The sequence below is a fragment of the Coloeus monedula genome (genome assembly GCF_965178545.1).
Source record: "Coloeus monedula genome assembly, chromosome: 13".
Lineage (NCBI taxonomy): Eukaryota > Metazoa > Chordata > Aves > Passeriformes > Corvidae > Coloeus > Coloeus monedula.
The window spans coordinates 7,529,693-7,673,871 of record NC_138793.1 but is presented as its reverse complement, the minus strand read 5'-3'; the positions used below and the strand labels follow the sequence as shown (position 1 = coordinate 7,673,871).

Sequence of the window (144,179 nt, the reverse complement as noted above, 5' to 3'; positions counted from 1 at the left end):
CAAGAGAGGATCACTAACAGAGTAAATATATCAGAAATACCTTCACACACTTTGACTGTGTAGAAATCATTGTATTGTACGGAAAGTCTGGCCCAGCTTACTGTCCATACACAAAAGTTTAAAAAATATGGTGTATTCAGAGGGAACTCTCAGCTTTAATTGAAGAAAAAATATTATTCTGTATAAGAAAATACAAATTAAATATTACCATACAGTTTCAGACATTAAAATAATACTAAAATTTAGGACCAGATTCTGGAAAACCTTACTGAAGTAGATCAGCATTTAGTCTGCTCAGCAGTCAAACTGAAGTCAACGGGACCATACATTCAGATGAATATTAATTTATCTTGGTCTTAACCTTATAACAGTTAGATTTTGAGCAAGTTATCTGCAAACTGACATCATTCAGACATAGAAATTTTTACACCTATTCTCATCCTGCTTTGCACAAATATAAAGAGAAAAACAAAAAGCAAATCACCTACAGTAAGGTTTACTACAGGCTGCAACTTTTAAAAGCATTTAAAAGCCATTGTAAGCACATCTTCACAGCTCATTGCACCCCTTGTACCTTTCAACGACTGGTGCCACTTCCCACCCACTCTGAAACTGAACTGAACCTCCTGGAACATACAGACATCAGCTGTAAAGTCCTATTCTATTAGCAGTCTTGTAGTAGACTGTACCTAACAGGTACAACACATACAAGAACATTGTTCAGCAATTAACTATACCTAGTGCTTTACAGAAAAAGTAAATTAAATTCCTGTAGTCAGAATAGTAGCAAAATGATTATGAAAACTTTAAAAAAACACTTGGATGCAAGAGTCATAAAACTTTAATGATGTTCAAGAGTCTGAGCCTAACTTTTGATAACCTATAAAAAATTACTTGAAAGAGCTTTATGAAATCCCTAGATTTTATCAAGATTAGCAAGAATACTGCTTTAATTTTTGCAGCTGCAGAAACTTTGATGAAGTACTCTATTTTAAACTAACTTAGAGTGGCACTTGAGCCTGCCTCACTTTTTGCAGCATTTCTGCATTCCTCAGAGCCAGCTGCATGGTGCTGACACCCCTTCAGATACCACTTGTCATTTCTGCAAGTAATTCAGTAGTGTTCCATCCCTTCTCAAAATAAAGATTATACTCTTAGGTTATCATTTGTTTTGTCAGTCATCCAAGTGAAGCTGCAATGTTTAAACACACAATAGTCACACAGTGTGGAACCCTTAAAATTACTGGTAATAATATTGCTAAATATTTACATTAGAAAAAAAAAAACCACAAAACTGTCTCCTGGAACATTTCCCAGGCAAAATAACAGTCTTTGCCAATACACCTGCAGCTTTTTGTGACTAATTAAGAAACTTGAGCCAACACACTCAAAAACCCTCAAAACCCAAATGCAGAGTCCATTACTTGAAAAAAAAATACTACTCACTCTCAACAGTTGATGCATGTGTAATTGCAATGCTTTTGTCTTTTCTTCCTTTTATAAAGACTCAATTTACAACAAGTTATTTTGAAAGGAAATTGGAATTAAGAAAAGTAATTAATTCTAAAATTAAAGGACATAATAAGTTTCAGTTATAGAAACTACTAATTACAGAACCTATACCTTGGATCATTTTCAAAAAGTTTGCCTCTTGATACTAAAGTGGATGATCTATAGGTTCATTAAGATGTCAGCATTGCAACAAATTCTCCAAAAGGGAAACCTTCTTAATCACCTTTAGTCACCAGGGCTTCAAGTACATGTCTGTCACAGCATAACTGGGGACTTCAACAAGATGTAGAAGCTTGTGTCTATGAAGCATTTTAAATCATCTCATTTCAAATCACTTTTGGCTTTTTTCTCTGTAGTTCTGTAAACAACAACGAAATAAATTTAGTTTAAAAATATACCAAAATTTCCTAATGAGAATTTGAGGTTGCCTTAAATTTTAGGACTATATTACACACAAGACTTGTGAGCTCTAGTCACATTATTTCTATGTATTTCCTTCTGAAATACATAGAATTTATTTGAGGTATCACTCTTAGAATATGCTACTATTCGTGTTATGACTGCAAATTAAAGTTTTTGTTATTCATAGTCATGCAGGATGCTTTCTATACCCTAGTATTTTAAATCCGCATCCTGCAAACAATCAAATAAATATTTAAATTTATGCATGCAAATAACCCCACTGAAGACCATAATACTGATGATCAGAGTACCATGTGTAAAGTGCATTATCATAGACTCCATAGTTCATTTACCCATCACAGGTCTGAAAGACAGTTTGAAAATTTGGTTTCCATGTCATTTCAACCTGTACAGCTCCTGTTTCAAGTACACAGCTCAAGTCCAAACTATTCAGGAAGGCCCAGTTTCATAAAATCGTTCACACAACCAATTTTCAATTGCAGAAATTCTAATAAGGAGCAAGAAGTTGTACAAGGCAGCTGAAGCAAGCTATTGTGAAACATGAAAAAATCCCAACACCTATTTACACATTACCAGTATTTCCCCAACAGTAATACCAACAATGAACTTGGCAACAACTCCCGTTCAGGAAGATCTCTAATATATCCCACTGGTGTGCCAAGTAGAAAAGCAGAACCAGGCACTGGGTGTGTCAAATTCCTTTGACTGCTGCCAGCAAAACACTGCACTTTTCCATCTCTAAAATAAACTTAGGAGATCTAACCAAAGATCCAGGAAAGTAAGATTCCCCTCCAACTAAGCAGAGCCTCTCACTCTGAATTAGTGCAAACACCCATAGGAGGAAAACAAAACCATTCTTCCCTGACAAATCCACTCTGTAAGCGGCCTATTGTAAGATGTCACAGAATTTCCGGTGTTCTCAACCTAGCTCTCATTTGGGGTTTGCACACCTGCATTTGTGCTTATGTCAAGAGGCTTGAAATTTCTCGCAAGTATGAGGAAGATTAAGTCCAGGTTTCAATTCCAAAACAAATTTTTAAAAAGTAAATATATTATATTTTTTCTAGTCTGCATCACAACAACGCAGGGAGAAAATTCCAACTTCTTTTAATAATTGTCCATGCCTATAATCATTAGTAAACCTTTTCAGTAGCATCCTTTTTTCCACTTGAAAAGGGCTTTAGTTTGTTTCGAATGTTACAATGTCAGGTGCTACCCAATCTCAGCAGGGTGGGTCACAGAACCACAACTGCTCACACTCACAGTGCCCTCCCTGAGAGCAGCCTCAGACCATTATAATGCATTTGAATACAGATTTATCAAGAATATACATAGAACTACACCGATTACAATAAATTCAGCAGCATGGCAAAACAGACAAGAAAATATCCACAGCACCAAGCATTACCCATATCATTTAGAAGTCAGTAAGTCTTTTTTTTGTATGAGACATTCCAAAAGGCTGTGTTGATCTGGTAGAAGTCAATTTTCTTTCAGGTTTTTAACGCTACTTTGTGTCCCAAAATGCTGGTAATTTCATTTTTATTATAAAGTTCCTTGCTTACGATGTCGTTTGTAATTAATTGTATCTTAAACATTGGCTGCAGTGGCTGCATTTTAACAGTGGATGGCACCAATCACCTCAGAAATTGCCTCGCTAAATGTTAGATTACATTCCTATGTGTGAACCTTGTAGGATAATTAATTGGTAAAGCAAAATGCAAATGTCTAAACAACAAAAACAGGAAAAAATGTATCTTCAGGGAAGCATCTTTCTTGAATATGACATTCCCTGCCCTGTGTAGAATGAGTATTTGTGTGCAAATGCAGCCTGTGTACACAGACGTAATTTTTTTCCATTTTACTACTGCCACAGACAAATATTTTATTTGGCTCAAAGAATGACTTCAAATTCAGATAGGAAAGTGTATATAGCAATACCTGGACGTAAGCTTTTAGCGGGATTTTCCTATGGGCTAAGAATTGCAAACTGTCATTTGGTTAAAAAGTTCTAATCAGGGATACAAGTGGAATTACAAAAATGATATTTCGTATTTTTGTATTAAGCCTTTCCAGCTGTAACATACAAGTAGACTAAAATAAAATATGTACATTTAGATGCACAACAATAAAATATTTATCCTCCCTTTGGAGGCTGTATTTAATTAACAGCTGCTAAAATCTTAACTTCACAGCGATGCTAAAGAGATGGACAAAACAAACTGGAATCAAATACTTCCAAGGGGAACTTGGAAGATTCTAACCTGTGTCTGGGACGGTATGAAAGGAGGCATTTAACTCCTTTGTACAACAGCTGGTCCGTATTGTCAGCTCCAGGCACTCAAAAGCCAACAGCAGTCCCAGAGATACCCTTCACGCCTCTTTAACAGTTTGGGGATGGGGGAGCGGTGCTTTAAGTAAAAATCTGCCCTCTATATTTTCCGAGCTATCAGAGCTAAAAATTTGCGGATTGCACTTCTGTCCCCTGCCATCAGAAGGGATAAAGCTTGCGTTTCTTTTTAAATGAAATCCAAGAAGACAATACCAGAGCCGGCTGTGCCAAGAGTGTCGTAAACCAAGGTTTCCCCGCCAGGCGGGCGGCGGGACCCTCTGGCTGTGGCCCCGGGGCGGGGAGCGGGCGCTCAGTGAGGCTGTGCCGGGCGATAAGGGCGATAAGGGCTGCGAGGAGTGCCCGGATCCTGCCGGGACACACAGACAGGGATGCGGGCAGCCGAGGGGCGGGGAACGACGGGCAGGCGGGGACAGAACGACCGGGAGGCGGGGACAGGGGGCCGGAAGGCGGGGCCGGGAGGCCGAGTTTGGAGCGGTCTGTGTAGTTCCGGGCCCCTCAGCAGCGGAGACGGGGAGCTCCTGGAGGAGGCAGCTCATGGAGCCGGTGCTGCGGAGCGTGACAAAGGTGATCAAGGGACTGGAGCATCTCTCTTACGAGGAAAGGCTGACGGAGCTGGGCCTGTTCAGCCTCGAGAAGAGACGACTGAGAGGGGACCTCATTAATGTGTATAAATACCTCAAGAGGGGATGCCAAGAGGATGGACCAGACTCTGCCCGGTGGTGAAACTGATGCACAGGAAGTTCCACCTGAATACGAGGAAGAATTTCTGTCCTGGGCAGTGACTGCGCACTGGAACAGATTGCCCAGAGGCGTTGTGCAGTCTCCCTCCCTGGAGATATTACAGAACTGTCTGGGCGCAATGCTGTGCCATGTGCTCCGGGACGGCCCTGCCTGGGCACGGGTGGCACAGCTGACCCGCGGTGTCCCCGCCCGCCCTGGGGCCCTGAGGGGGCGGGACGGCGCCGCCCACACTGCGGGGCGCGAGGGGCGGGGCGAGGCCGGGGCGGGGGCGCGGCCTGGGCCGGGGGCGGGGCGAGGCTCCCGGTGCTAACCGCGGCAGCGCGGCTGCGGGCGGGCGCTGCCTGGCGCCGTCGCGGGCTGATGACGCGGGTGGTCGGTGCGGCGGTTCCCGGTGCCGCGGTTCCCGCTGTCGTCGCTCCCGGTGCGATGGGATTGCGCGCCCCGCGCTGATGGCGGCCCGCCGGACACCGCACGGCTCCGCGCCGGGGCCCAGGGTGGATGAGTTCACCGTCCCCGCCGAGAAGAGCCGCCTCCTGGAGCGCAGCCGGGGCCGCATCGAGGGTTTGTTCGAGGTGCGGCTGGCCGTGCTGGGGGCGCAGGCTGACTGGCGGCCGGCGCTGCCGCCGCCCAACGCCAGTGCCAGGATCTGGGTGCAGCTGGCGGGCTGCGCGAAGGCCGTGGGCAGCGCCAAGGTACGGGGCCGGGTGCGGGGCCGGGTACGGCCGGGGCCGCGGGCTGGAGGAAGAAAGGGTGGGGAAAAGCCGAGTGCCCCAGGAGGAAACAAGCGGCGCTGCCTTGGCAGGTGGGTGGGTGTGTGCCCGGTGCCAGGGAGTCTCCGGCCGTGTTGACATAAGCGTAGGGAATAAAGCGAAACAGCTCAGCTGAGAAGTGCAAAGTTCACGGGCACCGCGTTATGAAATAGTCCAGCCCACAGGTGAGGGGTAACACCGGTGAGGATGGGCCGAGTTTTGTTTTCAAGCGAGATTAAAATGTTTCGCTTTCGTTCTTCCTCCTAAAGTCAAGAAATTCCTCGGAGATGTTTGGGCGTTGCCATGTTTTGCCTTACAGATTTCGTTTATTCGGTGGCATTTAGTAGCTCGTTAACAAAGCTCTCACTAAAACTTAACGCAGCTAGTATTTCCTTCATGTAAAAATTGTCGGATCTGAACGTCACCAGTCTGGAGCACGATTCTCTTTTTAACCCAGCTCTAACGCGTTAAGAAAACCATCTATGCGGGTTGTGTCTCAGAGGGGACAACACTTGCTGTGAAGTATCTTCACACGTGTTAAATGTCTTGCACAACTAACCTTTGGGGGGGAGTTCCTCAGCAGTAGTGCTGAAATTTATATTAGTCATAGTGAACTTGGCAAGTACAGCTGTTTGAATCATGTGATGAGAATTTTGGTGTGAGCTGTAGCGAGGCTGAAGGTCCTTTTCAAACCCAGAATCTCGGTATGTGGGCGTTGGTCGGTCTGTTTGTTTAACTACACTTGGATGGTAGTGGGGATCTTGAGTATGTGTTTTGTGACTGATTTCAGACTTGACAGCACGCTTTCAAAACTTGATTCCTTAACTGTGTAATACACCTGTTCCTTAACGTGTAATGCACTTCCTTACAATGAGTTGTAAGGAAAATACTATGAGTATATAGGGGGTTGAATTACTTGACTCTGAAATTTACTCCGAACCAATTTGCCTGGGCTTAGAGAATCCAGAAACTGTTACAGGTAGCTATTCTTCTCTAGGCATCTGCAGTGCATCTTCACTTTTTTCCAGGAAATTAAAGCACAAGAAATAAATAGCACAAGATTTCAGTTTTCTAATCGCTATTTTTCATAACAAGATAAAAAGTGTTTTCTAATACTTTAAAGGGTATGAGAAACTTGATTTCTCTTATAGATAGAGCACTTTTCAGACACTGTTTAGAGGAATTATTGAATAGAAAGTGTGAACAATTGAACAATCATCTTTATCTCCCTTTGAAAGGTTTGGTGATAATAATTTGTGTTTTAATTCATCAGTTAGATGTAATGTGTACGTTCTCCTGTGCTGCTTAGTTTAAAAAAAAAGTTTCCAGATTTAGAGCATCCTTTTCACCAGTTACGTTGTTATCTTGTTGCTCTGCAAAAGCAGTCATATGATGACTAAGGCGTGGAGAGTAACCCTGTGGGTTTTGCTGCGGAAGCAGTTTGTACTGATATGCTCCTGAGGCAGCCTGCCTTGATATTCGTGATGATGTAACTCAAGAGGTGGTAGGAAGTGGTGTTACATTATTCATTACCTTGTGTTGGTTCTCAGTTCCATTTAAAAGAAGTTTAATGTTTGAGAGTAAATATAGATAATAAAATGTTGTAATCCTTGGATTCTGCAAATACAATGACTGCAGCTTAGAAGATGGTTTCACTATATTAAAGAATTTTAGGGACCTGAAAGAGGCAGTTTGGGAAAAATAATGCTATCTGAAAGAATAAACAGTATACTCTATTGACAGAGTTTTGCGTTCTTGACGCATTTAAAACAAGGTACTGTAGTGAATTTACCTGTAGTAACTTACAGGTAGCAGAAATAGCAAGTGGATTTTTAATTTTTATTTTTTTAATCTTTGAAAAACCTGAATTTCAGGAACACTAGAAGTATCTGGAGCTTGGAGTTTTCTCAGTCAGTAACAAAAATATAGGATAGCTGCTGGTGTGATAAAGCTTAGGAAATATACTTCAGAAATTGTTTTAGAAGTTCAGGCTTATGGACGTGGTAGAACTCTGGTGAAAAGCATTTGTTCCTGAAGAGTTCTCTTTGACCAAAGAATGGGGATGGGAAAATAAATCTCTTTTGATGGTCTGATCTTTTAAACAGTTTGATCTACAAATTAAGTAACCTGTTGCTATCAGGTATAAACAAGAGGAGGTAAAAGAGAGGCTTCTGTGAGATCTATTTAAAAATAATTTTAGATATTGGTGTTTTATTTCTATTGTCTTGTTTACTGGCAATGTTTACTGTCTCACATTCGTTATGCTAAGTTTGCTTTATTTTCTAACCAGTCCACTACTGACCTAATAAAAACTAACTGAATACTTTAGGTTTTCACAACTATTTACTTTGCTCTCTTTCTCCACTTAGGAGTACATCAAGGGACTGTGTGAACCTGAACTAGAAGAAAAGGAGTACTACCCAAAGGACATGCACTGTATCTTTGTTGGTGCACAGAGCCTGTTTCTCAACAGTCTTATTCAGGATACCTGTGCTGATGTAACAGTGCTGGAAATGGGATTGCTCAGTATTAAGGGGGGTGCAGAAGCTGTTGTTATGGCTCAAAGTCATGTGCAGCAGTTTGTGAAGCTTTTTGAAAATAATGAAAGCTTATTAAATGACAATGAATCAGAGATTAAAAAGCAGTTCAGACAATTTGTGGAAGCACATGCAGATAAGTATACAATGGATTTACTGATTTTGCCTAGTGCACTAAAAAGAGAGCTCTTAGCTCTCACCCAAGCTGATGCTTCTGAAGGGGAGAGTGGTATCATAGATCTCACAGGTTCTGAAAGCCCTCAAGTGCTTGGACAGAATAGCACCTCCAAAGTTGTTGCTGCAAACAGAGATGGAAGGGCAGATGGGGAGGAAGCAAGAAGCAATGCTGGCACACCTGTCACTGAGCTTACAAAGCAAATGGACACTGTGTTCTCTGATACTCCTGAAACAAGGTTTGTTCCTGTAAAGGACCCTCTGTTAGAGGCAGTGGCCTTTAAAGAGAGGCACTCATGTAAAAGAAGGTCTTCTGATGAGGAGGAAAGGCTCCCTAAAAAGCATTTCTCTTTGGAAAATGATCAGCAAGTGAAATCTGCTTTACACAAGAATCCTTCAGATACTGATGCAGTTATTGATCTGGTTTTGGATAGCTGCAATGAATCAGATGGTTCTACTTACTGTCTTAAAGAAGGTGATGCTCTCACTGAGGAAATGGAATATAAGATTCTTGTGAACTTTTTCAGAACAATGGGATATTCCCAAAATATTGTAGAAAAAGTTATTGGTATCCTGGGACAATCTGTAGAACCACTAATATTGCTAGAAGAAATTGAAAAGGAAAATTTAAAGTTTAAAAAAGAACATGAACAGTCATCTCAAAAGCCTAGAACTATCAATCTTCCTTTAGGAAATAATGTAAATAATTCACAAAAGCTAGAAGACAGAGGGATTTCTAGGAATAAAAGTCCACTTAAATCTGGTCCTACTTCAAAGGAGACAAAAAATGAGTATCACAAAGTAAGAGGTGCTCCAGACACGCAAGTTGGTGCAGAAGATAAAATGCATAGATTGGTATACAAATCTGCTTCCCCTCCCAGCAAAAATTCAGTTCTATGCTATAAACAGAGAGATGTTTATGGTCCTGGTAAGAATCACAGCTCAAGGCCAAGCAGTATGGAAACTGATGGTGGGGTAACTTCCAGCACTGTGCAAGCTGGAGCTCTAAAAGATGTTGACTTTGTAGCCAGAGGGAGCTCAGATGTGCAGTGTATCTCAAGTAAGAGTAAAACTGCGTTTCAGCAACAATCTGCAGGGCCCTCAACTGTACAAAACAGCCACCCTGGTTCTGAGCAGCAGCTGGGACCCTGCAGCTCTGCTCAAGCGAGGCCTCTCCACCAGCGCCTTTCCCAAACCTCACGTTGTGACAATCCTGTCCCAGACCAGTTACTGTCTTCACAAAAACATCCTTCGAATCCAGACAGAGGTACAGTGGGACCACATCCAGATCATTCAGTTACTGGAGTTCAAAGATTTTTGGACTCTCTGAAGAAGCCATACAGACTGGAGTTGATAAATGAACCTGGAAAACCATATTTAAAACATATAATTATTGATGGAAGCAATGTTGCAATTTCGTAAGTATTGTTCTTTTCGGTTGTCTATTAAGAGTTCAATGAACTTTCAGGTGAAATAGGGGCTAAGAGGTTGCAGTGGCATGTGTAAAGGTTTTGCTGGCTAGGTTTTTGGTGTGCATATACACACAGTTATGCCATTTCAGAGGCAGTTTTGAATCACCCGTGTTCAGCTCAATGTAACACTTAAGTCAGAAGTAATCTCAGGGCAAGCTTTGCTCTGTTGCAGTTGGTGTTATGCATGAAATTTAATTTGCTTTGCCAGTGCCTAATAAAGAGGTTAACTTATTGTCAGTTTCTGGGGCTTGGGGTTTTTTTGTGTTCTTAACATCTTGTAGTTTTAAAGTGGAGGTTCTCATTTAATAGTGACATATTTCGCCTCTAACAGCATTGCATATTAGTGCTTGGATCCTGTTATTTTTTGCGTATGTATGTATATTTACCAACTATACATGTGCATTACTGAGGTTCTAATATTTCCTTCATGCACCCTAGTGGATTGCCCTGCACACCAGCTGGGCTGCACACACCCCACATTGGAATAGGGCATAGTAGCTGGGTGCTATTGGCATACACTCCCAAGAAAGTTTATATAATACCTGGTGCCTTCTACTCAACCAAATGAAAACTGGTTATGAAATGTAAAGGACAGAGCTGCCTCAAAATAGCAGAATCATCCAGAAATTCAAATGTTCTACTAAATGATCAATGCTTGGGGGCCTGTTGGTTTGATCATGAAGGTGTTTTGGAGCTTCCCTCTGGCTAAATAAAGCCTCATTATTTTCTTGCATTTTATAAAGTGAAGATTTGTTTGCAAAATTGCTTTGAATTGTACTCAGTTTTACTTCTCAATACTTTGAGAACTGCTTCCATGCCTATGCTGGCTCAGGGTTCTTTTGACCCCTGAGTTTTGTGGGGTTTGGTTTTTTGATGGGAGTGTGGGTCTTAATGCCTCACCCACATGCTTAGACTAATGCTGTATGGGTTTCTGAATCTTTGCTTGCCTCATGTCTTAAGTCTGGAAAACTGCAAAAGCTGTAGAATCTTTTCTTTTGACATGTGCAGCACATTGATCTGTTGTTACCACATTGTCTCAGGGTGCTTGTGGAATGAGAAAAAGCCCGGAGTTTACCCTAGCTTCTAACAAGTATTTTTAAAAATTAACTGGTTTTGTATGCTGAAAACAGGCCTTTGCGGGCAGACTGCAATATCCAGTTGCTGGGTAATTTAAATTGTATTAAAATGTGGAAGGAATTCAGAATGAAAGAATAATTGAATGGAATTATCTTGGTAGAATAGTGTGTGAATGATATGTACTTGTGTTGGTGCATCCAGTCGGAAACATCAGCTGCTCAAACAAGGTGGGAAACGAAGGATAAGCAATAATCCTTCGAAGCCTTGGTAAAGAATTTACCTGAATCATAGCCCAAGTGGATGGGCACCATTGTTCCTGCTCTTTGGGGAAGAACGACCAGGAGTTACCAAGCTGGGTTATGGCCGGGGGGAAACTTACTGCTGGCCAGTCATCCTGCGGCCTTATAAATACCTGTCCTGAATGAGGCCCTTTGAGCTCTTCTGGGGCTCAGCAGCTGTGCCAGCACCTCCCTCGAGTGGGACACTGCTCAGAGCTCACGAATCCTCACCTTTGTGATACTCAAAGGACTGTTCCTGATGACAAAGTTCCCACACACCTCTCCACACTTCCTGAGGTGTGACCCTTGCCTGCTAGGAAATGCAAAGGGACTTGGTGTGAGCATTTCAATGATGCTGAGTGGAATTTGTTGATGGGTACCTTTAGGCACAGAGAATTAGGTGTTTACACTGGGTACCTGTATGTGTCTGAATTGATCATGGTATGAATGTAACTGCCTCAAATCTGCATTTTATAGTCATTGTTATATTATAGTCATTGTCGTAACTATAGTGAGCCCTATGGAATTGCTTTGTTAAAGTACTCGATGATTAAGTGCTGCTAAACACTTTTGCACCCTTATCTTTGCATCCATATGCTTTGCACCCTCACCTCCTTCTGCATTCCTGGCTTCTGTGTAAATCATTCCAAATTGATTGTAATTTGATCTTTGTATGCTTTAACCTGTGCAGTAAATAATGGACTTATTCTTCACAGGTTCACAAGAGTGAATGTTGCCTCTGAACTCTGTGAAGCCATATTTTCACAAATTCATGTCAAACCCTGCCTTTGGCAATACCTTTGACAGTGTTTCTTTAAGGAGCCAGACCACTAAATTGCAACAGTATTTACTTTAGTTACAAACCAAAGGGAAAATGTTACATGTCCCAGAAGGCAACCTGCTATTTTGCTGCTTTGTGCTGCTTATGGTCATCTTTTGTTTAATTTAGGAAATACCTTTGTAGGGCCTTCACAGGATTTTAAAGAACTGGGACAGGCAAAGCCAGCATTTGCAATGGCATTTGGAGAACAGATGCAGTCTTTGAGATGGATATCTTGAAAAGACCATATTGCTGTGGTGATTTGATGTCCCTTCAGGTGTTTATCTAGTTCAGTTAAAGCATTTCATATTTCTTTTAGTTTAGCAGTGGCATTTTATTCGTATTATAGTTTACATTAACTCTACATGTTTGATAAAGTTAAGTTGCTTCTATTTGCGCGCTTTTTTAATTTGTAGCAGAGCAGGATCTTGTGATCGTTCAGGACAAATCAAGAGCTGCTTTTCAAAGCTTCAAAAAGCTTAAAAAACAGTGCACTATGTAGTTCAGCCAGCTTAGTGCTCTAAAACAGGGCAATGGAAAATCAGAGAAGGCATAAATTTTGACATGAATGTCAAGACCTCTGCATTTCTTGGAGTCCAGTTGAAAACCATTAATTCATTGAAAATATTTAAAAGTTTTCTAATTTAATGAATAGGATACCTAACTTAAATTAGTGGGATGATGACTGCATTTTAAGTTTATGTTCCAGAAGGTTTACAAAGAGTAACTCTTTGAAAATTGCATTCCTTTATTTGACTGTTCTCTTCCTTTATTTGAGTGTTCTTGACACCAAGAATTCTTAATTTTATTAAGGGCAAGTGTGGCATAGTACTTTTTTTTCCTCTGGAAATTCTGTTAAGTGAGATTTTTTTGCCTTTTATATTTCAGTTGTGGCTTACTCATTTTTCTCCCTTTCTACATAAAGAATTTCTCTCCAGATTCAGAGAACCTTAATAGATTTAAATTTTGATAAACATATTTTTAAAAGAATTTACAAAACTGCAAAAGGATAAATGAATGCTACTAAAGGCTGAGTTTCACTGTAAAATATATTTCCATAGAAATCTATTAAAGACCTTTCTGTTGGGAAGATTTCTTGGTAGGTTAAACTAGGGCTTAAAGATAAGATTCTGTTCAAAACTGACAGGGCTTACTATTAGGGTTATAATATGCACTTGCATTTTAACTGGGAGATTGGTTTAAGAAAGAAATACCACTTGCTCATTTATTGTTTTAAGTACTTTTAGTGATTTGACATCTAATTCAAAACATAGATTATACACTATTTTGCAGGAAATGCTTTGGCTGCTCATGCTGTCAGTGCTCAATCAATGTGTCATTTCTAGGAAATCATATCTTTGTTTTGTCTAAGTGTAGCCTCTATGAAAATGGTGGAGTCTGCTTAGACAGTTAATTGTGCCTTTTATTTAATAGGCAGATAGGTTCATTGGGATAATTCCAACTGGGAAGGGCCTCACAAGGCCATCAACTCAAATCTTTGTGTCCCTCATTTTAGGTAGTTGCTGATTTTTCTGGAAAGTCACTTAAGGGAGTTGTAAAAACAGATAGTGAGCATCATATATTTTTAAATGGAGAAGAAAGATTAATGCTAAAATACAAAGTTTTGAAAATCTTTCTTCCAAGAAATTTCATTATTTTGCGTCAGAACAATAGCTCAGACTGTTGAAATTAAGGGAGAGGAGGCCTTGATAGATTATCAGAGAACTGCTCAGATGTAATCCTTGGTAATCAGTTGAACCAAGGGTGTTCTGTTTTGTAGTAGGACTGTATTTGAAACTACCACAATATTGGATTATTATAGTCTTAATCTGTACTCAATAGACTTCAGAAGTCATCACTGTTGGCCTCTTTTTTAAAGCTAAACCCGCTTCTGATTTTTCTGCTATTGTTGTGCCCAAGAAACTGAAAGGAGACTGAGCTGTAAAGTTGCAAAGGAATGTATCTGTTCTCTTCTTTCGCTGAAGGTCTTTTCCATTTATAAGATTCCTCATCTTGAGCACCTGTCTGTCTTTTCTTTTCCTGAGGCTCTATGTGGGACTTGCAGCTTCACTTTGCAAGGTTTTGTTCCATTTTCTTTGTTTTCATGGTAGCAAACCCTAGTGAATTTAATCTCCCTTCTTTTTCTTTCACCCTCAGTCACGGTCTAAGGAAATTCTTCTCCTGTCGAGGAATTGCAATAGCTGTTGACTACTTTTGGAAACGTGGCCACAGAAATATTACTGTATTCGTTCCACAGTGGAGAACAAGACGTGACCCTTCCATTACAGGTGAGGGATGTTTCTTAACGTTGTCTTAATTAAACCAGACTGTAACTATTTCTTTGGATACTTCTGTGAAGAATAAATGGAGAAGGAACGCTTCATCAGATGTTAAGCAGGAGCAGTCTGGCTGCTCAGCATGAGTAATTGGGTTTCCATACACAGTGTGAGACCCTGAAATGCTATTTAGGCTAACAGGTGTGCCATCAGTGGAGGCCTTTTTAGGTTAGTTTTTGTTTGCTCTTTAATTTCTCATTTTGACCTCTTCTTCCCCATTTTTACAGTATGAGCAATTCTTCAGGTATCAATATCATTTTTATAGCTTAATTGGTACAAAAATAGCCCATCTTCTTTGCTAATTATATCTCAGACTAATTGTCAAGTCATGTTTTAACAGAGCAGAATTTCTTAACACAACTCGAGGATGTTGGAATATTGTCTTTAACCCCTGCAAGGATGGTCTTAGGAGCAAGAATTGCTGCTCATGATGACAGGTACAGAATATCCATAGTTTTAAAGTCTTTTTAAACATCTGACTAATGGTTGTAAAAGCTTAATATTTCATGAGTGGTTTAATTGCTAGTTCTGCAACCTCTCTAGACAGAGCTATGCATCCAACTTAAGACTGGGCTTTGCATCTGTTACATTATTTCACTGTTGTAGGAAACACTCCTATGTACTCAAGAAAGTAATGGAGAATTAAAAATTTTCGTGGTAATTAAAAAAAAAAAAAAGCAGTCTGAAGAAATTAATCTTCCAGTAATGTTTTTATGCTTTCCTGGTCATCACTCTATCCCTGAATTGCCTTTTGTGCTTGGGCCATAGATCAGCTACTGATCAGATACTATTTAGCTCCATTTTCTTCTTGATGCCATGTTGGCACACAGACATTGCTGTGTGTTTGGAGCAGTGTATTTGTAACAATGTGTAAGCCAGTGAACTTCCAAGTTAATATGAGCACCAAAGATCAACTTCAAAATATGGGGATCGTCTTTCAGTGAGCAAGACACAGAATACTTCGCTGATGTTTTATATACACCCAGTCTTTCATAAGAAATGCTCTGGCAGTGCAGTATTCACAGCTGAGATTACTGTGGAAATAAGTGTTACAATAACATGTTTGCACTTTTGTTAAAAGTGTGCACTTTCCTTTAAAAGGACACCATCCATTATCTCGTGGCTAAAATAGTTTCAAATGGCAAAAAACATGTTTTTAGAGAGGTTATAAAAGAAAGCAAGCATGTTTTTTTCTTAATAAATCAGTAGTTACGTTTTGTCATAATTTATTTAACAAAAAGGTTTTTAAGAATTGTTGACAGAGCAAACAACTAACATGCAGAACACAGACATTAATGCTAAGCAAAAAAGTGTATGGAAATGAGTTTGTTTTGGATTGTGTAATAAATACTGTACTGTTCCATAAACCAAGCCATTTACCTCTGCAAATATTTAGATCATGGGTTTGGGGGGATTTGCTTGTGTGGGTTTGTTTGGTTGTTTTTTTTAATGGGGAAGAAAACCTCCCATGAAGACTCTGCTGCACGAAATAAATGCATGCTACCGAAAACATTGTTGTAAGTTTAAGGTGGATAAAAATAGAGTAATTTCCTAGTAATCAAGGTGCTTGTTTTTATGGAAATAGATTACTTTTGAATGATTAAATGTTTAGTTTTCTAGATCTGTGGATTGTTTCCAGCAAAACAAACTATCTTAGTGATCTTTGAAATTAATTTTACAGGTTTTTATTACACCTTGCTGTTAAAACTGGAGGTGTTATTGTGACTAATGATAACTTCAGAGAGTTTGTGACAGAATCATTTGCCTGGAGAGAAATTATTCAAAAGAGGTAATTATTGAATTTCTGTGAAATCATAAAAGGATGTCTGTCCCTGCAGTTGTAGGTACTCTACCTACATGTGGGATTTCACTGTTTTTATTTAATCTGTCATGCAATTCTGATAGATCCAAATAAAGTACTCTGTGATTCAACGTGGTGATTTATGTCCTTACAGCCATGTGTTGAGTAGTTTAATATCCCTACTATTCATATATTCTGTCATGTATGTCTGTAATTGCTCACATAAGCAGGAGCTGGGTGTAACAGCACACCTGTGTCACTTCTGAAGGTCGGTGTTGGATCTTGTTAGAGCAGTCCACTTTCACAGCCTCTCTTGTTTGAAAGCCTATTTTTTTTCAAGGAGACACGGTAGCTGATGAGGATGTAGAGTGTCACTTTTAATTGTTCAGAATCAATCACTCCTTACTCAAGTGGGACAGATTGGCACAGCTAAACAAAATGAACACTTGCAGCATATCCATGTAGCCATTTCCCTGCAATTGTTGTTCTTTGGGTTTAGATGAGTTCACTTAGTTATCCAATATCTCTGCTTCATCTTGTGGAATTTGTTTCTTTTTACTTTTTGTTTCTGTGTTAGTTTGTTGGGATTTTTTTTCTCTTTCAGGTAAATCAGGTTATTTTACTGTTAAGGTGTGATCTTCTGTTAGTGAAATTTCCCACTAATCCCTCAATCTCCCTAATGTCTTCTGAGGATACATCTGTTACAGTGGCTAAGATCAGTATAGGTCTAAAGAAATAAGTAACTAAAAACTTACCCTGGGTTCTCACAATATAGTTGGGAGACCATGGAGTTGATGCTGGCTAATCATGTAGGCATTTACATTATTTCTTGAATGAATTCTACCCAAGTGAGGTTCTGTTCTCCAGAATTTTAGCAAGAATACTTGGCATGTAATCTCTAGCCTGTGGTTTTATTAAGAGCTTGTGTTAACATCTGCTATTAGTTTTACTTCTGTACCAAATCTATTCCTGGCAGACAAATTTCAGTTGAACTGGATTTTTTTCAATGCAGATTTCTTCCTGTCCCAAAACAATTCCAGAAAAAAAGCTTTGTGTCTTAACTGTAAACATCTAATGCTGTATTTGCTAGTTGTGTAGCTTTCTGCTAACAGGCATTTGAGCTACATGACTGAAGATCCTTGCAAGGAGGGGGAGTTAGAACAACCAAAAAAAATCTCTAATCACCCAGAAAATTCCACTGTGGTCTGGTTGCAAAATTTCTGTCGTAAAAGAGTTGCTGTCAAAAAAAAAAAAAAAAAGAGCAAAGCTCCCTGTTCTGCAGTGTAATGGGAAGAGTTCACAGCTCCTATTGAATTATTTTGACAAGAAATGCTGGTTGTATCTCAGTTGGGTTTACTAATTAATCTTCAGGGACTCCTGATGTGGTGTCTGCTCTAAGGAAATTCATCCTGTGCTACAAAGGTGAAGGACAGCAAGGGTGTAATACCTTGTTATTTAAAAGAACTCTCTTGCAGGTTGCTCCAGTACACTTTTGCTGGTGACATATTTATGGTTCCTGATGATCCTTTGGGAAGAAATGGACCCAGATTAGATGACTTCCTTCGAAGTGAAGGCTGTTCTAGGTATAAACACTGTTTTCCCTTTTGTTTGACACAGTTATTTCACATTTGAAATAAACTGTTGTTCTCCTGGTCCACTCATACACCTGTAAAGCACAGTAAAGTAGGAATGCTGTAGCATGAAGCAGTTTAACAAAAAAACTGTGTTTCTCCTGTTACTTCATTCAGAAACTGCTGGTAACATTTGCCTCTAATCAAGATCTCTGAGAATTAAGATAAGTAAGACAAAAGCTTCTTCTGAGATTTGACTGTGGTGGCTTTCATGCACGGGTGTGCTAACAGCACCCAGAGGTGCCAGAGATGTGGGTATGTGTTGTTAATTACACTGATGTTATCTAAGACACCTTGGCTGGTCACTTATCATAGTGGGACAATAGGTGCTACAAACACTGCACTCAGCTTTTTTTGTTGAAGGGGAGACACTTCACCTCATGGCTGAGGGTACCTTACTGTTGTCAGAACAATTTTTGAGGCATTGTAATGAAATCCATTCGTATTTGAGTAATAGTTGTAAATATTAATAAACATATATTGTTCATTTAAGATTAATGTACTTTTTAAATGTGCACATATTCAAAGTATGAATTTGCTTTGCATGAGTTGCCAGGATTTGAGAATTAGTTTGCTCTTTTGCACGATCTGCTGTTCTTTCACCAGTTTAGGAATTAGAAAGGCTAATAATTCTGAGGAGTATTCAGAGGGCTTTCAAAAACAAGTGAGGTAACTTAAAAATTTGCAATAGAAAAGGCAAGCTATACTTAAGGATTAATACAAAGACTAAGCAAGAATCTCATCTATTGGAAACATTTGAGGAAAGTGGAACATTTATATACCATAGATTACAAGCTGCTTTGAAAATAAGTGTGTTGACATTAAAAAAGCAAGTGCAGTGCTAGAACTCCAGAAGGAAATGCTAAGTATTCAAGCTCTAGTACAAAACCTTTGAGATGTTGTTTGGAACACTGTGTTTTACCTGGCTGTGTCTGAGATAAATATAATGAAAACAGTGTGTTCTGAGAGGTAGGTGAGTGTGATTGTAGAAGTGGAGAGAGTCTTTCGAGAAGACCACAGAAGGGTTTGGTTTCTTATCTGTAAACTTGGAACTGGAATTAGGCTTTGGTGTTTGGTTTGGGTTTGGGGGTTTTTTTGGCAGTGAGGGGTGGTGTGGTAAGACAGAGAAAAGCTGCCAGTGCAAAGAGTTAATTTTGTTTCTTCACTGTGACTTTTCTGCATGAGTTAAATAATGCAGAAAGCATAACTGGCACCAGGAGCAAGATCAGAAACAAGAAGGATCTTCAGCAATTACAAAACCTTTCCACGCTGAGTAATGGGAGGTGTCATAACTCAAATGCTTTTAAAATAGAGCTCTGTAATTTAGATACTGTTTCCCTTGGTGGTAGGAAACTAGACTGTAACATGAGTTCCACTTCACATTTCTCTGGTATCTGCTGGCATCTGAAGTAGACTGAGCTTTAAATTTTGTAGTGCTAGCACTGTATAGAGTAGCAACAATTTTTTTAAAGTCTGAAATGAAATCTCAATATTTATGGAAGAGTATTCAAATCCTGAGACTGCTGAAACAACTTCATTGCCCTATTAAGGATATCATACAAAGGAAACAAGGTCCTGGTCTCAATATGAGCAGAGCTCACTCAAGAGCAAAAGTAGATGAGGACTGGTCTTGTGAAGCAATCTTGGAAGCCCCTTTGGTCTGTCAGTATTTTTGCATGTTCCATGTCAGTGTACATGTGTTCAATGTATTTTTTTATCTATACCTTCATAAAATAGGCTTTGACTGTGGCTGTAATCTGCCAAGTAAAGTACTCACAGCATATTGAGGCTATTCCTGAGTGATATTAATGTTTTTAGTTATTCCAGATTCAGATTGAGAACTGTTACACCTCTGGTTTTGTTTCACTTTGAAAGAATGCTCATCATTTGATTCGAGTCAGTAACCAGCTGAGCACCAGGGAAGTTTAAGTTATCCACATTTTTCTTCTCTCTCTCTTGTACAAAGAGAGCTACAGCTAGCATCTCCTTTAGCTTAATTTAATAAAAAGTTTTATTTTGTTCCACAGAGATTCTTGGTCAACACAAAAGGCTTTACAGAGCAGTGGACAATACTCTTCTGAGACCAGTAGCAGTCAACAGCCTGGAGGCAAAGTGCACGATTCATCCCCATGGCTTCCATGGGAAGAAAACACAGAGCCTCGTCCAGCAATTCCACCACAGAGATCTGCCTCAGAAACAGTCCAGCTAAGAGAAGCCCTGATTAAAATTTTTCCTGACTATGATCAAAGACAGAAGATTGATCAAATACTAGCTAATCATCCATTCATGAGAGATCTTAATGCACTGTCTGCCATGGTGCTTGACTGAATGCTATACACAGCTTTTATATCACAACTGCTCTGACTAATGATTATCAATGTGAAGAAAAATGTTGCTCTTTTATGTTACTTTATGAATATTAAAACCCCAATTTTATTTGTATAAACAAAGATATTTTTGTGTATATTCTGTTGCTAATAGATGCCAGGTTTTGGTAAATTAAAAACTACTGCTACTAAAGATTTGTAGTAATATTTTCTATGAAAAAAAACAAAACCAAATCTTCTGCTTAACTTGAATTGCTTATTAAAGCAGTAGCAGTACTCCCTTTTGACTAGTGTGTTAGTACTGTTTACAAAACCCTTTTCCTGGAAGGCAGAATTCCTGTCAGTTGGAGACCCGTGTGTGGGAGCAGCTGCCAGCAGGTGGCGGCCATGGGCCCGTGAGAATCCCCGGGAAGGGCGTGAAAATCCATTTGCTCTTTTCGGCTGCAAATGCTGTGCAGAGTAGTTAGAAGAGAAAGTATAAATTCACAGCTCTCATCGGGAGAAGGTGTTTTGAATGCTTTAAAAGATCTGAAACCTACACTGGTGTTTAAATTGGAAATTATCTTGACCATCAGTACTCCTTCAGAATAGTTTTAATATCTTTAACAATTGCACTGACACCTGTTTTGTCTTTGCCTTACCTGTTCTAAGTGTGAATGGTGTGGTGTTAACAGAATGTGATGCTGTCTATAGAAATGGCTGGTTTGTGCAGAGATACAGCTGCAGTCAGCTCTACCCCTTTAGATCTGTTCTGGGATCTACCCCAAAAGTGAGGGGTGAGAAAAGGAAGATAAATTTTGAAAGCTGACCAATAGGACCACTTTCAAGAGCAGAGCAAAGTTAAGAGTGCTGGTTTTCTGTATCTCTGTACATACTTAAGTCTGTTATTCCTTCCTTTTTAACCAGTCTCTGGTGCCAAGTGTTCACATGAGTGAAATCAAATTGGACTGTAAAAAAAAATGTGGGTTCAACTTCTAATATACTGAGCCTTACCCTAAAGCATGAATGGCTTTCTCTCCAGTTCCGTGGGCTCTGAAATCACTCTTTGCTTAAATGCAAAAGAGCTGAAATATGCTGAGGAACTGGGGTTTTTGAAAGACGGTCTTTTTGCATGGTCCTTTGACATGTTTTATGAAGTCAGAAACAGAAGGAAAAGTCTTGCTCTTCCCTTAACACAAGTAACCTGAAAGAGAATTGTAGCAAGAACAAAAAGCCTTTTAATATGTTTCTACATTCAAACAGACAAATCTTAATTATTTTTTATTCTGTATAACTGTGTGGGAAATTTGCTAGTGGGGGGGCAGAGTCCTTCTGACCAGCACATGTTTCCCAAGAAGTGGTTCTTACCTATGAAATGTTATGTAATCTCCAAGTTCCAACCCCATAAAAACTTAGGCAGGTTCCTAAAGCCTGTTATCCCTGACTGCAGTTGGTATCATTTTAATAAATAGTAAGAGAATAAATCACCAGCTCCTTCGCACTGCCTGGAGCCTGTGTGCATGTGTGAACATGCTCCTTGAAGAACTTGTCTTCCTTAGGTATATCCCTAGTTGCATATGTTGTTTTCACTTTTTAGGTGCTTATGTGGGGTATAAATATATTGTAATCTTTGTTTCATAGGATCACAGAAAGTGCTGAGTTGGAAGGGATCCACAAGGATCATCAAATCCAACTCCTGGCTCTGCACAGAACACTTCAACAATCCCGCCCCATGTCTGAGAGTATTGTCCAAACACTTCTCGAGCTCTGTCAGGCTTGGGGCTGGGCCCACTTCCCTGGGGAGGCTGTTCGGTGCCCAACCACCCTCTGGGTGAAGAACCTTTTCCTGAACTAACCTGAATCCCCCCAACTCAGCTTCAAGTCTCAAGTCCTGTCACAAAAGCAAAGAGATTGGTACTCTTTCTTCTTTCTCTGTTTCATTCTCCAGAGTCTGTTTCTGAAGCATGTCTCGTGCTATTCAACCTTTGGTTGCTGAAAAACAGGCCTAGAAGCAGTGTTTTGAGTGGAAAATAACAGGGACTTTCCCTTATGTGTGAGTGATTTGGCATTCCCCTCTCCTTCCCTTTAAAGGGGTAAAGTCCTGAGACTGATTCCTGGTGTGAGGCCAAGTGCAGGATATCTGTGACGAATGCAACAGTTTACTGTTGAAAGGAGTTTTTCTCTTACATTTTGAGGGCATTTAATGTAAACAGTGTTATTGCAGTTGTAAACAAGCAAAGCTCAGATGAGTCCCAGTAGTCGGTGCTAGTGCTGCTGTTTTCTTTCCTGTTTCAGTGCCATATTAGGGTAGCCTGTGTTTTGGAAGAGCATTTCTGAACCAGAGAGAGAGTGCCTGTGAAAGTTCCATGACAAACAATGACTCACACAGCATCTTTCTAATGCTGGCAGTGTTTCCTTCTGTTTTGCAAGCTTGCAGGCTGTGTTTGATATGAATGCCTTTCTTGCTAGAATTTTGTGTAGCTGTATCAAATGCTATTTTTAGATCTGGGCCTGGTTTATATTCGGGATGGCTCTGTTTTCTTGGGAAGGTTGTATCTCTGCTATAATTCATGTATAAGACCTGTTATTTTCATAAATACAGTTTAGAATAATAATGACTTTGCAGATTCCAAGACCTAATCTGCTGTCTGATATTTGGAGGAGTCTGGTTATATAAGTAGGTGTTTCTCTGATGTGTTCAGTTTCTCTTTTTTATCACAGAATGGAAACCCAAGTGCCTTACAACAGTGTAATTCATGGTGTTCAGACTATTCCAAGTGTCCCTGACTGCTACTGTTTGTGCTCAATTTTGTACATAAATCTACCAATTTTGTATATGTTGGTTTGTAACTCTGGGAATACAGTGGAAATACTGCAGTGCTCAAGAAGATGGTGTAGACAATTGATGACTTTTAAAAATCAGTTGGATTTTAGATTTGTACATTTTTTTACCTGTGTATTTTATGCATTTGTTTAGAATGTGGTTCCATTGTACTGTTCAAACTCCGCTGAACTGTGTATGACAATCCCAAGTTTTTGCTGTCTGCCTTGTGGCTTGCTGAGTTCTGTCAGATTACATTACATAATTTTAAATGGCTAATTCAAAGGAAGCATTTTTTAAGAAATTGGGTTTGAATGCATTGGATCCCCTTTTCAGTCTCCACTTAAGTATTTTTAACTGTTTCAGGAATTATATTTTAAGTGTACATAAGAGAACTAAAATATTATATATTTTTAATTAAATGGAAACAACAGTCCAAAGGCATCAGAGTTCTGCTGAAATATATCAATTTTTATTTCATTATCATTTGTCACTAAATATAGGAATACTTTTGATTCAAATCCGAAGTCATGTATAATTTTTCTCCCTGGTTGTTGAATGAGCATGTGATATTCAAGATATTGAGTCTTAGTATTGTTAATTTTAAGATAAAACTTTGCTGAGCTAAATATTAAGAGTCTATTCATCAAAAATAAAAGGCTGGCTTGCATGTGTTTGATATAGAAACACACACACTCTCCCTTCTTAGAAAGAACGTTAAAGGTGAATCCAAACTCAGTTTGCTCTTCGGTTGTCTAATTTTTGGGGACTGTGTGGATGGTCCAGGTGCGGGCAGGGTCCCCGCGGTGACAGGAGGTGGCGCCGCCGGCCCGCGCCTCGCCCGGCCCCGCCCGGGTGCGCGGTGGGCCCGGCCCGAGCGTGCTCCGGCCCTGGCTGAGGGCACCGCTTCACTCGGGTTTGTCCTCCTGGTGTTTTATTGGTGTCCTCACTGCTGGGTGGTAGGTTCCGTTTGCTTCCCGGCTCAGGGACTTTCCTTTGGTTTGCTGGCAGTTTATGTTTGATAGGCAAGTGCAATTGGTGGTAATATATTTACCCTTGATATGAGTTCCTTGAATTCAGAACTGCGGCTGAAAGTCTGCTGTTTGAACAATTCTGATCTCCAGGAGTGAACAGTTCTGATCTCCAGGAGTTAAGATATCGGCACACGAGAAATTATATTCTAAAAACAAATAAATAAGATAAATTCGGATGTTCAGAGGTTTTACATTAAAAATCAGAGAAGGCATCACAGAGCCTCCCATCAGCGCATGAGGGCAGAGCTGGCTGCCGAGCACTTGGTGAGGGGCAAAGCAGGATGCAAGGACAGAGGCAGGACCAGCCCTTTCACTGGGGCAGTGACCTGGGAGCACACAGCTCTGAACGATACTGAAACCGCTCGCAGGGTGACTCCTTTTCTGTGAGGAGCATTTCTGCAACCTGAATCCAAACACACCCAGCTCAATGGTGTGTTTTGCAGAGAAGGAAATTGGGAATATCTAAAAGGCAGAGCATGAATGTCTGGGAATATTTTCTGTGAGGAGAAGGAGGAGGTACATTGTGGTTTATAAATACTTTGTGTGGGAGATCTTCACAGCAGAGGGCCTTGAATTAAAAGAGGCACATCAGAGTCTTTTGCCAGATCTACTGGCGGAACACCAAGAATATGGATAAGGGCATTCTTGACATTCTGAAGTGAAGGGGCATTAAAATAGTAATATTTGGCATTCATTGGGAATAAATTAATGTTTTCTGTCACAGTTGTAGCTATCCAAGGATTCTCTACATTAGGAAAAAAAGAACTTGCCATATTTTAACTTTTAACCAAATTTTTATGCTCTTGGCCTGTAAGTCTATCAGCTGCTCATACCTAATCTAAAGAGAAATTTCCTGAGCTGAATGTAACTTATTGTGAAACATATGGTATCAACACACAGCTTCCCAATGTTCAAACTTGTTTTCCTTCCAGACTTGAGCCAGGAACAGACTTTTGGGTAAATGAATAAGGAGGAAGCACTAGAAATGAAACAGTTTAAGACAATGCTAGGCTGATCATGAAATTAATTTGCAGAGTCTATATCAATTCACTGTGTGCACGTGATTATTTTTGTTTAAACCATTCAATGCATTAATTTTGGCTAAAAATTATTTAGGGCTCTGATTCATAAGCAGTAGACATTGTAGTGGCCTAAAATGTTATTGGGGGTGATTGCAGGAGATTCATTGCAGCTGCCCTTGCTGGATGCTCTGTGCTGGTTTCTCTGTTGTCACAGCTGGCACAGTGGTTTAAACTCTTGTAGGTCACGAGTCCGAGCCCTCAGTCCTCTGCTGTCAACAAAAATGCAGAGAAGATAAAGATATAGTAGCTGGATTGTTATCCTTTGTTTTATAGCATCCATCAAAGCCCTACTTTGTAAATGGAAATCAAATTAAGCTTTCCAATATTACAGCAGCTATGAGTCTTCCAAATGATGATGGATTGAAATAATTCATGCAAAAGCCCAGGATATCTCATCTATCCCATCTGGTGGGTTTAGTCTCAGGGCCTTTCAGGGACATTATTCAAATGTTTCTGGTAGGAGGTGAATGTAATTGCTGCTTGAGGAGCTATTTGAGAAGGGAGCTTATAATTTCTTTTAATATAATATTTAATTATATACAAATAATAAAGCAGCTTAAATAACTTTGTAATGTTTCTGTAAAAATATTATAACCTTTTCTTTCTTTCCTCACTGATGGGCTCTTGCTTGTCTTTTATTTGTCTCGTAATGCACCAATGGTAAGTGATGCATAGTGAAAAGGATTTAATGGGAGTCTGCCTTAAATTGTGAATATCTGTCCACTGGTTAATCAGTGCTGCAGGAGTGGAGACAGAAATAGAGTCTGTTCTTTTTTCCCCTCTCTAAAGTATATGTGACACCTTCTTGTTACTAGGACCCCTGTTTAGCTGTGGTGGTTATGGATTAAATACTAGTGCTGCATGCACATATTGTCTTCCTCCTATAAAATAAGGAGTAGCTTTACTTTGAAAAAGTTTCATTAGCATGATCTCCCCTAATGCTGTAAACGTACAGAAACACAGGCAAGATGAATTTCCCTAAATTAAAGAGGGCAGGCTGGTGAGCAAGAAGCAGCCTTGTTTGGTATCAAACAGGAGAAGCTGTGTGCTGTTCTGACACAATAAAGTCAGTGGTCCTGCACCCTGCTATGAAAGTGGGGTTCTTTCTAAGTATGAAAAGTTGAAGTTATGGACATTGGTTTCCAGTTTCTTGCTGGGTGAAACAAGCACAAATCTGTCCATTAGAATCTTGTTTCAGGCTATCTCACGGTTAGTGAATGCAGGAGGGCTGATCAGATATCGGTGTGCAGAAGGGTAGGGAATATGATCAGCAACATTCAGAGCCTCTGAAACACACTGGGTGGGTGTAGGGAGCAAGTTCAATATCATGAGTAAAAAACTGACAGTCTATTTGAAAACTGTGTTTATATTTCAGAAAAGACTCTGTGAGTTATAACAACTTATTAAAGTACCACAGGCAGTGTTACTGCATCACTCTGTGCAGACTCCAATTGTGGAAAGGGCTGGGTATTGAGTCATATCCTACTGTAAAGTATAAGTTCAACAGGCTTAAAATTTTACACTTTCTAACATTCGATCTGAATTAAGAGCCTTTCTGAGAGTTCTGTATTCTAAGTGATTTGACACTCTAGGCTACTGAACAGTCTTGGAAATAGGTGCACATTTTCTGTTATGTGTATCTTGGAGGAAATAAGATATATGTATATATACATGTGTGTGTGTATATGGCACACACTGTCATGGCTGCAGTGTGTTCTCCTGTGTTCCCCTTTCAACCAGGTTGCTATATTGAAGACATCTGTGATACCCCGCTCCCCCTGGACTCTCAAAGCAAGGCTCTGCAGGACAAGGTCATTTAGCTCCCAGGTGAACAGAATATATACTGGAATGATGGGTAACTGATATTATGGAAACACCTGACAGACCACATGATCTGCAAATCCAGAGTCAAAGAGAGTCATGTTTTGGGCTTTTTTCTTGGTTTAACAGGGCAGGTTTTGTTCAAGAAGATACTCAGAGCTTTACAGGGCACTTAGGGGCCTAAAGATACAGAAAGGAGCTCTGTGGCATTTTCAGAAATGCATAGGTACATAAATACTTCTGAAAGACCACAGTGCTTCAGGTAAAGTGTGGCTTCAGCACTTAAGCACTTACATTTTTGAAAAGCCCATATTTTGTCTTCATAGAATATCACTAAAATGTGATACCGCCAGAAAGGAAATCAGATGTAGATTTGCAGTGGGAGGTAAAGGTATTTTAGGTCCCATGCCATTAGCACCATCTGGAGCAGTGTGTCATATGCCACAGGAAATGCACAACTGCAGCCACGTGGCTGTGCAGCATTTCCACGTAAACTGCCCCAAAGGTGGCTACAGTTTGTTCCAAGATCTATGGAACTCTGAGAGAGGGGAAAACCATGAAACTGTGGACTTGCTAAGCTGGGTGCAGTTCCAGTTCTGATCACTGTTAAACTGCTTCCATGAAGATGGAAGAGGTCTCAGGAGAGAAGCTCAAAGCTGGAGGTATAAACATGAAGCAGTTGCACTGAAGCAGCTGCATGGGAACGAGCACTCAGAATTTTGGAGTATGTGGGGAAGGCTGCACTGGTCTCATTACAATTGTTGGTGCGGGCAGAGATTGTGTTTAGAGGGTTCATCATGTGTTTGGTGCTTAAATAAATGAGCCCCTAAGAAAGTTGTGAGTCCTGAGATACCGAGCACCAGGACCAGTAGTTGTCACTTGCTGGCATTAAAGGTGGTGGGTTCAGGATCTTGTTGCAGAGGCCGACCTTGAAATGCTTTCATAGGAACTTCAGTGTGCATCTAAGTGTCTGTTTTTGTCCAAACCTGGCACAGGATGATACTTTTCCAAAGCAGAAAGAGCACTTCCATCTGAAGTATGCCAGAGCCATTCCGAATGTCTTTGGCACATTAAATGTATTGATGCTTTGATCACATATTAATGTGAAGTCAGAATCCTCTTGGCCTGAAAGGGAGCTCATCAAGAAGCTCTATCTCCCTCTCCCTCATGAGCTTTTCTTTTGCTGGTGGTTTCCAGGCTCATAGTTCATCCTCCACCATAACTCTTGCACCTGCTGTTCAATACAAAAGTTAGCATAATAAATGTTTATGTTGCTTACTTGAAACATTTGTATGCAAGCAGGTTTTTTGGTGAGGGGTTTTGTTGTTGGGGGTCTTTTTGATGAGGCTTTTTTTTTTTTTTTTTTTTTTTTGGTTTTTTTTTGTAAATATATCATAGAATGGTTAGGGTTGGAAAGGCCACAAAGATCATCCACCTCCAGCCCCCTGCCATGGATGGGAACTCCTTCCACTAGAATAAGCTGTTGTGGGTTTAAAATACAGAAGTAGCAAGCAACAGAATGCTTGCATAAAAGTGAGGGAACAGTCATGGTGATTTGGTGTGACTGACAATGCTGCTAATCTGCTTGGCCTGTCAGTTGGGAGGTAAGCTCCTTTCAAGTGTTTGTCTCCTTAGGAATTCCCCTCTGCTTAACCAGTGATAAAGAGATGATGGTCCATTTAACCACAAAGGCTTCTCTACCAGCTGCCTCTATATTTATTAGCACGGATTCTATAACATGAGAATAATTTATAGTACAATGCCATATCTGATTACAGAAGTGTTTTGTGATATTTTCTGTTTCTTGTGAGTTGTTTAATATGAGGTAGCCATACAGAAATGTTTGGGTGTGTGAAGTTAGTGAGGCATTTAATTAAGTTGCAAGAGCCAATGCACTCACAAATGGAATATTTAACATACCACTTATTTCATTCATGGAACAAAATTGCTTGTGGATCTGAAGATGAAAAGACTTGCAGATGGGCATCATAACTGGTTTCTTGAGGCATCATAACTGGTCTACAGTTTGGGTTTAATTTGTAAATGTCCTAATCTGGGGGTCTATGTTTTAGCTAGTCTAATAAAGCAAATCCTTCTAGAAAATCCACTCTTGACTCTGCTTCACCTGGACAAAAAAAAAAGTAAATGTCTTACCTCCTCTTTGCAATGAAAGTATGTTATACTTTAAAAAAAAAATAGAAGTTTTGTGTGAGGTTACTTTTTGGGTGGGTATGTCTTATTTTTTGGTGGCAGGTGCATTTTGGAGCGGGTAGGTTTGGGGGTTTGGGGGTTTTTTTTTTTGTTATCATGGGGGGTTTTTTTCTTTGAGAGAGAAGGGGATTCTTTGTTATTCCTATTGCCTACAAAGGTGCCATGTGTGGGGTTTGAATTCCCACAAATTGGGTTAATCTGGGACTGTCATAAAGGGCATATTGTCTTGCAAGGAGCATATGGTCTGGAAGAAGTCATTCATTGTAGTGCCCCAGCACCTTCCCAGGTGGTTTGTCTATGGGGTAAAGTGAAGGGTTCATTGGGGAAAACTGCACGTTACCTGGGGAGTTAGTATCAAATTTCATTATTTGAGCCATGATGCTCAGTTCCCATTGCATTCTATTTACTGGAACTGTTTTCCCTCAAAAAATAGCTCAGGAATTAAAGAAAAATGCTGGTACAAAGAAAGTCTTTGGAAATAATACATATGACAGTGAAATTGCTATTTAGGAAGCTTATAGACTTATGAATTTCATTAACAATGTCTATTAAATACTCTAAAATTATACTTGAATATCATAGACCATCTTTCCAGTTCCACAGATGTTATTCAGCTGACCTTAATAGGACTACATGTTTGTTTGGTTTTTTAAAGTTGGGAGAAAATTGTCTCTATGGCTGAACTTTTTCCACTAAATGTATTATTGAAGAGGCTGATGATGTTTGCTGTGATTCTGTACATTAGTTCTGTTTGTCTCACTGTTTGCCTACTCAATGGCAAACATAAGGTTTTGAATTAGAAAATAGAATAGAATTTCATTTGTAGAATCAAGGCAGCCATCTAAAGATCCATGGGTTTGCAGTGCTTGTAAAGTTCTAAGCATAAAAGAAAAATTACTCAGATATTTCTTGTCCCCATCTACTGTAACTTACATTTCTTAACTTCAAATGCTTATGCCGAGTCCTTGAATAGTGATGTATCTATGTAAATAAAATGCAGCGTGGCCTTAGAGGTCCTTCTATATTGGTAGATTTTGTAGCTGTATATTGAAAATTAAGATTCAGGATTCCCCATAGACACAGTAACTGTGAAAATCTACTGTTATTGAAGCAAAAATAGGACTTCAAGCTTGTCTTGCAGACCCCAAGATAATTTTCCAGAATATTCTTTTGATAAGAGGGATAGGAGAAAAGTCATTCCTCATGTATAGACACAAGAATTCTGATATGAAAATTCTTGTTTCCATGAGTATCATAGTATCATGTCTAAATGCTCCTCTTTTCAAAGTAGCAAAGTCAGCACCTACTATGCTCATTCCTCCTTTAAAAAAATACAAAAGAAATATTAGTAGGGTTTCTTTTCATTTGCTTTGGCTTTATCAGTACTCGTGTTCCTTACATGCTCTGTAGCGAATCCTTTTGTGAATTCTAAGCATGTTTAATGAAAGATCTTAAATTTCTTTTATTGTCCCTGCTGTTGCATTTGGTTAACAATTAGTGCAAGATAGGGCCCAATTTTGCTTACTAAAGCAATATAATCCCAGATTAATTTGAGTCAGAAAGTACCTCAAGACATCACCTAGTCCAGGCTCTTACTGAAAGCAGGGTCAACTAAGTGATGAGCCTGCTCAGAGCCTTACCCTGCCAGCTCTTGAAAACCTCCAAGAACTGAGATGAGGTCCCTTGTTCCACTGCCTGGCTGTGCTCATGACTCAAAGATTTCTGTCCTTGAATCAATCTGTCTCTCTCTTGATTCAATTTGTCTTTTATCTCTCATCCTTGCACCACACATTGCTGTGAGGAGCCTGCTCCTGTCTCCTCGATAAGCTCCCTGTAAGTGCTGGGGAATTACTACTCAATCTTCCCAAAGGCCTTGCTTCTCCCACCTGTATCAGGGCTCTTTCCTCTGGTTTAATTAGTGCCAGGTTCAGGGAGGACAATCCCCTCCCCAGATCTACAGGCCTGTTCCTGTCAGCACAGCTAAAGGTGCTGGGGCCATCCTGGCTGCTGGAGCACACTGTGGGTTTGTGTTTGGCTTGTTGGGGACCAGGATCCAGCTCCTTCCCAGCACAGCTGCTCACAGCTCCTCACTTTGTGTTCTTCCACAGGGTTGTTCCATCCCACATGCAGGACCCTGCTCTCATCCTTGTTGAATTTCAGAAGTTTCCTGCTGACTCAAGCCACCAGCCTGTCTTAAGTCCCTCTGGATGAATGTAAGTCTCTTGACTGGTTACCCCCAGTTTAGACACACAGCTAAGCCGCAAATTTGGGGAGGGGGGGAGGTCAAGTTAAAATTTTTTAAGCTAAGCTTCTAATAAATTTGAAAATACTGAAGAGCTTTCTCATTATGATTTTAGTCTATGGAACTGCATGTTTGGATGTGATCGTGGAAATGCTTTCTGAAACTCTTTAAGGAAGTTAAAGTTAGTGGAGCAAAACTTGGGTTGAGAAGTGTGACATGTTTCTGTGAAGGAACAATTAAACCACAGCAGGTTTTGGTAGGATCGTCTTTGCATGTTGTTTTTCTGTGGGTACATTAGTTGGTACACACAGTTGCAGACACAAAGCATCTCTCATACATTTTGTGGAAAGGAAATAATCTTCCTCTGCAGCATTTCAATTTCATTTGGCATTTTCAGAACAGCCAGGATGTGTAAAACGGGGAGATCACACACATAGAAAACCTGAGTGTCAGTGTAAAAGCCTCAGCATTCCAGTCTTTTGGCAACAGAAAATCCTGCCAAGGAAAACTAGCTAGATACCTAAGCAGAACAAGTCAACAGGAAATAGCCCATGAAAAGGCTTCCAAGAGAAAGCCATTGGGGTTTCTTAGCACAGTGAGTACAAATTTCACAGATTATACGCTTGTTTAGTCATCAAGGTAAATCTGGGGAAGACAAGATCTGCTTAACACTAACAGAATTAGCAAATGGTGTGGAATTGATCAATGTTCCATGTATTACCATTTTGCTTTTAACTCTGACTTTTTTAGACATTCTTTGCCTGTCGAAGTGCACTACATTTGTTAATTAACTCCATCTGCTGAAAGTCTGGTCTGGCAGTTTAATAATATAATGAGTTGCTTTATTAAAAAATTGTGCTTGAATGTGCTACTGTTGGTCTAAACAAAGAGAATTTAAGACAAATACATCTTGGAAATATCCTTATTTTGCAGGTGATGTCAACAAATCTTAACCTATTATATCTATAGTTCTCCACATTTGGAATTTATAGGAAATGGTATGCCATGCATTTCCTTATGCAAAATATTAAATTTAACAGATTAATCTTGATCACACTAGCCTTTCTATGTAGATCATGTTAAGAAATGTAAATAAACCCACTGAAAGCATGAATGGGCTTGAATTTTGCAGCTTTGAAATTGCAAGTGAAATAAGAACTGCAAATAAGTAGTTTCATAACTTCTTGGTGCATTCTGTGAACCTGGTAGAGATATTGGTATTCATTTATTAGACCTTATTCAGTGTGTATTCTTTACCATTAAATACAGAAGATTTTCTTGGCAAAGTCATGGACATAGTGCTACATGCCTAATGAATATGGAGAAGGAAAGGATGTAATATTTATATTCGTTGGGTCCATATGTTGTAAGTTGGTTTAGGGTGTATATTGCTATTGTGTGTATAAGTACTATTATTTCATATATATCCTGAGGCAAAATAATGCCTTGATATAACAAGTTAATTGTTATTACTGAATACCAAGCAAATTTCTGACTTCTTTTTTTGACTCTGGCTTCTTCATTATGTGCACTTAATTGTAAATAAGTAATACCTTTTTAAATACTTAATGTTTGCTATTCAAGGAACCTCTGCGTCTGCTTCTGCAGAAGCCACGAGCATTCTGCTGTGTCCATAATTAGTCTCATGCTGTTGTGTAGTGAATAAACAGAATTATATTGCACTTTCATAGAGTTTATAGCCAAGCAGCCAGTAGATTGTACAGCCTGACATGTGGATGGCAGGCAATTGTAGTTCACCTAATGATGTGGTCATTTGTCCGGGGGTTCAGCTTTTTGCGTGCTGGGAGGTTAAATGCTACAGAGAGAGAATTAGGAGAGAGAATGCCATGATGACCCATCTAATGATAAGTGGCTAGGTGAGGGACCCTTCTCCCACCATGCTGATAAAAATGTTATCAAAACCAGTGGAACCTCACTGGCAGGAAATACTGATTTCTTCTTGCATCTGTTTCTGTTTTTCAGCAGAACTGAAAAGCACTTTTTCTAATGTGTAAATACCTATGCCTAGAAATTGTCACCTATCAACATTCTCTTTGACGAAACTGAGGTTTGTTAACCTTCTTCCTGCCGTGTCACTGTTGTGCTGTAAGCTTTCCAAAATATTTTTGTAGTTGAGAGTAGCTGTCTTTCCAAACATTTGCAGATATCGAGTGTTATGTTTCTACTTGATATTCTTGTTTACAAATATGCAAAAATCCATTGTAAAGAACTGCTGAAGTAATAAAATTATTAATGTGGGTATTGCAGACCCTTTGTATTACAAGGCTGCACAAAGAGCTGAACTGTGTTAATTGCAATGACCCTCAGGTCTTCCTGTGAATTGCTGCTTTTCAGGATGGCTTGCATCTTAACCATACATTTTTGTGTCCTTCCTTCTTCTTTCCTACATATCTTGTAATGCAGTCAGTGTTATGAATATTCAATATGATCATGGAACCTTGTGTTTAACATCATTATTGTAACTTGCCATCCCACGAAGTCACTGACAGTAAAGATTTTGCACAACCGTTTCGATTGCCTACACAAGTATAAATGGCATGATCCAAGAATGGATCACCTGGTAACCTGCAGGTGTTGGGAGTTATGTTTAAAAATCTATTGTTGGCCTGCTTTCAGTCCTTTTATTAGTATTTAACAGTAGTGCCCTTATTCCAAACAGAGTATGTTATATATATAGACTGTATATATGACATATGTATTTGTATATATAATAAACGAAATCCTCTTGTACATGTGGGGTAAAATACAGTTGCCTTAACCACTGCTATTGTCCCCTGTAAATTACACAAACTTATTTCTCATGGTCTAAGCTTTATACCTGAATGGAAAACTGACACTGTCAGGGTTTTGTGAAGACTAGCAGCACTGGCATCAAAATACGTAGTAGCTGGTGACAAGCACACAATGTTCTCTCACAAATTTTCCCTGCTATCTACTCTTAGGAGCTTGTAACTATGATTAATCTATCTAATTCAAACAGCTCCTTAATCACTGCCAGAGTTCATTAAAAACATACTTAAGCTTAAAAAAACCCTATATTTGCAATCATTCATTAATATCTATTTAATAATAAATAACTAAATCTTGAGGAGTTGACTTGGGCTGTAACCATTAAGCAAATCCTGTCTGTAAGTAGATGCAGCTGTAACTTATTTTGTTTCACTGGAAGTTCCTGGATGGAAAATAAACTCATCTGATGTAGTTGAGCTTGTGGAGATAATTAGGTTGAAAGTCATATCTCAGATTAAAAATAAGATCCACAGGTTCCTTATTTATGGTGTAGCCTGACTGTGCTCTATCCGTATATATATGTGCCCTGATGTCTTCTTTTTCCTGGGAATACAATGTTTTTTTATCAAAAACATGAGTAATTTATATATTACACTAAGACAATCTCTACTGACTTTTTTAAAAGTCATACAGAGAATACATCTGGGTATCCTTTCCTTCAGAAGATGCATGTCTCTTCCTAAAAGTGTAATCCGCAGCATTAGCTACCACAGTGGATTGTAAATATGCAATTTATCCAGACCACTCAAGTTCATTGAAAATTCTGGCCATAAATACTTTTCTGGTAACTGAATATTCAGATACATACCTAATGGAATTTTCAGAAGTGCCTAATTGGCTCCTTCCTACTGATGTCAAAGGAAAACAAGTGCTTGTGGACCACCACCCCTCTGCCAGAAGTTTTTGTTATTAATTGAAAACAGTTCATGTTGTATATTATGAGCACATTTCAGTGTGGTTACCCAAAGTGTCTCCATAATGTCAAGGCAGTATTTATTTGGCTTGACAGAGTTAAAAGGGATTGCACAACGTGACTAATTTACTGCTTTAAGGGATGCTTAGCTAAGGGTGTGTTGTTTGGCACAGGTTCAAACAGTCACTAATTAGAAAACAATGTGAGGGCCAAGGTGATGGCTAAATTGGCCTTACTTTGCTAAGGTCCACCATGCATTACTTAATTTTGTCAGTGTTTAAACAGGCTTTGCGAATGCTATGGGAACATGTATGGTCAAAATGGTCTTTCAGGGGGAATTTTAACATCTCAAAACAAAGCAGCTGGATTTTAAGCAACTGGGAAGAAATGAGAGTAGTCGACTTAACAAAATTGCAAAGTAAAGGGAGGTCTGTGTGTGCCCAAGGTAAGATCATGATGCTCTGACTAATGTTTATTAATTTAATAGGAAAATTAATTGTGAAGGGGAAAAAGTTCTGAGTTTATTTGCATGGTAGATACTCAGACATGACAGTTCTTGTAGCTGGCTTGTGCCTTGTGTACCACGTGTAATATTGCTTCTTTTAATTCATCATTAATCTCATATATTTTATCTTTGTATTTGGTTATCTTGTTGTTTATAATAAAGTCTACATTGAGCCATGACCAGGATAATTGAAGGAATCTTAAAGGTGTCTAGGACAGGTTGCTCGATACTTTGTGTTGTGCAATCCGATTGAAGGGAGAAAGGGGAATTAGTGCTGATTGTGAACTTCATCAGTTTTAATGTTATGAATATAGGGAATCCTAGAAACCAAAAACATAAAGGCCCTTTTTTGAGCTTTTCCTGTTAGACCAAAGGTCTTTGATTTCTGAGTTCTGTACTACAAACTGCAACATTGCTTTGCATTTCGCAGTTAATTGCTTACAGAGACTTGGAAGTATTTGGGTAGGGTCTTTTGCATGGTGGCTGATTTTGTCATGTCAAATGTGACACGTAATGGTGTGAGAATGGTGAGTAAATCTTTCTTTTGGATGACTGCAGCTGCTTTCTTCAGACATGGGTATGGGTTTTCCTATACCTTAGTGTTTTTGTAAAGGAAGTGTAACTCATGTCTTTTTTCAGGTGTTTCAGCTCTGCTGAATGATTTGCAGGAAAATTATTGACAAAACTGTATTTCTTAAGAATAACCGCAGCCTGAGGTCTGAGTGAAACCTCCAGTCATCCTTCCAAGCTGAATGATACTAAAAGGACAAATGAAAAAGAAATAAGGAAGAAGGGGAAGTGTTTAGAAACTACAATATTCATACGTGTCCTTTGTGTGGTTTTGGCTATGGGAAATGTAATCCCTTTACCAGACTTGCCCAATGGGCTCTCAAGACTTAGACTTTGGATCTTTCTTTCTCCTTTTGCCTTTTACTATAAGGAAAAGCAACAGTGAAGCATCCTGCATGTTAAAGCAGTGCACAGACCAGTAAAGATGAGAACAGTACATGTGCAGAAGGCTCTGGGAGTGCAGTACTGACAAACGAGGAAGAAAAATAAAATACCCAAGACAGAGCAGGTTTATATGGGAAATGGAACTTGTGCTGTTTTTTCAGCTCTATTACTCTGTATAAACCTGGCAAAAGTATGGCATGACTGGTAACAGGGCTGAGAGCTACAATCTAAGGAGAATACCACAGTACAGCAGAAACATGGTAACTGAATGTGTGAGGTGTCCCTTGATCTGTAGGGGAGCACGACATTTATTCATGTCTACATAGATCAGCCCTAGTGGGGTTTTTTTTTTGTAGTGGCTTCAGTTGCTAAGAGTGAGATCAGTTGGTTTTGTCCCACATTTGAGGAATTTAAATATTGGTTGGAATATTTGGTTTTCTTTAGTGCATTCCATTGCAGAGCATCTTGTTTTGCTTTTGCCTCTCCCACTTCCTTTCAGAATTGTACCAGCAGCCTACAGGCTTGTTCAGCATTTCAAAGGGCCAATATGATTCCCAGATCAGAATGGTGTCAACAGGAGACAGTCTGCCCAGTGTCAGGTTTTTTGTGAGTTGTTTCTTTGTTTACGCTGTGTAATGAGAAGGGGGAAAAAAATCAAATTGTGCACAACTGGTTCCAGTAAATGCCAAGAGACAGTAAATGCCTTGTTTATTGCCTGTGGAAGGCTGGTAACTTGCTGAATTTCCATCGAAGCTCCTCCGTAAAGATCTCCCTTGGAGCTGGTTATGCAATTAATGGGGCAGGGTTTTGGCTTCTGGAGCAGCAGGCTTGCATAACATGGCTTGTAATCCAGCACTCCCTTCCCAGCCTGAAAAGACCTCTTTTATAAGGCATTTTCTACAACAAAAAACTGTTTCCAGATTTCTACACAACTGCTGAAATAATGGTACCCTGACTCTTAAAAAAAAAAAAAAAAAAAAAAAAACCAACATTCTACAAGAGATTTTTTTGGACCTGACCTTTCTGTATATAGGCACTTTGAGAAAAATAATGAATCACTTATAAGTTCCCTTTTTTTAATACCATGAAGGCTACTTTGTATTTTATTAGCAGAATTCTTGTTGATACAACACTAAAGAAATTGAATTATGCCAACTAAGCATTTCTTGGAGGTCTGAACACAAATAGGCTGGTTTCTGAGAGCTTCATTTTTCTTACGTGACCTATATATGAAATCATAGGTGACCAAACCTGCAACTAGAAGGTTTAGCCTGTGTAGCTGGGAGAGGGAGGTCTGCGTAGCATGACATTAATGCCACAAAGATGTTGTCTGTGGAGATGGCTGCAGTGGTTACTTAAGGACAATGGGAATTGGGATGTCTTGTCCTTTATTGCAGCCTAGGGGCACACATTCTTCTTGCTCTAACAAGAAACTTCCATCTATTATTCTTCTCCTCCCTTCATTACATATGCTACCCGTATCCAGATGCTTGATTGCTGTGTGCATGTTTCTGTCCCCACAGAAATGTATGGATCTCCCTGTTAGCCTGGTGAGAATTCCGGGGCAGCTGATGGGTGGTATTTGTGTCTTGCAATCCGGGTCCTCCCCTGCTTTGTGGCCTGTCTGGAGAAATTTATATGTAGGGTCCTCAGGGTCAGGATGAGGACTCATGCAGCATAAGCTGACATAAATGTCTATATTACTATCTTATCTTGCAGTTTCTAGGACAAAACTCAGAAATGTAGGAAAAAAATGTGTAAATGAAGTCTTTGGGAACTGGAAGTGGGCAATCTAATACTCTTTCCCTCCTGTCACTGAAGTGCCCCACTGAATCCTCATGCCCAGCAAGAAAAATGTTCTCAGCTTGTTACAAACGTGGAGGTTCTCTGGGTACTCATCAGTTATGAACTGGTGACTTGGAAAGAGCTGAAGTTACATATGCATCTCACATCATTGTCAGTTGTAATTGCAGATGATTGGTCTTTCTGAAAATAACTTTGGGGATGAAGATGTGATACTACTATTTCAGACAACAGCAATCAGAATGACTTACGTAAAATCACGTGAAATCTGCTACTAAGACGGCTGTAGCAGTCATTACTTGCTTTCCTTCTAAGAAATCAGATATGAAAGGTAAAACTAAGAAAGGTGTTTATTTAAATATTGCTAGTTTAAGTTTTTGGAGTAAATTACTAAGAATTCTAAATCTGATTGCTGAAGTTCATTCACAAAAGGAGCAGTATGGACAGCAGAACTGAAAGCTTCATAACTGTTTCACAAATATGAGCTGCCATATATTTATGCATTTTTAACCCACTGTCCTCAGGAACTGGACTCTGCCAGCAATATTAACAGGGAAAGGCTTTTATTGGAAAGTGTTCACGGCAGGAAAACTCTTTTTCAAGTCTTATTCTCTCCATTGTTTCTCTGCTGCCACTACCGTTGTCACAATTATTCTGCTGTTTTATTACACAAACCATGGAACGTTTTTTTACTCCTTTCCCAATATCTGGATTGTGCCCAATGAGGTGGTAATCAGACAGGCTGCTGTTTTTGCCTAGTGGATTCTCTGACACCCAAAGAGATGATTATTGGATCAATCACAGTACTAGAATATTTTAATTTATGTCTCTTGGATTCACTAAGTATGTTCAGTTTGGATGTGAATGGCAGGAAAACTATCTTTCAGAATCCACTTCTCTCAACTCTCTAAGGGGCTGACAAAAATAACATTAAACCTCCAGCAGGAATTGTTCACGTTCATATTTTGAAAGTCAGTTTCATTGTAGCAAAAAAACCCCTGAGAGGTAGGATAGGCAAATTGAAGTAAATTCTCAGATTATTTTTAATATTGAAATGCATTCATAATATCAGCTGAATATAAATCAGGAAGTATGTTTCGAGATTATTAATAACAATTAAATATTTTATGAGGAACTGCACATTTATAATTTGGGGCCACCTAAAAGGCAAAATATGGGTCTCTGCACACAGTCTGGCTGGTCTCCACTAAGCAGCCCTGGAGTTTCATCTGTGAGAAACTGGAACCAATCAAACATTCTGTTTATGCAATCTATGTTATTTAATGAACTACTAACTCTAGAGTTATTTGATCTTTGACAGTTTAGGGGTGGGGATGGGAGGTAAAGTTGCATTCTCACTGGCAAAATCCACATTAATTTCAGAGTTTTTAACTGAGAGAAGTGTGGGGTCAAGTCTGTTGTATAGCAACACATTCACTAAATTGTATATGATTGCTAGTCCAGTTCTTATAGTAAAAATAAGTAAAGTTATATGAATTCAATTTTAAATTCAGCCTTTCATGTTCTGAAAGACTCTGGAAAGGCTAATGATGAAACCAAAACCTATATTTGAAATTATGAAATGTCAAATAAGTTTCCATGGACAAGACTTACTGAACAAGAGAACTTTCAGTTTTACTCCTTTAAAAGCCTTCATTTCTGTTTGTCTGGCTCTTTAAGCATAAACCAAAAAAATTTCCGTTCATCTCTCCATGAAACTGTTCCATTGAGCTCAGGAGCAAGGCCAGAAGGGAACAGAATGTGTGTAGCTCTAGAATTATCTTACAGCTGTGAATTAAGCTAGAAACACATTATTTATATTAGAATATTTATATGCTGTACTAGCATTTTTTTATGGACACGGATATTGATGACTACGAAATTGGAATTTTTTTTCCTTAGCTATGGGGTAAAAGTCTTTCTGTAGACTGAGTAAATATATCTGTAAAAGTAATATTAATCTAGAACAGCTACAGCCGTACAATGAGCTCACATGAACATGTCCCTGAGCGTTCAGCTGCCCAGCTGCCAGCATGCCCTGGCTGTAGATTTGTGTTAGTGCAGCCCCCTGCACATACACACCTCCTCCTTTGCTACCTAAGATGTATTACTGCTGTATAAATCAGTCAAAAGTATTTTTATTAAAAAATCACTTTACATTCATCGTGGTATGTATTGGATGCTTTGAATGAAGATTATGTGAAACAAACAAAATTTGTCTGATCAGGTTATCTACTTATGTAGCAATCTGGGATAATTCATTGCAAGCAGAAAAGCAACATAATGGGGAAAATTTTCTGTTTATTGGAAAAAAATCAAATTAGCAGCTTCAGAAATAGCCCTGAGTCAGACAGCTAGCTCTATTATTATGTTACTTAGAAGCTAATGTATTATGAACAAGTGCCAAATATTTCTGTGTAATGCAGAGGAGATTAAATGGAAGCTTCTATTTTTGAGATCCACTTTGTAGCGTACATGTAATCAACAGAAAGTCCTAGATAACAAGTAGTACACAGATAGCCCTGCTAATTATGAATAATTATGTAAATGGTTATAATCTGAGAACAGTATTTATCTGAGGGATTAATACATACAAATCAACAGAAAAGTTTTGAAAACGAGTTTACCAGAAGTCAGTTATAAGTTTATTTTTAAATGGTGATGCGGGAGCACAACTCAGCTATGTAGTTTTGTTTAAAGTCACATTCCTAGCCTGAGGAAGGAGAAAACTCCCTGAGAGGGCTGGACTGCACAAGTCCACCAGGTTTTGAATCTGCTCAGCTAACTTGCACAGTACTTGGTTGTCAGAGATGACAAAAGCTGTGAGTTTCTGAAAACACTACTGTGCAATTCTTGGCCAGCTCAGTCTGGTTTTATACTTTCTGTATTATTTCTTTGCTGGAAAGGTCAGTGTGTAGGGTTGCAGAGTTGGATATGGTAAGAGTAATTTCTCCAGTTAATACATTGCAATGGCAGCTCCAAAATGATTGTTCGTGCAAATATTCTCATTTCTGAGACAAATGCCAAAAGTGATTTCAAAGATCTCTCTGTTCTAGGAAAGTTCAGATCTAGTTAACACTGTGCACAGCATTGTCAGTACAGGGCTTCAGACTGATCTGATTTGTTTTGAAACAGGATTTGGTATGCAGCTCTTACTGCTTAGAAACGTCTAGGACTTAACAGAAGTGTCTAGAGTAAGTTGCACAGGAGTGGGCTTATTTTAAAAAATTTCATCCAGAGCAAGTAGATGGCCTAGTTTTGAGTGAGAAAAAGCTGCGTTGACTCACTCAAAACTGACCTCCTGTCTTTCTAATTCTGGGCTTGTGGAGCCAGGGCAGAGAAGACATCAGGGAATTTACAGTTCTAGCATGGATTTACAGCCTTTGTGTTCTCTGAATAGTTATTCATTGTTTAGCTTTGGATGTGTAAAACCGTTGCTGAATTTACAGGTGATTAAGCTTTTGTGGGCAGCAGCAGTCGCTATCTCCCCGTTTCAAGCGCCCACTGTAGGCTCCAAAGACCTCTCCCAACACATCAGCTGCACAGGGCACTGTGTGTGGAAGAGGATCCCACCCTGTAACGCTCTCTAATGAAAATCAGAATGGGCTGTGGCCACCAGAGGAAGCAATAATTAAGGCCCTGGAAGAAGGAAGGATACACTTCACAGCTTCCCAGCAGAGCAGCAAGCGTGTTAGCATATTGCTGATTTGAAGAGAACCCCGAAGGCAATTACTGCTGCCTCATTAAAAGGATTAAAAACACCTTCTCTAAGACTTAGAACCTTTTCTATGTGGGCTCTGCAGGCTTTCTGAAAGTGGTTGAACAAGAAATCAAGTTGTGTTTTGGTTTGCTTTTGTAAGAGTACTATTTTAAAAGGCGCTACTTCTAAATCAGAAACAAAACTGTCTTTTCAATAGGTATTGTTGCTGATGCTGAAGAAGTAAAATGTACAGAGACACCTTGTTCCTATTGGCTTTCAAATGTTTGCATGCCATTAAAAAAAAATACTTGTGAGCCAAAGCAAATTCAATTAGGAAGCCTTCGAAAGAATTTTTCCAAAATGTATTACATTTACTGGGAATTTTTTTCCCCTTATGCTACCAAGCAAGTCTTCACAGAATTTTCATACATAAAGATGATTCTTCGTGGGTTAAATTCTAAAACTTTGACTTGGGTAAATTCAGTTTTGGTTTTAATGATGGAGTAGCTTCAGTTTAGCTCTAAATTTTGAAATTCAAAATACAACATATTAAATGATGTGGTAGTAGGAAATACAAGATGTTAATTATGATATTTCTAAATATTTTGATTTTGATAGATGAAAGTTCTAGAGATTTTCTTTCTACCACACAATCTTGGTATTAGATACTACTTTTCCCTCAATATGCATTTACACTATTTCCTCATTTGAGTAATCACTACCTCATTAGAATGAAACTTTAAAATTGCATAATTCCGTCTCCATGAAATTCTGTAAAAGCCAATATTCATTTGAATTTTACTCTCAGATTCTTATCAAATGGTTGGATAAAGTTTATAACAGTCTGTTCATGTTTAGGAAATCCTCATGTGATCACTATGGGAATCAGCTTTTGGGGTGTTTCAGGAGTGTGCCAGCGTTTACCCATAGCAGCCTACTGGGAGCTAAACAGTGTGTGATAGGGACAGAACATGCCTTAAAGGAGCCTGTGAGTTAACACAAAATTAATGCTGTGAGAAGTGGTAACAGGCAGAAGAGGAGGTTTTGAGGAAAGTCAGAGGTCTTTCCTCACTAAAAAATGATGCATAGAAACTTTTAATAGCCATTTCAGGTGCTTAGCTTAGGGAAATAGGGTGTAAATTATTGGCCTGAGTTTAGGGGGATTTTTTGCTTCCTCTCTGAACGGAGTGGATGTAGAGTGTATTTTGCTTGAGCTATTCTCACACTGAATGAGTCTCTGTTTCTGTTCATGAGGCTCTATATAAAGGACCACTAATAAATACGCATATTCTGAAAATTCTTTTTCTATAACTACCTGCTTCTCCTTTGTTTGGGGTTCTGGGAGGACTTCCATTTCCTGTGTCTCCCAGGAAGCCCCTACGCCCATCCTAGCACATCTGTAAGAGGGTGTGCTGGCCCCTTTTGTACACTGATAGTATCTGACGTTTAACTGGCTCACGGAAATCCTGCAGGGAATTCCCAACCGGTGACATGCTCCCTTAGCTGCCCAGTTATCTTAACACAGTGACTGAGCCTTATCGCTCCTGTCACTGAGGCAGCTACTGGGCTGCCAAGCCCATCTCCCATCTGGGAGAACTTTGAAGATAAGTTCCAGTGATTTGATTAGAGACTTGTAGGGACCTTAAAGCAGTGTTCTTTGTTAAGGTCGTGAAGCACTCACTGAGTAGGGGTATTTGCATCTGAACTTGTTTCCTCTTATTTTTAACACGCTTTGTTATTTTAAGTTCAAACTGACTGTGACATTGATTCCTCCCTTGTGGCATCTCTGCTCTTTACCAACAGGAAGTTTGCCTCTTGTGTGGTTGTTATTCACCAGCATGAGTTCCCTCTCAAGAGGACTGTACACACTAAACATATTCTCTAGATGTGTTTTCTGTCATCAGTCCTGTGCTTGAATTGTTCTTTATCGTGTCTTATATAACTGATGGGGCTGCTCAGATTGTTTCTGAGCCAAGTTCAGGACTCCATATATTGTGGCAGCCACACTTAGTGAAATATGGATTTCTCCAGTGGTAATGCTTGGCTAAATAGTGTTGCTCTTACATGGATTAAATTTACATAACATACTGTCTTCCAAGGTTTTTTCATTAATTTGGTGACAAGGCACAGTAGTTAATAGATCAAACCACAGCTACACTGAGGATGGAATTTCAGTCTCTGAAATGCTAAGACAACAGCTGCAATCCCATGGGACAATGTAGATCACAAAGTCCTGGATAAAATGTTTTCATTTAAGTGGTTCTGGCTTAGAAACATGCTTCCAGGGCAGATTAAACCCAGGCACTGAACATCTTTGGGAACTTCTGCAAATTATCTTCATGGAAAAACTCCTCTTACTGTTGTAATTACATCTGGATACCAGCTTCAGCCCAAGAAAACCCAGACAGCACCAAATAATTATTTTGAGGGGAAAAAAATTATATTTTTAAAGTAAAGGTGTCTCAAACATTTGGTTTCTCAAGACAGAGACATGGCAAAGATTTGTATGGGATATGCTTTGGTCTTTACTAATTCTAACATAGAAAAGATTCAGACACTTTCATGGTAGATAAATGCAGAGCAAATATGCTCAGAGGTCCTAAGAAAATCACAGCTGTTCGGCTGTTTCAGGATCTGACCCTGCAAAGATTGCAACCATTCTGGAAATCAGAACTTTGGGTTTTACAGCCAAATCAATCTGATATTCTTAAATTTTATCTAAGCCTAAGGGTCCTAGTGGTAAAGCTGATTTTCTGGTGGTATCAGCATTTTCATATTTAATTTGCATGCAAGTGTGTGTCCAAATCTGCCATCTTCTTTTTTTTTTTTTAATAAATTCTTTGCTTTTTCCCTCTAGTTTCAGTGTGGTAATGAAAACACTGCTAGATGGTCTAACCTCCAGATATTTTTTCCTTAGTGACAGCTGGAAAATATGCTCTCCAAGAAGTACTAGGCATAACAATAACCCCAAAAGAGCTCCAGCTAAAAGGAATGCAGAAGTTTACAGCTAGAAGAATGTTTTCAAGTAAAATCTAAGGAGGAGGCTACCAACTGTTGCTTTTTTTGTGAAGTAAATTTCCATGGCAGGAGGAAGATGTCTGAGCTGACAGAAAATGTCCTAAAATATGTAAAAGAAAATATAGGCTATAGGGGGAAAGAAAATAGACTGAGTTTTGGTCCGTCCAAGCAAACTAAGGCATACCAGGCCACAGATTCAGGGACTGGCCCTTGGTCATCCTTGCTGGTTAATTGTTGTGGCCTGAGCCCACAGTGAAGGGATGGCTGGGAATTCCTCTTTTCCTACTTGGACAGACCAAGAACCTCTGAAGTTATCAGGAATTTTGTTTAATGTCTGTTCCTTAAAGATTACTTTTAAATTATTGGATCATTTACTGTTCTTGTTTTGTTTACAGGCTGTAAGTGCTTATCTATACTGAAAAGCTAAATTAAGCTCTCTTTTCTTGTCTCCCTCAGGATTAAAGGTATCAAGAATTAATGGTCAGGATAAGATATTTTTGTCTAAAAAGATTAAGCTCTTTTTCGTACTAAAGCACCTGCATAGATATAGACAAATCCAGAATAAACAGAAAATATAAGTGTTATATGATGTGAATCAGCAAAAGCACAGATGTCAGATCATAGGTGAATACTTTAATTCCAACTACTTTTTGTCTGTCATATAGAGGAATGTCATTACTAGCAAAGTCAGAAATTGTCTGCTTTTCCCTTTTTACAATTTATTACATATTTTCAGTTCAGTTGTGAGTAGCTGTAAAAATTTTTCACGTGTAAAAGTGCAGGTATGTGTGTGCTACAATCCTGTTACTTTTATTCTGTAGCACTTGCAGACCCTAAGTATAGTCAGTACCTTATTCCTTTGCAACTGTCCATTATCTAAGTCCCAAAGTGAAACACTTCAAAGATGCTATCAACTAGTCTCTGGAACTAAATATGAATGAAAATTAATTAAACACCAAGGTTTGGCATGGATGCCTCATGCTTTAAGCACCCTTCCTGTGATTGCTTTACAATGTGAAACTATTGGGGAAAAAAATGATAGGACAGTTACTTTATTTAAAAGATATGGCATTTGAAACCAGATTAGATAATTTGGAAGCAAACAATAGCTGCAATTTAAAAGGAGTGGTACTATCTCTCTCTGACTACAGTTTTGCAACAGGTCTAAAATAACTAGAAGCTTCCATGGAAATACATTGGGAACCTGAGTGCATAACCCCCTTAAACTAATGGGCTAGGATCCTCAAGGGAGGCGAGGGGCCTGGAAGGAGTGAACTGTAATCCAGTTTTTATAGATTTGTGTACTGCAGGTCTCTCTGTAGTGCCAGAATACCTTCCTGCTGCTTTTCTGTCAGCCAGTAAGAGTCACAAGTCTGGCTTCAAAATAAAATGTAGGCCTACATCTTGTCTCCAAATGGTATAAACGTGGAATACTTTGGGTGACACCACCCGTCAGCGTAGAGGAGGGAAGAATCCTCTCTGCGACATCTCTTCCATATGTTAGTATAACACTGGACATTTTTGTGTTGACATGCTCAGTATCTCATTTCAGTAACTGATATGAAATTCAAGTAGAAGAGGAGGGAGCACAGCCATGTGTGTGTCTGTGGGCCAGCAGGTTTGTCAGCCTCTTACCCTGGGAGGGTTCTGAGGGAAGTCCTTGCTAGCAAACCCAAAAGTGAGACTAGAAAGTCTGCCTCTTTCATCATTGTCTGTTTTAGTGTGCTTAAATACTGTTGCAGAGGAGATCGGGGAATTTGGATTCCTCACGTACTTTTAGGTTGCAAAATTAATTTGATACCTTCTCCTGCCTTTGACACCAGATAGGGTCTGAAAAGGGCTTCACCATCTGTGTTTGTGTTGGCTTGCTTGTCGCATGTCTGGTGGGTTAGTCTCACAAGTATTTCTCTCTGGATAGTTTTTAAGAGCCTTAGCTGGGGCATTTTTGTATGTTCCATTGTCTCTTCACATAACAACTGCACTGAAAGCCTTTAACAAGTCCCAGATATTTCCATCTCTTGTTTTAGGGAAGTATGAAACAGGATGGTAAAACTCTCCAGTCTATCTGATGTCATTGAGCATTCTTTGAACGTAGCTTCTCACAGCATTTTTGGACAAAGATGCTCCAGAAATGTCTGTGCCTTACGTAGAATTTCAGCTTTTCTATCTATATGTTGCATTTTAACAGACATGTAATGTAACAGTTTTCCTGGTTACAAAACTACTTTCTCTTGAAGTCTCTGGGATATGCTTCTACTCTAAGATAAAGCCACATTTCACCACTTTTATGTGGTAAATATGCCTGGTAAACTGGGAGGCAGGAGATTCCTTGCATGCAAAATGGTTGCAAAGGCTGAGACAGAGAAGGGGGATGAGCTTTGTCAGAGAGAAGTTTTGAGGAAGAAAGAAATTCGTGCATAGAATCTTAGTAATAAAGGAGTTTTCCAGACTAAACACCCAGTGGCACTTCAGGATAGACTTCTGCATAGGAGAAGAATGGGCATTCTCAGCCTTCAAGGACAGGAACCTGGCCTGTATTTGGACCAGGGTAGATACAAGTTGGTAAGTGCATTTAAAATAAATAAAACCTGTAAAGAATATTTAACATACATTTTTAATCATCAAAATACTTTCTACTACCAAAATGAACAATAAGTTTACTTTCTGCATGCTGCAAGTTCCTAAGAAAGTAAATCAAGAAGGAAGCCGAAATCCAAGTGGGAATCTCACACTACATTGCTGTATGTTTGAATATATTGAAAATTAATATTAGTTTCTTGACCTGCTGTTGAGTTCTCACAGGTGAACTTCACACTGACTTCTATGAAATCTAGAATTTAGATTTGTATGTGTACGAGCTGCAGACACAAGCAAACTCTGTTTAGACAGTGTCAAGTAATTTTCCCAAGAAATGTAAAGATGAAATGTCTTTCCAGGAATTTCCTGTTAAATAGTAGCCTCTCTATGAATTTAAACTTCAAGAGCTGGTACCCTGTTGAATAGGGCTATGTTGTTATGGGGACAAAATGGTGGGCGACTGAAGCTGTTTTAAAATGTAAACATAGCTTTTCTTTTATGTCTAGATCTCTCTCTCAAAGATATCAGATTTATGTGTTGCAAAAGTAAAACTACAACAACCAAGTTACATTTATGGGGGGGGAAAGGAAAAACAAAATTGGAACCATATGTTTAGAACTAAATTATTACTGCTTTCACAAATGGTTTGTTGTACAGCTTTCTCAGAATTATCCCAGATAAGTATTTTGTTGATGACAAGTTGGAATTAAATTAGGATAATACACCCTGCATTATTAAAAAAAAAAAAAAAGTAAAATAAACAAAAGTATCTTTCTGGCTAAAGGTTAGTTGTCACCTTAAAGAATTTTTGGTTTAGCTTATTAAAGCACTCAATAATGATTGGCTGCCCCTGGGAGACATTTGTAATATTTTATTCCACGTAAACATATGGATTCAATTTAGTCAAAGAACCCTGTGAGTGAAAGCTGGCCTCTCTCCAATGCACTGCAATAGGTGTCTGGAGGTTTGAATACTTCGTTTGCATTACTCTTATGAGATAAAAATTACCATCAATCCAACTAATTGAGACCCAGTAAGTGCCCTTTAATGCTAAGAATCATAAAAAAAAAAAATCGAAAATTAAATTCAAGTTCATGTGCAAAATGCTGCTGCAGTGTAATAATCATAGGATTTGCAAGAGAGGTGTACAAAACCTTTTCAGGAATCACTTTGCAAAGATATGACAGTAAAATAATTTCTAATTCAGAGTAGTGGAAGTTTTCACTCTGAATTGATTTTTGGGTTTTGCCATTTGATATAATAACAGAAATATGTTAAGCTGCTTTGCTAGCCTTTCAAAAGTGTCTAATTTATTTTCTTCAAGAGTAAATTAATTTGGACCTTTACAACCAAACCAATGAAGTACGAAGCATCTCCTTTTGAGGTACCAAATTCTACATCAAACATCAACACAGTCATGAATCCATGAAAAAAAAAATCCCTTGATAATTAAAATATTTATGGTTCTGTCTATAAGCATTAGTAACCCTGAAGGACATCAATATTGTTGATAAGTTAGTGAACAAATTTAATTCCTGAGATATAGGTGTAACTTCAAAGTGATGGGCCTTCTTGATTGAATTTAAGTTACATGGTCAAGTCAGATTTATTTTGCAATTTATAAACAACATGGGAAACTGTTCCCATGTGTAATAAAAGCCTTTGGGGGAGCAAGGAGGTGGGTGGGGAGAGCTCTAACTGAGCACATGCACTCCAGCCTGCATTCACCTTCTCTGGCTTTGAGCATAAATTTTCTATCCTGATTCCTTGCAATTTTGCATTTCAATTTGTAAAATTACCACATGCCAATACCTTACAGGTTATAAAGATTAACTCCGTAAATTTTCCAGTTGCAGAAAGGGTTACTGCAGGTTTGATTAAGCACAGTTACATCCTTGGAAGGTGTGCAGTTCATACAGTGCAGCTGCTTAGGCTTGGGGCTCAAATCCTGCATGCTCTCACCTACTTCCCCTGGGGTTTGGAACTGCATATTTGGCATTAGTCAGTTGTCAAAACATAAATGCCCGTTGTCACTGTGATGATTTAAGATATTTCACTTCTACTCTGGCTTCCCATTCATCAGGCACAGATACTCTGTGTTCTCTGTTAAATCTACATAAAATTTATAATAATCTGAAGCAGTATATGTTTCAAAATCTTTCTAAATACTAAATGCTATAGGTGTGGTCCTAAGACCCTATGCCTGAACTATCTCAGAAGGCCAGAGGGATCCTTCAGAGCCAGCTGGTAGATCAGGCCAACCTCTAACACTTGCTCAGGTGTGCTGTCTCACTTTCACTTCAAAAGTTCCAACATTAGGGGGAATTGTAGAACATTTTCTAACTGGCAAGAAAGAGAAAATATAAAAATGCTCAGAAATCAAACACTAAATATTAATCCAAAGAGCTTCATATTGGGTTTTTTACAATATCTTTAAAGATTTTATGGTACAGCAATATGGGTGTGCAGAACATGGATACGATACCCATTCCATGTGCACCAACTGTATGAATATCCCTTGCCATGGATCTTATGAGGGGTTTTCCTTGAGATTTTGTTTATGAAAATAATCAGTCCAGATTTTTGAAGCATAGAAATACATTCACTTTTTGACTTTTCCTCTGCAATTTTCCATGGCTTGATAGAAAACACAGCCATCAAAGCAAGCAAGAAAGGTTGTTCTTGGCCTCCTTCCCAGTTTGTAGTAGGTGAAGGTCCATGAAACTTTGGTATCCCGGTCCTGGGGGGGCATGTGGGTGCACACATGCCCTATATAAACCATAATAAATCACTTATTTTAAACATAGTTGGTCCTTTTTCTTGGCATCTAAATGACTGAGATTGTGCTGTATTTATTTTGTCTCTTCCTAAATGTTGTATTGAAAAGGAACAGATTCTTCCCTGCCCATTTCCTCCTATGAATTCATTTCAGTATTTTTATTTCTAAGCCTTTTTCAGGTTATTCAGAGGTATAATGGGCTAAGTTTCCAAAGTAGTGTACCCCTTTTTTCATTAATTTTCCCATTATATGGTATAGAAGCTCCACCAATCATATTGATCAGCATAGCAAAAGTCTGGAATACTACATATGCTACTAACATATTATTTCCCAAAAGTTAAGGGCAGAAAATGAAAATGCAAACAAGAACTAAATATAAGCTAAAAAAACCAACACCAACTGCTACAATAGTGAGATTTGAATGTGACAGCTGCCTGGCAATACCATGGCAGAAAACTCTACAACATTATTGGTAACAAAGAAAATCAGGAGAGCTGGTTGTTTTTGAACCACTGCACAAAATGATGTAAATTACAGCCTTTCTGATTGTTTCCTTAAGTACAAATGGAAAAAGAACCAACGGCCAGAGATTCTTTGCAAGTCAAGTCATTTCCAGCTATAGTCTTGCTTCCCTGTATTTTGCAAAGGTACTTGAATTCCTCAGTTCAGGGGATTGCCCGAGTCATGCAAGTACTTGTTATGGAAAGACAACACTTCTGTTTACATTGCTTTGACTTTCAACAAAGGTCAGATGCTTCTACCCAAGCTGTAGCTTTTTCATACAAGGAGTTTGCTGGAGCTCTGTGAGTCTTGTCACTGTAAACTTGTATCCTTGGCGCTCTGCCAGGGGCTGGGAATCTTACATGTGAGCTCAAATTCTGAGCAGAATCTTGCAAAAAGCAAACATAAAGAATTTTGTTGCCCATAGACAGACTGAGGAGCTCACTGGATTAGTTCTCGCTTCCTTCTCACTACACAAGCCACTGTCATTTTCAGGTCTTATGGAACTTCCTGATTCCAGCACTCCCTCCCTGACAGTGAATAAAACAGTATTTAGTACATGATGTCTGAGTAGCTCAGTGTCTAATTTTAAATATGTTTTTCACTGCCATTTTTGTGTCTCTGCTTTTTCAATAGCTTAAATGAGGTCAAAGACTGTGTGGCTTGTGTACAATGTAAGCTAATACATCTGAGGAATCTAGTCATCAATTTGATAAGGGATTTAGGAGAGGTCTTCAGTCCCCAAGTTGCCTCCAGGTATCCATGGGTTTTAAAAAAAACAAAACAAAGAAACCCACAAAACTGTTTGAAAGCTCTATTTCTGGCTGAGTGCGCATTTTAGCAGACTCCTGATTTACTTACTGTGTGTGACCTGGCTGGCTGCTGGAGCTATGGAGATACTCTGAGTGCTGCAGGAAATCAGCTGGAGAAAATGTCAGGCATTCTGCTAGTTTCAGGCAGATGCAGGACTACATAGGGATCTGTGCAGTGTTTTCTTGGGATGAAGCAGTGTTTGCTTCAGCTACTGGCTCACGTGAGGCTGGTGAAGCCTCTCTCCCTCTGTTGGCAGGTGCCCCTTTGGAATTGTGCTTTGCCAGGTTTGCTGGGAGCAGGAGAAAGTTCGTTCATTTGGCTGTTGTCAATATTAGCCCAGAGAAGGCTGATCTTTGCACCAACTTTCTTTTTGAAGCACAGAATCCTTGATTATCCTCTATCCTCTTAAGTATTTTTGAGGTGATGTAATCCCTAATGCTGTTGTTTTTCTATATAAGAGCAGCACTTTGAAAAAAATCATCGTTTCTAAAAGTGGGTTAAGGTATCACTTTAAGATCTTTGCAAGATCTTGCTGTTTGGGGGTTTAAATTTAGAAACCTGTGCTGTCATTAAAAAAAAAAAAAAGTTGCTTTTCATCTGCTTTCCCTCTGGCTCCCAGGAGTCAGTCTCGATGTAGCAGACACTGCATTGCTATTTCCTTTTCAAATCTAGGACAGTGAAGCTGTGACACTCTTCAAAGTCCCAATGTCCTTGTTAATATTTCTTTGTGCTCCGAGTGAAGGTAAAGCTTACGCAGGAAGTGTCCTAGTTTCCAATTCCTAATTCCAGCAGAAAAACTTTAGAAAACAGAAGTTTGACAGCTTCTGGTATTGATATATATTAAATCATGTATATTGTAGTGTGTAAAAGCTTTGTGCAGTATGGAGCAGATGAAATGCAAAAGATTGACAGTTTATGATCCACTTGTAAAACATTTTATGGTTACTTTTGAAAGAGTTTCAAACCTTTACAATCGTTTAACTGAGATGCATCTGTCTGGTACATGAGCAGTTCTTAGTGGCTCTCTAGCACCAGAAAGATATTTTCATATTGGAGTTAATTCAGCAAAAGACCACTAAGATAACCAGGGGATTGAAGTACACAGTACACAAGGAGAGGCTGAGAGAACTTGGTTATTTGAGCCTGGGGAAGGGGAAGCCTTATTGCTCTCTTCATCTGTTTAATAGGAAAGTATAGTTACATAGGAAATGTTTTCACTGTGAGGGTGCTCAAACACTGGAACAGATTACCTGAGAAGTCATGGGGTCTTTGTCCTTGGAGAACTGGAGAGGGTAAAGACCAGTTCCACCAGATGAAATTGAGCAGGGGATTGGACCCAAGTTCTTCTGTTTCTGTGACTCAGCAAAGCTGCTGCATTTGGTGCTGGTTTTGTCACAAGAATAAGGCAGCATGTCTTTCATACAAAAGCTTAAATATTTTTAGAGTTTCTGTGAAAATGGGGGGCTCCAGATGCACCAGCTCTGGTCACACTTCCTTGTCCTCTCCCTTCTCTGTACTCATGCAGCATTAACAGAAATTGGACAAATAATACAGGAACAATTGACAGACTAATACCATAATGCTTTTGCAAAGGGTTTGACCTGGCCAGCAGAGCGTGTTAAAACCCTGTTTGTGTGTGACTTTTGGTCCATGGTGAGGAACAGTGGGGTCATCAGTGACAGTGTTTTGAATTCAGCAGAGGAAAGCCCCAATGAGATTTGGGTTTTTAACCACCAATGATAGGAATGTGTGCCTCACACAGAAATTCCCACTTTCAGCTGTTTTATATTACCCCATGAAAATTGCTCAGAAATATAAATATGCACATACACACTTCTTTTCCTAAATTTAATCTCAACAAAGTTTTTAACTGTTGCTGCAGCAGAGACTTAATTCAAAAAATTCAAGTGAATACAGAGGAAATTAAATTCTACATTCTGATCCTCGTGCTCTTAGTTTTATCACTCACCAGTCAAAATCAGTTATTTCCTCTATTGCTGTGACAGCAAAGCTGGGCTACTGATGGTCCTTCCCCACTGACTGCATTATGTTTACAATTCATGCTAGTGGGGAAAAATTTTTGCAAGTCTATACCATTATATCTTTTGCTTTCTGAAATGAAACATTAATGGCTCCTCCTTCCTTCCTATAAAGCACTCCTTTTAATTCTTCTCTGATATAAGAATTTTCTTCACCTTTTCTACCACTTGGCAGTAGGGAAAATTTTTGTACAGTATCTGTACTGTACTGGAGAACCAGTAATCCTACTAAAGTTTATTTGAAGAAAGCTGAGTGGCTCTTGGAAGAATGTTTGATTACGCATAGTGGGGACATTTCTGCTATGGAACAAATGCTGTTTTCCTACATGTTCACTGACTTTGGTGGGTCTGCAAGTGTGCTACTGTATTCCTCAGGAGATGATATTACTGAATATTGATGTTATCCATGAGTGCTGTATATATAAAAGGCTAGATTGTAACACCTGTACTGTAATTGTATTCTGTCCTTATCTATGTAACTTAGGAAGTCAGTTTGAGGTAAAATCAGGAGGAGGAGGAAAGGGTTATCATTTCAGAGTAAAGCAGGTATTTAGAAGATGGCAGTAGTATTACAAATGAGAGTTTAAGAAACATATCCCTTTGAAGGGGTAGTATCTACATGACATGCTGCAGGTTTTTGTTTTTAAATCTAACATCTCTCAGAGTACTGGCAGTGGGGGAAAAAGACATGGAACTAATCAGACAGTCTTCGGGGTGTTGTCTTTCTTCAATCCACTTTCAAAATAGAGATTAAAACATCACTGAGTTCCATAAACCAAATACTCTTCTATGCAATCCCAGTAAATCAGCAGAACTGCATCATGATCTAGTTACCTCTGCAATTTGGACTACATGACATTGAGTTCAAGGTGCTCATATATCAGGGGAATAGATATGTCACCCTTGGAAGATACTGTCATGTCAACTGGTTTGCTTCAGGGTCATAAGTTGACATGGAACACTATTTGAAAGGCCTTCCTTTGGGAAACTCCCTCCTGAGTATGTGAGTTCAAAAGGAAATATTAATAAATGCATATACTAGAGAGGGCAGGACCTATTCTGCAGTTCTTCAAAATGAGAAATAAAGGGAGATCTATCAGTTCCTGAGAAGGAATGTATTGGGAAGAACCCTAATGTTATATACCATTTATTAGGCACCATATAAATAACCCTTCTTTTAAGCAAACAGTACTGATGTTCCCTGGACCAAATGCCGAGGAGAAGGAATGTGGCTGAAAGAAATTTTAAACTTGTGAAGGTAAAATGTATAGAGTAGGATGTACATATAGAGCAGGATCTACTCAGACAAGATGGTGAGTGGGATGGACAGAGCTTTGCTGTGATTTGGGATGGAATTTAGCTTAAAGCAAAATGCAGCACAGTGTGTGTGGCCATGCCGACACACAGGTGATCCCAATGCCCAGGTTGTCTCTGTTCCTACACCATGTTGCTCTTGAAAGCAAAGTGGAGGAAGAAAGTAGGTGTGGTTCCACCATCTTTTAACCAATCTATCCCTTAGGGTCAACCAAACCAATGGTAGGGACTTCTGCTGTGTGTGACCTTTCCCTGATACATAAACTGGAATTGCAACTTCCTGTGCAAACTCCCATCCCTGTGCACCTGCATAACATTTCTGTCCGTGTCAGTGGGCTTTGACCCACCCATACTCTGCATACTGACCTTTTACACAAGCTGAGCATAAAGAAATTAAAGTAGCCTGTGTATTCAGCTTTTCTGGCCCATGCCATGGGTCAGAATAAGTTTAATGGCTGCAGCATGCTAAGCTCAGGTTCTCTGAGGGGAGTGCAATGCCAGCAGGGGAAGAATGGTGGAAACCATAACGCAGCTACGGACACACAGTTGGCATACATATTTCAAGAGAAATTAAAGGTGCTCTGGCAACATCTGGAAATCCTAAAATCTGTGAAAAATAAATCTAATTAAACTCTAGGCTTTAAGCTTCCTCTGCAGTAGCCTGTAGAAGCAGAGGGTGTTAAAGATAGCAAGCATTCTCATCGTTCTCATTTTTATCCTGTGTGTATCACATTATACAGCTGTCTGCAGTTGGTGATACAAGCAGAATGTATTGAATATATTTACTTATGAAGCATTTTATGTTAACATGTTCAATCTCATCAACTTTTAGCTTCTATTGTTTTCATACTTGCTAGAAAGTATTTAATATCCAGGTTGATAAATATCATTGTTCTTCTTAAATCCTGATTCACAATACATCATCTTGATGGTGTAATAACCTACATTAGGACTTGGTATTTACTCTGCTTCTCTTTCCAGTTAAATGAGTTTTATAAGATCCTGCCCTCTTTCACCTGCTGCTCAAGTTGTCAGCTTTCTCACCACTGTCCAGTTTCTAGTGAAGTGGTGAAGGTAGGATTTTTTCTTATTGTATTTGTGACAGTAAGTGATCAGATGGCACAAATGCTTAAATTCCAATCCAGTCCAGAGGCTGGACTTGATTGGTTTCACTGCTCATAGAGTGCATGTTTGTTGGTAATCAATTTTCTTGTCATACCACTGAAATATCCAATCTTACTTGTACTAAGTGTAGAAGTATAGCTAATATAACTTGCAAGTTACTACACAGTGTAACAGCTCAGCCCTTCTTTCTTAATGGACCTAGCCTTTCCAGGGCTAAATCTTCACTAATGATGTAATCTTTGCTAATGAGGCTTCAAAAATACCTAGCCGAATAGTGCAAGATCTTACAAAAATAATAGCGAATAATCCAAGGTAGCTAGTAGTTCATTATGGTGTGGCAGGAGCTTGATGGAGTGCTGACAAATGGGTTGCAAAAATGACAGGCAATGTTTCCAGAAAATGTGAAGTGGTGACATTGTTTTCCATTGTGGATTTGACTCAGAAGATTGGAACTTGACTTCTGGCCTTCATATCCAATACTTGTTGGCAGCGTATCGCTGTGTAAATAAACCTATTTAGTTCTTTTATTATGGTTAATTTCCCAGATCATGTCAAAGTACATGAAATACATTTTAAAATTCAATTACCTTTTACCTTGAACATTTTTATTGTTATTATTTTGATATTCTTCAGTCTAACATGTAAAGCATAGAAAAAAGCTTCTGATATTTTAATATTTGGGTTAAACAAACACTTTTACTTTCTGTGGGAAACAATGGGAAAGGTTATCTGTATCATAACACAGCTGAATATTTCTGCTTTGTACGATGATGTGAGATTAGGTGTTCCTGCGTGGCAGACTTGGATCTATCCTGGCTTACAGTTTGAACCCTTGACACTCCCTGCCCCTTGAGAAAAGAATGCTGGAAAAATACAGGAGACATACAAGTTGTATTTTGGGGGAAAATCAGAACTATGAGAAGTGATTCAGAGATTTTGATGAGAAGTGGGCAGAGCAAGTTGACTTGTAGGCATTTTTTGTACTCTGGATTATAATAAAAATGTTGGCAATCTTACAAATTTCTACTATAGAGCGATATATTAATCATAGGATATGAGATGTTCACATATCACTTGACTACTGAGAGAGAGAGAAGGATGTTGATTATAACAAATCGATGTGGACAAAGAGGATAGCAAGGAATATAATGCTCACAAAGTCTTTGTCAGGATAGATGCTGCCCCCATGCTCCCTTGAAGGCTTAAGAGAGGATGTCTTTTGTTCCTGTATGGGAAATCTCTGACTTATATTTGAAGATTTATGTTATGGCTGTAGTGTACAGGATGAATTTGTTGGTATGACAGACATGTTCTTTGAAACATCACTGAGTTGTTATCCAAGAAGTTACTCGTTTGTATTGTGAGCTGTCCCATTGTTCCACAGTGGAATCAGAAAGCCCTGGATCTGTTAAAATGGAGAATCTGTTCACTAGAGTGGGAAGTGATTACATTTACCATAATCTTATCTTCCTGTGTGAGCTATATAAAACATTCCCTCCGTCCCCCATGATTAATTTGCAGATGTGCAATGTAATTTACGTCTCTAATAATGACATTATTTCAGATCTTATTGTGGATGAAATTAGATTGTGGTCACTGGAAAGGAGACCACATTCAGGTTATATGAAGTCCAAAACCTTATTATTTAATCATTTTTAAGTTCTTCAATTGTGTTTTTAAAGGTATTACTTTCCTATTTAAGTTATGCTCTAGGCAAGAGGTGCAGATGTTCTCACTGCTCTCCATTCCTCAAGAGATGAACCTAATGCAGATTTGCATCACCTTGAACAGAGGTCTTAGACGAGGCACTCTCTCCATTCTGTCCTGTAGCATGTCCTGCTTCAGTTTAGAAAGTCCCTTCTGACTGTGTAGATTCTCATTCACAAGTCTCCAAACTGGAACTTGCCATATAAGATTAGTCAGGTAAAGTGAATGCCTGGATGTTCTTGATGATGTTCAGTTCCTGCTGTGATATCCAGCTATATGTGTCAATTGTCCTTTCTATTTCTTCACAAGTTCTCCTTGTTTCATTTTTATTTAGTCAGGCTCGTCAGTAAAATGCTGAGGAAGAGAAGAAAAATATGATGGATTATGCAGTAACTGAGCGAATTAATTCATAGCCACTTAAATGTATGGCTTTAAATTATATTATTCCATTTCTTATCATTTATTTCATTCCTGTAGAGAATTAAGGGTATGTGCACAGTTAATCAATTAAATTACAGGTAGCAATCTCTTTCCAGTTGAGAAATTCAAAGGCTTGAGCAATTAGTCTGCCTGTTAGGCTCAAATCACTAAAGCTATGGAGATTCTAACACAGGCTTTGTTAGAAATTTTTCAGAAAATGGAAAAGGTTTGAAGCAGTCACCTTGCCCATGTTTCACTAAAGGAATATAATACAATACAGTTTTTCCTGAGAACTGTCAACAAGTACCAGGGGAGTTCCTTGAAGATCTGATGCCTGACAAATTGCACCTGTGTTGATGGAGGACAAACAGGGTCAATGCCCAAAACTACTGAGAAAAATTGTAAAATAGCTTAACATTTTCAGCCCTCCTCTACCAACTATTGAAACCTATGGGAGATTTTTCATGAATTATAGCTCAGAATGCTGGAAGATACGTACAAAAGAATTATGGCAATAGTTTCCACTCCCTCCATGAAATTGTAAATTCATGCAGAGTATCCATGCAGCTTTTTCTCTACCAAGGCACTCCTATCAGAGGGACATAACCATTAATTTTAAATGCATTGAATGAATTAGCCTGGGAGATCCAGCTGGCTATAGCTCAGCTCTTCATGTTCAATCCCCAAATCTTTCTGCTTGTCTGGTGTGTAGACAGTAAAGGGCTGTCTTGTGCTCCCACAGCACAAACAGTGCAAATCTTTCCTGCCATTCACATAATTCTAATAGCATGGGAATTTGGGGGGCCTATTACAAGTTTTACAAGCTTTTATAAGTTACATACATTCTTCATGTATGTAATTCTGTTTATACAGAAACATGAGGCATATGAAGGTCTGCTTCCTAAAAGACAAAACTCGGGCTAAGACTTTCAGGAAATGGGCAAGGTCTCACGGTTTCTTCATGAGGCCAGAGATACACCAGAAGAAATATCCTAATCTTTTCCCAAAACAGAGATAGATCTTCCTGCTAAAATGGATCTCTCTTAAGGAAGGTCCTTCATACACCAAGCATGAAAATTACTCCTTCCAGCCAGCCCAGGAATGCAATGAAGGCAGCAGATAATTCTTCTGTGTCTCTGAATAGAAAGTAACAAAGAGGAAATGGTAGAACCCAGAGGAAACAGAAGCCTTATCTTAGTGAAAAACAGTGGAGAAGACCCAGTAAGGTTTCTCTGTAACTGATGTTATGTGGCTGATGTGGGTACCTCATGAAAAATGGAGAGTGTGTAAGCCGGTGGTGATGCCGGGGATTCCTCTGTTTGAACTTGTAGCTGTCAAATGTGAAATGTTTTCCAAAACTGTGCTGAGGATTGATTCTTAGTACTATAATTCAGGACTTCTCAACAAATATGGTAGGTCAGGAAGAAAAAAAACCCGCTGTATTTCTAAGATTCTATATCTGTGCTTCATAGTAAATTAACATGAATGAACATAGTAAATGTTTATATATGAACATTCTGATACTTCTCTCTGCTGACGCCTGTCTTGCTAAAGTTGGGATTTTCTTTCTAGACAGTGACTTTGAGAACATAGGCCCTTTCTGAGATCATATGCTTCTGTTCTGCATATTGCACCAAGCAAACAAACCACGCTCCTTCTTAGATCCATTCACAGCCCCTCCGTTAATGTCTGTCAACTCTCAGTGGTACTGAATGGTTAAATCCTTTTTCCAATAACCTCAACACAGTAGGATCAATGCCTTTTTAGTTACTCAATTCAAATGTTTATGTTTTTCTTATGCACCTCCTCATGCTTCGAATGAGGGTTTGCAAACCTGCAAAACTGTTGGTTTCATTCAAATCCCAGCAAACCTTTTGTCCTTTTTTGTTTGGTTTGGTTTTTTTTTTTGTCATGCCTACAAAACAAAAGATAAATATCAGGATGTCATATACTGTACTACTTCCTATATTGCTTGCTTTTTTGGTCCTGCCACTTTCTTCTGTATTCTCTTTTCACTCTCCCATCTTATATGAAAGTATATGTAGGACATGAAGTGTCCTCCTAACTTTATATTCATTGAACAACTGGCACACTGAAGCCCAGGCACGTGATTAGGATCCATAGGCGTGGTGCATTTAATAAACAAAGCATTGCCTATCTAATTTAGGCTGGTGCAAAACTGGAATTGATACTGTTAATGCTACCTAAAGGTGTCTATGATCAAAGGCATCTGAAAATCCAACCACATATTTTTACCTAATACATTTTAGGGTTTTGTAATTTGAAGAAGTATCCAGTAGCAGTCTGTATAGTAGAAAGAACTAAATTCAGTCTTCCATCACAAAAACTGAGGGCTGTGTGGGCTGAGTATGTACATCTTAGTCAGGGGGGTTTTTTGTAGGTAACTTCTGTGACATCAGAAGGATAAGTGTCCATCAGTATTCTAATGTCCTGGCTGTTCAGAAGGGTTATTCCATGAATTATGGTCATGAAGAGTTAGATTTTTCATAGTCCTTTTGTAGGTACTGCAAGGAGAGCAAATCAAACATATCAGTCTTTATTTTAACACACACACGGAGACAAAAATTACGATTGGGAACTGCAGTGGCTATTCCAACTTCCTCCAGGCCACACGGAATCTGCTAATGGAAATAGAGACATAGGATCTCAAGCCCTATTTTGCTTTTCTTGTTAATTGTCTGAATTTGGGGTATCCTAGAATATGGAAGACAGGTAATGTTTTATTAAATATGTGCAAAAGGAGATGTATCAGAGCATTCCCAGGTTACACTTGTCTAGTTGAAACTTGGTAGACTGCTAAAATAGTGTAATGCATACATAACTCATAGTTTGTTGTAGATAACATAATCTTTTTGATCTAGGAAATAACATGTCAGATCTCCAAAACAGCAAATGATATTTATTTTAGATTAGCCTTGTAACTTGTCTATACGAGTAATAATATGTATTACAGCACTTGGTCTAAGCTAGTGTCTGCTGGTGAACCAAAAAAACCCCATCATACAGCAACTAATTTGAAAGACAGAGAAACCAGAATTTCTTTGCCTGCTGGCTGAAATTAGTTAGTTGTTTAGTGTTTTAAGTGTGTTAAGTCAGATCACATCTTTACATCTTGACATCACTGCAACTGCAGTTCAAAACTCAAAGTAAAAATGTGAAAAATTGGGAATGGCTTAGAAAAGGGTCTCACACCAAGAATTGGTTGCTTTTTCCTCCATCAGCACAAGAGATGTGATTGATAACCTCCCTGCTTAATTTGTATTGGTAATGTGTAGAGATTTATCTCCTTCCTAGGATACAGTCCTGTCACCACCCTCTTTGGGGCAAGTGGGTTTTGGGGACAGTATTTTAAACATGGTTATGGGCTTGACAGATACAAGCTTAGGCTGCTGGGACCATGTATTTAGTGGTACTGACATAAACAGGTACCTCCCCACCACCCTGTTCCTACTTGTGTTGGTTTTAGTTTATACTCTATAAAATCATGTTGAAAGAGGTTTTGCATAGTAAGAAGGGTTATGGTTTCATTAAGCACCACGTTATAACAAAGTTATAGAACTAGAAAGCTCCAAAGATAAATGAAATTTAAAATAGTTTGTGAGGATTTATGATAAGCATGTACACAGTTCAGAGGGCCTCTGGCACTAATAAGCCCCAGTGTCTATCCTCTAACCAGATTAAATTCATTTCCATTAGAATTCAGCAGATGCAGCAGCCAGGGGTTGTTTTTCATTCCCAGGGGGTACCTTCTCCTTGATGGAAACTCCAGACACCCTTTTGCTTTTCAATGTCTAATTGGTAGACAGCAATCAGGAAGGTGACAATAAAACTGAGAGCTTATGGTAAACACCGGTTAAAAAAGGAGGAAAAAGGTGAAGAGTGGACAAGGCTTAAAGTGGTTTCTTAATGGACTTCACAACTAAAAAGAAAAAGGAAGATTTGCAACTGTGAAAAGCACAATGCCCAATTCAAAAATCTGAACCTGAATAGTGGAATAAAACCGTTGAAAAGAGAGCAGCCATTGTTGTCAAAATGAAATTGGAAAGGAGGAGAGGTGGCAGATTTAGTAATTGGAATCAAGAAGTTAATTCCTGTTTTCCAGGAATATGCTAAAATTTATCTCTGCCTCAAAAAAAACCCCTCCACAACAAAATCCCAAAATTTTGGATGCAGCCCTGTAGGAACTGTACAGTCAACAATGAGGAGAAATTTGGTAGGGTCATAGTTGTATTTTCTGAATTAACTCTAATTCCTTGCTAAAAGCAGTTTTACAGCTGCTTCGATGTGCAGCTGGGGAAGATTCTGCTTTGGTTAGTTACCAGGATAGTCACATTCCAGACCTCCCCATTGTAATACTCTTCTAAGGACCATTTATTGGAAGCTCATGGATGAAATTTATTGATTGTGAAAATTATTATCTATGATGTGATGACTAAAGAGATGTGTTTGTTGAAACTATTGGAGTCACTTTGTTTGAGAATTGTCCCTGAATAGTGTAGTTTAGAATACATACAGAGAGGATTGATTTTATTGCCATGGCAGTAGATTTCCCTGCCACCCATTCAAACTTTCTGAATGTGTAGGATGGCCAACAGCAAGAATAGCTCTGCAGCAAGAAATTCCCATGTCCTGGAGCTTAAGCTCTTCTAAACAAACCAGGGATTTTTGCATTAGCACTATTTTCAGAATTTTTAAGGAAGCATGTGTTAAAAGAATATATTAAGAAATAGGAAGATTGAGACTGCAGATCTCCACTTGATATGATACAGCTTCAGTGGCACATTAGTCAAAGAAAGAAGATGGCATTACTGCAGGTTTCCCTGGCACTGTATATAAGGCCAAACAGGCAGACAGGGCTGTAGTATTTTATCATGTCTTAAAGTGCCTCCCCGGGGTGTGCCTGTTGGAATCCAATCCTGTCTGCAGGATCCCTGCGGTAACAAATGCACTGTGCAGTGCTTCACCTTATCCCTGCTGGGCCAGCCAGGACAGAATCTGCTCCATAATTATGAAAAAGGATGTGTTTCACTGTGCAGATGTTCAAATGATGTACTTGCTTTCTTCCATTTAGAGAGAAATAAACTTTTTAGCAGTATCACAGTGAACACAGGCACAGCTTGCAAAGGATTTCTGTTTAATATCTTATTGAATGTTGTTACCATGTCACCCAAAAATACTTTGGAAGATGATATCTTTATGCAGCTGACAAGCTATAAATTTTCTCTCAGGCAGCTCTGCAAATGTGTGATCTTCCCAAGAGCTTTTCATTTTAAGCAAATGTGCAAAATAATCAAAAGAAGTATGGATTTATTTATAACTACCTCAGAGATTTTACATTCAGTTTTGGGCTTACTTTGGTGTAAATGACTAATCTTTAATGAATCAAGTCTAATAATGTTACAAAAGCCTTTCACCTTGGCCAGGGAGCTGTCCTCTCCAGACAACTGAGAGGAAAAAAACCCATCCCCAAAACCCAAACCAACAAGAAATAACAGGAGTTAAAAACCCAGTATTTTCAGTAGGGAAAACTATGGTGACATTATTGATGGTTAGTGTCACCATTCTAATTAGGATGGTGAACCTTTTCTTGTCATATTACATTTTTTTTAATCATGCTGTTGCAAACCAGACTGTTTTAATTATTTTTTCCCTTTTTCTTACAACAATGTTAAAACATCCTTACTGAATAAAAAGAAGCCTGTACCTCAAAAGCTTTCCTGTGTAGCACCAGCAATCTATAGGGAGGCTGGAAACAGAGGTGCCACAATGGTAAATGATATGACAGTAGGAAGGAAAAAATATGCGTGCAGAATGAATTAGGCATTTATATCAAAGAACATTATAATGCCTCGAGCTTTCTCTGTACTCAGGTGTGAAAACCAGAATGTTATCTCTTGTAATTTTCCCCCTTCTCTGGTAAATCAGAAGTGTCAGGGATAATGCATGTAATCAGATTTCTTTGAGGCTGACAGCTTCTTCAGTGCTTCACCCACTCTGATTTTATAATCCTCATTATGCTCTGTGGTGTCTGCTGGGACTATCTCCCAGTAAAATTAACAGGAATGTTGAATGGCAAAGGATACCTGACAATAAATATCCTTATTTTGCACTGTTCCCAAAACACCTAATGTAAGGTGTTATATTTATCCAGTACATAATTTGCTGATATATTTCTGGTGACAAGTCTTTGACATTGATAATGCTTTTAAAACCTATTTTAAACAGAAATAGGAATGGGAATAAAGTTGACCCTTACTGTACTGTATGATCTTGCTGCATTTGTATCTTGGTGACCATGAGAACTTTGCTGAAAAATTACTAACAGGAAAATTCAAAACTCTCCAATCACCCTTCAATGAAAGCTGAATGCAAACCTTTCTTCTTTGTCCAGGCCTCCCCATGGTAGTGCTCCCATTCTTATTGATTCATGCAGAAAATGAAAACCAGGAGACTTTTTGTCCCTGTTTGTAGGGAGAGAGGAAGAAAAGAGGAGAAAGAGTGGAAGCATGACCATTTTCTTTGGAGGTGTTCTCAAAATGCTCCTTTTCTGGCAAATGTTTGTGCCTGTGCTCAGTCACGGGCCTGAGTACAGTCAGTAAGTAAAGGCTGAACAGGAGAACAATGAAACATTTATGTGTACTGAGAGAGCTAAAACCAGTAGGAGCTGGTAGACGTGGCAAGATCTGAGCAAGGTGTTAATCATGTGCCTTGGGAGATTCGTTGCAAGTACAGAAAAGGGGGATTAGTGCATTATTTTTCTCATCAGAAAACTTGAAGAGGAGCCATTGGACTCCCACAGGCCTCTGTCAGAGGTATTTCACAAAAGCAAAAATGGGATTTGTAAGCAAGGAAAGCCATGACACTTCCTTTTTCTCTCCAGTATGTTCATGGCATATTTCATAAATAGGCTTATGACAAAGACATACCTAAATCCTATATGGGTCTCTCATTTTAGGAAGGCTCAAAATGTTGGCTCTTTGCCTGAACAATGAGGAACAGTATAATGAAACAGCGTGTAAGAATTTAGAGAAAAACTACCTTTAATGTGCTTGGTATAGGACTATACTTCAGCAAACTAACTTATTTGTGCCAGCTACAGGTGTTTCCATACACTGTTTGCTGTTTGTTTCTGTATTAAATGAAAGATGTGTTGAGTCTGGTACAGGACTTTTTATATAATGTTTAGGCTTTAGCTGGCACCTGATTATTTGTATATAGAGATCATCTGTCAAAGTAATTCACATCTGGTAACAGTCCCAGACTTAAAACAACAACAAAAAAAATCCACCAAAAAACCAACCTGTTTAATGGATGACTTACTACTTTCTATTGTTTCTAATTACATATGACTTGCCAGTATTGTTGTTCTTCATGGCACGGTGCAAGACTAATTTCTTCCACCCAGCCATAACCTCCCAAGAAGCTTACCAAAAGAAAATCCTCAAAAACCCTTGTTCAACCTTACAGACATTAAAATTTCAAAACTGGAAAAGTTATTATATATGTTTCACACTATTTAAAAATCAGTTTTCCATCCCGTAGTTGACTTAATGAATTGACATGTAGTTATGAACCAATTTCTACACATTATCATGTGCTACGTGACCACAGAATTTCTCCAATGCTATATAATGCTATGTAATTACACATCTCATTTTTCACTCAGAAGAATTTACATGAAGACTGCATATTTACATAGTAAGACCCAGATGATTTGGGAGATTTCAATTGGTTTTAAAGGCTTTTAAATTTAGTTATCTGGAATCTAAAAAATAGATCAGAGCTGATTGAAATTTTATTTTGTCTAGTGACTAGTTATAGATTTTTTGCAAAATAACTTGATGGTCCTAAGCCTCTCCTTGGATTCATACTGATCCTCAGGAGGACAATACTGTGGCTGGCTCTTTCTGTGGCTAAGAGCGTACTCCTGCTGCCTTGAAAAATCAGAGCGTGTTTTAAAACAGAATTTATATTAATTATGTCACCCATACTGGCACACAGTCACTTGCTTCCCTCTTAAAACTCCAAGGTAATAATTGCCTAGAAATAAGTTGATCACAAATATTTCGGTGGAGCTCAATAACCTCAGCTGATACATCAGGACCATCAAACCCAACCAGTCTAACAAAACATGAGCTTCAAAATGAAACATTTATTATTTAAAATACTAAGACTGGGATTCTATTTGCCTTCTGAAACTTTAGCTCTTACCTTTGAAAGTTTTGCTTGTTCACTGATTTTAGTGGAAACCAAATTTGAGGGAATTGCTTGAATACTGCAGATGTTAGAGGCAGCATTGCAGGAAAAAATCCTCAAGACTTTTGTCACGTGAAGTATTTATCAATAAAATCAATGGAGACAACAATCCTGTGCATGCACAAGGCTGTGCAGGTCAAGAGTGGGATATCGCACATGTTTCATAGAAGTTCATTACATTACCTTCTTACAAACTAGGTTTAGTTCAACAGTTTATACAAGAATGTATTCAGAATATCCAAAATTGCTTTTTTGTAGAGTTCTTGTTAGCTCAGAATTTTATTACTATGCAAAATATGCAGTTCAAGCACACATATGAAAGCGCTATCAATGTTTTTCTGAAAAAATAAGTTTCTATTTTAATGAATTCCTTTAAGTAGTCATGCTATTCTTTCACTTTCTTGCTGTCAGAAGGTCCCTAAATAAACTGTTTGGGAATAGTGATGCTTTGCAGCCAGGGCAGTGAATAATATAAATTAAAAACCCCAAAGTCATCCCACTGCAGAATGAAGAGATCAGTAAAGATCTTAGATGTCCTTTTGTAATATGTGTAATAACTAATTTTTAATTAGTGTACTGTTACCTTTGGGTACTTCAATTAGACAAGTCTCAAAAATAAGTGTGTTTTGTTGGACACAATGTACTCAGTTTTCTTAATGGCTTCAATGTTCTCATTTTGATATATAATAAAAAAGTAGTTAGAATAGGATACTGGGTAAAAATGAGTTCATTACTCTAAGAGACTTTGAAAAGCTGTAGTAGAAAAATCACTTAAGCATGTGTATTTTTCCTCACTTCAGTGTTACAGACAAGCTTAGAAATGAGTTTGTTTGGGTGCTTTGCTTAGGGCATAGGCATTTAGCTCCCAGGATTGAGTGTTACTCTGATCAGAAGCAGTGTTTCTGTCTAAGAAATCAAATCCAGATACAAAATTTGAGCAGCCAATTTATTCACTGATAATCATTTTTCATCTCAAGAGAATGCTGCTATGTGTTGCTCGTACTTTCTTCATTCATGAAACAAAAATGGGTTTTACAGAAGCATAAAATAATCACCAATGACTTTTCACATAAAAATTAATGTATACTATAATAATGTATGAACTTAGTAAAATGCTACAGTAACTTGTATAAGTAGTGTGAACCAGTTTATCCCTTTTACTAAATGAATGTGAAATAATAGGACTTTTAAGAATGAGGATACTGTCTAAAATTTAAAGGAGAAAAATAGAATTTTATTACATAAAATGAAACTAAAGGCTTACAGATGTTATTGTCAAGCAAGGAAACATGCCATTAAACTAAAGGCCTTCATACCCATATAACTTCAAGGACAGGAGGTATCACACATTTCCACACTGACAGTAGGTACTTTTTCTAGTAAAAAATGCGTACAAAAGTAATGTCAATTAATAAATAATTAGTAAAACTTGATGTTAAAACTACTGACTTCAGTTTGAAATTATTATATTAACAGATACTGCTAATTTAATGGTTTTCCATAGAATCAGCCTTTACTACTCAACATTTAAAAGGGCCTCAGATGGAGTGCTGTGCCCAGTTGCCAGAGCTATAGTCAAAAACAGTGAAAGAAGCAGTTACAGAGTATGCAGACAGCAAAACCAAGAATAATCAGAGGCCTTGCAGTGTTGATCTATAGATGGAAAGGAATTTATGCAACGTACTGAAGAGGAAAGCATTCAAAACCAGGAGAGTGAAAAAAAAATATTTCAGTGTTCACAGAAGTGTTTTAAGAATGAGCTGGAATTATAATGGGAGATTTAGATTAAATAAATATCACGTGTAGAACCAATGTAATGGTAAGGACAGGCAAACATCAAAAGAGGTTTAAACATTTCTGCCATAGGAGGACTTTTATGAGCTGTTTAAACAAACATCTGGTAGGAACAACAAAGGCATAGCTGATCCTACCTTGGAGCAGGAGCATGGAGTAGATGATGCATCTTTGAGCCCTTTTAGCCCTCATTTCCTACAGTGATGAAGCCTGTGCCACACTGCCATGGGGTCTGTTCTAGCCAGCCCTCACTACTAACTCTTCACCCTGTGGGCTAGTGACACCCCAGTTTGAGGGAGGAACAAGACTCAAAGACTCTGAAGTTCCTGTGACTCCTTGCAAATTGTACTGACGAACAGTGGAGGAAAACTGAGCTAAGTGGTGGTGCTGATGGTGACTGGTGTGTTGGAAGAGCTGCAAAGTGGGAGCTGCGTGAGGGAGCAGTGGTATAAGCACAGCAGCTGCGTGGGATGTTCCACCTGGAGCACCTCCAGTCACAGGCATGAGTGAGCTGTGATGCCACTGGGGTTAAGGCAGGTGGGCAAGCTGGAGGCATTGCAGGGGGTAGCAGGAACATGGGAATGAATTGGGAGGTTCCTGTGCCAAGGTCAGAGAAGAAAAGCCCATAGGTTAATTACTTTCACTACTCAAAAAACTAGTTTCACTCAGGGAAAAGCAATGGCTTGTTTACACTCACTTGTTTGATACTGACAACCCAGCAATGCATCGATCTGGTACAGGACTGTGAGACTGTCAACTTGTCTTTTTTTAGCAAAAGTGTGTGTTTCCAGGATCAAAGTGTTAACCACAGAGATACTTTGTACAAAACCACACAGATTACCGGAACTGATAAGCACTGTGGTTCTCATCTCTAAAAATACTAACTGCTACTATTACAGCTGCTTTTTCCCTTGTTCTCTATAGGATAGCACCTTTTTCAGAAGTTACCACTGCTGAATAGACCTCCACATGTTTAAAAATACATCAAATGATTAGCCCTACTCTGAACTAAAATCGAAGGTAGGGAAAAAAATGTGTTATTGGAAATATGTTGTTTCAGGATCGTGTCACTTCTATCCAGGATAAAAATAATACTTTATCATATCTCTTTAAGTATGCAGTAAGTCAGCCCAACTATGAGTTGGCAGTCGCTGCCATGTGTATCACTCCTCATGAATACTTAAAGCAAAAGGCTTAATAACCACTGCATAGCTACACGGTGCAGGGAGAAATTATGTGCAAAGAAGTTAAACTCCTGTAGCTGGTCATTCTTTGACAACAAATAATTGATATTATCTATACTTGGGAGGATTCTTAAAGAGTGCATTTGGTACATATTGCCCTGCATCACTACAGTGATGTATTTCTGAGAATCTGCCTTAAAATTAATCACAAAATTCTCTGAATAGGAGCAGACTTGGCAGATTCAACATAGGAATGTTATACAAAAGGAGTGCTTTATTGGTCATCAAAAAGAATGAGGAGGATATTGAGAACCATCTGGATAATCAATTAAACTGGCCAAGAAAATGCTTCAGTCATTCAAAAAATGGAAATAAGATCACAAATACATATTTTTAAATATTTTACTGAAAATAAAATAAACAGTATCTCTCCTCTGGCAAACCTCTGAATAACTTCAGTAGATGAGCATGGTCCGAATCCAACAAAGCATATGTAAGCACAATGGTAATTACATTTATTTCATCCAGTTTATGTGCTGAAAGTTACATTTGTATTTAGGGCATTGCTGGATGGGGACCTAACCTGAATTATGCAAAGTCTTTGAGCAGAGAGAGGAGGAGGGGTTTGTTTTTAGCAGTCCATTAAAACCACCAGAATGCCCCCGTGCTGGACGTTCCCGGCCTCTCTGCGAGAGGCCACTTTGCGGGCTCTTTCATTTTTTAAAACACAATTCCGAGCCCTTGTGACAGCCCCCGCGTGGCCCCGCCGGCGCGGAGCCTGCGGATGCTGCGGTGCCCGATCCTCGCTGCCAGCGCAGGGGCGCTCCCGCCGCCCGGGCACGGAGGGGCCGTCACGACCGCGGGGCCGCGGCAGCGCCCGGCGCTCTCCGGCTGAGAGGGGCCCGTGCGGCCCTGCGGCGGCTCAGGTGAGAGGCGGCTCTGCCGGGCCGGGGCACGGGAGCGATCCCGGGGGAGCCGCGGAAGGGAAGCGCGGCCTTTGTTCCCGGCCGGGCGCGGGGCAGAGCGCGGCCCGCGGGTGCGCGTGCGCGGGAGGGGGGCGCTGGCGGGGGGCGCTGGCGGGAGCGCGCCCGTGGAGCGCGCGCGCGCGGAGGCGGCGGCGGCAGGATCGCTCGGGAGCAGCCGGCGCGTGCCCGCGGCTCAGGGAGCGAGCGAGCGAGGGAGGGAGCGCGCGGTGGGCTCGGGCCGCGCACGGAGCGTCTCGGCCGGAGCGGTGCAGCGCAGTCGGCCCGCACGGAGCCGCCATCGGGGGAGCCAAGGCCGCCTCAGCGGGTCCCGCCCTGCCCGGCGCCCACAGGTGAGCGCTGTGGGGAGCGCGAGGGGCAGCGGGAGCGGCTCGTCCGGCGCGGCCCTCAGCCCCCGCCCGGGCCCCGCCGCCGCCCGCGGGAGGCCCCGGCGCGGCCGCGGGGCGGCCTCGGGACAAGGCCCCGGCGCGGCCTAAGCGCGGCCCGGGCAGGCGGTGTTGTGTGGCGGCCGCGGCTCGGGGGAGCGGGGCGCGGCGGGGCCTGCGGGGAGCGGCGGCCCCGAGCCCTTCCGCCGGGCTATTGTGTGCAGGCGGAGGCGGTGGCCCGGCCCGGGTCTGCGCCGCCCGGCCCGGGGCTGCCCCTTTGTGGGCTCGGCCTCGGCCCCGCCGCGCTTTGTGCTCGGGGAGCGCCGCGGGCTCGGCGCGGCCCGAGGAGGCGGCCTGGCCCCTGCGAGCTCCCGGTGGGCCCGGCCGCTGCAGGAACGGGCTGCCGGGGTAAATGGGCCGCTGGGTGCCCCTCGCTGACGTTCCCGGGAGGACTGCTGTCTCTTACCTAATCCCGTGAGAGCAAAGAGGGAGGGAGATTCTTGCTCATGCTACGGCTTCCCCGTAAAAATTGAAAGGCTGAAGACCATCGTGCTTTCCCCTTCTCCACGGTTTAAAAGGACGGGAAACAACAGCGTTTGTAGTGAAAGGCAAAGCATCCTAAGTATTTCTTCAGGAGAAGAACCAAGTTTCTTTTCCGGTGGTGAGCTGGTGGCACTTTTATTTTATGCTCATATTAATACAATATTTCTCCAGTATTCTCTTTGCACCCTCTTTTTCAACCAGCGTGGGTGAATATTGCCTTGTCTCTGTAATGAGCAGTCTACTCATAGTGCAAATAAATAGATAAAGTGATTTAATTTGTTTAACGTGGCAGACGAGTGTCTTTTAGGAAGCTCATAGCTAATTGGACTAGGTCATGAAGGACGTGGGATATTCCACGCTCGGGACATAGTTTCAGTTGTCTGTTTATCTCCCTTCTAAACTGAGACTAGCACGGTGCATTCCAGAGGGGGAGGGAAAATGGAAGGGACTCTTCTCAACCCTCGTTTAATCAAGCTGGTCTGCATGATGACTTGAGGTATTGGAGTATAGGTACACTAATACAGAGGGTTTTAGGATAAAGCATGGCTCTCTGGACTAGTAATTAGTTGCAGAAAATAACTTTGGGGAGTATACCTAAAGTAAAAATTGAGTGCTAAAAATTATGGTAATTTCAGTGGAAACTGATGTTCTTAAATAGCCTTAGCCCTTTTCACTGCAGTGAAAAATCATAGAGAAAAGCACAATGATAAGACCTATCCATCAGTGATACAGTTTTAGAAATCTGTTGTGACCCAAGAATTCTGAACCTGATGGAACAAAGGGCATTTTTGACCTGAAAATACATGTCCAGATGAAGTAGCTTAACTGTTACTATGTCATTTCTATTGATAAGGTTTTAATGCTGTAGTCTAATTAGACTGTAGTAGAGGAGCTAGCTCAGAAATTCAGTGGCTCCAGCTAAGTAGGTGTGAACTAAGGAAAGTAAATACTTTAAATAACATGAGTACTTTTCATAGTTAGGTTTGAGCAGAGTTGCTGCTCTTTGCTTAGTGTGAATTGAGAAAGAAATCCTACTTAAGTGTCAGACACCTGCCTCTAATGTGAAAAAAGGGAGCATGAGCATGTTCATGTGAAAAGCAGCTCTTTGGTCTGAAAATTCAAAGAAATCAAGTAGGACAGGTTTATGAACTATGGTCTTCAGAGGAAACGTTCTGGAAGACTATGCGTGCAAGTGCTATTAGAAATATGATGTTCTTAACTTTAAGTTAGAATCACTTTGCTTTATTTTTCTTCTGTAATAGTGCTTGTAGTTTTGCAACTGTCATCTTTAAAAGCTGGACTGAGTTTTGCTAAATGGATTATTAGTGTCTTTTTTGCTTTAGCGATTATCTTATTTTTAGGAGCTAAACTAAAGCAGAGTAGTCAAGGTAAATCAATTATATTTTGAACTCTTGACATATCAAGAACTCAGTTCTGCAGTTGTAGCGCATGTAGCCAGTCTGCAGAAAGCCAAAGTGTGCACTGTGTTTGCAGCTGCTGACTGGTTACCTGAAGTCCTGGTCAGTGCTGTTGGTGCTACCTACTGCAGAAAGCAGCAGCGGTGAAATGAGGATGCTGCCAGGCTCTAGTTCATCTCCACCATCACGTGGTGTCTGAAGCTTAGGATCTCAGCTCCAAAGTTTACAGTCTTAAACGTCATGAACATTGTAGATGCAGATTTTTTTTTTTTCTGGATTTTTTTGCTTTTCTGTTGCTTTGATTTTTGAAGGGAAATCAGCTTTAAAAGTGAAAACTAACTGTGATTGAAAAAATAGTAAGAGGTTTTTGTTTGGTTGTTTTTTTTTTTTTTTACTTTGACAAAATACACAACAGAAACGTATTGTTGCCTTAATAAAATGTTTTCAGTAACAAGAACGTTTCATTAATAAGAAAAATTTGTTGTAAGTGGATTACTCTTTGATTTCAAAGTGTACGTACTGTTCCCTTCCTAAACGTTCCATGTCATGATAAAAATGCAATTTTGATGTGTGTTTTCTGTGTACAGTATCACATTGTGGACTAGAAATTGGGAGATACACGTAGATACTGTGTTGTTACCATGAGCTGTTACTTCAGGTTTACCTGAGATTTCGCTGTTAGCACTTAAATGCATGTAAGCAAAGATCTTCCTAAGTTAGTGACTTGGGGTTGTTTGATATCATGCCAGGGTATGTTCAGCTGTTAATTGTACAAGGGAGTAAAGGAAGACAAACCCCAGCATTAATGCCCCATTTAATAGTCTTTAAGTTTTATGGCACTAGAGAGAGAGATTCTAATTCTGATCCAAACTGCATTCCATGTTTCTGTAATGCCCAGGACAACTATTAAAAATATATGCCTGAGTGACTGTATAAAATGGTGATTCTTTGTGTTATCATAGGAATAATGAGAGATTTGGTTACTAATTCCACAGTACTTTAATCAGATAAAGTGCTAGATAATTACAGCTAACCAAATGGTCCATTTCTGATTTTGACTTGTTTTTCTTTATAGAAGCTGAATATGGAAAGTGAGGTTGGCTGTGTTTTCAGGGAGGAAGTAAAATGTTACCTAAATGATGAAATCTGTATTTGTTCTCTTGCACCTGGAAATGAATTATAAAATTACAATGGATATATTCCAGGGCAGTTGATAAAAGAAGAGCAGTAAATTGCTCTACAGACAGTTGCTGACCTTTTCCTTTTTGGTTTGCCTTATCCAGAAACACATTTTGATCTTTTTTTGTAACAATTGATGACTTTGCTGGACGTGAAGAAAAACAAGGAGAGCATAATGATAACTTTGGCTGCTTAAAAAATTACTCATCCGCTCCTTAAAAGTGAAAGAGAAGTTCTTTGAAGTGTGGTTTGTGTGGCTGGGGTGGTTTAAGCCCAGCTGGCAGCTCAGTACCATGCAGCATCTCTCTCACTTCCCCACCTGCGGGATCAAGGATAGAATTGCAAGAGTAAAAGTGAAAAAAACTTGTGGATTGAGATAAAGACAGTGTAATAGGTAAACGAAGAGCTGGACGCACAAGCAAAGCAAACCAAGGAATTCTTTCACCACTTCCCATGGGTGTTCAGCCATCCCCAGCAAAGCAGGCCTCCATCCTGCTTGGTGGTTACTTGGGGAGACAAATGCCATCACTCCAAACATCCCCCCAGCTTTACATGCTGAGCATGATGCCAGATGGTCTAGAATATCCCTTTGGTCAGCTGGGGTCACCTGTCCCGCCTGTGTCCCCTCCCAGTGTGTTATTTACCCCCAGCCTCCCCACTGCTGGCGTGGTGTGAGAAGCAGGAAAGGCCATGACTCTGTGCAAGCGCTGCTCAGCAATAGCAAAACCATCTGTATTTATCAACACTGCTTCCAGCACAAGCCCAAAACACAGCCCTGTCCCAGCCACTGCAAAGAAAATGAACTCTACCCAAAGCAAAACCAGCACAGTGGCATGAAGTCTTCAAGTATTTTAAGGTTCTTTTCTAGAATTCTTGCACAGGGTACTGAACAGAGCAAAAAGTAATTCAGTCTTTAAAGAAAGACCACAGTCACTTTTCAAGGTTTTTTTTTTTTAGTCAAGGAGGAACATTTAAAATGCCACACTTTTAAGAGTTACTTTCAAATACATGTTCAGATGAAGTATGTCAAAGTAAAATTGTTTGTTAAAGTTGGCTGATATGTGGATTGTCCAAAGGTTTTAACTGGAGTAGGAGTAATTTAAAACAATTTGGTGTTAAACTGCAGGAAGGAAAGCTTGAAAATAAATTGCTTAAAAATGTCTAGACGTGGTGTCTAGCTTAGAAATGTACATGAGTTGAAAGGTTTATCGTTGTTGTTTCTGTTTGCTCTGTGTTACAGATCTTTCATAAGGGAAAGTTATATGTCTTCTATATTTTACAAGGGGGGGACAACTGCAATACAGGGTTCCTAAGTTGTTTTGTAAATCTTAGTACAAGTTGCTTCATGCTGAAATGTGATGTTGGTATTAATTTGAAGTGGGGTTTAAAAGTTTTTTTTTTCCTATGTTTCTTTTAAAAGTCAGCGTTATTCTGAAAATATGTGGTTAGTTGTTGTTAACACGTCAGTGTTAGGAAAGGAGAAATAATAGAAGATGTAGCACTGCACAGGCTGTGGCACATCCAAGGTACAGTGTCTGTTGGGCTGCCAGTGTTGCAGTGTTGTTGCCACCAGCGTGAATGTGAAACGGAGCAGTTTCAGTCCCACGTTCAGTTGAAAACTCCCCACCTGTGAGGAGAGGGTAACTTCCCCGGTTCCCTTCCCTGGGCAGCTTGCAGCATGGAACCGGGAGGTTCAGCACTGCTGCAGGAGGTGTCACCTCCATCACTGTGGGTGATGTTAGGGCAGGCTTAGAGCTAAAAAAGGATGGCCAAGGCCCTCCATTGCCTCTTGGGTTTGGTGGCTTCCTGGGGTGCCAGGGGAAGTGCTAGGTACTTGTGCAAGACTGGTCTTGTTGAATACATTACCTGAAAGAGAAAGAAAACCAGTGGGTAAAAAGCAGACCGCACAACCACTCATTTTGGTGGCAGCCTGCTTTTGTTTGTTGCAGAAATGGTGGAATCACACTCCAGCATCCTCTCTGTGTGTGCCTGGTGTCATGGAGCCTGTATCTGGTGGGTCATTCTTCGTGCTATAGATAAACCATTTTCTTGTAGTGGTATGTGAAAGCTCTTAAGAAATACTGTAACTGAGCAGTTTTCTTAGAAATGCTATTAAAATATCTAAGAACCTTTAAAACATGGCATGTTAGTACTTTTAAAGGTAATGACCTTAACTCGTTTCTGTAAAAATGGACTCTGATTTTTTTTTTTTTTTGAAACCTCATTACCTTCTGTCTTTTTTTTTTTTTTTTTTTTTTTTATCCACATGCGTCTGCTACAGTTTTATATTTTAATCTTCCTAAATTACCTAAAGTTGTTTTGGGAATCATGTGTTAAACATGCTTTGATATGCATTTTTGTGTTGATACGTATATGACTCCACTTTAAGGTATAAAACAGAAACTTCTCGTGTTTAACTAAAGCTAGTTTATAAATTCCTCTAAAGTGGATCTTGGCCTGTATTTGAGCCTTAAGTGTTGTTCCTTTCTGTTTCACAAGGTGCATGTGCAGTTGTCTTGTAAAAGTTGTGAAAATGCTCTGCTCAACGAATATTTTTGTTTCTGAATGTTTGTTTTTAAATGTATATGCACATGTATTTATATAAAAGTCTTTAGAGTCACAAAATGACTTTCATTCACAGGAATTTTCCCCCTTTTTGTCATGGAGGCATCAACACAGTTGGGAGTTAGTGTAGGGTTCGTCTCTCTGTGGCTGATATCTGTGTGATTGCACAAGTGCATTAAGGATGTAATTTGGAGACTAGTTGCACAGGTGTGACTGGGGAATCATTTGGCTGGCAGATGTTGATGGTGTACTGTGGAATTTTAGTGTGGCTTTGTGCTGGGTCAAGTCTAATTATTAGAAAGGAAATTTTACAGATAAAAAATAAGCATTCCATAATAGAAGCTGAGATGGACAGCTTCCAAAACAGCACCTGTAAGCAGTAATTTTAAGAGCGCTTTTGTGTCTATTAAAACCAGCTGCTAACCTATAACAGTTTTGTTTTAAAATAAGGTGTTCTGTTTAAGCAAAAGTTGTTCTTCCTTCTACAATAATAATTCTTCCATGGACGTACACGTGCTCGTCTACTAATGGAGTTGAGCGTAGGGAAAAAGATGATGTCATTGGAGGCTGTTCTTTAATGTGCATATGAAGAAGTAGGCTTAAGGTTGCCTATGAAACATTAAATTTTTTATTTCCTGTTTTTTGAATGCTTGATTCTCCAACCTATTCTATTTTTGTAATACTCATATAAAAGAAAAAGGTTAAAAAGTACTGAATTTTACACCTGTGCTTTAGACAGTGATTCATGGCTAAGATTTGATGTTTGAGATTCAGCACTGCAAGAGACTCAAGTTTTGATTTTGAATGCATAACAGAAGAGAGGACAATATTTTGCAGAGAAAGTGATAGGTCTTGAATTTAGAAAGTGCAGATAAAGAGAACATGAAGTAGCAGAAAGATATGTCTACTCCTGTCATTTCCAAACCATTTATAGTATCTTGTGTTTTAATTTCTGCTGCAGACTCAGGTCTGTCTTCAGAGTGATTATGATAGAATTTTAATTTTGTATGCCATGAAGCAATTCCCAAGCAATACAAATAAGTGAAATAGTGCGTGCATTTTACTTGGCATTTGAGATGTACCTGATCAGAATTTAATGGCAATAAAAGAACATGTAGTCCTCTTGCCCAAGAGCTTTCTTTTTCTGCTGAACTTAAATCACTTGCTTGAAAATCTGGGTACTTGGAGCTTCACAAAGAAGGCTGAGGGATTTTTTTTTTGGTAATACAAGGATCCCTCTAAAGAAAGGTGACTTGACTTTTCATAAAGTTGGGAGGACCTTCAGATTAGATACAATAGAAGTAGTGAGAAGGTTGTTGCCAATGTCTCCATAATTTGTCTCCTGTGTACAAAATACTGGGATGAGTAAAGGGCAGTTATCCATATGTGAGCAGGAGTTTTAATGTAAACAGTGATTGAAGTCTGATGATTGCTGACTATAAAAACTGAGATGTTAAATAATTTAACAGTGTCTTTTAGTGTTTAATGATACTTAGTTATTCCTAACCTGAAGTAAATTCGAATAGGGCCTAACAGGGTTAACTTCGTATCCTTATCAAGTCATTTCATTCCATTTTGCATTAATGTGTGAGACTCACAGCTACTTGTGGTAGTTTAAAACCTGTAAAAGGCAGGGAAGTACTTGCCTTTTATGACTCAGAAGCTCATGACAAAACAGGAACTAACCCCAGGTCTCCCCTGCCCCAGACTTTTGCTCTAGCACCACTAATCGTGGGTTTGGGTGGCTTTTTTTTTTTAAGGTTTCAAGGAATGCTCAGTCTTTCCATGCAACATAGTGGTCTGCGATGTCAGCAGCTCCACCCATTTCTGGTGTCTGCTCAGGTTGAACACTTTCTTGGAGACTGCTCTTGTTTGTGAGCTAAAGCTACATTTTAAACCTGAGGGTTTGATGAGAAGCTGTGGAACTGTTGCTCTCTGCAGCAGTGTAACCAGGCTTGGCTGCAGAGTTTTCAGTAGCCGCATTTGAGAATTTGATTAACATTTTAATAATGATTTAAAAATATTTATTATTGTGGCAATTGAATCCTCATGCAACAGTATTACAGAAGTAGTTGATTCAGAATTGATGAGTGGGGAAAAGTTAAGTCACTGAAATAGAATAGGTTTTAATGAAGGCACACGGGCTTCAAAGAATAGGTTCTAGAAACAAAAGGTATGCAGAAAATGTGAGTTTAAAGAATTGAAGTACTGAAAAGTGTGAAACCATCAGAAATGCAAATCCGATTATAATTTTGTACTTCTTTTACTAAGGTCTTACACTGCTTAGAGTCTAAGTTTAGTGCTTTCTGTCTGTGGTATGTCAACAAAATACAAAAACCTGTGGCCCACCTTAGATTTCCACAGCTTTCCTTTTGAATTAGTATGCATAGTAGGAAAAATTTACTTCCAAAATGCAGAAATTTCCATTTTAAAAATACAGACTCGATCTTTTACTTTTAAATGTTGTGTGTTTTATTCTCCTTGTGGTGTGTATCTGTGATAAAGACATTCTCTTTACCAGACATTCTTCTAAATGTTCTTGTTTTCAAAGATTAAAATAATTTTTAAAAAACCTCCGGATTTGTAAAAACTCACTCAGATTGATTAGAGATTCTGTGTAGTTTAGTATCTAGGAGTTCTGAAAAATTAATAATTTCTGAGGAGTTAAGAGTTAGGCTTCCAGTGCCACTAACATGTGTTACGTGGTGCTGGAGGTATTTATGTGTAGGATCCATACCTGACATACCTTGTGGCACCAAGGTCTGTACTCTGGAATAAGTATCTTGATTCTCCAAGCCCTCCCCTACATATTTGCTCTCCTGAGTTTAGATTGCCATACTTTACAGAGGCTCTACTGTCATCAGGACTGCATACAGGAATACAGAACAAATGAAGGATCCCAAGAACAAATGATTATTTTAAATGGAAATACATATGAACCTAAGCAATGAACAAGATGCAAATATCTTTATAAAAGTAATCAATGGATGTCATCCTGTCCTGACTTTCTACAGAGGGGCTTTCTGTGTCACAGTTGTCTCCTGTAGGGCAGTCTTTATTTGTAGGTCTCCTTGATTAGGTCTGGTTATTTTGATGGTCTGCTCCCTACTACTGTTAAGTTATGCAGGAAAATATTTAACATAAAATAGGTCTTGAATTTGGATTGGAATAGGTATCACAGAAAGACTTTGTAAGTGAAGACACATCAAAGTACAGGTACTTCTTTTGGTTAAGCCTGACTGAATTAAGGTAGGTGCTTCCATGCCACACCCTCCTCCCCGTGTCTGCCACAGACACAGCAATGGTGATGCAATATTGCGTGGCAATTACAGCATGCACTGAAGAGTATAGGGTTTGCAAAATCAGACTGAGGAAAGACACAGCCCCCAAATTGTCTCACGTGGTAGGATTTGCTGTTAATGTTTACAGAGGGGGTTGGTTATTTTTTTTCCTTTTTCCTTTTTTTTAAAATACTAATGGAGTGTAACTATATACAGAGCCCATCTATGATGCCTTGCAGAACAATTGAGTGTTTCCTGTTTAGATACTTCTGAATGGCAGTATGTGTTAGAACATGAAAAATAACTTGCTTTTCTCTTTTCTGCTGCTGCTGTTACTAATTCACTCTGTAGCTGATCCTTCTGTATGCCTGCTTTACTTTTTGTTGCAGCTTTGTATGTCTAGAACTTTAAAAAACGTAGTTGTCTCCCTGTGTCTGTAGATATTACTGGGTTGAATTGTTGGAGGATGATTCTGATGCAGCTCAATTCAGTGTGCACTGTGCGCAGTGTACAGAAACTAGCTATTACTAAAAATAAAAATATTTTCCCTGTTACTTAGTTTGCATAGAGTTATCTGTATTTTCATATGAAGGTTTTTTTTATTTTCTTAGATTCTGTGGTTTCTGCCATTGTAATTTTGAGACCTGTGCCCAGACCACAGCAGGCTGCAGACAGGCACGCTCCATTTGGTACCTCAGAAGGCTCCTGGGGTATAGGTGCTGGTTTGGGTCCATCCCATGGTTTATGGTGCTGCAGGGTGAGGACAGGTCTGGGTGTCCTGTGGTAAGGAGGGCTCTGGCAATTGGCTGCCTGCTGATCCTGCCACTGGGGATACAGAGCTGGGGAACGAAGGGAAGAGAAGGCTCTTGTCAGACAGCACCACCAGGTGCAGTGCAGGAGTGTGAAGGATACAACCTGGAGCAGTGTTTCTCTGTCACCATCTTCACACCTTTCTGCTAGGTGGGATTTGGCAGTGTCACAGCAAGATAAGTTACTTGCTTGTTTTTAAAAAGGAAAAAAATGGTCACATCCAATTTGGAAGTGGTCCATGATCTTTTTAATGCAAGTGTTTGGTTTTGATTTGTATTTAAAGAGTGATTTTTCTCTGTATTTTTGTTTAGCTGTGTATAGTTTCATTAGCTAGTTTGTGGCTTTATTCCCTTTTATTACATTAGATTACCAAATACCAATAATTTTTATTTTGTTGCTTATACCAATTTATTTAATGTATTACTACATTTTCTTTTTTCACAGTGGCATTTGATTAGTTGGTTTTAATATAGCTTACATTTTCAGGAATTTCCTTGATAGTTCCTGTAGCTTTTGCTTTCTGTCCTCCTTCCTTTTCCTTCCAAGCTCAAAAGACAGGGAGAGATAAATGTCCTGTTTTGGTTTATAATTTGTATGTAGTCTGAATTTACAAGGAAACCTGCTTTCTAATTTAATTCTGCATATAAGATGTGAAAGCTGGCATGTTCTCCAACTATAGAGTACAGAGTAAGTGGTCCAAACTCATGTTTTGGCTATTGATCAGACATTTTTAGTTTTCCTTTGGAACAGAATTTGGGGGTTTATCAGGTATTTTCTTAGAGCTTTGCTCCTCAGTGTGTCTTTCTTCGCGAGGTTGGCGTACCGTAGCACATGGTCTCCAGTATTCTGTGCAAAGCTGGATGTTGAATCACTGACTGGGGTACAGGTTATTCACTTGTTGGAATTGATGAAGTTCTTTGTTGCATTTAAAATTGAACGCTTCAGTCATAGTAGTTGGTTACTAATGTGATTTTGATGTGGTCATTGTATGTCTTCTATAGGACACTGTTCCTTCTTAATTTTACATCACAAAGTTATTGGAAAGAAAATCTTGAATAGCTAGGAAAAAACCTCTCCTGGGTTGATGTTGAGTATTCCAGCATATCTTGACAGGAGAAATGGTGAGTGGTAGTGATGAGGCAGAAGTCAAACAGCACTGGCCAGACTCAAGGTTTTGCGATCAGTTAGAAATAGGTCACTCTAGTTTGGTGGGTGTAACAGTATTGATGGTGTTCTCATGGTTGTGTTTGTGCATGCATGTGCCACACATTGTGTGCTGAACCGGAGAAGGTCTGGATGGGCACTGCCATGGCTCCATTGGTGATTGTGTGGGGTATGAGGGAACCACATGTGACACGCATCAGAAACATGGGGCATCAAGGACTGGGGTCTCACTGCAGTGGTGGCCACAAAGACAATTCTATGGTTATATAAGTACATTGAGATTTCACTCATGATTGGGAACTGGGGTTGGTAGGGATTGTCTTGAGGTGCAAGAAAAAAGTTACCTGCAGTTTCAGGAAGAGTGGGTCACTGCAAGGTAGTGGAAAATGCTCTAATTGTGTATGAAAAAGAGATGAACTGGACAGATCACATTTTGGCAAAGGAAATCATCATGTGTCTTGCCTCAATTTTGTGTATTTATTTTGGTCTCATTTTATAATATTTTATTACATTGGATTGATCTAGCTTTTGCTTGTTATGCAGGAAAAGAGAAGCCTTGAGGTGTCTGAAATAACATAGCGTAGTTAAGGGCACCAAAGAAAACAGTGTCTGGAAGGGTTGGAAAAAATCGTAATTCATTAGTCAAAAACAGAGTGTATAGAGACTGAGTTGTATTATATAGTTGATTAATAATTTATGTCATGAACTGTCTTCTAAAACTTCTGAAGTAGGCCAACAGGTCCAGAGGCTGTGTCTGAGCAGGGGTGCTCATGTCTGTCCAGGCCTGCATTTGATCCTAACCATGCCAGGCCCTTGGGATGCAACATCTCCCAAGAACTGGGAAAGAGGAACTGATAGACTGCAGAAGGCAAAACCTTGGGCCCTAAAATGCCTTTTAAATGAAATAGAAATAAAAAATACTAGTTTCTTTAAAAATATGGGTAATTTTTTCTGATATATTTTATGTTTAATGAGTATTTTCAACCTTTCATTTAGCTTTTGGGTTTTGACATTCTTTGGCTTGCATCACATCTTGAAAAAAGTTAACTTGTCAGTGTTTTTCACAACTTCATCCTGTTCTCATTTCCAGTGTTCTGTAACAGTCCTGTGTGTAAAAAAGCCTTATTCTCAAATACGATTGTACAGTTGAAAAAAATTGAAAGATTTTCTATTCTTTGTTGGTGTCTGTTATACATCAAGAGTGCATTTTGAATGGAAGTTCCTGAACTCAGTTAGTTTTGAAATGTTATAGAAAAAACACTTTATTGCATCACATACAGACAATGGGGATAAATAATTTTTTTTCTGTCCTTTTCTTGCTCTCTTATGAGACTTTTTCCCTTCCAGCCATTAAGATGACTGTACGGAACTTTTATGTGGGTTTTTTCCCCCAAACTAATATTCAGTTACCCTTTCAAAAGCTAACTAAAATGTTAAACTCAAATCTAATCTATTTGGTTTAGGTGAAGATATGAGAGAAGATGTGATATTTGATACGAGAAAAGTGGATGGTGCTAGGTTGAATTTGTCAAAAGTGCCCTGTATTCCAGTGAAGCGCAAATGTGATTTCTAGAATGTGTCTGGAGCTAACACCTCGGTAAGGTGAGAAGCTGAAAGAGTATCAGTCTAGTCCTACTTACTGTTGTTAATTCTCTGGCACATGAGGTACACCATCTTTTTCAACTTCTGGAAACTGCTTTCCATATGCCTGTGCCTCAGCAGAGCTTTTTAAACGGTGGATTGGTTGTGCCTTCCCATTCTCACAGTATTTTGGTTCTGTGTCCGGGTCCCAAAGGTTTTGTCCCTGAGGTCTCCTCAGCGCAGCAAAGCACACGTGCAGTAGTAGCTGTAACCTGTCGAAGGGCCCGTGGGTGTGCTTTGGGGACACTGCCACGGGAGGGGCAGCCTAGGGGATGTGTCACACACCTCAGAACACACTCTTAGTTTCTCAGAAGCTGTTTCTGTGCAGTTTTTCTTCAGCTTTTCTGTTCTGCTTGAAAGTTTTCTTGACTCTTACCTGGTGGGATAAGAGTCGTTTGGGGGTGAGACTGAAGGAAGCCTTGTATCGAATGGGCAGTTTTTTGTTCATAGTGATCGGGCATTATTTGCACGTGTTACAGTGCTGATTCAAGTCTTCCTTGAAAAGGACTTGGGTTTCAAATAGTAGGAAAGCATTTTTTTTAAATAATTTTCTTTACAGATGCTGTAGCCTTACTTTTTATGTTACCACAACAGTTTATCTCAGTGTGTTGTTCTGTTGCCTCCGCTGAAACTTGTACTTACTTCCATGATCGTCATTACATCAGCGTTCCTTAATGTCTAAGCTTTTCTGAGCTAAGTGTGTTGACTTGGTTTCCAACTGCTTTATCTTTTAACTGTCCGAATTCTTTTTTAATAGTCCAAGTAGGTAATCAAATATGCCACATTGTTCTAGTTCTGTTGTTCATTTCTTTTCCTTGAGATTATGCTTTTGCTTAATTGAATAATCTTTATACAAATGGAGAAAATTCCCGTTGAATAGGACTTTATAGATCCACAGTGAAAAATGCTCATCTGAGGAATATCCTTGAAATAGGAGGAAGTGATTTGCATGTATCAGGAGAGTTTTGAATGGAATCTATAGCTTTTTAAAAGCAGTTATTTCGGGGGAAGCGGGGCGCTTTCCCCATGCGCACGTGTGAGGCACGGCCGGCTGCTCCTCCGGGCTGCGGGCATGCGGGGGGAGCTGCGGGGGCCGGCCGTGCCGGGCCGGGGCGCTGCCGGGCGGGAGGGGCCGGATCCCGGTTCCATGGTGGGGCGGGGCCGCATCCCGGTTCCGCGGGAAGGGCAGGACCGGCAGTGGCGGGGGAAGCTCGGGGAACCATTTTGGGGCGCGGGGCCGGAGCGCGGCCGCACATGGGGGCGGTGGGCCCCGCCCGAGGCGGTGACATCCGGGCGCGGCGCGGGGCCCGCCGTGGGTCGCGGGGGCTTCCAGCGCGGTCGCTGCCCGGCCTGCGCCCCTCGCACCCAGAGCCCGTCTGTGCTGCGCGAACACGCCATGAGCTCCTCCGCGCCCCATGACGGGCAGATCTGCCTCCAGCGGGCCGTATTCCTGGAAGGGCGTCTGGTCTGCGTGCTTGCCGGGGAGTAAAACCTGCAAGGGGAAAGGTAGCGCCGTTTAAATTGCTTTATGCACAGTAGTTAAAGCTGGGCTTGTAGGAGCTGTTAAGTCGTGTCCCGCGAGAGGTCTCGGTAGCCTGTGCGTGTCACCTTCCCCAGAACAGTGTCGAGAATGCTTTTAGCAACAGGTCGCTGCGTTCTGATGTTACCAAGAACAGTTTTTCCTTGATTTAGAACTAGGAAGTCTTAAGATGCGTTTTCCTCTTTTCACTGTTCCTGTTGGTTAAATTTTTTCAAATATGTACAGTCTTTTTGATAATTGGAGTTAAAGGAACTTGAAAATGACACCTTAGTGTTCCTTAGTTTGTCGCTGTTGCTTAGAGACTTGTTCCTAGTGTGTGCAAATAAAGACAATGTAATAGCAAATATTGCATATCGGGGGTTTTACCTGTAGTAAGGGGTTTGTAACTAAAAATATCTTTAAACTTTATTTCCAGTTCTGTAGTTGGTTTTCCTTGGTTTGTAATTGTATAGTTTTTATAGTTTGGTGGTTTACATGTATTCCACTGTTAAAACCTTTACTTGTGATTAACTTGTAACTTTTGTGATAGCCACGAAAGATGTATTATTCATCTCTGTGTTAACAAGAGTGATGAAAATGTAGGCTTTGGGCAAGTTTAGGCTTGGTAAATTACAGTTTGTAGCCTTATCCAGTTTCTTTCTTGCATGCTGATCTCAGTGGTCTGGTTCAGAGATTCCTGCTCGTTTTCATTCCCTGCTCCTGTGAGTGTTGTGGAAGGTGTGTGTGAAGGCTGCTCACACAGGAGCGCTGGTAACACAGTTCTGTTCTCCAGTGCTTCCATAGCTTAGAAAGCTCAAGTGGGAAGTGGCATCTGTGTGCAAGGTCTTTCACAGAGTTTGTAGGTTGCTTCATTTAACTGTTGCATGGGCTCGGTGAGGTGTAATTAAAGACAGCAGAGCTCACCCAGCTCGTCAGGCTGCCCAGGGAACTGGTCTGACGCAGTGGTTTTCACCAGCGTTATCTGCAGGTTACAGGGGATCCCTGGATCAGGATGCATAGGGTCAGGCAAGAGGAAGCACACACAGACTTTTTTGAAACGTGTGTGTTTGCAATATTTAAAGGGAAACACTTTCAGAATTTTACATATGAATATACTTGTGATTGCCAAGCTTTTCCCAAGTGAACAGTGTGATCAGCATTGGTTCTCCTGTCCGATGGTTTGTTCTGGAGCACAGAACTGGAGGGTGCCCCCCATGTGCAGGTGCTGGGGACACAGAGCAGTGCAGTTGGCAGAGGCCTTGCTGCTCGAATCCCCTCAGTGATGCAGCATCACTTCCCCAGGACACATGCTTGATTTGTCACAGACACCCTAAACTTCTCATCTAAGCTGGAATGCCTCACAGTGGGAAGATGCAGCCAAAAGACACAAACATTCTTGTCATATCTCTACGGTATCAGTTATGGCCCAGCACTGAAAACTGCTGCGTGGGGCTTTTTCCCAAGGATGGGAATTGGGTATTTCTAGACCACCAAGCTTGGGATGGAGTAAGACCATTTGGTGGGCTGAGAAAATGCTGTCAGTGGGCTTGTGAGATTCATAAAATCAGTGACTGAATATCGAATCTTAGACACTCATGCTTTTCTAGCTCTGGGGAGAGGTACTTCTGTAGAGGAATTTGGACGTGTCTGTCATTACTTTTTGGATGTCAAGGACTAAGTCATTTTGGAAGTTGGAATCTCGAAGTTCCTCTGCTTTGTGCCCTGAACAGTGTATGTCTTGCAAAAGCATGCACAGTATGCTGCTCTGAGCTGTCTGGTCCAAGTATGAGTAAGTTTGTGGGTGAAATGATGCTAAATATGGGAAGCTTGCCTATTGCCTAATATTCCCATGTCAAATAGCAAGGAGATTAAAGATGAGGTTTATTTTGAGAGCTTTATACGTACGTGACAGTTCCAGAGCTGGTTGTACTTGCAGAGAGGCACTTAGGGTGGCTGAGAATTGTACTGTGTAACAGAAGCCAATTTTGGATAGCATTTTATTTAACTGCCCTTTACCTACAAAGGTATGGTTTATTTTTTCAAAACTGTGTTTATTTTTTCAGATAGTGCTCGTAATTCCTTCTGCACAAGAAGGAGGACAGTTTGGAGTGCAGGAAAACATAACATGTTAAGAAATATGGTACTTGTTCCACATCTGTGGAATGCTTTGAGTAAGCTGTTTGGTCAGACAGCTGTCACCTTTGTCTGGGGACATTGGAAAGGACAGAACTTCAGTGGGAGCTCCACTGAACATAGAACTTCATCAAGAGAGCCTTTCCAAGAGACTGTAAATGCCTCAGTATTTCCGTGGTAAAATGAATTCTCAAGTTCAACAAGTGAAGTTTGAATTTTTAGTCTTATTTGGGAAATTAAATAAAATAATTGCTTTGGGGTTTTTTTCTGGTAACCTCACAAACGGTTTTGGTTCAGAAAGCTGAAGTAGTGGATGTGCTTTATGAGCTGTGGGCCTCAGCAGCAGAGTAATGAAAATGAAGAGTCACTGTCCTATCCTGGGAAAAAAGCAGGGTATAGTAATTGTCTGTGTTTTTCAGCTTTTAAAAAAAAAATTATACTGTAAACATGATTACTGAGAAGGTCATTATCCAGAAGATAGTTTTTTTTCATCAAAAATGCCTCGTTTCTCATACACAGCAGCTTAGAGTTGCTCTATACACAGAGTTGATACACAGAAGTGATCTGCATGAAGCATTTCATAACTGTGCAATTTCAAAAAAACAAACCAGCAATAAAAAACTTACTATTTTTAGTCTTTCTTTACTCCTCTCCCTTGCAGCTTCCAGTAGGTAAATTCCACTTCAGAACAATGAGCAGAACTTCTTCACTTGTTCAGTTTCCATGTCGTGCAAGTGTACTATACGCATACAGCTGATCTACTCATAAGATATATGCAGTTTGTATTACATGGGGGGTTTTTTGCTTTCATTTGTATCTTATTTTCTCTTGAAGCTTCTTTGTAAGTCAAGAAATCCTGTGTGCAGAGGCAATGAAACATGGTTAGATCTGAATTGTTTTTCCTCTGTTCTGTTGCAGAAATGAGCCGTCAGACCGCTACAGCACTACCCACGGGTACTTCCAAGTGCACGCCATCACAGAGGGTGCCTGCGCTGACGGGCACCACAGCTTCCAACAATGACTTGGCCAGTCTCTTTGAGTGTCCTGTGTGCTTTGACTATGTGCTGCCACCGATTCTGCAATGTCAGAGTGGCCATCTGGTCTGTAGCAACTGTCGCCCCAAACTCACGTGCTGCCCCACTTGCCGAGGCCCGCTGGGCTCCATCCGTAACCTGGCTATGGAGAAAGTTGCCAATTCCGTACTCTTCCCATGTAAATATGCCTCTTCTGGCTGCGAGATAACTTTGCCACACACAGAAAAAGCAGACCATGAGGAGCTGTGTGAGTTTAGGCCTTACTCCTGTCCCTGTCCCGGTGCTTCATGTAAATGGCAAGGCTCTCTGGATGCTGTAATGCCACACCTGATGCATCAGCATAAGTCAATTACAACGCTGCAGGGAGAAGATATAGTGTTCCTGGCCACGGACATTAATCTTCCTGGTGCTGTTGACTGGGTTATGATGCAGTCTTGTTTTGGCTTTCATTTCATGCTAGTGTTGGAGAAACAGGAAAAATATGATGGTCACCAGCAGTTCTTTGCAATTGTACAGCTGATAGGAACACGCAAGCAAGCAGAAAACTTTGCTTATCGACTCGAGCTAAATGGGCATAGGCGGCGATTGACTTGGGAAGCAACTCCTCGATCCATTCATGAGGGAATTGCAACAGCCATTATGAATAGTGACTGTCTAGTCTTTGACACCAGCATTGCACAGCTCTTTGCAGAAAATGGCAATTTAGGCATCAACGTAACTATATCCATGTGTTGAAATGGCAATCAAACCTCTTCAGGCCAGTGTTTAAAACCGTTGCATTTAATTTAGCAGAAATAGGGTAACCATCTTTGACTGTCAGACAAATTATTTGGTAGATGGAGGGTAGACATAAATGAAGGTAAATAAAAGGAAAGGCTGTTAAATTACAGGAAGCAGTTGCATGTAGTAACTAATATATTTAAAATAAGACAACAGTAAACCACTGAATATATATATACACCCAAAATGGGCATCTTTTGTATTAAGAATTGATTCTACAGGAAATGTTGTAAAATAATTCTAAAAACTTGTTTGTAGATTGATTGTACTGTTGAAAAGGATACTGTTTCGTGTTTTTGTTTGTGTTTTTTTCCTCCCCTTTTGACTGACAAGCCATGTTGAGCGGTCTGGTCTCTGGCCGCTGCTTCCCTTCCTCCTCCCCACTCCCCCTTTGTAAGTCACTACATAGTATTGCTGCTGTTTGTGTATATTTTTTGTGTATTTGCTAATTTTTATTAACTTCTAGTTTTTCATTAAATAAATATGACTTTCTTTTCTGTAATTCAGGTTTTTCTCTTTTTTGTATCTTTTTAAAATTAATTACAGGTGTCATCTTTTGATATGCATAATTGCTATGGTAAAACTTATATTTCTGTATGTTTGGTAAATTTTGTCTCTTTCCAGTAGTCAATTCATTGGTGATACTGTTCTTAATTGAGCTATTTGTGAATGTACTGAACTCGAAAGGAGTGCTTATGTTCAAAGATGTCAGGAAAGACAGCTCCTTTAAAAACAGGTCTAGATGTTGTTGTACTTTGAGTTATCTTCTAACAAAAGTGAGCAATTATTAAGAACTTTCCGAATTAAAAAAAAAAAATTCACATTTCAAATTTAGAGATGCTTAGAAATTTGATTGCATCCTTGTATTTGTTGGTTTGCAGTACAAAGAAAGTCTTGTATTACACAGTATTTGTAATTATAAAAGCAGACCATTTGTTTAAAAAAAAAAAAGGCAGTCAGAGTGAGATGTTTTCAGTCTTTTTATATTTGTCATTAAAAGATTACCTGGCAAATGAAAAAAAAACAGCCAACTTCTGCTTTTTGCTTTAGCTCAAAGTTTGACACATTGATGCTCTTGCTCAGTTTCTTGTCTTCATGTCTTTTGGTTGTTACTAAAGTAACTGTCTGGAACTGACTTCTGTATATCATTTTGGTGACATGATCCACATGACAATGCAGATAAATAAATCTCTTCCAGGTGTGACTGACCAGCCCTAAAGGCTTTGGAAGGATACTGGGCTGTATGTGCAAACCTGAACCACGAATGTAAACGGGATTTGTGTTACAAAACAGACACAGACGAGCAGGGGCAAAGCTGTTCCATCTTGAGCTGTTGGAAGGAAATCTTTGTCAAACCGAGTGGTAGCGGATGTGTCGGGGAGCTGGTCTGGCTATTAACTACTTTTGTAACACATTAAAATACAGTTTATTTCCTGTGCACTGTCTTAACCTTCTTATCAGAAGTTGATCTGTTAAGACAACTCTAGTTCTTATTTTTGATGCATGATGAGGTAAGTAGTTCTACAGGTAAGGAACATAAAATCCATTGGGCTGGATTATTATACTACAGAAATAGCTTCATGTAGTAAAAGTTTCACTCTTAAAATTTGATACTTAGGCTGTTTGAACTGTGCACAGATGTAATTTAAAAGATGTACTGGTACCTTGTGGCAGTAGATAAATGCTTCCGAAACTCGTTGCAATCTAGCATTTTTTTCCTTTTGAATATACAGCCAACTGTTTGCCGTTTTCTAAATTCAGTAATTATTCTCACCTAATTAAGCTTGTCTGCATTTACCTCTAGTTTGTCTTTAACAGAAAGTTGGCTAAATACCCTTTTTAGAGGAGCCCACATCTCCCTTGCTCGCTGGTGCCTGGCTGGCTGGGCTATTCCAGCTCTGGTTTTGTTTAGGGAACATAGTGGAGAAGCTGTGTGGAGCCTCTGACCCTGCCCTGAGAGGCTGGGGCTGTGTGGGGCTGGTCACTGCTGCTGCTTCTGTTTGGGAGGGTTCAGCTTGGGCCATGTCCCCAGGAGCACTGTCTCCCTTGAACCCTTGTGCTGAGCCGCAGTGATTCGATTGAGGTACAGTGGGCTGAAGGTCAGGGCTGTACTCTGGAAGGGGCCTTCAGGAAGGGCCTTTGCAGTGAGCTGTAGAAAGCTGCCTGGTGTGCTCAGACAGGTTGGTTCATGTTTCACAGAGGACAAGATCTGTAGCATAACTACTGTATGCTGACTTACTGTAATGTAAATTAGTATTGCTCCATTTGGTGTTAAATAATTGTATAAAACCTTTGCTATCCATCATCAGATGGAATGATGAAATTACCCTTCGGCCCAGATCCTCAAAAGTATTAGAAGCCCTAATTCAGTGGATCTCCTCTAAAGAGTGTGAGGATCTGGTAAGTCAACTACACTGTTATATGTGAAAAAAGAAACCATGCTAGAAATCTGTACAGTTTACTACCTTATCTAAAATAAACGCTGTATTAAAGCCTGGCATTGTCTTAACATTAGCTATTTATTTTAGAAAGTGTTGTTTTACTTTGCTGTATTGGGAAGGAGTATTCAATTTGTCTCGAAAAGATGAAAAGCAGTAGATTTTGCATTTGTCTGCTAGCACTACCTCTGTGGTTTTTCATTGCCCTTTAAAAAAAAAAAAAAAAGCCTTAAACTGTTTGACAAACGTGGATGTAAATATTTTGGTTCTGTTGTGACAGTTCCTGCTAGCTGTTGTTTGCAGTAGTGCTTTAAAATTAAAGCAGGTGAATGGTTTTGTATTGCTGCCTGTCCTGTTGTTTTATCCAGTCTTTTCCAAGCTGCTGTGATTAAAGCAGGAATTGCACACGTGGGATAGTTACTCTGTAGCAGTTTAGAGTGTTGATGGAAAGGAGCTACCACTGCTTTACCTTTGATAAGCTTTGGCTGTCTTGGGGTATCTTTCTGAGGGACACAATTTAACCTCAGGTCCATGTAACTGTTCGTTCCTAAGCAGATGATCCCCAGTGTATTGCCATCCCTTCAGAAGTTCTGTACTGCTCTGGCTCACTGCTGCACAGGATTAGTCTGCTCAGTGAAAGCAAAACAAAAGGCACCAACATGTGGCTGTAGTGTCTGCTGTAATGGATAATGCTTATGTTTTCTTCAGAAAAAATCTCAACACAGTAACAGAACATCAGCTCTGGCAGCAGGGACAGGAAAGGCTGGCAGTAAATGCCTGGTATTATCTTCAGAATGGCATTACACCCCCTCACTTTCAGGTGGAGACCATGGAGACAAGGCTTAGGAATTGGAGTGATGTGTCAGACAGAAAGTCATCCTTTAACTTTTCTGGGGAGCAGCTCCCTCTTTTGCTGTGGTGGAAACTTTTTTTTAGTTGTCTTCATTCTCTTTTAAAAAAATGCAGATTTGTTTGGTCCATGTGTAAACAGACGGTGCTGGAATTCCGAGCATATCAGTGCTCTCCCAGTGCAGGGCAGTGCAGGATTGTTTCTCCAGCTGTTTGGAAAACAATTTTTCCCTCCTGGTTTGATCAAAAGCAAAGCAGCAGCACAGAGTTACCAGGCTGGGGTTTTACCCAGGAGGAAGTTTCTTTGCACTTCTTCCCTGCATGTTTCTCGTGAAGCAGAACATGTTTGGAGACTGGGGGTGTTGTCCATAGTCACAACTTGGCTTGTGAGTGACTAAGAGTAGAGCTCTTACAATACTGACACAGAAACCCATTTTATTTTTATCATTTTATTAGATTAAGTCTTTTGTCAAAGTTGTAAAATCTTTTGTAAAACAGGTGTTGAAATTCCCACTGAATTGATTACCAGCAGTGCTGTTATGTTCCAGGTAAATCAGCTTTGTTATCAATGGAAACGAAAGCAAAGCAAACTCTTACTTTGATTTATAGGCAGCTTCTAGAACAGGCTGTTGTCACTGGTACAGTTTGTTTTTCATAAGCACTTTGGAAATGTTGAACCAGAGAAGGATGTAACAACAACCCTAGAATAAACAATGCCAAAAGCCCAGATCACACACTGAAGTGCAGTTCCCACTGAGGTTCAAGGGGAGATAAGAGACAAGGCTATCAAAGGATGGGGAGGCTGCCAGACTTCCTGAACCTTATTCACAGCGAATAATGATTCAGAAGTTTCTTGGCATTGTTTAAATGGATTTAATTTCCATAGGTGAACCTCCAAGCACAGGCATCCAAGCATAGGAATCAAGTCAGTTTGTAGTGGGTAAGAATGAAGGACGTGTACTCTGTCCCTCCAAATATTACTGGGTTTTTTCATTAAGGCTTCAACCATGCCCCATCCCCCCCTGCTGCTGCAGGGACAGCTGTGCAGGTGTGAACTGATGTGTTCTTGCCCTTCGTACACAACACTTCTTACATTTCAGTTCTTCTGGCATTGCTTCCTGGGTTTGAAAAATGGTGCCTGCAGTGGCCTTGCTACAAACTAGAACCAAGTGCTGAAAGAACTTAGTAACTTCATTTAGACCACAGTGCTTCTCTTCAGATCCCTTAAGAGTATTTTTTTAGATTTCAAAAACCTTATTTTCCCTGATAGTGCTGTTCCTTAGCAAATTGTTATTCATTATTATTACAGATATTTTGTAAATAAGTAAACTTGCACTAAATCAATTTGCTTTTTATAACCCCACCTATGAGCCTCTACTGCTGCATGTTATTCCCTCTTTAAGGCTGTGACCAGCTGCTGCCATGTACATACATTGATGCCAGACAGGCTAAGGAATTCTTTCTCATGCTTGACTTGAGATTCAAGATTCTTTACTGATAAAAAGCAGCAAAGGCCCGTAAAATGCAGTTTCAGGTTGGTAACTGCTGCAGCAACACCTTCCTTTTGATAGCACTAACACCCCATTTAAACAATCCTATTTAGCTCATAGTGGTACCTGATACCTAACTGTAGCTGAAAGAGATCAAGAACTACAGGATTTGAGAGAGGGGTAACCTTGGCCTGTCTGCCTAAAGTTTGCTATTCAGATGCTCAAGCCTGGCCTTAACTGCAAAGCCGCCGTCGAAGGCTGCATTCAGCACCTCTTCCAGGCACCCGGCCAGCACGAAGGTCAGGTCCTGCCGCACGTGCACTGCAATCTCTTCAAGATCTTTCTCATTTCTTTGAGGAATGATAATTCTCTTCAGTCCAGCTCGGTGTGCTGCCAGCACTTTGTCTTTAATTCCCCCGACCTAAGAAGGAGAAGAAATACTTATATAAAAACAATGAACTAATTGAATAAAGTAATTATTGTAATATCACATCAGGAGTTAAATTCTGATGAAAGGTTCTGCCTCCCTCAGTCATTTAGGAAAGCAATTAAAAATGCAGTCAGCTGTAGCTCATTATGTGCTTAATGAGGGAAATATGTTCATATACTACAGTATTCTTTCTGTAACAGCTAATAAGAGAAAAATAAATCTAGGAGTGCAGGTACAAGAGAATCAGTAGTGGAAAAGTCATTGCTTTCCCAGAATTTTTTTAACAAAAATGGCCTTCACTCCATTTTTTTTTATAGGATGTGCTGAAATCCTGCACCTGCACTAGAACAGAAGATTTTTCAGATAAAGGCAGTGTTAGATTTTGGGGGAAAAGAGTCCTAAGGAAGCAGTGTCCCATAAAAACTTGAGCTGTACTACAGAAAATGTACAGCAAAGCAAACCTGTGTTCCAGCAGGGGAGAGATGCTTTGTGCTACACCAGCCACTGCTCCACTGAGCCTCCTGGTGGAGTTGCTAATGAGATGTAAACAGGGGGGTTAAGTTTTTCTTACAGCTGTAGCTTCTTCCCCCAAACTCCTTTCTATTCCTAAGGACCATCTCAGAGCAGAAACTTTTAATTTTACACTGCTTTAGAGGAGAGGAAGGCCCTGTATTACAGCACAAAGGGCAAACCTCAGGCTGCTGTGACACAGGGCAGGAGTGCACTTTGATCCTCAGGGTGACCCCATGGGTCTGGGCAGTGCTGTGCACTCAGCTGCAGGGCCAGCCCCTGGCATGCTCCTGGGAATTCAGTGACTGATAACGGCACGATTCCAGACTACCTTGGGGAAGGAGGAGAATGTGGTTTAATATTTATAGGTACCTTATCTCTGCATGCACCTTCAGCAGCAGGCACAGTGTGGTCACTGCCTGGGGCAGTAAGGACAGCCTAGCTCAGGGCTAAGCTGGCTTGCAGAGTTACTGCAGGGTGCTCTACAACCCTGGCCAATGGCCTGTCCTGTCAGGCTCACTGGCCCCAGAGCCTCTTAGGCCACTCCTTACCATGGCACCTCTGGTTCTGTCTCCTCTGCAGGAAACAAAATCCTGTCCCTGATTTCCATCTTCATCTTCCTTCTGTCATCATTTGGTACGAGATGGTAACTCCCATATCAGCTTCAGCACCTGGGCCGGGCTCCACTGACACTTTAAATTAAACTGCTTGAAAAACCTTCTTTGCCCTCATGCTTTGACAAAGCTTTATGGAAACCCCATTTGGCTGAGCTATATACAAAGAACATTTAAGAGAAACCTAACAGTAGATCCATGGATTCAGGAATAACCTGTGTGCAGTTACTGGAGAGCTTTAAGACACAACTTTTCAAAGACACCAGAGGGTAGTTCTGTACCAACAGTCTGAGGAAGCACATTTAGAAATTGCAGTACAGACTTTAGAGCCATCTTGCATTTTAAGACTTTGAGCTTTCCTTTCCAACTAGACATTTTCATGTATTTTCCCAAAAAGCCACATCAAGGCTGGCTTTAGCTTGAAAACTAAAGCAGAGCAGTGGGGCAGTCCTGCAGCAGCCTGGCCTCCACTGGCCTCTTCCAACTGCAGCAGCAGCAGACTGCATTGCTACTAAGGAATGATCCAGCAAGACTGGTTTTCTAAGTGGCTATTAACAGATATTATACCCAAAATAGGGAGAATTAATACAATTTAGCTTTCTTCTCAAACGATGCTTACTGGAAGAACAAGGCCTCTTAGTGTAATTTCTCCTGTCATGGCTACATCTGAGCACACCAGCCGCCCACTGAAGAGTGAAGCAAGACAGGTTACTATGGTAACACCAGCAGATGGTCCATCTTTTGTGACAGCTCCAGCTGGGAAGTGCAGATGGATGTCAGTGTTGTCAAGGAGATCAAAACTTCCAGAAGCTTAAGGAAAAAAAGAATGGTTTGAATGTTAAAAATCTAAACCCATTTTGTTCCCCGTCTTTATTCTAAAAGCCCACCAAGAACTAAAAGCCTTGGCACTATTTATTAACAGTAGACTGAAAAAAACAACACAATATTGCAGAGGCCCAAGGAAAAAACAACAAAAAACACCCAACGAGCTTTCCTACATATATATTCCTAGAAAAAAATGGTAACATGATAACCAATAAGCTTGGCATTTGCATGTGTTGGGAAATTCAGAGCAGGGATTAATGTAGAAACCAAGGAATTTCTACATAGAATTTTTATATCCCAAACCACCAGTGTCAATGCTCAGAGAACACTCCACAGAAACCCACAATTATAATAAAATGAAACTTCCATTTATGTCCTTTCACCTGTAATGGAGTACATGGAGTGTAAACCAGAGAGGTAAAGATGCACACAGGTAATGCCTGCAGCATTTCATACATTAATTCCATTGTGGTTTTAAACCTATCTAAACTTCCAGAAACAGTGACAGATACTGGTCAGTTGTTCGCCTGATCAGCAGATACCAGTCTAGAAAGCACATTTCCTCAAGTCCTGGGAGGTTCAAACAAAAAAGAGTTAAAATGTTCTTGTCCAGACTCCTATTGCACTGCAGTTCCACAGCTGCCATACAAACCCAACATCCTCAAAATACTAAGCATTATTACAAAAACCTTTTAACAGAACCTGTTAGGAAAAACTACAGACTTGCCTATCTGTCTCCATCACAAAAGTACTGCTGGAAAGCTTGAGTGTAACAATGAGTCAGAGGCAGTGTCTGCCACAACCAAGGAGAAGCACCTTGGCACTGAAGCTGTCCACAACCTTCCAGGCTACGGCAGGGAGACACAACTCGTGTTCTGCCAGGCCACAACCACCTTGGCTTGGCATCAACTGGGAAAGAACTACACAAAGGCACTCTGGAGCTGATCTCATCCTCACTGTAGCACTGATGGCTGAAACCCTTTCTCTGTTAATGCGATACTTAATTCCACAGCGAGTAACTCACACCGTTACTCAGCAGTGTTACAATGTGCTGAAGTGCTCCCACCCAGCTGTAGGGCTGCAGCTGCCCTGCAGCGGCCCTGCTGCCCCACCGTTGGTGAGCTGGTATCTCTTGGCATTGCTGCGCAGCCAGCTGATGGCCAGGTGGGCCGACTCCTTCATGACGTCCCCCAGCTGCCCCGTCAGGGTGAGCTGGCCCTCCCCGTCCATCCGGCTCGCTTCCACAAACATGATCTCGCCTCCCAGGGGGGTCCAGGCCAGGCCTATGGCCACTCCTGGCTGATTGAGGCGCTCAGACACCTGAAGGGAAACACAGGACTCAGTTTAGGAAACCGCCATAAAAAAGACATCGCAAAAACAATTCAATAGTTGGCTTTAAAACAACTGCACCCATTAAAACACCACAAAAGTTAAGCCAAGTGTCTAATCTCTTATTTTTTAATTTATTATTTAATGCAGCAGTAGTTCTGGATATGTGTAAACACTAATTACACAACAGGAGCTGTCTGTGGCAGCTTAGCTTAAGGCCATGGCAAACACCTGGGCATGTCATTCTTGAAATCTTCCCTGCCCCCAAATGCACTGTAAGAATCTTTTTCCTCAAAGGACCAAGTATTCACTCAATTCTGACTGAATGTTTATGTGACTTAACCCATCTGCTGCAGTGTGTTTGCCCTGACCGTAGCGCTGGTGACAAAGTCAGTTCTGCTCCCCAGTGTTCCCTAAAAGCCTTTTTAAAGGTGGTGGCACTGCCTGAGCTGTGGCCAGACAAGCCCCCGATGTTGTTCCCTGCAGACATTTACAAACACTTCGGAATAGCAGAAACACAAATGTGTTCCCAGGCCAGGCAGAGGGGACACTGGCAGCTGAAGCCAAGGCAGCCACACAGCCCTTTCTCCTGGTTCTCTTGGGGCTCTCCCTTACCTGTGCACTGGCATAAACATCCTGCCATTTGCTTTCATTAGCATGATTTAGTGAAAAAGGCTCTTTCTTTCTCTAGCATTTAAGAAAATTGCACAGAATAGTGTGTTTCACTTTTAAGGTATCAAAATACTTCATCAAGCATTTTCAGTTTTGCTAACATCAGTTTCTATATTCATTCCCTGTGTGTTATTAGTTACAGTGATTTACTCTGATTATTTTAGTAACTGCTTAGTAACTCAGGTCAACAAAGTCAGTTCATCCTGGTCACACTGAAATCCAACAACACTGGAACATTCCTCTTTGCACTGGAGACAATGGTGTTTTGGCAAACCACCATGGTTTCAAACACTTCAGGTATAATGAACAAAATTAACTGCCCACACCCTCTCTCAGCCCTAAGCAGCCATCAACAAGGTTTGTTGGTTTGGGGGTTTTGTTTCAGTTTTTGTGGACTGGACTCTGAATCAGTTGAAAACAGTTTAGAGACTGTTTGAGAGCTCACGGGCAGAAAACAGCAAATGGGACAACAAATCAAAACCCAAATGGTTCTAAAGACACATCACTTAGCACAAGCTCCCTCCTCTATGCTCAGACTAAGCAGGTACCTCCTCCTCCCTTCACAAGTCAGTTGAGATCTGGTAAGAGAAACTGGATGTGCAGTAGATGTTGATCACCTTTGGACCATTGTTCCCTGCATTAACTGGTACCTCCAAAGCCAAGCAACCTCTCCTGCTGTCCTGGAGAGAGACTGGATCACCCCTGCTGCAACCTCCTCAGCTGAGCCTGTATTGAGGCCTGGTGACAGTCAAACATGGCAAATGCCCCGGCAGCTTTGAGATCTGGCTACAGAAAATCCCCTTGAAAATCCCTAAACACACCCAGAGCCACACAACCCCCAACACTCAGAGGAAAGCACATTGTATTACATTTTGGACACCCACAAAGTGTTACAGGGAACTCCACAAGACTGAATCGCTCCTGACACCTCTGAATAATTTCTTCTAACCAAAACTCTGATGAATTTAAATTAGAAAAAAAATCCTTTCTTGCATTTTCTAAACAACTTCAATTAAAAATGACCATTCAAATCAGGTGATGACTGGTCATGTCTGTTAGATGATGAAGGTGTCACTGACCTACATGGAGTCTTGGGGTTTGAAAATTTTTGTAGATGAGACCGACCCAGCTGGGATTTAGCTGTACCCTGAGTACATGAACATCCTGTCAGATGCATTTTAGCTGTCTGGACACTGCAAAATTGAAGTCTTTACATTCAGCACAGTCACTTATTTTAAAATATTTCAGGTTATCATCTGCAGTTTTGGAGCTACACTAAACCAGTGTGATGGACAAAGAGCTGTTACGTCCCTGATTGACAATGGGAAGATGAGAACCAGTTCAATCACTTGCTGGCCTTTAGCATGCTTGTTTTCCTTCCACAGGTTCTCCCAGCCTGACTGTACAAACCTTTTTTTCTACTCTTCTGATTCATTCCCTGGCAAATCACTGCTGGCAAAGCACACTAACAGTGGCTTCCCTCTGAGGGCAGAGGATTTCCCAGAAATATCACCGCAAGACTGACAGTTCTTAGATAAAAATGCCAATCTAAACCTGTGCTTTGGAAAGGTTTTGCTTCCAAAAGACACCCTAATTTTTTCCCCTAATCAGACTTGTGCATGTCCCATGAAACAGAGCCATTCTTTTATGGCATCTGCACTTTTATTTCCTAGAATAGGCAATTTCACTGACCTACAGCTTCTGTCCCTTCAACTTCACTCAAGCTATGAGGATATAAACTAATCCTGATGGGCCTTCTTGCAGTGCCAATAACGTTTTGTTACTTGAGCAGAACTAAGGGTTGACAGAAAAAAAAAAGCTAAAAAACCCCCCAAAACCCAAACTAAAATACAAATAGTTCATTATAAACCCACTGGATATGATAGAAACCCTTTTCCCCAAAAGTGTGCTGGGCTGAAATATTTCATTAAATCTTTTACACTTTAAACTGTCGAGATTATTCTTTCAAAGCCTCACTGTGTGATTCATTCCAACATGTTCTGTAGGGAGACACATAAGATTATTTATTTGTGATAAATGAATTAATCCAGCAAGTAGGAGCTGATTATTCTGTCATGTCTTCCTGCTGGGAGACCTGTGGAGACAATAGCCAAGCAAGGCACTGGAAAGGTGAAAGATGAACCCCTGTGTAAGGAATTCCCTGAAGGACAACAGATCAATTAAGTCATGTCACGTTTTCAGTTCCATTTGCTCAGCCTCATGCAGGTACTGACACAGTGGCTGCCTCTTCTGTGTCTTTTTTTCAGCTGCTGATAAATGGCAAAATGCAGGCCCAGGCTGAAGCTCTCAGGCCAGACACAGAGAGGAGACACATCCTGTGACTACGGACCAGCAACCCACAGCAGCCAGGCTCAGACACCTGCCAGGCACAGGAACTGTACTGCTTGAAAGAATCTTGGGGGGACTTGAGAAAATTCTAAGGAATAACAAGTTAGTTGGGAAAATTCCTTAAAACAGGAGTTATGTTGTTATCTGAGCAATTTGCATGGAAAAAAACAAAGTGTGTACTGAAAAATATTCACTTATTAATAAATACAGCAAATAGTACATGAAAATAAATCCTGGGCTGCTTGGGGAATTGATCTGTGTGGATTCATCTCTACTTCTATTTATGCACTAAATTTGCCTTCTAAACACAGAAATGTTAAGAAAACCTTTTGATGCAGAAGTCACAAGCTTCAGTCAGTCTTATTGCTGTTTACACAGGCCAGCAGATCCAGAAAATGCTTACCTGCAAATTTATGGCATCTATTGTGGACCCCACAAATGAAAATCCCCACCCCAGCACTCCTGTATTTGTATACTTGAAATTAAGAATCACACTTTAAAAATTTGACTTGCACTACTTAATCTGTAGAAAAAAGGCAAAATAGCAGAAATTATTTTCCAACGCAGCCACACTACCAAATTTAAATGAATAATCAACTCCAGAAAAAATCGAAACCAGGCAGAACACCTAAGAAAAGTCCCATATTGGCACTGAACTTTTAAATTTGTGTGATCTTACTGTTGGGTATAGTGGCTTCTAAGAGCTGGAAAAAGTTGCTGACAATTAAGTCATTTGCCTAAAGAGAAAACTCTTCGAATTTCTGAAAGTAAAAAGAAATAAATCACCAAAGAACCCATGTGAATTAATTCAGCCCAGTCACCAGGCACTGGCCTGTTGGTCATTTATCTTCCTTGCTTCCCATTCCCCCTCCCACTGTTCCCATCACCATCCTCTGTCACAATCAATGACACTGTCTCCTTTCAGTTTGTCTCCTCATTTCTGTCTCTTCTTTAAGAATCTCTTCCATGATAAAATCTTCATATCCAAATGCCTCAGTTCAGGTCTAGAAACTGACTCATTCCTTAACAATCATCCATTTTCTCCTGCTTCCCCCATACATCTTGTCCCCTTTTTGTTCTCCAAATCCCACTGGAAGGCTGGTCCTCTGATTTAGGAGAAAAGAATTATAAGAGGAAAGTTCTCAAAAACAGAGCACAGCTGCAATGTCACTGGTGAAATGAGAATCCCAAACTAACAAACTACTTTAACTGATGGCATTTCCATAGAATGGAGCAAAATACAGATGGGGGAAAGCAAAAAATCTGAAATATGCGTACTTGAGGAACAGAGCTGGAGGTGCCTGACTGATCATAAAGCATTTTAATAGCTAAGAGTCACATTAACCTAAAGAATGTCTGAGAACTTCTGGTGCAAACTGAAGTGATTTTAATACCCAAAAACGCTGCCTGGCTTTAAGGAGGTATGTGGGACAGTCCCTAGCACAGCTGCTGCAGAAACAGGATTCCTGGGTTCTACTTTTGGCTACTTTCCCAAGACCACCAAACATCCCCCAAACAAAAGCAAAGTTGTTTCAAACTGAAAAAACACCACCGCATTCTTAAGCACTGCTGCAGGAACCTTTCCTAACAGAAAAGTCAGGGCACTTTGTTATTTATGTACCCTGAATTAAAAGGAAATAAAAACTTCTTTAGGTGAAAACACACTTTGTGGAACACGAAGGAACACAGTGCTGTTATTAATATTTTTTGAAGTTGTTAACATAGTACAGACTCAGTCAATAGCAATAATCATGGCAGCCAGAAACAGCGGTCAAGCAGAAACAAATGAGGGTGTTACCTCCATGTCATACATGGGTGGCCCCAGGATGTCTTTCAGAGCATGGAAATCAATTAAAATCGGCATTTCAGGTGGCAGAGCCAGGTCAGCTGTGTCACTGATGGATTCTGGTTTGGCATCTTCTGTGACGTGTTCTTTGCAATCTAAGGGAAGAAAATCTAATTTAGGATTTGTAACAGTCTTTCCTAGACAGAGGAATTTTTAAAAAATCGTGACAGAGAAAAATAAAATATGCAAAGAAATGCTCAGAAAGTTCAGGAAAATGTGCTCAAACCATCTTTCACAAAAATCTTGTCAAATTAAAGATAATATGGCATGAAATTTAATTATTAAGCCTAAATATGTTCTAACTGTTCATCAAAGATAAAATTAAATCTAGAGCACTGACAGAGATGCAACTTATCAGCTTAAGTGCATTTTAAACTAATTCAAATAGCAAAACACATTAGGCTCATTTAAGACTTTGCATTTTTCACCAGATTTGTGCAGAAAACCAGTATTTCATAGAATCAGAATGGTTTGGGCTGTAAAGGACCTTAAAACTGATCTTGCTTCAAGGTCTTGCAGGGACACCTTCCCAGGTTGCTCCAGGCCCCATCCAACCTGGTCTTGAACACTCTTAAGGGATGGGGCAGCTTCTCTGGGAACCTGTGCCAGGGCCTCCCCATCCTCACAGGGAAAGATTTATTCCTGCAGGAGGAATCCTGTGCAATGTAGTGTTAATAGAGAACGTGGAGCTGAACAGAGCAATTCTGACAGTGCAGTAACTCCTGTTCTTTTTATGTGTGTTTACAACTGTGCCCCAGCACAGAGACCACCTCCAGTGCAGGCCCTGCAGCACAGACTCTGACGTGACACTTTTCATGTTGCTTTTTGTCTCCTATGACTTTTATGGCTTTACTCAGTCATAGAAGGGTTTGGACTGCAAGGGACCCTTAAAAATCATCTAGTCCAACCCCCATCACAGGCAGGGACACCTTCCACCTGCTCAGGCTGCTTAACTCACAAAACTGACATCTCCTGTCTGTTGAACAGCAGCTCAGAACACAACACCTACAGGCCTTGTTCAGTGGAAAAACCTCAAACAATTTCAGTGTAACGATCTGTGGCTTTTGTCTTTAAATACTACACACACACAGAGGGCTCTGTTCTTTGTTGAGTGAGATATTGCTAAGGTGTCACACTCAATAGCCAATAGCAGTAAAAAATTCCTCCAAGGTCCAATTATCAGGCATTTTCAGAGATACCTACAGGCATGATACACTCTTCAGGAAGGGCTATAAACCCCCAGCAGCCTGACACTTTTGAATGCAATATACTCAAGCGTCACCTAGGAGGGACCACACAATTAAAGCAATAGTTACGGGTTCAGAAGTGGGCTCTTCCCTTCCTTCACTTACAGCATGATTGGATTTTTTACCTGTTCAATGGCTTCCTTAGCAGAATTGCCTTCAAATTTCTGTTTTCTCTTTCTGTACAAAACTGAACTATAATGGGAATCGTGTCAATGTCGAACTCTCAAACCCAGCCTGCTGTTTGCATGACTGAGCTCAAGAACCTGCACATCACTTGCAGGGGCCAAAAACGTGCCTTTACCAAGGGACTGGGATCAGAGGGACAATTCAAACAGGGAATCATTTCCCCACAGAATGTGACCCAGGTGCAAGAGGCTTATTAGCATTTCTCAAGAGCGCTAAGCAGTGTTTCAGTGAAACATGTATCAGAAATGAAGATTACTTCGACAAGCCAGCTGTTTCTAAGGCTCTGTGGCAGTTTCAGGGCAGTGCCTCCTTGCCCTGGGGCTGCCCCTCAGGCACACACAGAGCGAAGACATTTCTTCCCACCCCAAACAGCAGCCTAACACACATCTGAAGTCTGTATTATACAGGAATGTACACTGAGCTTCAAGACTCCTGCACTGTGCTTTGGACTCAAATATGGGTTGCTTACTTTCCTTGAATTCTTTCCAACTGCAGTTTACAAAGAAACTTCTGGATCTTCCTTTGCACATCAATGCATGCACAGTAACTGAAAATCCAAGAGTTTAAACAGAAAAACACAAATCACTGATCTAATCTATTTACTATAATGTGAAGAGGTGGTCAGTGGTGCAATAGCAATTCTCAGAATGGATGAATGAGGAAGTCTCCTATTATTAATAGGAGGAACTATCCTATTATTAATCCTGATACATAAAGGCCTTTTTACAGATGATTTTGTGACAGTGCAATTCTCACTAATGCCTTAATAGAGTACCAAGGAAAACATTCTACATCACTATTAAAATGACAACAGCAACTCAGCGTTTATTCAGGACTCCAGTCTAATAGTTCTTATCCAACAGCCACTAATCTTTCCATTGTACAACTCACTGCTCCATGGCTAAATCCCATTCCCTTACTGTAAACACTGCCTTAGTGAGATGCCTCCTGTTGTTCCAGCATGTCTCTCTGTTTTTGTTAAACTACTATTTTTGTACATAATAAATTCAAAGACATAAACACTGGCAAGTCTAGGAAACATAAGGCTGCAATGCATGCTATTCTTGCAATTCAGACTGCAATTTCAACACTACTTGATAATCTGAGATACAATTCATATTTCAAAACAAAATTGAGTTTTAAACCAGTTGCTTTTGTTCTATTCCAAGATTTTACTGCCTAACAAACACAAACATATTTATTTTACCTAACTGTATACAGCTGAAGAGACAAACTCCTCATATACAAATCAGGGAATTTGTGGACACCTGCCCTATTAAAAAAATCAGAAACTCTTGAGTTTATCTAAGCTAATGAGTAGATGCCATTTTATAATCTGTAACAGTAAAACTCCAGACTTTTTCTAAAAATGTTAACCTAAATTCTGGCATTATCTAATTTTCTATAAAAGTATAAAGTGATGTCCCAAAATGCAATTACAAACACTAACTTTTCCTTTGAAGGAAAAAGCTATCTTTGTTTATCATCTTTAAACAAGTACTGACCATGAAGAATCTATAAAGATTCATAAGTAATTAAGATTTCCACTAACAATGACAAATGCGTGTTCTTTACCTACCCCAGACTAATAGCCATAAACCACAGTTCAAGCTAAATGACACATTTATCTAAAACAAGACAGGTAAATTCAAGTTTCCAGAAACAGAACTTCTGGTTAGGACAGCAGCTTAAGCAGTTTGAGATAAGTTGGCAAAATAAACTAAAAGGTCAAAAAGTGCCCTTAGCAGAGCTCCAAACAGCCCTCGAGGAACCACCTGCTGCTCCTCTATTACACATCTGCTGACACAAAAGCAGCACGGTATTGAGTTGTTTTAACATTTAAAAATTGTAATACTAAAAATAAACGACAACACATAGCCCTCCCCAAGTAACCAAAAATAAGTTCAAAAAACAACCAACCAAAAAAAGATTATGTTTGTAAAATTTTCCAAGCAGAATCTGCAGCTACTCAAAGATCTCAATGTTCCTCAGGAATCTGCCTTTGCAAGTTCCCAAAATAAAACAAAGTCTCACATGTAAATACTGGATTTTTAAGAAAATTGACTCCTAAGTAAACATACCGACAATGAACTATTAAATATCATTAAAGATTTAATCTTAATAGACATTCCATGGCACAAAGATTTAAAAAATTAAGACTGCTACTTTCTTCTAGAGATGTAATGGAAATGAGAGAATACAAAAGCCTAAAACTTCCTCAACATGTAGCAATTTCTCATCTCCTCATAAAACAGATTTAAATTAACCACTAGCAACACAAGTCTTAAACCCAAAGATTTCTAGCCATACTTACTGACCAAGACAGAAAAATAAAAGCCTAACATTTTAAAGCAGTTTTTAACATAACACATTCTTATTTGCTGAATTGCTATGAAGAAGTATGAAAAAAGGCATCACAGCATGACAGGAAAGGTTTCAGGTTTGTGGGCAATTAAAGGGAAAAGAACATGTCCTTTCTTTCTCATCTGACTTAGCATCAGATCCTTCAGCAGGCAACAGACTCTGAATTCTTTTAGCCCCTCCAAACTAAAAAACCTCCCAAAAACCACATTTAGATAGAAAAGGATGGGATTGCTCTTGCTGACAACAGTTCACATTCAAAGCCAGTCATAACATGAAACTGCACCCTAAAAACAACATTCCACTGTCAAATCTTATGCACCAAATTTTTAGGAAGTGTTACTTCCACAAGATTTTTCTTTAGGAAGGAAACAATTTCCTGGGACCCTAATCCTGTTAACACTTACTTATATGCTTAAATTTAATGCTCTGTGCATTTCTCCCCACAGCATCAGAAGGTTCTCTTTCCACTAAATTATTACATTCCATCATGTAAACAAAAACAATGTGTACTTGAAGCACTTGAATTTGAGGTGTTCTTGCAGGAACATTTAGATAAATTAACAAGGAAAAAAAATAACACTTTAAAATTAATTTGTATTAACCCAACCTCTCTGAACATTTATGCCTTTTTGACCTCCTACAGAGAAGTCATTCCAAGCAATTTTCAGACAGAGCCCACACTGCAGCCTGGAGAGCTGGGAAGCTCTCTAAGGTCAGCAGAGCTGAGCTCAGACCTGAGTACCTGCAGTCACACCACCCTGGGACTGATGGTCAACACATTTCATGTGCCAGCTCACATTGACAACTGCAGTCAAACTTGCATTTAACTTAAAACCAAGTGTTTCATCCACAATTCATGCACTGTGTTGCTGGGTATGGAAATATTTAAGTATGTTCAAAGCCTTGGTTTCAACATAAATCCAATCCTCATTTCATCACTTTTAGTTATGGAATATTACCTGTCCTAAATCTTCCTTCGGGCCTGAATTAGAGAAACTGTTTTTCACTCTGGGTTTCAACTGTTGTATCATGATAGGATGCCTTAGTGCACAGTTGTTGCATTGTATTCTCAAGGCAGTTGCACTAAAATAGGAAGGAGAGTTTCACATATTTTTGTGACTCCTAGAATTTCTTCTAATTGTCAAAAGACTTGAGGAGTGTCTCATAAATCTTAGATAGTGTTTCAGTGAAATATCAGATAGCATTACTGTACACAGGGATGATTCCCCAGAGAGCTCTGAAAAATGATTGCATTTGCTTCTACTGAAGTTCCCTGCGCGAAGTGAAAAACTGACACAAACTAACACTCCTGCACTCACCAACTTCTCCAGAAAGCTCAGGAGCCAGAGGAGCAAGGAAGGCACCACAAAGCTGCCAGTGCATTTCAGTGGGGCATTTCTGGAAGTGCTAAACCCAGGCTGAGAGAGAATCTCCAGCTCTGCGAAGGCAGTACCCTCCCTTCCTAGAGCCCACTGCCAAACAGTGTCAGAAGCCTGATCTTTACAAAGCCTTGAAAACAGGTGCTCGCCTTGGAGTTAATAATCTGATTTAATCAATGTAATGGTGGAAATTCTGTGATTCTACCACCTAGCGTCCTTAACTTTTACTACAACCCACCAGCCAGAAAGCATTCAGCTGAATAAACACAACAGACACCAAGGTACTGTTTGGTTATACTATGAATCAGGTATAAATTATGTTTTAGGAAGCCAGGCAAGCCTGCAGTCTGCCCTCTCCTACACAACTCAAGGCATACCAATGCACTAACTGTAGAGTCTCAATCTCACATCAGCACCGCAAATGTAGAAAGCAAAAATGAATTCCAGGTATTTTTGATAGATAAAGAAAAATAAATTCAAGAAATAATACTAAATGAAACTATTAAGGGATGACAACTTGATTAACTAATCTTCCAGAGTCATTCATTATATGAAATAAAAATTCATCATCATGATGCACAACTGCACAAACATCCACTAATGAACAGGAAAAAAAAATGCCAAAGAAATCCATTTAGGCTACAAATCCCATTATTTGCATCAACTTGCAAGTATCTGGAGATATTTGTAAGCTTTGTTTTGAACACTTAGTTGTTTTCAACAGACAGAATGAAAATAAAAATGTCTTTTAAAAGGCTCCGACTTCTCATACACTCCCAGCAAATGACACACTCTGCTAAAAACACACCAGGGTGCAATCACAGTATTAGTACAAAATAAAATACACTTTGCAGACTGCACCATTCCGTACCAAGTCTTCATAACAGCAAAATTTAACTGTAGAGACACCTGTCCCTCAGACTCCCTTTTATTAATACAGCTTTTTCTTATGGACAGTTTTCACTCCAGAAGTAAAAAGGCAACTCTTTACAGCACGTCTTTCTTACTGCAAACTGGGTAATGCCAGCATTTTCCCCCTTTTGAAGCACTTGGCTATTTTCACTTAGCTTTGGTAAGTTGCAAGTCCAGTACTAATTTTAACAGTGTATAATTTTAACAGCATAAATACCTAAGTTGCAAGCACAGCGCTAATTTTAACATGGTAAATAACTCTCTCAGTGGACTGAGATGTCTAATACAGTTCCTTTTTGTTACTTGCCTTAATAATAGTGTTTCTTCTTACAGTGCCATGAGTTGTGCTCTGAACTCACCTCTCGTTTGTCAGAATGCTTGAAGAGCAGAATGACATCTCTTTTTGTTCAGCAATTGCATTAGACATCTTAAACATTTTAGACACAGCTACCTACTTTGAAAATATGACTTGTCAAAATTACTAGCCAAAAGGTGCAGTAGCCAGGACACCTGATACTGCCTGGTGCTGGTGAGCTGGGCCAGCACAGCCCAAAGGCTCAGCGGTTGCATTCACAAAGACACCACAGAAGCATCAACAAGTCAGTGTTTGACTTCACAAAGTCCACCAGAGCAGAGAAGGTAGAGAACACACACATAATGTAAAAGGAAAGCATTGGTAAATACATCTTAAAACCTCTGCCTTTTAATGTAAATGGGATGATTTAAATTGCAGGACTGCTCACAGATTCAGTCACTGCTACTGTGAGAGCTCACTGACTTTACGCCAAACATTCAGAGAAAACCAAGCTGAGCCTGCTTAAGCAAACACAGCCAAATTCAACCTTCTGATATTGCAGTTTCCACAGACATTATAGTGATCTTAGAAAACTCAACAAGGTAAAAGAAGATTTAATTTTCAGAAAGGAAATACTGAGCTAGGGAAAAAAGGCAAGGTAAAGCTGAAAGACTGTCAAGAAACAGATTCTCAGAGACAAATTATGTAAGCTTTTACTGTGAGTAAAACTCTTCTTCAAACACCCTTCTAATCATTGCCACTACTTGTAAAAATATCCCTTATATTTCCTCCCCTGGGATTTACTCTCTGAAAGGGGCAGGCACTGTTCAGACCTGTTTGCTGCCTTGTTTTAAAGGAACAGATTAGTCTCCTCATTTGTCCTCCTCCAATCCAGACCAGACCTATTCCAGATGTACAGATGTTAGAACCTAAAGGATTTTTCCACATCAACTCAATTGGGGAATATTTCAGAACATCAAACCAACAGGGCCCTGTTCAGTATTTTAAGTCTGCGAGTATCCTGCAGCAAAAGCAAGCAGCCATTCTGCAGTTTTCAGTTTCCAGGATCCTCTGACACCCAGTTGTTCTCTGACAGACTGGCAGAATTTCTTGTTATCTGAACTCATTTCAGTCTTTAAAAAACAAACTAATGAAACACCCAACACCCTGCTTGCTAGATTTTATTAGATTAAGGGCAATCCACATTCCAGAAGTTCAACCTGAGGTTTGGGGTTTGTCCTTCCACATTTCTAACCTACCTTACACTGAGGGCTCCTGCAGACATCCAGTGCTGCAATGAGCACTGTGGAGCTCCAACAGGAAATTGCTGTGTACAGGAACAACCTCCATCAGCATCTGGCTGGAACAAAAGCACAGCCATCTACACCCTCCATCATATCTTTCACCAAACACAGTGGGGATGTTCATTTTTATTAGAGAGGACACTCATGGGGGGATGAAAAAGGGAGCAGTCACCTGCTGTATGCTGCACATGACCTGGATATAGGCCTGACTTCATCCTTCCCTCTTCTATTTCAAGACTAGAAAGAGACCTACCTTACTGGTGAAGCAGTTACCTGAGTATTTTTGCTGTTTGAGAATTTTGTGTTTAGCTTTCTTTCAGTCTGTTGGATGACTGGGGATGATAAAATACTGTCTGTACACATGGTAAACAAGACCAGACTGAGGCTGAGAAGTCACCAAAGCTCTGAGAGACTTTGAATAAGCATAGTCTTAAAAGGCACACAAAAATAATTCTAATTTCAGAGCTCTTCAAGCAGACAATTTTTTAGTGTACAACAAAATAACCAGATTGTGTTCTGAGCTCACAGGAACTACAGCCATGCTTAGTTTTTTATTAAAGACAAGAAGTGAAAGATTTGCATTAAATAGCCTAGGAAGACATACACAAATCATAACTGCATCCCTAAGATATGAAACAGATGCACTGAACTTCTCAATTACCAACTTAGCAGGCTGAAACTACTCAACTTATGTCCTAAGTCATAATTCAGCACTAAAACTGCACATAAGAATAATGTCACGCTATCTGCCATGCTTTTGAAAACAGAGCCCTTAATGAAGAATAAAATAGGAGAAAAAGTTGCTAAATTAGCTTCCTAGTGACTACATTAGAAGTTCCCTTTTTAACAAAACATGCCAAAGATACACACCTTCTCCTTCCCCCACTTCAGCACGATCTGGCTTTGCTTCTTTGTGCTGCCCTTCTGCCACTTTCACAGCCACTGCTCTGCAAATGGCTCCCAGCTTCCGATCCAGGGCACGGACTCCTGCCTCCCTCGTGTACCTGCGAGAGACAATGGCTATGCTGGGCTGTCCTTTTCAACAGGGAGTTCTTTTCAACAGAAACACACTTTCCTACTAAACACACAGCCAAATAAAATGGGATGGGAAAGGCATTGAAACCTTGGACTACTCTAATAAATAGGAATACCATAATTTGTTTTCATCAAAATAATTGTGGTTGCTGATAAAATTGTAGACAGACTACTGAGTGGGAAGACATGACTAACACCTGGTGCCAAACTTTCATGAAGCGCTAAACAATGTCCAATAGCTCTGAGCTCTTCTTGGATGCATAAAAATTAGAAGGAAGAACTATTTTAAAACTTAAAATATATAGTTCACCGGAAGTTGAGGAACTGTCTGTAAAAGAATTTTTTGTTTTAGTCTATGAACTAAAAAGAAGCACCAGGCAGTTAACACTATACAAAATAGCCAAAACACTGGTCATAAAATACTTCAATTCATTGAATCACAATACACTTTTTCCATTGGAAATGAGCTAGTTTAAAGTTCAAATGATGTTCTGATCAATATTTTTGCTGTCATGTTGAACAAAAACCCTAGTTCTAATGAAGAGAAGCTATTAAAAAAACCCATACTTTAATTTTTTAAACCTAATTCCAAATTTTAGACAAATGCACCCATCAAGTCACAAAAAAAAAAAAAGGAAAGGTAATTTCCATTTTTTGTATGAAAATGATTGAAATATAACTTGGTTCTTTAAACTAAATGTTGTCTGCTGCCAAGGCCACGGCTTCACACACTGCAGCCACAGGAGCCTCAGGTGCTCCTGTTTATTCACAGGGCCTTGGCAATTGTGTCAGCACAACTGAGTAGGAGCCACACCTGGAGTGCAGGAGCAAGGAATTCTCTACAGAAAGGATATTCTGTAGAGAAGACAAGAGCTAAGGAAAGAGCAATTCTATAAACTACCAATGGTTGAACTGCTGAAGCTATTAAGGACAATACTAAGACATGTTTGTGCTATCACATTATAAACTGATTTACTAGTTGCAAAAAAGAAGTTATTTAAACTGAAAGCACTGAACAGATTTACCTGGTAATTATGCCCAAAGTGGTTACTTGGGGAATCTGTATTTGCTGTGGAGTCAGACCATGTTGTTCAAGCTGTTTGGGAATCAAGTGTCTATGTGCAATTTCAATTTTTTCTTCTTGTGTGTATCCTTCCAAAAAAAAAAAAAAAGCATGTATTTATTAACAATCTTTTTGCTTTGACACTACAATATAATCAGATTTCTTACCTTTTACAATTCTACCTGATTGAATTTAACAAAAACCCTCCCCCAGCTATAATTTACAAGGCTGTTGGTATGATCCTTTGTGATTATTCACAACTTCACACAAACAAGAACAGAATTTTAGTGTTTCAAAGATCCCTTTCTCCACTGAAATCTTAAAAGGATGCATCAGCCAACAGACAGTTAGAATACAAAAAAAAATCAGTGAAGGAAAATATCATTACAGAATGTACCCACGTATCACCACAGACCTGAAACTAAATTTTCCTGAGAGCAAGGCTAAATATACTGAATATTTAAATATTATTATATAATTTATTATATTATTCAAATATTATATAGTTTATTATTCTTATATAATTTATAATATTATATATATAATTAAATATAAATATTTAATATTTACATATATAAATACTATTCATGACAGAGGCCACAACAGAGGCATCCTGCCTTGTCCCTTTTAATGATTCTGGCCACGCACTCCAGATTCCTGGCAGGCTTTCCTTCAGGAGCTGCCTTTCATTTCAGCAAAAACACCCCAAACTTGTTTAAGGTCCAGCAATAGCCACTGTAATGAAAGTACTGCAGTGTTACCTGGCACCTGGATAACTTCCATTCTGTCCAGCAGAGCGGGTGGGATTGTAGCTGTAGTGTTGGCTGTAGCTATGAAAAGCACTTGGGACAGGTCAAAGGCTACGTTTAGGTAGTGATCGGTGAAACTGTGATTTTGTTCTGGATCCAGCACCTTAACAAAAGTAAACACAAAAGTCATGCAGTTGTTCAACCACAAGTAAGTAAAATATGCACATCTTTATTATATTCCATTTGGATCTGTCAAATCCAACTTTACAGTGATAAAATACATTAAGGATATCACTAAATCCTGGCCTTGGCTGGATGATTCTGTGACTACATTTCACACCACACGTACAGTTCAAAAAGTCATTTCCCCATGAGCTGTTCCTGACCTTTTCTGGAGGTGGCTGCAGCATTTCTCCAGCCATCAAGTACCTCCCCTAAGCTGTATCCCCATGACCTTTTACAGATGCTAGAATGACCCTTCAAGGACTCAGAGCAACCTTGGAAAAGCAGCCCATGTGGTCCCATGGAACAAGGAGAATTCTCCCAAGTAATCCCTGACTCCAATCCTCACCTGTTGCTGGCCGCTCTTCTTACTCTAAGCTTACTTCTTACTCTCACAACAACATGTGAGATCTCTCTGTGAGACCAAGGGGAAGAACACAATCCCAGCCTTATCTGCTGTCACTAAATCACATGCTCCACTTATTCTGCTTTGTCCAGCTGTTACTACAGATGGAGGAGTAAAAGTTCTTATTGCCCATGACACCCCAGGCAAGCTCTGACCCTTGGTGAGCCCTGGCTTTCCCAACACAATCATTTTTCTTTTTGTCCCAAAACAACAGAGATGAAATTGAACAAGCACTGTAGAACAAAAACACACAGTCTGACCAGCCTCAAAAATGTACTGAACAAGTAGAACTAGGGCTTAAATATTTGTGTTGTCTTCCTAATGCTTTTAGTACTACTTATGTGTGCTAATGCAACACTTGTCTATATTTAAGATTAGGTGATAAATATTCAATATACATGTGGAACATGAGGGTACTGAGATACTGTCTTGTAGATTTTTTAACACTGCCACAAATGGGAAGTTCATGGTCTATAGCAGTGTACTCTTGGCTTCCATATCACCTGTGAACCACCTCTGCTTCACATCCCATTAAAGTAATGCCACACTTTTCCCTCCCAAACGATGAATGATCAATGCTACACCAACATGAATAATTCTCATGTCACAAATAATGGGACCCACGCATCTCCTGAGAAACAGCGCACCACTGTCAAAATAATTTATCTGCCTACACCCAAATGAATGCACACAACCTGAACTATAGCCAAGAACAGTGTTGATAAATAAAAAAAAAAAAGAATTTGAGAACTTCTTAGACAGTTATAAAAGAAACAATTCTGAATTTTCATTACTCTTAAATTCTCTTCAGGCTTTGAAAAGTGAAAAAATCTTTAGGACAAAATTATGATCAGAACAAACTAGGAAATTTTTTTTTTTTTTACAGAATGCCAGAAACACAGCAGATTTCCCCAAAAACCAGAATAAATTCTAATTTTATTTTGAAGTACTGCACAGATTTAAGAGCAATATTTAGAAATGTATTGCAGCTGCAGAAAATACCAGTTACACATTCCCCTTAACAGTGAAACCTTAAAACATATTGAAGCATATGCTTCAATTCTGAACCTAGGGCTGGAACTCCGTGAATGCCATTGTGCACTGGCTCTAAGCTATTCAAAAGCTTTCTTACTCTTTTCAGCAAGCAGATGCTGTCATTTACTCCCTTCCTTACCAATGAAGGCAAAGGCCTTGAAGTATCCTGACAAGCCAAGTCCACTGATGAATAATTCAATCAGTTAGAGATGTGCCTTACCTCAGCCAGCCCCACAGTCTAGCCCTAAACTATAGGGAGACACAACAACAGACAGGGAAAGCAAGCACAGCATCTACAAACTGTCTTCAAAACAAGTAGGTTTATACCAAATATTAGTCTCCCATTCAAGGCCTACTCTGGCAAATTTTTCAAAAGTTATTTAAACAGCTAATCCTAATTCAACTTACTCCCCCCCCCTTTTTTTATACTGATAACAATAATTCCACAGAATTCCATTCTATAAGCTGAAGTGTTTGCAACTAATTCCAAAGCTGCTGAAAAACAATGTATTCTGACAGACCAAATTGGCATTTTGTCACATTTATTTACATGCATGTTTCTTTCTCCTTCTAGTCTGCAACTAGAAATCCTTCTGAATCCTACTCAATGCCAAGCTGGTGATTAGAATATGATTTACAAAGTTACACAAAATATTGATGCTGTACTCATATGCAAAAAATACTAGCCAATAAAGATAATGGAAACTGTAATCCAAACCAACCCGGATTGTATCTAAATGTGAATTATCTGAGATTTTTTACAAGGGCTGGAGTTCCTCCAGACTTAAAATTCTTTGTCACGGTAACTATTTTTTAGAGTAAGGTACAAACCAGTGTCCTGCCTATGTATTTCAAATAGACTTTCCAAAGCAAATAGAACTGTTCTTCAGTTAGGTATCTGTGCTGAAGTTCAAGTTCAAAAGTTTTCCAAGATATTCAACTAACATAAAAATATGAAGTACAAAAAGAACATTCAGTGCACAAAGTATCTCGGCTAATTTATGACAGATAGCTCACATGCATACAAAGGCTTCTCTGTAACCGCTTTTTATTACCACAAAATCCAGAATAAAGTCCACGAACATTTCATTGCCTGGCTATGCTCCTGGTCTAATTTCCCTGCATACAAATAGTCACTATCAGGCACTTGGATCCATTTCTGTTTTCTTCTGGTTTTAACAGAGGTCATCTAAATTTAGACTAAAATATTCCTTTGTTAATGAACAGTAACTGGAAATAGGAAGACATTCTGTCTTGCTGAAGCAACAGCTCTGCAGAAGCATTAGAACTAAACACGTATCTGGCAATTATAAAGCACCAAGCTTTGCTCCCAAGCTCACAGGGATGGCCATTTTCTTCCTGAATATGCCCTGTTGTAGACAGCAAGAATTTAACACACCTACACATTAAGGAAAAAAGGATGTGCCTTTCATACTTAATGATGGCACCTACCAGACAAGCAGCAGTGTGAACAGCAAATGTACCAGTTAGGTGACCACTGACTATTGTTTGCTCTCCAACATAACAGCCACTTTTGCTCATTCCAGATGGACTTTCCAACAATGTAAACCACGAGAAGCAGATGAAAATTAAGGTGTTTTGTCCAGACATGAGCTGTCCATTAGAAGAGGTAAAGCACCTGCTTCAGGATGTTTAGCCAGCAGTAAAGGGATATAGAGATCTCGCAGGGGAGCAGCCCAGCCATGGTTAATAGAGCAATTACTTCTCCAGATCCAACTAATGGTCAATTACCAGGGCTTACATAAAGCCTGCAGCCCAGGCAGGCAGTGGGAAGTGAACCTTATGAGCCTCAGCTGGAAAAATCCATGGCAGGAGCAGAGCTGAGTATCACTGAGAATGTGGTTTTAAAAGATGGAAAACAGAAACATCTCAAAGCAGCAACAAAGTATCCAGAATTCAAACACAACTAATTAAACAAGTATTAATTAAATTTGTTTGCCCTTGCAAACTTGATGTGATAGAAGAATAGTGTTGTTCTGTACTACAGGACAGTATACAAAAAAATTATAAAAACCAGCAAAGGTTGAATAACATTACCAGTATTAATATATAGATCTAGATTCATGATCAGAACGCTCTTTCCAAGAAATGCGAAATCATTGACTCTGTGTAGCAAACAACAGACAGCTAAGTAGAAAATTTTGATTTTCAGGTATTTTTACCCATGCATTGACTAGAATTAGAACAGCTTAATTCAAATATCTAAAAGACAAATGACAGGAGAGGTATCAGAAAACTCAGAAACAGAGCATTACATTTTCACCAAAGTGTAATTAAAACCCCACAGGTGAATAGTACAAGGAAAATGCTTGTATTTATTACACACCCTGCTTGTTTTCTTTGCACTTTGAGGCTTTTCATGCACCCTAGAAAAGTGTCCTATACACTTGAGAAATGCACAGGTAGAGGACCATAACTGTCACTTTTAAAAGCTAAAGAAGTGAAGCCATGCTATTTTCTAGCACATTTAAATTACTGCTAGTTCATGTTAACATGCAAAGATCAAAACAGAGCTCTCAAACCACAGCCTGTTCATACAGTGATTTTAAAAGAACTCGTTGCCCTTGTCAAAACAGTAATTTTCCACTATCTAGCAGGAAGAAAATAATGACGTTTGTAGAAAGTCAATTGACGCTTTATTTGCAGAATGTCATACAGCATCCAGATGAGCTCATGACACCTTAATTTAAGTAGCATTTTTCATATTTAAATCGCTGCATTAAGCACTGTCAGTCAAGAGAGTCATTAGAACGACTGTGTATGCAAATACTATCAGAACCACTTTCACCCCCACCTATCAAAGTTACCAGACCTCAAGTCTGATAACTGAGATGCTTCCAGGATTATGCCCTAAGTCACTTCTGTGACAGTGAGCCAGGCTAGCTCAAAAAATGTGAGTATTTTTTACTAATGCCCCTGCTTTTGACTGGAACAGGTACAGAACCATGACAGAAGAAGTGCAGCTTCAACAGCGGGAGCATGGCAGTCCCTACTGACAGATATAACACAAAACAGAAGGCAGAGTGCAAAACTACAGCTGTACAAGGAATACTAAAACCATTAAGTGCAGTAGCGCTATATCTGCCCTGGCCGCCTCAACACTTCAGCCTGGCCCAGCCGTGCCAGCACCTCCCTCATTCTCTCCTTTGCCATCTGTGCTGGCACAGGAAGATGGACACAGCCTTCTACCCAGGGCAGGGCAATGCTCTGTCTCTTCCCCACACCTCAGGAGGTGCTCCTTCCTCTCTCCACGAAACTGCTAGAATAAAAGCACTGAATATGCACAAGCCAGCGGAAGAAGGAATTGTTCTGGGATATCATGTCACACTCCAGAAAACAGAAGCTGGGAAGAAGGTTCTGACAACTCATCACTGCTGTCTTCTACATGATACAAGAAGCTTGCAAGGCCCAGGTCATCTTCTTCATGATCACTTCAGTTTTAGCCTCCTAAAAGCCCAACTAGCCTAGTTAATAACATCTCAACACCTCATGAGATTTATAAAATACTCCAAGAGTATCTCATTCACCAAAGTCCTCAATTGTATCTCCTGAATTTTACTTGTGTCTTTAAGCAAATCAACTTTGACAACTCTAAAACCTTTGTGATAAAGTAACTGTAATATGTGTTTCAAAATTAGATTCATTTATATCTTAGTCTGAGTGCCAGAATTTCAGAAAAAAAGCACTCATAGAAAACCTGAGTCTCATGGAAAGCTAACACTCATCATACCATAATCAGCCAAACACTCATCATACCATAATCAGTCAAGGAGTGGGGATCTGTGACTTACATGAAAAATCTAAGTTCAGAAAGTTACTTACAACACTAATTAAAGAAATGCTCCTAAAAGAACATGCAGCTAGTCCATATTATGCACTAGGTAAAAGGCTTAGCTCCAATGCAAGTTGGTACCATCAAGAGCTTCAAAAATACACTAAAGTTGTTCCAAGAAAAAAAGGGAAAACTTGAAGAAGTCGAGTTACTGTTTAGATCCTCTACAGTTCTTTCTTAGCTAACATTTGATCATTAAAAATCAACGTCTTGAAGTCCCCCAAATAAGTTACGTTTAGGGCTTCAACAGTATTTAAATAGAGAAAACAGCCCAAAATCTATCCTTGTGTTCAAATACAGCTCCCTGAGACTTATATGTTACTTAGCACAATATGTGACAGCATCTGCATTGTGCCCAAGCAATTGACAGAAACCCACCCAAAGCCAGCACTGTCAGGTTTTTCTTTTGTCCAGTTAATCTTCCGAGTCCAGTTTAATTATTTTAAAATACAAATGAAACACCTCTTACCTCAAGCAAGGCTGCTGCAGGATCCCCCTGCAAGCTCTTTGCCAGTTTATCCACCTCATCCAAGAGGAAAACGGGATTGTTCACCCCGACAGTCTTAAGCCCATTGATGATCCTGCCAGGCATGCTGCCCACATAAGTACGCCTGGAAAGGAATGGGTATGGGGAAAGAGGGTGGTGACTCAGTGAACAGGGAGAGGAACATCCAAAATATTACAAATAAAACTCCAGGCAAAACACAAGAACAAGGAGCATTGCAACAGTCCTTGCTTTTTTTTACAAAAATTTGTGGAACTAGCTGATAAAAATATGGAATATACAGCTGAGCTAATACAAGCAATTATAGCAGCAGATGAAAATTTGAGTTCCATGATGAACTAGTTGGTCGTCAAAGATAAGAATTTGCATTAAAGTGTATCCAAACGTTACAGCTTGTGGACGTCTTACATGTGCCAGTACCAGCATCCTTGTACAGTATAAACAAGCAGAAGCAGATTTGGGAACCTCATTAATAAAAACATTTTCATAATTACAATGCTGGGATTTTGTCATCACAACAGAGTTCACACAGCATGTTACAAAAGAGACCAAAATTCCAATTATGCTGAACTGCCAATGTCCCCAGGACAGCATGCTTTAATAAACACCCACCAAAAATAATTGTATTTACTATGTCGTTTCAACATAAAATGAAAAATTGAACACTGCAACAAAAGAAAAAATGACGAGTTTGAATTTATTCAACAAAATCAGTAAAATCTTTTTTCCACAACACACACAGAGCACAACTACATTTCTCAGGTGTATATAACCCTTGTTTACTGCATTTATCACAGTCTTTTCTGCTTGTGCCATAAGAGCATGAAATTCCAAGAAGAAAGAGATACATTAAGTGCTGAATTACAGTATCTAGCTCATGACCCTTACAAAGCAGATAAGCAGACACAGGCCTGCTTTGCCATATGATCTGGTTTCCTACTGTCCAAAATAAACAGGATGACATTTACAAAGACGCAACCAAAAATACCACGGGACTAATTTCCAAAGATACTAGAGATGACTTAAAATATATTTAAAAAACCCAGAAAACAACAAAAGCAGAACCCGAATCACACAGCAGTGATGTCAGTTCCATGTAACATTTAACCACTGAGGAAACAAATTGCAGTAACTGTATTTAATTCTAGATCTGAGAAAAACTAAAAGGTTTTACGGTCTTCTAAACAGCCAACAATGCAAGAGAAATTCAGTTTGCCTGTTACCACCTTCCTCAGGCAGCTGCTAAAGACTGAAGCAGCCAGCAGGCAATAGTTTCTCACTTCACTGCTTTTGTATAGTCTTAATCTGCAGCAAGGGAGCGGATTGCTCTCACTGAGGGCTGTGCTGTGTAACATTCATTACAGATCAGGACTCTGCACGGCGAGGTATTACACAGCCAGCTTGCCTCCTCCTTCTCCATCTGCACACCCACGGCCTTGCCAAGAGAGGGAAAGCATTCTATAAAATGCAATCAGAGAATTAGGAGACTGAATCAGAGCTGAAGTTCACATAAGTGAATAATTTACCAGTGCAACCAAATTTATCAGTGTAGCAACTTTGGCATTTCTTTGTTTTTTGGGGCGATTTGGGCTTTTTTCAGGTATGGGTTTGGGTTTTTTTCTTTTTTGTGGTTTTGGGTTTTGTTTTATGGTGGTAGTTTTGTTCTCCTCTGGGTTGTTTTTACCACAAGGTGCTCACTGCACTAGAGAATAAGTTTATATGTGTCAGAGACAATGCAGCCCAACTGTTTCAATATTCAGTTTATGCCAGTAATAGGATAACATAATTAGGTAAACATTAAACATTCTTTGTTCTTGCTTGGCACATTATTCTCAAGTGCATGCTTAAAGACATTACACTTTTTAAATGCCTGTTTGTGTTTTTAGATACACAAAGTTTTACTTGATCCTTTCAAATCCTATAAAAATTTGAGCTATCCACATTCCATCTAGTTTTAAGAAAGAGGCTGGTTTATAAACTAAATGAAGGCAAATAGATGCAACAGTCTAAATCCGTGATACCTCTTCATTTATTACAGATGGACCAATACCTATTTTATTATACTATTAATCAAATACTCAAGATCTCCAAAGTTATTACAGATCACATCTCAACAAAAGAATCCTTGGTAAGACAGGCCCTGCAGGTATTTAAATATAAAACCAACTAGAATATATTAAAATTACAAGCAGATATGGCCATTTATCTGTCTGGCTGTTAATCTTTGCCTTGTAACTAGTGAAACTAAATACTACTGTTTGAGAATACTATCACTGAATGTGATGTTTATTTCATTATTTTTGCTAGAGTTGAAAGGAGGTAAAACAATATCCCACATTGCTTTGTTCATTTTCTGATGCAGTTTCTTTCCCTGCATTAAAACCAGAGGACAGACAGCTGTTCCCCACTCAAAACAGGAAGTACAGAACAAGTTTCCTGGTTATCTCACTTGTGTAGTAACACTTAAAAAACCCTAAACCCTTGAGAGCACCAGAGAGAGAAGGTCTGCAACTTAGTAATCTTTGTATCTAGTTTTAGATCAGTAAAAAAGTACCTTTAAACAAAACGCTAGAGTTGTACAGTATGTCATCAGGCACTATGTATCTTCGAAAATGCAAGAAAAACAGCTGGGAAATCTAACCTTCTTGCTTCTCCCAAGGTAAACTGGGAAAGCATAGGAACTGGAACCCTTAAAGCAGTGCTAGTATTACTGAAAGAAAGAAACAGGACTCAATTTCTTCATAGTGATCTCAAGACAAATAGTTTCAAATCATTTTTAACTGCAGGGGTAGAAAAGGATAACAAAGTTAAGGCCACTGTCTCTGAACTTGCTTGCATAAGGTCACAGCTTTTTTTTTTTCTTTTTTTTTTCTTTTTTTTTTTTTTTTTTTTGCAAGGCCAGAGGTTGCATCCACTCAAGGGCTTTACAAATCTATCTCTGCTTTGTACTTGGGTAACAAAGCTCATTCCTCTCATGGGTAAAGCTGCCTGCAGTTTGTTTTTTTCTGGTGCAACAAGGCCAGTGCAGGGAGGTTCTGCCAGCACAGCTGTCCTGGCGAGGAATCCCACCTCTCCTCAAACACGTGCACCTAAACAAGTCTTCAGGAAAGGCTGAAGCCAGAAGTGAACTGTCCCAGCTTTTGAAACTGCAAAGCAAAGGTAACAGAGGATGGAGTGCTTCACATGAAGGTGAGAAAGAAGAGCTTCACACTTACCACACCAGCACCACTATAAACAAATGGCACAATTACATCTTTCCCTTTCAGAAATGGAAAAACACACAACATAGAAGATCATGTAGTTCCTGTGTGACACAAAATATCAATACTGACGAGATTTTAAATGCAATGAGCTTCTTGGAAAAAAGTTTTAAGTCATCCTTCAGAATGGTTTGTGAGAGCTTTTTTTTTTGTTTTTTTTAATTCAAGTAAACAACAAATGTAAACCAGCATACTTTAACATATGGTATAGATGAGCGGTAAATGCAGACAACAGCTGAAGGATGTCTGATAAAGGAGTTCTGATTTTGTACCAAGAGGATGATTTTGTTTTGGGAATGCAGAACAGTATTTGCTACTCTTCACCCAACAATAAAGGATTCCCAAACCCCAGGTGCAGATCCCCAGTGAAATGGCCAAACCTGGGCGTTTCCAATTGCCCCATTTGCACGTCAGGTGAGACAACACAATTACTGAAACACCACGCCCCACCCTGCTGCTCTCCAAGAGATTTGTCTGCTTAATCTCTCGGTCTGCATCCTTGACTGAAGTGGCCCAAGAGAATGCTATTTCAGGCACTGTTTGCTTGCAAGTCAAACTGAAACAGTTCCTTTTGAACGTTCTAGTACACTTAGTACGTTTTTCTACATGTTCAGTACATCAGTAGGTACATATAGTACTGTTCTTCTGAAATGTTAATGGAATGCTTAACTTAAGCCCCAAAGCCTAATAAGGAGCTTTTAGGAGAAAAAGAATGTCTTCTAAGGTGTAATATTAGAAAATCAGCCTACTCAACAGTGAAACTCAGAAAACAACGGTCTGCATCTCCTCCACTTCTAGACCACCTCCCTCTGACTGCCACCAGATGCACAACATCCCACCTGACTGGGAATAACTTGAAGGAGCTATTCACACAAAAGGACAATACAGAGTTCTACAGAAAAGCTGTAGTTGTAATCTGATTAAATCTTATTCTGAGAAGCAGGAAAACAAACCAAAGTAGAATTTAAAATCCAGTAGGCAACAGGTGGGTTTGATTTTAGCTACAAAAAACTTGAAAAAGCAGTTGCTTACAAGGGACTTCCAGTACCAACTGCTCTAAAGTTAATTTTTAAACTATACACTTGCTTGCTAAAGAGTGACCACACAATATTCTTGCTAATTCTAGATTACATTTTCCTTTGCTGGTGAAAAATAAACTCTCTTATCAAATATTTCTCATCATTTAATTTCAAATACATTTTAGTATATAATTTGTAATGGTTAGCCTCTAAGATGAATCACTAACTAAATAATGCCCTCAAAAATGTGTGACAGCCACAAACACCCAAATTTAAAAGCTTTTTAGAGGCTCTCTCACATGACTCTACCTGTCTGTACTCTTTATGAGGTCGAAGCACACGACAGAAAGTTTGACTTTTGTTTATAATGTCAAGTTCAAGACGTGATTTCCCTGTTACAAAGGCTCGAATCCTGCTCTGCTCTGAAGAAGTTACTCGCGTCCACAACGCTGAGTATTCCACAGCCTCTAGTGGCTTCACTTCGAATAGCACCTGTTGAGTCACATTTTAAGTTGTTTTTAGGACATTCTATTTCAGGTGTATTCTATTGAGAGTAGCTGCATAGCCACTGGGCAAAATTAACTGCTAGATGGCATCAAAAAAATAACTGATAGCTTTAATTCACAATATCCACCTACTGTTGTAAGGAGAAATCTTATTCAATAATATGACTTAAAAGAAACCCTGACTAAAATTCATTACTCCAAATTTCCTACACTGCATGCAATAAGCATAAAATACGTTTAACGAAGCAAAAATGTTGCACTGATGCTTGGCAGTTACTTATCTTTACTACCCATTCATTATACTTCCAGTTGCAAGGATTGAGGAATGGATTAATACAAACCAATGGTTTAAAAGAAGTAGATACAGAAAGGGACACAACATTAAAAACAGTCCTAAGGAATGTCATACAAAACTCTCTTTTTAAACCTGCAACCTTAGGTATTCTTGCATAAAGCTCCTTTTGAAATGGGAAAACAGTGCACAAACAAGTCTACTGCCATCCTCCAGCAACTTTCATACATCAGTCAAAGTTTCTCCTCCTGTTTTAGCAGCAAACATGGTTATGAAGGAATGTATTGCTACCACAGGTTATATTCTATAACTAAATCTTTACACCCCTCTTAAAAAGCAGAAAAATCAGGAGTTTGCATTAGACTTTCTACTGAATTTTACTTCAAAGTGCTAAAATGACTGATGATGAAATCCATTCCCTATGACAATAAAGGGCAGCAGCAGAAGGAAAGAATAAAGGCTGTACATCAACACTAAACATCCATTCCCATTAAAATTCTCTCCCAAGTAACACCACTGAATGCCAAGGAAAATCAGTAAATACCTAACATTGTTTCAAAGAAGCAAAATTTGCCTGTGTTGCCTGAACAGTAAAATAATCAATACATTCTGCAGATTAAGAACTGCAATTAAGAAAGGAAGAAGTAATTACCTGTGGCCTCGAATATCAGACTGATCACAGACTCCTCCTAAAGCAATTCTGTGGAATTCTCGACCCAAGGTCTTTGCAATTGATCTTCCAACACTGGTTTTACCAACTCCTGGGGGCCCCACAAAACAAAGAATGGGTCCCTTGAGGTTGTTTTTAAGCTGTCGCACAGCCAAGTACTCTAAAACTCTCTTCTTCAACTTCTCCATGGCATAATGGTCGTTATCCAAAACAATCCGAGCTGCACGGATTTCCAGGCGATCTGCCATCGACAACAGCAAAGAGATCAGCACATTTACCTTAAAAATGGCAACAATTCCACAGTACAAACACCTTCATCAGGGCAATCCCCCAACACACACACATTTCAGACAATGCTTTTCTAAAACAAAGGTATTACAATTCTTCTGCAGTAAGGAAATTAGACATAAGACAGATTATAGTATGGATAATGACACAGTACTGATAATGACTTCCAAGGCTAAAATAATTATCATGATTTTCTATTTCTATATTCATGTGTGTTTTTATTCACTGCAGCTAGAGTTCAAAATAGCAATCACATGAATCACACTCACAAACTTTGCTTAAAGTAAAAACATCAAACTTCCCATGACGAGCAACTTCCACCAAAAAAACCATTCTGCTAGGACATGACTGGCAAGCAACACTTTACTCATTTTGGGATTCTCTGAATAATACTGCACAGTATCTGTAGGCAGATTTTTTTACAATTTAATGATTAAAGAAAATATTTACAACATTTGTAAACAGCCAGGGCTCTATTTCAAACCACCAACAATTTTTATCACTACAAATATCAGCAGAAGGGTAGAGACAGACATGCAGGTGTGCTAAGTCCACCTTGTGGAAAGGCATTCTGCCCACTTAACCTACTTGTGTCGGTCAGAAGGAGATGTCTGTTGGTCTTGTTTTGTTTCCTACTCTTCCCTCGCTCTCCATTTTTGCACATTGTATCTGTATTAACAGTATCACCCTCTACTCACAACTCCAAAAACTATAGTACTAAATGGACATGAGACTCAGTTTTTCTACTGCACTTCAAGTTATAATTATTAAAATTAATTGCAATTGTGCTTTTGTTCCTTACCAAACTTGATTAAGATAAACCAGAACCTTCTTCAGGAAGATTAATGTTACAGAAATGTCCAAAAGTTTTTTTATCTGACATATAAAAAATAATTAGATTCTCATTTCTTTATTATTTTTGATACATATTGGCACAAATTACTAATTAGTAACACTTTCATTTTTTAATGAAACTATTCTTATATGTTTTAAATTCACATTCTCAGATGTACAACTGAATTACACAGGTTATTCAGTGTACAGCTCTCACTGAAGTCTAATGGTTTACCTGGCTTTCAGTAACATACCAACGATTTTTTTACAAGACAGCACTAAGTAACAGTGTTTACATGATAGTTACTTGTCCTAAAATGCCTGTGCAAGAGAATCACCAGTAATAGAAGGGTTTACCTTTCGTACTCTTATTCCATGGCAATTCTACCATAAGTTCCAAGTAATTTCTTGTCAAAGCATATTCTGGCATTGACTGAGGCATCTTCTTTAATCTGGAAATATAAGTATGGAATTCAAAAGGCCAATCAGAAATTAAATGCAAAGAAAGACTCTACTGCACCACAAAACAGCAACTGAACAAAACAGAGATTTAAAATCATTTCAAAAACATAATCAACACAAACATATACCAAACAGGAAAAGGTCTACAAGACTTGTTTTAAATTTTAAAGGAAGAAACCACCATTTAAAAGCCTCCTACCTTTTTATTTCTTTAAGACAAACTTTAAGAGCTTGTTCTGACATACTGGATGTTCTAATCTTTTTTTCTAACATGACAACATCATCATGATCTTCTTCTTCCTCCTCATCTTCTGTAATGCTTCCATGACTAATTCTTCTATTAGGACGAATAGCTACAACCTGTGCAATGGAAAGAGAGCCAGAGAATTGCACCAGGTCTTGGTTTTTTTAAATAAGGTGTGTACTGTGGCTTAGAATGAAAATCACTACAAAAACACCTTTAACTCCAGAAATTAACTTCAAAAACTGTTATTGATGCTACTTTAAATAGTTACAGTTCTTTACGTATGTCCTAAGTAAATTCATCATATACTCTAAACTAGCAACCAACACAAAACAAGAACAAAATTGCAAGTAGCTATTTGTGGTATTTCAAGCACTGCAGCCCATCACATTAGGCAGAATAAACTTAATCTTTACAAAATAGGTAAATCACTCTTATCTTTTTTCATTTCTCAATGACTTCCCATTTACTAAACTATGTAAGTGCAGTTAGATGTAGCAAAGGTGAACAAGCTCCATTTTCCAACACACATTTTTATAGGTATTTCAAAAGCTGCCATTCTTCTGCAATGCCATCACTAAAAAATACACTTTCACAGCACAGGCCAAAACTCACTGTGTGCATACCACTGACTCTTCAGATGAATCTGAGCATTCATTCAATGTCACAAGGTGCTCAGATTAACATAAAAAATAAATATAAAAAAAATTAAAATAAAGCTTAAGCAGTTTTAAACAAATATTTTGTCTTTTGTGTATCTACATGGCCAAAGTTGCCAGCTGGGTGTTCTCTGCAGCTCCAGACTATGATCACACACTATGGCTATACATTAAAAATGCACAGATTAAAATCAAGCATTCATTATTCTGTTTAAAAAGTGCATCTTAGTACTTATTTAGAATGTTTAAGTATCCCAAATTTAAAGCTCCATACCCTTTTATCATCATCCTGTTTGGACTTTCTTGTTTTTTGAAGCAGCTTCAGGCCTTCAATCTGTCTAACAAGCAATGGTATGGTCATCTTGAACCGTTCTTCCAGCCTAACAGCATCTAAAATCTAAGAGCAAGGAGTTGTAAGCAGCCAACAAGTTCACACTGATGAATCCTCACTTTGGGGGAAAGGAACATGGAGGTACTGCTACTGTGTTTTGACCAGAGGCATAGAATAGGTGGATTAGGAAAAGAGGTAGCAAGAAAAGCAAGGAGAATACAGTACACAAAATCTAGCCTCAAGGATCTGGATGCCTGAACTACACTTCAAACTAGAGAAAGTCTCTTATCCTGTCTAGTTTTGAAGCATCTTAGTATTTCAGTTGCATTTTCTGTGGCAACCACCTATCAACATTCTATTTTTCAACTACTGGGCCTCAGGAAAGAGATGGCCCTGTTAAGAAAGTTACAGCATCATCTCCTTGGATAACCCAGGAAAAAAAAAAAATCACCTTGTGCCTTAACGTTCTTATTTAGCTTTTATTTTATTTTGTCTTTTTAAAATTTTACACACAACTCCATTTTCATATTAAACAAAGTTAATATGTGGAAATAGGTAGAATTCTGCTCCTCTGTAATACCACAACTTCCACCAGTTGCTCTTTTCTTTAAACTTCAAATAAAACAAAAAGTGACACACTAATAAGTAAGGTACCATCCTCCAGCAGGATATTCAGCTATAGTACACACCTCCCCTTCAAATTACTGCATTAATTTCTACTTGTGGTGCTTTGAAAGAACCTAACATGCTTTCAATTCCAGGTGCAGCATAAGCAGCAAAACTTCCAAACACGGTAAGCAAATACAGAAATCAGACTAATAAGCACCAAGCCATAAAGATCATTTTTACATAGATTTGCCATGACATATGACAGAAATATAATTACTGTCTCAGTATTTAAAGAAACCGAGACTTCAAGATGTTTTTAGAAGCATTTAAAAAAAAATTATTCTGAAGTTATTAGTATTAAGATATGTAAAATGATCAGTCAGCTGTGATAAGTAAGCAAAGTTTCAACACAGTCTGAAGAAAGATTTATCGTCTTTACTATGGGAAGTCCATGCTCTACTTACTTTTTAATAAAACAAACCATTTCCAAGATTTCCCAACTAGATCTATTTACCTAAGGTGAGTTCTGACATATGCATATATAAACACTTTAAACAACACTGTAAAACTATTTTACAAGCATTTATGCTCAGTTGTAACACAAATCCCTGCTGGCATAATGTTACCACTGTACAGTCACAAGTGTAAGCAATCCCAAAATTACCGAAAAGCGCTTTACTCTTAAAAGATAGCAACACCTAACTACCACTGAAAAAGCTGAAGAACATGATACCTGCAGCTTCTCTTGGTTGGTTGTTCTGATGATAGAGGTCAGTATATCTGGCAGAGCTTCTCTTGGCAGACTGTCCAGGAGACGCCGGAGCTTTGCAACTGCAGGCACTGACATATCCAGCATCTCAACCAGCTACAACACACAAGGAACAACATTAATGGCTGCTGGTTTTCTTTTGGGATTATCTCAGTGGCTCTCTGACCTAAACAGGATTGTATCTTTCAGTGTGAAACATGTCTAGGTAGTTTGCCATAAAGCCACTGAAGTAAGTTCACAAAAAGTTCACAGATGAGACACTAACTCAGCATAGAGCACCAAGACTTTGAGCTTCCTGCTTGTTCGAGAAGTTCAAAAATATCATTATTATTTGCGGCATTTTTTTCAACACATACATCTCTTATTTCCCCCACAGGCCCAGATTAAAAACTTCCCCATGACTCTTTTTCTATACATCCTTTAAATTCCAATTCATTATACTTCCAATGTATGCATTTTCTTACACTGCTATAAAATTCCAGAAAAATTAATCAATTATTTTACTAGAATGTATTTACAGTATTACTATATATGAAACACCAACTTATCATAGCACTAACACATGCAGTTAGACTCGGCTGCAATGAGCTGTATAGACACCCTGGAACTTGGCACAGAAACCTTAAGCTGTAACAATAACATTTATTTTGTAACAGAAATACTGAAACTCTACTAGTTGCTGAAAAATACAGGACCTGGAGAAAGAGCAGATAGGAAACAAATAAAGAGCCTAACTGTACACACAGGTTATATGATACACAGGAATAAAACAAATTACCTGTACTGCGTACTTGTAGAATTGTTCTGACAGCTCTCCAAGCTCCTCCTCAGATTTATGGCCATTAGTGAACTGCTCCAGTCGATCTAACTGCTGCACCTCAGCAACGGGATACGGCTTCTCCTTCAGCAGCTGCAGGATCTGGAATCGGCAGAGGCCTGTCACCAGCAACGTGTAATGGGGCTTGGGCCAGTTGCTACCAACCACCTGAACTGCCAAGGCAGCAGTGCCAATCCTAAAAACAGATCAAATCCCTGTATTATTTGTCACCTTCCACAGAACATTTTGTGTGCTCCTTATCAGAAGCAATCAAGGTATAGGTTGCAAGACCCTGCTGGGTCATAGTTCCTATCGTGAAATGAAATCAAATTACCCAATTTCCTTTGTAACACATATTACAAAGCCAAACCCTAAAACCTGAACACGAATGAGTTAACTGAAAAATCAACTAAAATACTGTAATACAATCATTCAATTTAGAAACACATGTCATTTCTTCATAATAATGGATCTCGCTGTGGACAGGCACACTGACATTTCTGCTTAAACAATATGCCCTGGGAAATGGGAGTGTTTATAAATTACGGTTCTTCACCGAAATTCCCAGTCTTGTGCTGAACCAACGTTTTAGATTACTGTACCTATTTAAGCAGATTTACAACAGAAGTTACTTTCTTGCAACATCTTACTAAGTCCACTGAAATGATAAAGTTCGGAGAGTAAGGGTTACAGCATATTAGTTTCACCACACAGAAGTACAATTTGTTTTATGTGAACTAAGCCAATATCCGTGTTATCTATTAGGTGGGAAATGCTATGGTTAACAGCTAACGCAGCCTTAGAGCTGCGTTCTTTCGTCTTATCTTGCTCGTCCACCTTGGTCTCTTTTCAAACTTCCCCTCCGGCCGCCGGCCAGCCCGTCCCCGGCACCTCGCCCGCTGGGCCGGTGGTGCAACCAGGGTTCTCGGAGGGCAGAGGCGTTTCCCGAGGGCAGCGGAGCCGGACGGCCCCGCGTCTGACCCCACGGGAAGCCCTGGCCGGGGAGGCCGGGCCGGGTTCCGGGGGGCCAGCAGGCCGCGAGAGCGGCAGGGACAGCCGGACCGGGCCGCACCTGTGCAGGTTGGGCAGGTCGTCGCAGTCGGAGGTGGGGTCGCTGGTGTTGGGGATGACGCCGATGATGGTGCTCCGCAGCGAGGTGCCCTTCAGCAGCCGGCTGCGCACCAGCTGCATGTTGCGCGGAGAGTCCACGCTGGTGCGCATGGTGGAGCCGGGCAGCAGCACGCTCTCGTGTGTGAGCAGCAGCGGCAGCCGGCTGGGGATCTGGATAGCGCTGCCCGCCGCCATGGCTGCCCGTGACCCTCGCACTGCCCCGCGCCCCTCACGACGGCCCCGCCGCCACGGCAGCCCGGCCCTCACGCGCGACGGCCCCGCCCCCTACGGGCGCCCGACAGGGACCTGCCACGCGCGCCCCGCCGCGCCCCCTGGCGGCGGCGGCAGCGCTGCCCCCGGCCACCAATCGCCACCGCCGCCGCTCCCGAATCGCCACCGCCGCCGCTCCCGAATCGCCGCCGCCGCTCCCGAATCGCCGCCGCCGCCGCTCCCGGGCCTCTCGGGTCCGGTCTCCTTGCAAACACCGAGCCCGGGCCGGTTCCTCTTCAGTCCCCCGGAGGCCGCTCGGCCGCCGGCAGGTGTCAGGCTGGCACTGGCAATGGGTGCGTGCTATGAGCTGTTGAACGAGTGCTCCGACATTGGAGAGGGAGAGCGTAACAAATCTTATCGTTTGTTAAATGGGACGGTTACGAAATGAAATCAAATTTTTTGTTGGTTTTTACACAAATCTGCTCTCCTGCATCCGTGCTCCGGGTCAAAGGGCTCAGCATGCTGTTTCACAGAGTCACAGAATCGTTCGGGTTGGAAGGAGCTCTGGAGATGACCCAGTCCCACCCGCTGCCAAGGCAGGGACGGACACCTGGCGCAGGTGACACAAGCACGCGCCCAGGTGGGTTTGGGATGTCTCCAGAGAGGGAGACTCCGCGGCCTCCCTGGGCAGCTGCTCCAGGGCTCTGCCACCCACCATGGGAAGCAGTTGTTCCTCCTGTTGAGGAAGCGCAGGTGAGCACAGGTGTCCTTCCACGTGCTCCTGGCAGCCCCAAAGCGGAGGGAGGGGATGGAGAACCAGACATCTCTCTGCGTGGCCCCGAAAGGCAGGGAGGAGAAAAGCCCGGCTGGTGCTCCCCATTCCCAGCCCATTCCCAGCCTGGCTGCCTGGGGAGGCCTCGCTCACAGCATGGGAATTCCACTTCCATAGTGATGTTCAGCAGCCCTAGAGGCACCAGCCAGGGCACAGCTCACTAGGGCAATGAGCCAAAACAGCCTGCCCAGGTGAAAGGGCTCCAAGCACCGAGGCCCTATGGAGAGTTCAGATGAAAAAGTGGAGAGCTCAGATGAAAAAGTGGCTTTTAGAAACTTTCGGGTTTGTTTTTTTTTTCCCCCACTGGTGAAATTAGTGCAATATCAAAATTGCATAATGCAGTGAACTATGTTAGCCAATCTCTTGTTAATCACTGACTTGCACGATTCCTGTTGAACAAAGGTAATCCTTTGTACAGAGGGGAAATCACAGTAGCAACAAACTGACAATTTGAAATGCAAAAGGATAGCTGCAGTAAAAACCTTGCTTAATCATCTGGTTTATGAAAACCCTAATCTGTTGGTTTACTGGAAAATGCTAGGTAACAGGATATATGGAAATACCAACAATATATTTAAATGCAAGAAGTTATTACACCTGAGAAAAGTATCTCTTAAAGCTACCACTTCAGGTACCTTACAAAGAAGCTGGAATTTAATATACTATTCAACATGACATTTAGAAAACATTAATATAAAAGGGCACATAATACATGTAGAAAGTGTTTTGTGAATTTCCCAATGTTAAATATAATTACTTTGTAAACATATGTTCAACACTTAAAAATGCTTAGGCATCTCCAACTATATTTGTTTGGAATGTGAACACAAACCAAACCTAAAGGTTAAATATTTGCTCATCACGTCTATTGATTAATTTTCTCAGTTTGAGTATTTTGATTAAAAAGAATCTATGAATGGTATAATGTCTATTTTGCAGACTACTATTTTCTACTTCCTTCAGGCGTGACTAGTACCTGTGGTCATTAACAATACTTGCTTAATTAATTCTGGAGCTGTATGAAAAAATCTCAATGATTGCTTTAAAATTCCTTTCAGTTCCTCCTGAACAACTCTTAAAACAACAGTATTTAACTGTGTGCACTAAGCCATACAACAGGATCACATCCTGATTATGATGTCTTGATAGTAGGTGATCCCCCAAATTGTATTTTGCTTAAATACAAACAGATCACATTTGAGCAAGAGCCTTTCAGAATGTTTTTCTAGACTAGCTGAGTATTTCTTGACACCCAGAGAAGCTGTCTAGCAGTTAGTATTAAGATGTGCCTCCAGCACACAGAATTTAAGATGAAAAGGGACAATTGCCACATGGTCTGACCTCCTCTAACTCTCACGAGCAACTTCTGCATCAAGTCTGCAGTTTTTGACTTACACTGTATCTCAAAGGCATTCAACCTTGGTTTGAAGTGACTGCAAGAGAGCATCTACCATCTCTATGGGTGTGCTGTTCAGTAGTTGATTACATGGTTAAAATTTACACTTTGCTTACTTGTACTCTCAGCTTCCAGAGACCGGCTTCTGTTGTATCCAACAGACTGAAGAGTTGCCTACTAGAATAAAAATTATTCCTCAGTGAACATGACCAGTGCTCCATGATTGAGTCACAGCTTAACTTTGAGCTTCTCTGTTAGCCATCTTTCTAATTTTTTAAATAAAATCTCATCCTTCTTAAATGTGGGTAGCCTATAACTCCTATGAAATCGAGTGTGAAGTTTGTTTGGGTACAGCATCACTTCACACAGCTCAGGTACTCCTGCTTTGGTCTGGGTGTAGCACAAGCCTGGCTGAAGGAGATGGGTATCAGCACAATGTGGTAAAGACAGGGAACACTCTACCAGATGCTGTGGTGCACCTGTGCTCCCCATTTGATAAATCTGTGCCCTGCAGAGTCCCCTGCTTCCACTCTCTGAAGCTGGACCAACACAACTGGACCTCACCGAATTTTCATTGATAGAATGTTTTAGGTCCCAGTTAAGCATGTAATGAATGCTATTCATTTCATGTGCTTCAGAGACTGACAGGATAGCCAGGCTCTTTCTGAGCTCCTTGGAAGATCATACTAATGATTTTGCAGTAATGATCTTCTCAAGACCTATTTCTTTAAAAAGTATTGCAATTCACAGATATCTGTATTTTATTCCTGTAAAACTCATAACTTTTTCCTCTCCCCTCACCCTTGCACTATTTCTTCTGTTTACACAAACGTGAGAGAGTTCAGTATTTCCAAAAACCAAGACCAAGCTACATCACAATGAAGACTTGAGATTAATATGTTTGAGATTAAAGCTCAGTAATTTTCCCCTAAGATGTGCAGCTACTTCTCTTCTGCACCCTCACTGGCACTCTCTAAAGCTCTCAAGCCCTCTGCAGCTATTTTATAAAACAAGACTCTCAGTCAGACTTTCTCATACTGATCCTATTTTGTACTTACAGATTGTTTGATGCAGTGATGTTCTTTAGGAACTGTTTCTCTCCAGTCTCAATTGCTATGTCTATAAATGAAAGAGAAAAAAGTTCTGCCATTTTCTTTTCAAATTCTCTCTCTACTGTGTGAAAATTTAAGAGCTTCTCTTAACAATTACATAATCTGGCTCCAAATCCAAAAAATCACTTATTCTTAAAGATGCTAGGAAAAGATGCTTTGAATTGACTCTGTTTCTACACATCAGTTAATATGAGACATCCAATAAGGAATATACAAGCCTGGTGCAATATAAAGAATGAACTGTCAGGATTTTTCAATGCATGTGATGATAAAACATACATTTTGTGTCTTCTGAGGTGAGAGATTATATCTATGCATGGTCTGTGCACAGATGGACTTCATAACTTGTCTGTTCATTAGATTATTTTCCTCAATAATACTTCCTCCAACCCAGATGCTCCCTACCATCTTGGCATGCATCACAAATACCTCAAAAATCTTTAAAATACCACCATTTGGAAGAAGGTTTATGTAAAGCTATTGAAAGGATGTCATAATATAACTGAACTGCATTTTAAAGTGCATTTATTTTAATGTCCACTTTTTCTACTCACTGTAAGGTTGAAGTGGAAATTTAAAAATCTGGTTTTTAATGTAGTTTTGTTATCATTTGCATCCTCAGTCATTCTTTCTTCACACCAAGAATTTGGTTTTTATCAGATCCTGATTGATTAAAAAGCTCCCAGTTGGTTATGGAAGAACAGCACATGGAACACATGCCAGGAGCTGCTGGCAGCACATTACTGACTAACAGAGTGAGAGACCTTTCAGACATTTCTGAAGCTCTGTGTAGGATTCTTTATGGGAACTGTAAAATGCATTTTAGGAGTAAGTGCTAACAGACTTCACCAGAGCAGCTGAATTTAAAGGCTTAATCTTTTATTCAAAAGTGTGAGTGAACTCCAAGGAAGGGATAGGAAGAGGTACACAGGAAAAGAAATTCAAATTTACTGTTAAAATTTGAAATGTGAGCTAGAATAGCATGGACCAGAGAGAGTTCTCACCTGCCTTGCCTAACCAGAAAGGACTTTCACATCAGATGCATCCATACACAAAAAAATAAGGATTCAGAGGAACTTCTGCAGGACAGGAAATATCCAGGGGAAATTAAAGAAATGCCATCAGTCAAGATTTGCTGCTGAAGGAATTGAAAGAGAATTTCACTCAAACTTAGTTTTGCTGCACCCAATACCTGTGTGCAGCATCCTATCTGGAATAATTTTTTTCTCTTTTTTTTCTTTAATCTACATAGTGCCAAATCAGCCTTTTTAGAGAACTGCTTGTAAGAGATAAAAATATGTTTCCTTAGTATAATGCAACTGAATGAAAGAGCTGAAAAGGCTGCATTTGAGGTTCATATATTTTTGGTAAAGTTTTGTAAGCTTAACCCATTTTTTTTAACCTCAGAAAGTGGAAGAAATTTGGATTGTGACTAAGGGAAGTAGATTCTCTCCTGAAAACAAGAACATTGCCACCAAAGAAGAGAGATGTGGAAAATAGCGGAGTTATTGCCACAGCTTACTGAAATAAATACTCTTTCAAGTCAAACTCAGTCATATTTGTAGTCAATATTTTAGTGAAGCAACAGTTTGAAGGAGTTTCAGAATCACATTTTTATGTTCCTTTACCCAAGTGAGCATTTTCTTTCCCATTGTTCAAATGAAATTTGCTGACTGCCACCTAAAAATTGCATGCAAATGTTCTGGAGTAATTTTAGGGTTTGACCTTACAGAAAGTCCACACAGACCATGGGACAGAGCCCAGAATTATTACACAGACATAAGTGCAGTAAAATTTGGGACTGAACAGGGGTTTTGCTTTTTATTCTTAGCAACTGGATAGACTGCCTGGTCTGCATTTAGTCACTCTTCTGTGTTTTCAGCAGTTTGAGAGGATATTAACTGCACACTGTAGGTCAATCAACTCAAGAATGCTTTTCTACCTGATCCCTTTCAAATCTGCAGGATAATGATTCCTTATATGAAGCATGACCTATTCTGCTTTCAGTTATTCAACCAAATTTTATCAACGTTATTCAATTGTTCAGAAGCAAACCCCTTAAAAATTAAAGTTAATAGAAGCAGTTACCTATCTCTGAATTAGCAAAAGAATCCTTCTCATTCTTTGCTGTTGTATCTGCACTTTGCATTTGGCTGTGCTACACAGACACCCAACCCTTCAGTGCCAGTTTTGACCACAATATAAACTGAATGGAGTCATTGGCCAAAATGCTGTCCATAATCTAATCTTTGAAAATATTTTTAAGTTGCCAAATATTGTTCTTGCCACTGCATTGATCTAAAGCCACGGAGTAATCATAACTGTGTACTCCCTGAGGATGTTCCAGGAAATTATATACTAGAACCAATTTCCTCTCTAATATTGTTGTGGAAATTCAGGTCATGTAGCCACTCACCTCATCGTCTGAAATTCTGAAATCTCAACAGCAGAAACATATCATGTGTACATGGCAACAATATTGCTACTTCATGCTGATTCCTCTAATGTACGAGTTAAACCCACCTTATTTTTCATAGAAATTATTGTATTAGCTAAGCACAACAGCATCCACAATTATACATCTTTTCCCCGTTGGCCCTGTGGTAGAATATTGTGATAGAGAAAATACAAAACATGGCAGATATAGGTACACTTATTTTTACCTATTGACTCTTTGTAAAACTTTCATGTGTACAAACTTATTTTCGGTATGCTTTATAAAAACAAAAATGCATATCTGTTTCAAAAAATCCTGGGAGTCTTGCCAAAAATCTGCTGTGAATAGAAACACACAGAAAAGAAAGACAGGACTCTTAGACATTATAAAGTAGATATTAAATAGCTGAGAATGTTTTGTGATTTATAAAATATGAGATTTACTAAGTCACTGTCGTGCATAATCTTCTTAAGATGGACAGACACTGCAACTTCATGATGAAGCATGAAGAGTACAGGACACTTCAGAACTGGGCTTGGTAAAGAGCCTTCCATTTAATTAGCAGTTTCTCTGGTACCATCCAAGACAACAAGACATGTTACCAAAATTACTGCTGTCTATCATTCGATCACTCATTTTGGGATTATTTCTCCAGGATATGAAGAAAAAAACACAATCCTGAATGCATGTCAAAATGGACTACAAATTAAGAGATGAAGAAACAACCTTCATTTCCCCACACCTCTGCATTAATCTTAACATTTTACTCCACTTCGTTCTCACAGTCATTTACTTTATGGCCTCTTTCACCAGAGAGAAACAATCTCTACTGATTTAGGTAGTCACCTCTGGAAAACATTAATACTGAGAGTGTGAAAACATGTCAAGCATTCCTTTTCACATAAGGAATTTTTCCCTAAATTACGGAAATGCAGAACAGGAGAAATAAAAATGCTGGGTTTTTCATGTTTGTTTATGTGCTATTTAGGAAGGCAGGAGCACATTTTCTGTCAGTTGCATTCTAGAAAGCCCAGAGCAGGTTAAATGGCTGTGCCATGCACATTCCAGAGGAATCTGTGCCACAGCTGCAAGAGACAGAGCAGTGAAAACTCTCACCCAGCACTGCCTGCTCTGCAGCTGCCACACACTGACTGGCTACTGATAACCAAGATTCCATTGCTAAATAAAAATGTCTAATAATGGACTTCTGGTTATCTTTCTTTTAACTTAGACACAGATTAATATCTCTTTTTGCTACCTAACTCTTGTTTGTTGGTTGGGGTTTTTTTTACAAAATGTTTAGAATTTATATTTGAATATTTTAGAAGTAGTTTCCACATAGAAACAGATGGGAAGCCTGACTGCTTTACTGCAAATGCAGGGAGTATTCTCTTTAGCCTCATCTGTTTCAACATAAATATTTATAAATAATACCTATACTAGATTAATAAATATAGTTCTAATATGAATCAAAATGTCCAACAGTAGGTGGCACATGTATTATGTGCAGTGTGAGTATTTCACCATCTTTCTTTCTCATTTAATCCCACAGTGGGTTTAAAAACATTTACAGCACAATTGGTGAAAAGCAAATACTTGACATAATTTAAGGGGATAATTATTTTTAGTTCTAAATTGCCACATTTAAGAAGAACAGAAGAAACAGCAAGCAAGCTTTTCAGGAAATACTAGGTTATATAAAATTATCTGGCAAAACATGGTGACAGTAGATACATTACAAATGCATAATTTAAAAATTAACAGAACCTACATGTTTTGATTCTTTCTAGCCTCATTTTTTGTTAGATCAGCTATTTCAAATAGGTAGCTGTGCTAGGCTGATGATTATAATCTCAGCCTCCATGATTTCAAGTGGAATAGAATCTTCACATGGCAACAAAAATGAGGCCAGAAATAAAAACTAATAAAACCAGGTCCTATGAACACGAACAGGGAGAAAAAAAAAAAAAAAAAAAAAGAAAGAAAAAAAGAAAGAAAAAGAAACCAGACTTTTCCTATTTTATTTGGGAAATTGAGGTCTTAGGATATTCAAATATCTTTTGGCATCAGAACCTGTTTCACCAATAAAGAGCTCACATTTATTTATTGCATACTATGTATTCCACCTGTTGCATCAAGGGCTTTGCTCAAATGTGCTTCTGATATCCCATGAAAAATAAATGGTTTCAGAAATGCTGGATTTCTAGGTTTCAGGTGCACTTTATTACATAAAACTTGGAAGAAAAAGATAAGAGGCAGAATTTCTTGTCTGACGCTGTTTCTAATGCTAGAACTGTGAGAGTTCTTTACACTTTTCTTTGGAATGGTGATTTAGTGACAATAATCTAAGACAGGTTTCTTGAATATTTGAAAATCTGTTAATTATGCAAAAAATTATAACACTTCAAAATAAACAGCATAAATAGAGAAAAAGTAAACAGTACAGGCATTAATAACCTTTTTCCTATCCTACCATCATTTACATGTTCTAATGTAAATTAAAGTCAATTTTGCAATAAAAATACCAACTCCAGTGCCATAGGTGGTATGAAACATATAACCACAGAATAGCTGAGTTTGGAAGGGCTTCCTGGAACCATCTAGTCCAAACCTCCAGCTCAAAGCAGGGTCAGCTAGAGGAGGATGCAGCATCCATTTGGGGTTTGAATATCTCCAAGGATGGAGACTCTGCAACCTCTCTGTACAAACTAGTCCAGTGTTTGATCAACCCACAGTTGGTTTTTTCTTTTTTCCTTCTGCTTAAAAAGAATGTCTGCTTTTTTCAGTTTTGCCTGCTGCCTCTCCTCCTTTCACATATCTTCTTCCTTTTATTGTCGTATAAAGTGTTATACATATTAATAACATCTCCCCAAGCCTTCTCTTTTCCAGTGCCTCTCCTCTTGTGTGAGGTGCTCCAAACCCTTTAGCAACCTTGAGTCCCTTTGCCAGACTCAGTCCATATGTCCATGCCTGCCTTGTACCACTGACTCCAGAACTAGGACACAGAACTCCAGATGTGCTCCCACCAGTGCCGAGTAGAGGGGAAGGGTCACTTCCCTTGAGCCAATAGGAGCTCTCCTATCAGAGCCAATCTTCCCAATAAAACCTTCCTGTGACATGAAATCAAGGTGAGTAAGATAAAAATCTGTGGAGTATTGAATGCTCTCCCATCTCCCAGTTAGCAGCTATTTTTCCTCCCTGAAATGATGAACAAAATATCCCTGAAGAAAAAACAGACTCACAGTTATGAGAGAGTGGAAGGCTGGAAGTCAGAAACGACTTGGAAACCGGAATTTCTTCTGTCCCTGCTTGTTTACAGCTCAAATTCCCCCAGCACTCAGCATTTTCACAGAAAAGAGACAGAAAATACTGTTACAGAAAACACACAGCAAATGCAAGGAATGCTGCTAGCTGTAGCATTTCACTGATTTTTTTTTTAAGTTGTGAAGTTGTATTTTAAATTCATGTTAATCCATGCTACAAGTTTAGCTTTAATGATTTAATAAGAAAACAGAACTGTGAGGATACTGGCAATTTAACTGAACATACAAGGCCAGGTGATACTCCTTCAGGATTTTTTCAGTAGGAAACAAAGACCATCAGTCCTTTTTACAACACTAAATGCGGTTTAGAGTAAGAGTTGTAAGCTCAGATAATATCCACTAGTCAAGTAAAATGATGAATGTCCAGCACAAATTGTCTCTTCCATTGCGAGAATTCCAAGAGTAGAAAGTATAATCAGGTAGGGGATTTTTCCCTTCCCAGTGATGATTAGGTTTAAAGTATAACATTCCTTCAATATGTTCTAAACTACTCAAGGACCAAGTTCCAGGGCCAGCAGCCTTTGCACTGGGCAGTAAGCTGAGCTTTGGGCAGAATAATTCTCAGGTCTTGTGCTATAATCGCCATCTCCAAACCAGAAATTTGCTGCAGAAATGTTATCAGTGGTTTCAATATAGCTCAACAAATCTCTTTCAAGGAGAAAGAATGATGTGACTTGAACATGAATACAGCAGTCTGAGACACACAGTTGGCTGCTGGACCATTACCATAACAATTATAAATGGCACAACATTAACTAGGAGGTAATGTCTGGATATGTGCTCTGAGTCACCAACACTAGATCTCCTTCAATAAATATTTAATATTTTAATTTTAGTTATGATTTACTATTTGATTTAATATTTAATTAACATAATTAATATTTATGAAGACTGGAAAGAGTTGTATTGTACCTTGATCAAATATGCAGGTGATCTAAAACTCTGTGGAGGAAAAGGATATGGCACTTGATGCAACAGAATTATGGTGACAGGGAAGCACCAGGAACCAGTTATGGAACAGTGGGATTTCTGCAGTGTTTGTAAATCTAGGTGTGTGTACATGTAGATCATTATGAACTCCCTGTTTGTATACATATACACACACCTACATACCTATATGCATACTCAATTTAACTGTTGAAATACAGCTGTGGCACAAGCTGGCCCTAATTACAGTTTAGAGACTCTTGAGCAGAGAATTCTGCCTTATTAAATGAGGTAATATAAGCCAAATAAAAAGACTGGGGGCTTAATTCCAAAGCACTACTGGGAAAAAAATCTCACTGATTCCAGTTAGAATCTACACAATCCAGATACTGAAGGGATGCTTTTAGGCATGGTATGGGTGGTGCAAAACACAGAAAGGTAAGAGAGACAAGAAATAAGGACATCCTAAATGAGCAGTAAGACAAAAAAGGATGTAACTTTTTTTTTTTGCCCATTAAGTATCAAATAACAAAATGTAAAGATTGACTAAACATGGAAGAAACAAAAAACAGACTTCTCAGAATTTTCAGACTTCAGGCAGAGGCCTGATGAGTGCCTAGAACAAAACCAGACTAAAATATAAGTAATACTTGTTTGTTCTCAACCTAGACCTCAGAAAACTAAGACAACCTAACCACTGGGAGTGAATAAGGATCTTGTAACACAGTAACAATAGGAATAACAATACCAAGCAAGCAACCATTTATGTAACCCAGCTACTATACATATATATACATACATATATATGTATGTAAGTATGTACACATGTACTGCAAAATGGGCATATAGAGATTTATGGTACAACTGCACAAATGATGTAGAGGAAAACATCTGTAAGCAGTAAAATCTGCACAAAAGACAAAGCATGTAGAGCAGGCAGGAAAGATGTCCAGGGAAACCAAATTTATCCTGCAGAAAAAGCAGAAAGTGTCTCATAAAACCGAAGCGATCCTGCAGAATAAGCAAGAAATATGCCTGGCAAAAACCAGAATTCCAAGACAACAAAGTAAAAAGAACTATGACAAGATGGTGTGGGAAGCATAAAGCACTAAGGAAAGAGGAACTGTAGGGGGGGAAAACAGCAGCCTTCAGTTCCAGCTTTTCTTGCTGAAGAGCTCTCACCTCTGAGCACCCTGATTTCTGCAAGTGAGAGCACTGAGGACTATCAGTGCTGACCATATGGGATCGGGCCATGGGCTTTCTTACACTGGTATTTTATAGGAAACTTAAGGAGTCATACTTTGAACATGTGTTGATAACGACTGACAGCAATTAAAGACTAACCACTGGCCCTGTGTATTGTATTGTTACTGGATATCAATGTAATAAAATGTTGCTTTGAAATTGGTCTTATTTATTGGCTCTCTATAAACATTCCCATTACTGTGGCTTCTAATTGCCTAATACATGCAAAGATGCAACGTATACACACACACATGTATATATTATGTTGGAACATTTTACATATTTATCTCCAAAGATAACATTTTGTCATGACTGGAAAAAATCCCAGGGAGTTTGTCACCAGGTTTAAATAGTTACTTTAAAGTTTTTAAAGCTAATTATAAAGTTTTTTCAATTTTTGCTCCAAAGAATAATCTGAACAAGGACAAGAAACTCTGAAAATGGAATATTGACAAAATGACTAATTCAGCACCATGTAAGGCAGATGGACAAGTAAGTAAGAGCTCTGTTCGTCAGAAATATGATCCTACTTTTAAAATTATGATTTCCATCCCCACCATAGTAAACTAAGTTGCATATGTAACTGAAGAATCAAATGCAGAAACACACAGAACAGATGAAATGTCATTAGCTACAATATTATGAAATAGTGTCTTACTTCAGTTTGCTTTTTTTCTAAGTGGATCAGTGTGTTTCCAAGATAATGTTTAGTCCCAACCTGAGCTGAGTTAAACTCACAGAATATGGCATTTCTGCCTTGTTGGAAGGTAACAGGAGCAGATGTTATAATGCTCCGCCCATGTTCTGCAGCAGTATGAGGAGGACACAGGTTATGTGTAGCAAATGCCAGTTTTCTTCAAAAAGGGGAGTTTCTGTTGGCTCAGAAACAGAGCAGGCAGCATCCACTGGAAGAAAGGGCTTTGTTCATAGCCCCTGAGTGTGACCTTACCTTACCATTAATTAGTCAGTGGTGTATTCAGGCTGTTTGTCATGATCCTAAAAAATGCATATTAATCCCTGTCTGGAAGTGTCAAAATATCTTTATATGCTTCAGAACACATACATTTCTACAGTTAATATTTTTAAGGTCAGTCTGACAACCATAAAAGGAACTTGGTGAATGCTGAATAATATCTTCTGTTTTCCCTTGAGTTAGCTGTTAATCCAATGGATTAATCTCATCTGGTACATATTATTGGCTTTCACCTTTAGTGATGAAAGGATATAGTCATAGTTGTTAGCTGCAAGAGTTTTGTGTTGTTCCCATTGTCTAACTTATTCTTAGAAAATAAAAGAGATGGGAAGAACATAATGTATTTAACACATAAAGGATAAGTAGAAGTTGTGTATAATATTGTACAGAAAAACAGAGAAACAAACATAAAAGTAAAAAAGGTTTGCTTCAATCCTCCTCAAATACTATACAATAAGATCTAGTCTCTACCTATAATGAAAAAGGCTCTGAAAAATTCCACTCCACACTCATCAATTTGCATGTCTCACCAGCCAAATAGCATATGGTCCTAACTAAAATCCATCAGAAGCTGCAAATGTTTTTTGTGCAACCTGAATCTGATCCAAAAGTCCTGCTCATGACTGGCATGAGTACTTAGGAATACTGTAATATTTATTTATAACCTTAAATTCATGTTCGTAGCACTGCAGGGTCAGATGCTCAGAATTTTATAGTATCAAGTCCCAAGCTGTTTCTAGTGATAGAAGCAGACACTGATTTCAGTATTAGCACTCTGTGACTTCACTCTCAGGCTTGGGGAAAAAAATAAATTATTTCATCTACCGTCTTGGGTTAAGACAATTTAAGAGGCAGACACTCCAAAATAGGCTAGATC

At 39.6% G+C, this 144,179-nt stretch overlaps 3 protein-coding genes across 7 annotated transcripts; 2 read left to right on the top strand and 1 right to left on the bottom strand.

The window, feature by feature from the left end:
- The first annotated feature begins 5,413 nt into the window (after positions 1 to 5,413).
- N4BP1 (NEDD4 binding protein 1) lies at positions 5,414 to 23,576 on the top strand. 2 transcript variants are annotated; one of them, XM_082290189.1, is made up of 7 exons: positions 5,414 to 5,721; positions 8,148 to 9,907; positions 14,294 to 14,424; positions 14,813 to 14,909; positions 16,154 to 16,261; positions 17,749 to 17,856; positions 19,932 to 23,576. In XM_082290189.1, exons 1-7 carry the CDS (start codon positions 5,479 to 5,481, stop codon positions 20,230 to 20,232), a joined length of 2,748 nt encoding a protein of 915 aa, XP_082146315.1. In that variant the 5' UTR covers positions 5,414 to 5,478; the 3' UTR covers positions 20,233 to 23,576. The 2 variants fall into 2 exon arrangements, with proteins under 2 accessions (XP_082146315.1, XP_082146316.1); XM_082290190.1 differs by lacking the exon at positions 19,932 to 23,576 and adding an exon at positions 19,723 to 19,884.
- Positions 23,577 to 70,476: 46,900 nt separating this feature from the next.
- SIAH1 (siah E3 ubiquitin protein ligase 1) lies at positions 70,477 to 90,506 on the top strand. 4 transcript variants are annotated; one of them, XR_014226780.1, is made up of 3 exons: positions 84,794 to 85,110; positions 88,175 to 89,149; positions 90,269 to 90,506. XR_014226780.1 is itself a non-coding variant. In XM_082289885.1 (2 exons), the coding sequence occupies exon 2, from the start codon at positions 88,177 to 88,179 to the stop codon at positions 89,023 to 89,025; it is 849 nt and encodes a 282-aa protein (XP_082146011.1). In that variant the 5' UTR covers positions 70,477 to 70,581; positions 88,175 to 88,176; the 3' UTR covers positions 89,026 to 90,506. The 4 variants fall into 4 exon arrangements, 3 of the variants coding, with proteins under 3 accessions (XP_082146011.1, XP_082146010.1, XP_082146009.1); XM_082289885.1 differs by lacking the exon at positions 84,794 to 85,110 and adding an exon at positions 70,477 to 70,581 and having other exon boundaries at positions 88,175 to 90,506; XM_082289884.1 differs by lacking the exon at positions 84,794 to 85,110 and adding an exon at positions 70,798 to 70,970 and having other exon boundaries at positions 88,175 to 90,506.
- A 2,306-nt stretch (positions 90,507 to 92,812) lies between these two features.
- Positions 92,813 to 131,111, bottom strand: LONP2 (lon peptidase 2, peroxisomal). Its single transcript, XM_082290162.1, has 15 exons — positions 130,810 to 131,111; positions 129,699 to 129,933; positions 128,885 to 129,016; positions 127,486 to 127,608; positions 126,508 to 126,668; positions 126,204 to 126,298; positions 124,707 to 124,965; positions 118,942 to 119,083; positions 112,969 to 113,119; positions 112,170 to 112,296; positions 110,980 to 111,113; positions 102,375 to 102,517; positions 97,339 to 97,546; positions 96,021 to 96,211; positions 92,813 to 94,268 (listed from the first exon to the last, which is right to left on the bottom strand). The coding sequence occupies exons 1-15, from the start codon at positions 131,040 to 131,042 to the stop codon at positions 94,047 to 94,049; spliced, it is 2,556 nt and encodes an 851-aa protein (XP_082146288.1). The 5' UTR covers positions 131,043 to 131,111; the 3' UTR covers positions 92,813 to 94,046.
- Between the last annotated feature and the right edge of the window lie 13,068 nt (positions 131,112 to 144,179).

What these genes read in the sequence shown, in the direction of transcription:
- LONP2 (XM_082290162.1), bottom strand. Translation starts at nt 131,042, where the DNA reads ATGGCGGCGGGCAGCGCTATCCAGATCCCCAGCCGGCTGCCGCTGCTG. An exon ending in CCAACCAAGAGAAGCTGCAG is followed by an intron (nt 127,609 to 128,884) that starts GTATCATGTTCT and finishes CCTTGCTCTTAG; the next exon opens with ATTTTAGATGCTGTTAGGCT. An exon ending in ATGGAATAAGAGTACGAAAG is followed by an intron (nt 124,966 to 126,203) that starts GTAAACCCTTCT and finishes TGTCGATGGCAG; the next exon opens with ATCGCCTGGAAATCCGTGCA.
- N4BP1 (XM_082290189.1), top strand. Translation starts at nt 5,479, where the DNA reads ATGGCGGCCCGCCGGACACCGCACGGCTCCGCGCCGGGGCCCAGGGTG. An exon ending in ACGTGACCCTTCCATTACAG is followed by an intron (nt 14,425 to 14,812) that starts GTGAGGGATGTT and finishes ATGTTTTAACAG; the next exon opens with AGCAGAATTTCTTAACACAA. An exon ending in ATTGCTGCTCATGATGACAG is followed by an intron (nt 14,910 to 16,153) that starts GTACAGAATATC and finishes TTAATTTTACAG; the next exon opens with GTTTTTATTACACCTTGCTG.
- SIAH1 (XM_082289883.1), top strand. Translation starts at nt 85,020, where the DNA reads ATGACGGGCAGATCTGCCTCCAGCGGGCCGTATTCCTGGAAGGGCGTC. An exon ending in TAAAACCTGCAAGGGGAAAG is followed by an intron (nt 85,111 to 88,174) that starts GTAGCGCCGTTT and finishes GTTCTGTTGCAG; the next exon opens with AAATGAGCCGTCAGACCGCT.